Source organism: Cupressus sempervirens, chromosome 7 (genome assembly GCF_028749045.1).
Source record: "Cupressus sempervirens isolate cs-2001-9-10 chromosome 7, ASM2874904v1, whole genome shotgun sequence".
NCBI classification, from domain to species: domain Eukaryota; kingdom Viridiplantae; phylum Streptophyta; class Pinopsida; order Cupressales; family Cupressaceae; genus Cupressus; species Cupressus sempervirens.
Window position 1 is genome coordinate 175,864,734 of NC_143124.1, and position 144,179 is coordinate 176,008,912.

Here is a 144,179-nt window from a genome sequence, read left to right on the forward strand (position 1 = left end):
CTGCCAAATTTGGGTGCAATCCCCATTAGCTTTAAACTAAATCTAGCTATAGGGAAAGGTACTAGCCTAGGGTTTGCTACCTATCAATTTTTTTATAAATCAAAAATATATATCAAAGCTAACCACTACATTACCTTGCCCCATTCTCTTACTTTATTTGTTTTAGCTATCACATTTGAGGCCTAGGCATGAGCGAGGGTGCTGGCACCATATCATGTCACTATTGACATGTCATATCATGGAAGGGGGGGTGCAAAAAAAGAAATTTAAAAAAAAAAATATTAACACTTCACATTCCACCTACCCCCCATACCTTTTCTCTCTCATGTGCATGTTATTTGGTTGAATCCCAACTCACACAAGGGCAAGGAGGGGATAGGTCTGCGCTGACAAACCTAGGTCAGTGTGAAGGTACCTCGGGCAACGTTAGATAAGATGGGAGGGAGCCAAGTGGTGGCTAGCCACTTGGCTAGTAAGTGTTGTAGGTTAGTTTAGGTAGTTGGTAGCTTAGGATAGTATTAAGATTTGTTTAGTTAATTTAATGTTAGGAGTTGTCATTACTTATTTAGTTAGTTTTAAGTTAGTTTAGTAAGTAATATGCATTTTCAATAAATTGTTAGTAACTCAATGCATGTGCTAGTTGTTTAGTTAGTAGATTTGTTATTATTATTTTTAATTAAGAGTGTCATTGAATCCATAATTAGATTAGTAGTTGTTGATAATTTTAGGAAGAAATATAATGTTTTAGTGTTAGTAAAAATGTGAGAAATAGTTTTAGAAAATGGTTTTGTGTTATTTCAAGATAGTTATAAATTAGCTAGTTTTTTTTTAGTTTTTTTTTAATATATAGATGATTTTTCATTTTATGTTACTAATTAGTGTCATATAATGGTGAGATTATTAGATTGATTTTTTTTATATTGGCAATATCAATGTGGACCTAAATTCTATAATAGTTTTTAAAAAAAGTTTAGATTTATCTATAGGTTTAATTGAAATTATGCTAGCCTTCGATTTTAATTGTGAATGATAAATTAATAAATTAAATTGTTATAAGTATGTTGAAGGAAATTATAAATTAAAATATAGATAGTATAACCAATAACAAAGTTAGCATGGTTGAATAGTTAAATTTAATTGACCTCCTAGAGTTTTCAGAGTCTCTTAATGTTAAGTGAATTTGTCATTTAAATTAAATAAATTAATTTTCTAAGGAACATTAAGTCCATCCAAACCATCTATTTTATGTTATGTTTCAACTGAGTTGTCACCTCTCTATACCTAGGTGAACTTGCTTCTATCTTCTAGTACATTTGGTTATCTTAATTTCAATCTCCTTGAACAATTAGTTCCATTATAATTAATCATTTGAACCTTGCAGAACTTATTATCTTAATGAATCCTTATAAATAAAAAAATTGTTGTGTGTGTTTTATATTTTGGGCATGACAAAACCATACATCATGAAATCACTCAACTAGCCTCAATTTGGGAGTATGGATTCTACATGAATACCAATAATGCAACAAGACCAAACATCATGAACTCACTCAATTGACCTCAATATAGGAGCATAGATTCTACATGAATCCTAGTGTCCACAAAACAATAACAAAAGTCTAAAAGAAACAATAAAACCAGGTATAAAATCACTCAACCGAACACAATGTCAGGAATACAGATTACAACGCATCCCAATGCAAAGACAAAAGTGTAATAATGGTTTGACTAATATCCAAATAGATCATCCAGGTCCATGACCCACATTGTGCCAAGAAAACTAGAGAAAATAGGGCAGTACGTAAAATGAGGCAAAAACCCCAAAATTTGAAAAACTTCAAAATTAAAACCTAATTGACCTTTGGGTACAAAAACCCCAAAAATTTTCAAAATAAATAAGTGTAGACACCATATGCAAAAATGACTAGCATAATGGTGCAAAACTACAAACCCTCATCCCAAAAAATAGGGAAATATTCGTACCCACCCAATTGGGTAGAACTAGCGTACAAAAATACAGGGGAACACTAGTTCTCAGTCTCCAAACAAACAACTACCAAAAAAAAAGTAGAAATGAAGCCAAAACAATAAAACAGGAAAGGCCTACCTCACAGCCAAAAGGGAAAAACGAGAATCTAAATCATAAAATAAATAGCTCACAAAAGTAGCTAAAAATTGTGGCAATCCAAAGTTTCCTTGAGCTGGATCCAACGAGCTCAACCTTGTGACAATTCCATGCCCGTAGCTCTCACAACAAACAAAATAGTAAATCCTCATGAAGAGGATTTTGGGTTTTACTCTCCAACTTTCTAATTCAAAAGTGAGAAATGAGAAATTAAATTCCTTTTTGAATAATTATTCACTTTTCGAGTGAATAATCAATTAGGGCAAATAACTAGCCGACCTAGTTAAACCTTGAATCGACCCAAACGAAAATAAGTTATTCCTATAAATAGGAATTCGTTGATAGAAAAGCTGCCAGAAATTAAAATAAATCAATTAAAAGCCCGAAAACCCAAAAATACATAAATTTTCTTAACAACTTTTGCGATGATGCAAACCTCTAAATCCACAGGCACACTCAGTGGTCTAATTAAAATGAGTTCATATTTAATAATCGCCAAAAGGATTAATTAAATACTTAAAATAAAGATGCGTCAACCATACAGGGATGACATTGGTAAAATATGAATAGCTGAATCACTAACTCCATGTGTCACTACCTACTAGTACATTAGGCCCCCATTTTCGACCAAAATTTTTGACCAAAGGCCTATTTTCATTTTTTTTGAAAAAATGGTCCCGATATGGTCAAAATTTTGACCATGGTTAAATTGGTTAAATTTCAACCTTCAAAACATAAGATGTGATAATAAAAAAGGTCACGACAATGTTAAAAAAAATTTGGTGCACGCGGTGACTGTAGTGAGCAGGAGTTTGGTGCAGGGTGAACAAGAGAGGAGAAATGAGGTAAGAATCAACCACCCTGTAGGTTATGGCCACCAAGATCATCTATTCAAAATACATTTGTTTCACTTTTGGAGCTTTAAAATCACTGTCTATGTATAGTGTCCATCGATAAAATCTTTTAGTATCTTATACTATCTATGTCTGATGCGTGCACCTTATACCCTTCAAGCAGCTTATATCTATCGATAAAATCTTTTAGTATACAAAATGTGTGCCTCTGATTCAACATCAAAGTGATTCAGTGGTTGGATTACTTGTTGCAGCAGACCAAGGATATTTTAATCCCCACCCAGGAAATAATCTTTTGAAGCTTTTAAGGAACTTTATGATTCAAGTGGCCATAGGTTGATTCAGTATTTATAAACACAATTGTGTAATTTCCTAGCCTAGCCAACAGGCCTACTAGGCATTGGGCATTCCCAACAGGGAATAGGGAGAATAGTTTGCCTGAAATTACATCGTATATTGTTCAAAATCTATATAGCTGGGACTTGAACCTCATCATAAAATTGGAGTGAAAAGAGCCTTCCAAATGCTGCTTGTCAAAGAACTTATTATCTATAAAATAACATTGTGATTGCAAATCTTTGAGTTGTGCATAGTTTCATTTGATTTGATTCAATTCCATCTTCTAAATGTTATTAGAAATATCAAAGTAGTTGCATCCAGTATTATCCTATTGTTGGTGATTGAAAAGAAAGCGTGGGGCCATGACTGCTTAATCTAATGGGAACTTTACACTCGTGGGGCTCAAGAGATTTAATATTTTCTGTTGGGGTTAATTTTTTGTTTCTTGTAGTTGCCTCACTATCCATTAGTTTTGACTTGGAAGAATTGGTATAGCAAGTGGGTGCAACATCAACTGCACTATACTTTTCGCTAGCTAAGATTGCTCTATCCCAATCTCAGCCTATCTGAAGATAATTGTATAGGGTTCCATGGCCACTTCCTTAACTGGTCATGATGTCCTTATACCCCACTTTGGAATAATTTTAGTGCAAAATAGGCCAAAACTATATTACCAATTATGCCTCTTCAAGAAAGAGCCTCCATTGTCCAATTTAGCAGTAGAATGAGGACTATATTCACATATTTAAATTTGGTCATTAGATATCATTCCAATTTTGTTATCTATCATAAAGTTGTAGAGGTGGATTCCAAAGCTATTTAATGCCTTTACATTTTCTCTTTCTCTTCTACTCATCGTAATTAAAAAAATAGAGCCACTGTTAATTCTTTTAGGTCACAAATTTGTTTTATAGATGATGTTTAGGTTCAGGGTTAGCATATATTTAAGTGCAAGGATAAAGCTGTGGAAAATTTATATTTCTGATATCACTGGTTATATCTTAAAGTTTAGTTCACTGGACACCTGTATTCTCTTTGTAAGGCCCTGTCCCTTTTGTGGCTCAGATTTTCTCTCACCCATTTGGATCTATGTCCAAATATTGAATTCATACTAATGGATGATAATAGACTTTTTTTTAGCAAGCTTCACAAATCTAGAAGATAGTAAACACATACTTTACTTAGTAAAAGTCTTGAAATACAGCAATAGTTTTATGTTCCAGTGAAGCTTGAAAGTTTTTGGTTCACTTCTCCTTTATTAATTCTTCAGCTATAATGAAAATTTGAAGTAGAGATGACAATCCCATCCTTTTCTTGGTAGGAAAAGACTTGAAAGACAAAATTGTTTTTTGTAATAGTGAAGTGTCAAAAAGTTTTTGGCTAGCTTCTCCATTGTTAATGTTTTGGCCATAGATGAATGCCTTGAGTTCTTGATGTTTGATAAAACTTGGATTATTGTGTCCTCAAAATCAATTTTTTTGGAAATGCATTATCATCTTTATAGTTACTGTTCTTGTTTTTTAAATTTCATTTGCACTTTTCTTGGAGACATATGCCCATTTTGAGCTATTTCTTAAGAGATTATTAATTGTAGAATAGATGAATAAGATTTAATACTAAATATTTTCTTCAAATCTTGTGTTCTGGTACCGACAGTGATGTTTGGAGAGTAGTTGTGTAGAAAGTTGTTCTAATTTTTTGATTTGTAATCAGTGACCATTTTTTGAAGTCCCTCTCTTTCACATGTATAAACTACTTCCTAACAACTGTAGAAGTATAATTCTCAAATCTTGTATTGATTTATTGTTTAGTTTCTATGAAGTCATGTGCTCAATTACTCATGGATAATGTGAATGTGATCAAAAATGTTAAGATGGTTTTTGAGTTTCATGGGCTTCGAGGTTATTGAGATCTTCATATTTATCCTAAGAGAGTTCTTGAAGGAGGCATGAACCATTGGAATAAGAGTGATAGTGATAGAATGACAGCATTGTAGGACAGTTATATTCAACTATTATGCTCTCTTTTTTGTTTAAGTTCTTTGGCAAATTCCAACAAAATGAATTGTTTAGTTGCATTGATTAGGTAATTTGACTTACAAAAATATTACTTTATCATTGAGACAAAGATACATTGAGGATTGTTTCTTTCTCACTATTATAAATTACATTTTACTCAGCTCTACAAGTATAGAATCATTCTAAATGATGTTTTAGATGATATATTACTGTTCCACCTTCATTTTTGCTTGCATAAAAATTGATTTGCAACAATTAATGACAATTTCCACCTGCGGTAGAGGTGTATGATCTATTGGAGCTCAAGATAGTTATTGTAATGCTAAAAAGGTGGTTTTATATAGTTTGTGTTTTTTAATGTCATTAGAAGACATTTATTATTTGTGTTTTTTAATAATTGAATGGTCATAAATTAAGGGAGGATTGTGTGTCACTGTGTAGTAACTTAGTTTTGGAAGATCCCATTTTTGAACTATATCTAAAAGTGTATAGAAAATTCTCGAGCAATCCAAGAAAACAATATCATCTTTAAAGGAAGATTACAAATAGGCAAAATTTGCAATTAAAGAAAGAGAATACATAATATCAAACCATAAGAAAGCAAGTTTGTATCCATGTAGTGTTATTTAGTAGATGTAGTTTATAGGATATTCTTAGATGAGACTTACATTTGGGATGTTGTATGGTGAGTAGAAACACTCTAACCAAGTAGGACTGCACACCTCTCTCTGATTTGGAGAGATCTGTTAAAGACATTGAAGGGTTATTTGCTAAAATAGGTATGTTGACCCAGGCCTTTTCAAAGATTCAAAATATTTTATGACATTGCAATGCATAGATTGTTAGCTGGACATTTTTTTTCTGATTCTGTCAATTTATAGAAATGGAAATCAATATAGGGAATGGATTTGAAATTTCGTACCCTGTAAAGTAGTAGTTAAGTGCATAAGTAATAGTTAATAGAATAGTTTTGTAAAAGATAAATAAAATTTGTATTGTGTGCTTGATATTATCGCATGTCTGTAACTCAAATTATTGTCAATATAAGAGGCAGAATACCTTTTAGAATTTGTAAGAGTTCAAAATCAGCCAACTCAGTATTAGTTTAGATGTGTAGTTGTATTGATGATGAACATTTATTGCCCCTAATTTAATTTTATAAGAAAAATTGGGTAGCAAATGGTAGTTAACTTAGTCAAAAGGATCACAATGCATGAATATGGAGTTGATTATTTAAGTCACATGGGTGTGAGTTCTTAGTGTCTTCATGGGAACTCAGCTCACTAGTCGTGAGGCTCTGTTGTTATCTTTATTACATAATCATAAAAACACCTTCTGACAAAGACACTAAATGCATCTTTAATTCACTTTTATAACTCTTTTTGATAACCCTACAAATGGAGCAATTCACTCACCTATAACGAGTTTGGACCAAAGAGTAACTTAGAATGAATACAAAAACAAGGACATTGATCAAAGATGCCTTGATTGGTAGTTAAGTTGTGCATATGTAACTTAGTTGTTATGGTCTCTTTCTACCCACTATATTATGTAGGTGTAGATGGAGCCTTGGAAGATTCTCTTTTCATTATTTCCCCATTTTTCCTTAAGGGTAGTATTACTTGATCTTTCATCAACATTATCTTTCTTTCCTCCATCTATATCATATTGAATTTGCCCTCATTTGGTAGATAGAGATTAGAGAGAAAATAAGACCTAAATCTATTTCTCTCCTACATAAGTTACCAAACATTAATTGTCTTAATCAAAGAACAATGAAAGCAAACAAACTCTTCATCAATATATCTCTTACTTCCAAATGGTTAAGGAGGTAAGGAAGATCAGTTTTACTTCATGAAACCCACATTTGCTATGAAAATTATTGTAGGCTAAATGTAAAAAATTAATCTCAAGTTTTACCAGTACTTGACATTTCATATTTAGGCAATGCTTAATTTTAAGCCAAACTATCGATAGCTAGAGGATTTAATATGATCTAAGATATACTGCATTGTAATTGTCACATGGATTTCCAATGAGACAAGATGTTTTTTTGAGGCTTGATCTTGGGCCATATGAGAGGCCAATGATGCAGCCTTGGAGATTGCTTTTTATGCAACAAGAGATGGGGATAGTGAAACACAACTTGTAGAGATCCAAAACTTCCCAATATCTCTTGGAAAAACTCTTATTTGTCATGGACTATTCATGGTTTAGACTCTTTCTACCTTAGTTTATGTTGATAAAAACTAAAGAGAGGCTATCAAAGTGAAGTATAAAAATTAACATCTTGAGCATGAATTCTTATATTGCAAACCCCTAAATATTTTGCAAACCTGGCAATTTGAGATCCCTGTGTCAATAACGTAACACCTTTCAATAAGAATGCTTGAATTGGGTAATCCAAAATTTAACATCTTGAGTGTGAATTCTTATGTTGTAGACTCCTAAATATTTTTTTAGACTTGGAAATTTGAGAGCCCTATGTCGATAACATAACGCCTTTCAATAAGTGTGCTTGAATTGGGGAACCCAAAATTTAATGGTAGTGGGTATTTTATGGTGAGCTGAATCGATTCTTGAAGTTTCAGAAATGGGTCCTCTCCAAATTCGCTACTTTTCATACAGATTAGTTTCTATAACAATGCTTGGATTGGGAAAATGAAGGCATTAATAATCCATCTAGTCTTTCTCAATGCCCCCTACTTCTTAACAATATCTTTATCTTTTTACACACATACACATCTCCGTGCATAAGAATTTACAAAGAATCCCTCAGAAGGAATTGAACTTATGATACAACTTTGAAGAACTTCAATTATGTACTTGAAGGTGAATGCATTAAAATCTTAGAAACAATTGATTTTTAGCAATGAAAAGATAACAAAATCCATGAATGGTGAAGCTTGGGAATCTTATACAAGTATAAAACTCTAGAAATATCCTACACCACTCTAAGAGTGTGGCATTTTTTTGGATGGGTGTTGTATCTCAATCTAATAAAAGGTCATGCTATCTCCACACACCCTTCTCCCATCTATCCTTACCGTCATGTATCTTAGCAATGTTATGCTATTGTCTTCTATGTTTTAGGGCTTGATATGATTGCTAGCATATATGCTCCCTGGAAGATGAGAATGTTAATGATTTTAGGGGATCAAAGGAGAATTTTGAGATGCTAGACCAAACAATTCTTTACTCTATATTTGAGAACCTTATTTATTAAATATGTATCTTTCTAAATCATTGAAAATTTCAAAGCCACATCATATATGTGGATTGAGATGATTATAGGGATTTGTATCCCTCAATTGTCCTAGAAAATATCTCACATTAATCTTTTGACTAGATCTCAAGAAGGTTTCAATTTCTAGTTCACTAAATGACCTTTGATCGTTTTCCAGCAAATCCTTTTGCATAAGTAGCTTGAAAATAAAATTGTAATGGGGTATAATACTTGTAAATCTTAATCAAAAACTACAGCCGTATTATTTAACTATAGTTCGCATAACATTTTGTTCTATTGAAGTTTCATATACCCATTTGATGAGAATTTTTGTGGATATAGTTTTAAAAATATTTTCTAGTTGTTTGTTAATAGGGTGTCAAATGAAAAATGGAAATAGAATACCTTTGACTCAGTGTCTTAGCATAAAATCAATGAATAGATGGTTTTTTCCCAAGGATCAAGGTTTTGTGTCTAATAGAATTGAATACTTCTTAGATAAGTATTATTTAATCTATGTCAGTGAATTATAAAATTGCTATTTTATTTTCCATGCTCACGAATTGATCAGCTTCTCTATGGTCCATCAGAGTGCTTGGAATATCAAATGTACTTGATAGTTGTTAGATTATGCTCCTTGCTGAAATTTGTTCTATTGTCAGATGATGAGCGACTCCACATTCTTTCACTTGGAAGAACTACCAATGAAACAGATGTTGCCAAAGCATTATTGAGAAAGATTGCTTTTGCAAAAGGAAGAGTTATTACTACACAATTTGCCTCAAATATTCATCGTCTTGGTAGTGTGAAAGTAGCAGCTGAGCTCACTCACAGGAAACTGGTAGGAATATATTTTTAGTTTCTGTTTTATCATGTGCCACCACACATGACTTTGTATAAATCCATTAGGTGGCATTAGAGCATTAGCATGGTCTAACTGGGAGTTGATAAGTTGTAGGTTTCATCATCTAGGAGTCTTTGTCATCTTTAATGCACTGGTCCCTTTGTTCTCATCTAGAGGGACTTATCTAGTGTTCTCATAACACAAACAAGCTTCTTCATAGGATCACTCTCCTTGATCCAATCAATTCCAAACCATATTAGAGTGCACATATCATTCTCATGTGCCACCATAGGCTCTACATCTTATAAACATAATCTCTGTCCCTCAATCCATCCATTGGATTCATCTAAGCAATCTTGTCAACAAGTTATCAAATACTCACAATGCCCAATAGGCTCCAATCTTGTCTTCACTGTAACCAAGTGTTTTCTCCACCTTCACTCACTTCATACAACTTCAATTAACCTATTCCCATGGTTCCCAAATATTCAACTCATCATCTGATACCAAAATTCAATTCTAGCCCTTCATTAGGCCTATTCCCAAGTAGCCCTGCCTAATTAGTTTTTCACTATTTTCTCTCACCTTTCCCAAAACACTCAGAAGAAAAAGACCATATCTTGATACCCTTTTGGAAACTATACAACATACTACAAATGCTCATGCTACTTCCTTGAACCAAATGCCCAAACCAACATTGCTGCCCACAATTAGCCCTCTTTTAGCCCTCCTCTTACAAAGTAACCACTAGTAGATCTCATTCCCCAAAACATCTAACCTCAAAAAAAGTTGTATCCTAACCCAAAATAAAGGATTTTCACAGTCATAGGAGATTCCATAAAGTTTTTCTTGTCCAATCATCAACCCCTCCTTTCTAGGTGCATAAGCCTAGGGTTTTGTGAAACTCACCTCTCCAAATGTTTTTAGACCCTCCCAATGGATCTAACACCTTCACTTGATCCTAACATGACCTTTTGTACAATAAAATAAAGCCCTCATGTGGATGGAATCTCTAGACCTTGACTATTCCAACCACCAAGTGTTCCCAAACAGCACTCAGTCTCAACTAGAGACCTTCTTCTCCAATCTCATTGCAAATTCCTACATAAAAACAATACCTTCAAGAATTATCATACATGTTTAACCCTCCTTCCACAAGAAACAACCATCTACATAAAGTGGGAGGGGCTTTTACTCATTAAAACAACACAACAGAGTTAAATCTGTAACATGATTGCCTTATTATAGCAAAAAAAATGACTTCTTTCTCTTAAAATTTCACTATACAAATGTTAATAAGTCATGATCAAAGCATTCTAAATATTTAGCATTCAAATACAAAGCTTTTTGATGCCAAAAGACTTACAAACTTTAAAAGAAACCAAATTGCATCAGTCCATGTTTGTGACAATTATAATGTGACAACGAAATACAGAATTTTATTGATTTTTCAAGACTTTTACATTGAGATCTCTGACCATCATACCTTGGACACCAAATACATTGTATTTATAAACTCCTTTTCCACCATCTAACTGTCCAAACTTCAAAAATAGACCAAAAAATCCTTTAACTATCTTGGGACGATTTTGAACAGTTTTTAATATCTTTTAATAACAACTCCTCTACTAATTATTTTACCCTCGATATTTAAAGACTCAAATATTGATAAATTTTTTGAAACTAAGACTCTTCTAATACTTAAAGGACTTTTAGACCACTACTTAACCTCTAGACTCCATTATAGTGCCATAGGTGGCCTATTGTCAACATTTGACAATGTTACATAATTTTTCCAATTACATTGGACCATGGAATTTTTGTTCAGGTTTCAACTTTTACTTTTAATGTTATCTACATATAAGTTTTTGGCATTCATGCAAGGCATATGACTGTAACTTCAAAACTCATTTTACTTTGACACTAGTACACTGGTTCCTTCATTATATTTATGACTACAACTCAGTTATCTTTCAACATATTGATATCTTCAATTTGCTAGATTATATTTTGAGCTATTGGAGATTTCTATAACTCAATGGTCAGATCTTCTAGTCAAGGAGAAATTTAACCAACAATCGCTTTGAATGGAGTCATCTAAATTGATTAACAGTGTATTATTTTAAAATTATTAATCATCATTCTAGGATTTGTCCACATTTTTTGTTCATCCTCTGATTATATTCCTCAATAGGCTTTCAAGCCTCTATCCACTACTTCCAAGCCTCCATTCATGACTTTGTTTTTTTCCCCACATCCCATGGTGTTTCTAATTTTGGAATGGTAGGAAATGTGGGAACGTGTCCTTGGTGACCACAGAGGGCAAGAAGCCTTTTTTGTGTGGAACAACGGGGGACAGCAATAAAAAAAGGAAAATTTTAAAATATTTGAATGTCAAGTATTTATATAATAATTCATTCATCATATGCATTATATAAATGTTCCACATAACATTAGAGCTGAATTCAAAATTCACACAAGTTGACAAACAAATTAACTGAATTTCTCTGTTTTTGTTGTCAATGTGCACATACAACAAAAAGATAAAGGTCACAACTAGAAAATGACAAAGCATAGAAATCAAGAACAAATATATTTCATAATTCAAAACATTTCTATATTTAGTATTACATCAAGTTAGTAATCATGCGCACCCCCCCGGCTTGGAAACAGTCTACCTGCATGCTTATCCTTTGATTAAAAATCAAATATTTAAATAAATATAATAATAATAATGCACATGGCTGCAGCTAGGGCTTTCATCAAAAATCTGCATCGCTCAATTTGTAATGACTATGAAATGAGAAATGGCATTAGATAGATATTGTGAGAGCACTTTCTTTGTATAGGTGTATGGCGTATAATTATTAATGGCTGATAATGATTATATGAGACATACCATTTAAATCTGACTACCAAATGTCAAACTTCTCTGCTCTATGTCTATCTTTTCATATGAATTGTAGATAAGTTGAAAAATTGAGTCTTAAATTTATCAAGTTAGTTTTAATCAGTAGGTTTTTAATCATGGCAATTTTTAAATTTAGATAGCTGTATGTATCTTTAGAAGGAAGCAGAATGATTTTGATGTTATCGAACTGGCAACTATAAGGCAAAATTTATGTTCGATTGGGATTGTGTCAGTTACTTTAGAACTCATACTATTATATTTTATCAGCAAATCCATACTGTAGATCCATACTATAGATTGGTTTTCTCACACAAGTAAAAGCTTGAATGTAAAATATAGATAATGGTGTGTATTCATGATAGTGATAGCAGATGCATTGATGATTATCCTTACCTATAATCTGAATCCTACAGTTTGAAATCCATCAAGCATCTACAGCCCATTTTGCATGTTGATAGAAATTTAACTTTCCTGCTTATAGTAATTATTCAAGAAACATTCTTCAAAATCTAATTTATGAATGTCTAATCTTCTTCACTTAAGCTTTTCCTAAAACTTACATGTAAATCATTGATGCAAAAACCTAATGTCATTACCTCTCTCTTGATCGGTAGTTTTCCTATCATCCTAGGTTTTAAATTCAGCTTACTTTTCGGATCTTTATGTTTGATGAGTATTAGGTCAGTGGTTGTCCAACTACTTCCATGATCCATCCTAGGTATTTGCTCAAATAGAAAAAATCAGTGCTTAATTTTTCTATAATGTATTTGGCCTTATTAGTGTCTTAACATCATTTGGTAGAATTAGAATGTATGGATGAACTTCGAGTTACAAGCTCTGAGTTAGGAATGGGTAACTATTTATAATGGGTTAGGAGCTTTGAGTTTTAGCAATCTAGATAGGTAATTCAAAAATAAAGAAAATAGTTTGGAATGGATGTCTCCACAACTAAAATTTTCCCGTTCGTGCTCTACGAGACTATTTAAGCACCCTTACTTTCATACCCCACCCCTTTTTCAGAAAGCCCAAAAGTAACAATATTTTTTTGTTATTTGCAACTTGGCACTATAGTAAAAGTTACCCAACCATAGCCTATAGTTCTAATCTTCATTTAGTGTTTTGAAGATGTGTTTTGGAGTTGTAAGCCTATAGTTCCAATTTAAGCCAAGTGGATTTGCATATTTTATTTTTAGTTTTATATTTCACAACACTATCTCTATTCAATAATGTGCACACCAGGTGTGATCATTCATTTCATCCTTGATCAAATATCTCCTTGAAGTAATCTAATTAGACATGGTGTTGCATGTTATATTTCATAATTGAATTGTGATGGAAGTATGATATTTGGGAGTTTGTTAAATGAATTGGTATCCTTTCTTTGCCTTTCATAGAGACCCATTGACGCCAATGTCATGAATGCCTTCAGTCAAACAATTCATGTTCTTTGTACATGTTTTGACCATCTGGATTCAAACATTTCATAGCAAGTTGATTGTGTAGAGAAGTTGCAGGTGTATCTCATGCACTGAGCCAATAGAGTCAAAGCCATTTTTTACATAAAATATTACATATCATGCTTGCCCATATGTATGTCCATCAATCAGCATTCCAAGCTCTGTTTTGGGCATTCTATCAAAAACTTTGATATCTTACTAATCCCATTGCACTATGCATTTCAAGTGCCAAGCTTTGTCTTTACTAACGCCATTGAATAGTTAACAATCTCTTTGATGTTTCTTGCATTTTCTTTGTACATCCATGCACTATCTCCATGATTCCATGTTTGGTCCTTAGCCTCTTTGCAATAACCACATGATCGATGATTGCCAAATAGTGCCAACATACTATGTGGAAAGGCCCTTTCTAGATCATATTTCAATGCAACAATTTATCAAACAGTGGTGCTTTGAGGGGACAATGATCATCTTCAACCATGTAACTTTGGCTCATTGCTTCAAATTTCTTAAAGGATATAGAAACTTACTGACTATAAATAGCAAGCATGTTCTTAAAAAAAAACCCATATTCACTGTAAACAACAAGTATGGACTTAATGCATATTTCATGAGTTGTTGTTCATAAAAACCCATACTCATCAGCTTGAATTGTTTGTTTAAGACCCAATGCATTGAGGTGACACTTACAATTTGAATTCATAACAACCATTTCTCATCAACTTAAATTTTTTGTTTAGTACCCATTGCACTGAGGTGACACTTACAAGGTTGAAGTATTGCAACTTCCTAGAAGGTCTGCCTACTCAATTTCGTGATGATCCAACTTTCCTTGATCCTTGGAAGAATCATGAAGGAGCATCAAGCTCAAGGTTGAAGGCATGAGAAAACATTAAGTTCTCAAGATAACCAACATGACCATGTTAGAACAGTTGATGTAATAAGACCCTATGAAGGTCCTTTTTTATATGTTTGTAATCATTAAAGTTCAAGTTGTAAGCCATTCTTGGCATCAAGATGAAAGGACAAGGGTCATTTATGTAATGTAGTAAAATGTCATGGGCAAAGGGATTCCTAGAATATACTAGGTTGATAAATGGGGTCAAAGAGTCATAAAATACATATCAAATGCAAATAAATGCAATGTAATTGGAAAATATGTCAAAATGTTGCCAAACAATCCACATATGGCACTATGGTAGAGTCATGGGATTAAGTGAAGGTTTATGAGTCTTTTAAGCATTAGAAATGTCAATTAGTCTCAAAAATGTCACAAGAATTGAGTCCTAAAGCCTGAGGTTATCATAAAGGACTGTTATTAAAGATATTAAAAATTGTTCTAAATTATTCCAAGATAGTTAAAGGGAGTTTGGTCCGTTTTAGGGAGTTAGGCAATTTGAAAAAGGAAAAAAAGAAGCTTATATGAACATGATAGATGAATGTGTAAATGTTTTGAGGAGATTTCAATGTGATAGCCCTGGAAAATCAATAAAAAAACTCTATATTTTGTTGTTAAAACTGTCACAGAACAATGACTATGCAATTTGGTTGTTTTTAATTGGTGCAAGCTTTATTTCACTTCAAAGCTTTTCTTTGAATATGAAAATTATTGAGAAGGTTATTTTGTAAGTTGCTTTTATTTGTGAACAGTCATTTGTAAAGGATTTTGCACAGGTAATAAGAGACTGTCACTATCACATGATAGAATTTGACTGTCTGAGGCAAACTCAATGAATTTGACCCCTCCCACTACTGTATTGTACATGTAACTCATGGAAGAGGGGTTGCTAATGTATTATGCACCTATTTGATATAATTTTGTGTAGAGATATGCAGGGAGATTAGAGACAAAGATCTTTGAATGTGACAGGGTGTTGTTTGAGGGTCACTAGGCGAATGGGACAGTTATGAGTTGGGAGATTCCATCCACATGAGGGGTATATTTTCTTGCATAGAAGGTCAAGATTGGACCAAGAGAAGGTGTTGGATCCATTGTAAGGGTCAAAAAGTGCTTGGAAGGGTTGATGTTCCAAAGAATTTCAACATCCAACCTTTATAGACGTTTGAGTCCTAAATTTACGTCCCTTGATGTTAGGCCCAAATGGTCTAAGGATTAAGTTTTTTTAAATTGTACAACCACCATGAGGCCAAACTTGCATAAGCTAATTGATTTGTAATTAAGTGAAATCTGAATTCTTCTTTTGACCCTTAGGCCAACCCACTTAGGCCTATTTTTCAACAAATTTCAATTGCAATTATTTCATGGTTGAAATTGTAATGATCTTAGGCTCATGAGTTTTTGAGATCTACCCATCTTTTGAGCTCACATGTTCTTGATTGAAGATTGCATTAATATGTTTCAATCTTTTAGTCATCTCCATTAGTTGATTCATTAACCAGATTAGTCATTGCTATGAAGATTAGTCATGGCATGCTGTTGTTAGCACCTAAGTAACTTTCAGCTTGTGATATCTCTTTGAGGTATTTTGCAAATAACTAAGATACATTGTCTATAAATCCACATTTTGCAAACATCTAGGCCTTCTAGAAATTATAGGACCATTTTAGTTATATTTGAAAATATTAATCAAAAATTTCCATATGTGCAGATATAAACATTAACTACAACATGTCTAGTTTATTTGTAGGTATATTTTCCTGTGAAGAAAGACCACACTTGACAATATGAACCTAGAACAAAATAATGAGACAATGGCTGCATTGTGGGCTCAGTTTCGAAGAAAACCTGATAAATGTTATTGTCCTTGCAAAAAGTGTAAGGGCTTAAAGAATTGAAGAATTCTATTCACAACAGCCCAAAGTCATTATAGGAAATATGGTCATGTCAAAGGGGACCACAATTTTTGTCCATTGCTGAATGTGCATTTCCTACTGGAGGAACATGGAGGTGTGAATATCCAAGTTGAGGATAACACTCCCATGGAAGATGATGATAATGTGCCAGAGATATGATTGAAGAAGATGGTATTGGGGTAGGTGATGAAGAGGATCATAATGATGGTACTAGCGAATTTGATAATAATGATGAAGATGGTCTTGATATACCTTTACTTGAGAAGGCACATGAGCCCTTATACAAAGGCTCCCAAATAACTCTACTCTCGGCTATAGTGTTGTTGGTGAACTTAAAGGTTATGAATAGTATATCCAATGTAGCAATGTCATGTATGCTAAGGTATGTCATTTTTGTCATCTTCAATGTTAGCATACAATTACTATTCATTATATTAACAATGCATATTTATTGTTGTAGGTTGATTAGTGATTTTTTGTTACCACCATCAAACATTTTGCGTCGTTTGTACCAAGAATTATCTAACATTATAGATCATATTGGAATGAAGTATTAGACAATACATGCATGTCCCAATGATCATATTCTATATCATAAACAACATAAATTTGCAACAAAATGCCTTGATTGTCATCTTAGTAGATATTGGTCAGGTCAAATAACAAAAAAAGTGCCTCACAAGGTTCTTTGATACATTCCCATTATTCCACGTCTTGAACAGTTATTTAGGTGCACTAGCTTGGCACAATTTATGGATTACCATGCATGCAATAGAAGTCAGGATGACATTATGCGAATGCCTACCAATGGTTCTGCATTTAAAGAGATAGAAGAAACATGGTCACACTTTAAAGAAGAACCTTGTAATCTAAAACTTTCATTGGCGGCAGACGGTGTCAATTCATATGGAGATATGAGATCTGTTTACTCAGTATGGCCTATTTTTGTTATTAACAATAACATTCCTCCTTGAATGTCCATAAAGAGGGAGCACATAATATTGTCAATGATTGTGCCAGGTATTTTTTTATTTTATAGTTATCTAAATTAATTTATAAATAGTGCATGAAAATGATTATAATAATTATGTAATATTTATGTTCATTCAATTGCTAGGTAAATACCAAGTTAAAGATATGAACGTGTATATTGAGTCCCTAATTGACAAGTTGTTGAAGTTATGGAATGACATCTCTAGATTGATAGGACATCGACAATTTCAATTCCATGCAATGCTTGTATGGACAATACATGATGCCCTTGGGCTAACTCATTTTTACAGTATGTTATATTGTTAAGATCACATATTTTTGGTCTGTTATAGTGCTTACACATTACTACCGAATGCTTAAGTTGCACATGATAATTGTACATGATCTAATTATACATGATCTTTTAGGTCTTGAGACAAAGGAAAAATTTGCATGTCCAGTTTGTGGTCCGAAGATGAAATGTCGTCATTCAAGAAGTTTAGGAAAGCAGGTGTTTGATGAGTTTAGACACTTTCTCCACAATAATCATAGGTATCAAATTTTTGAAAAATATCTTTTCAATGGGAAAGAAGAGACATCATCAAGGCCACAAAGAATGACACCTCATTTATGAAAGTTGGAATACGATTGACTAAATCGTCGAGGTAATATCCAATTTATCGTCTGAAGTTTACAATTTGTATTTTGATATTGTCTTATATTTACTAATGTTGTAATTGATGCTCATGAAAGTCGCCAAGGCATCAATGACCAACTTCTTAAAGGAATGAAAGGTTATCCTACTCAATTTAGTAGGTTACCATACTATAAAGATCTCTCAATCACACATTTGTTTGATGCTATGAATATTGGAAAGAATGTAACTGAGACACTATGGAAAATGTTGGATGGAAGGTGTGATAGAGAACAAATTGCTAAAATTTGTACTGACATTCATGAATCCAATCATGCACTAAAAGTTTTCATTGAATCAAATAGCAATGGAGATTGCATAAATACAAGTGCCCTTCCTTGGTTATTAACAGAGCAACAAAGTGATGCATTAAAAGAAGTCATAAAAAAAAAACAAAATTTCCAACAAGATTTGCTGCAAATATAAGCACTCTTCTATCAAAGAAAGGTTATTTTGGGATAGGGTTGAAAACACATGATTGGCATACCTTCCTCAAGGTAAGTCATGTTTTCTATTTACAGTATATTTGTAAGATTGAATGTAGTACCAATTGCATTATTTAATAATATATTGAAATGATCATTTTTTAATGATTGCAGTTCATCCTATCTCTATCCCTTCCACAACAATTTGACAATAGTATTAAACAAGTTATATATGATCTTGGAAAATACATGAGGTTAGAAGTGTTTTTCTTAGATTTGTAGCTTTTTATCTTAAATCTATTGTATAATTTTATTTGAAATCTCTTTTATGTATTTTTGCATGTTGAATCTCTTTTAGGTGGTTATCATCTAAAGAAATTGATAAAAAAGATATAAATTATTGGAAGAGAAAAATTCCATAGCTTATCTATGAAATGCAAAAGTGTTTACCTCCAACATTTTTTAATGCTCAAGAACACTACCTCATACATCAAGTTGAGGAGATTGAATTGTGTGGACCTGTACAAGCTAGATCAATGTGGATGGTTGAGAGGCACTTGAAATTTTTGAAAGGCTTGGTTCAACAAAGAGCATGTTCTGAGGGTTCTATGATAGAGGGATATATGATATACCAGCTACGGTGTATATTAGTGAATATCTTCCAAAGTTTGTAGTAGGTATCCATGTAGATCACATTTTGGATCCCAACTATAATGAAAAATTCAAAGGGGAGTACCTGACAGGGAAAGGTAGACTAAGGAGGGTGAGAGGTAATTATAAGTTTTTTTTTATAATTTAACAATTCTTCTCCATCATCAATATATATAAGTTGTTTCTAACTGGTGTAATTGTCTTCTTTAGAGTTGGTCGTGAGTGGGATGCATTACACTTGTATATTGCAAACAATCTTGATTGGATGATAGTATGGATTGAACAGTCTCAAGAAAATGGCCGCTCATTAACATGGGATGATGTTGCATTGTTGGTTAAAGAAGCTCATCGTAATGGAGATCTCAATGTTATGCCAATGGTACTTGATCTAATATATGGCTTAAGAGATACAAAGGTATGCATAAGATTACTAATCATGAGACATAAGTTTACTATCAACTCACAAATCAATGAGAAGATTCTTGACATGTTTGAATAATTGTAGGTCAAACACCACAAAGCTATCCACTACCATGGCTATAACTTCTACACAAAAAAGTTAGACAAAATGAAGAAAATGTGTGATTCTGGGATAAGTGTTGTCTTCGTGGTCACCAATATTTTATCTAGAACTAACATACATCCTCAACAATCTAAAAATTGATACTATGACATTTTGGATGATATACTTGACTGCAACTTTAATTCATTTAAATTAGTTCTAGTTTTTGTCAAATGGTTCAGGTTACAACTGAATCGAAATGATCCCGATAGGACTGTTATTGAACACGATAGTGGATTTACTATGATTAATACAAGGTCATTTGAGCTAGTCAGAGATGAGCCCTATATTCTTCCAAGCCAATGCGAGCAAGTGTTTTACTTTGGTGTTCCACAAAAACCAGGTTGGTCATTTTTTGTTAGACATGATGCAAGAGGAAGACCGGTAAAGTATAATGTGATTGAAGAAGAAGATATTGAAGAAGCACAAGAGGAAGTAAATGATTATCAGGAATGACGATTACCCAATGATGAAGAAGAAGAAGATGGTGATGATTTTGGTCATGCTAATGATAATGGTGGTAATGATGATGATGATGCTAATGATGATCATGATCATGGTGATGAAGATGGTGATGATCATGGTGATGAAGATGGTGATGATCATGGTGATGATGCTCATGATGATGATAGTGATCAAGAGGATGATGATGGTGATGAAGATGGTGGTGGTGACGACGACGATCAAAGTGACAAGTACAATGATGGTGATGATGATGATGATGATAATGACATGGATGAAGATCATGATGATCAATGAAATGTCTAGGTAGGATCAATGTCAACTATGATGGGGTCTTGTATGACCAAATTTTTCTTTCCAATCCATATGTGCACATATAAACATTAAATAGAACATGTCAAATATTTTTTTAGATATAAACATTAGTTACGTTAAATTTTTAATTTAAGACAAATGATTTACATATATAATCTACTTGATTATTAAAAAAAAATGTTAGTAAGTCTATTACTTTAATTTCACTACTGATTTCTAAGACTTACTATCCTTTTTCACAGGGCAATATGGATGCACCATCTTAGACACCTTCAATAGAGGTAAACATTAATTATCGTAAATTTTAATGTTAATATAAAAACAAATGTCATATTATTATATTCTTTTCTTTATGACTTTGGAGTTATTTTGATGAAAGTATATAGATATTTGATGTCACAAATGATAGGAAAAAGCTACAATGATCGCTGATCAAATGCAATCTGAAATACATGCATCATATCTACATGACATTTCCCTTAGTACTGACCCTATATTCATCACCCAAAAAATTACATAAAGATACACCGATAAACTTTTTAACATTATCATCAACGTTGACAGAAGTGAGGAGAAAGAGGCACTGAGAATAGAATTGGATTGTAGAATCCAATCTTTGAAGGCAAGCAGTAATTCAACTAAAGCAGTAATAGAAGTTCAATAGATATTAATATTTTATAGTATCTTATGGATCATGATCTCTAATTTTACATATTCTTGTATAGACATATGTGCTAGTTTCGACATCACATGGTGAACATGGTGAGGGTTGTTGCACACAACCTTCATGTAAGTAACACTTTCCTTGTTTTGATCAACATTATAACACTTACCTTTTTTTGTGTGGATATTTTTCGCTAGTAATCAATTTGATCTTTATCCATCGCAAATATATTTTCTAACAATATTCTATTCTTCAGCTCATGATGAAGTGTGGACTCCTCCTTCAATTGGTGGTTCAGTATTGTCTGTTGCATTGTCGGCAACAAGGACCATGCAAACATCATCGTCTATGCCCACTAGAACTAGTAAAACCTTGTTTTGCATAATTTGTTAACATCTTTCTACAAGTTGATGAACAAAAAAATAGCATATCAGTGCTTAAATGATGTCTACAGAAGCCTGCATACATACAAACACATGTATACACACACCACACATACATACATATATATATACCCACACATAGAGAGACATGGACATAGGCAGGGAGGTAGACCAACAGAGAGCAATACTAAAATTATCATTTAATTGTCATGATGTTTTAGTTGATAGACCAACAAAGAGTAGTACTACTAAAGCTGATCCATTTTCTGGAGTAGTTTGTGTGATTAGTACTGGTTCGTATGAAGGGACATTGTTGCTGAATAAGAAAACTATGTTTCCATTAAAAGAACGAAAGCTTCCAGGTGCTTTAAAATTGTTATTATTTAAAGTGTAAATTTAGTTTACTTTTACATTACTCATTTTGGACTGATAAATCCTTTATGTTTTTGTAGGTAATAATGCTTTCTTTGAAATCTTTTTCATATGAAATTGAGACTATTTGGACTCACCATACGTAAAAGGTACGTAGATTCATATCATTACTACATAATTTTTCTTTTCTTCTATTTATTGTAATATATTAAAGTTATTGATCTAACAATCTATTTGTTTTCAAAAAGGTGGAATTTACAAGTTGTGGAATTAAAAAATTAGCTGATTGCATCTATTGAGGAGAAATTTGGGAAAAACATTTTTGACACTGGCCTACTTTTGAAAAGAGCAACAAAGCATATAAAGACTATGATGGATCAATATATAAGGGCTCTTAAGGAGAACCCAAAGTACGACCATCCTCCTATGATTCCACTGATGGAGTGGAATAAAATAATAGAAGATGCAAAGGAGAAAAGGCTAGGTGAGGATAGAGATAATGAAGCAGCACATGGCAAAAAGAGGTAAGTCATTATAGTATTAAGTACATTGTAATCATGCACTAATTATTGATATTTGTAAATATATAATCTAAAATGTTTGAAATTGTTGATAGATTGCAGGACACATCCGTGGCTACAAAAGAAATAGTAGAAAAGGTTGCCAACACAAACTTGGCTCTGATGGCTATATGAATCTCTAGTCTTGACTTGTAAGTAGAGCAATGAAATTTCATTTTTTTTAATATAATGTTGCAAACGCTTTTGTTAAATGAAACCATACATGGAAAAATGATGTTATCAAGAAAAAAACACAGGGCACAAATTTCAATGTGGAGGTCACAGATGAAGATAGAAAAATTGCCTTGAAGGAAGGCTATAAAGTTGTGGTTGCACGCCTACGTGAAGAATCTATAAGCCTTGCCCAAGAATCCAGGGCACCAAATGATATCTCACAGGTAAATTGGTCAGATGAAAAGTAAATTAAATTAAATAGTTGAGAAGATTCTTTTTTGGTTTTAGTTTTAAACATAAATTGACTACATAATAATGTGCATAACATTTTACTACAGCCTTCATATCCTACCATAGAACCTGCTAGTGATGAAGGCCATGATGTGCATTATAGTGGTGGAGGTATTAATTTTCTATTGGAAATTAATTATGCAATTATGAATACAATTTAACATCTTCAATTGGAATTTGATGTGTATCCTTTTTTTGAATATTTGAGAGCATGTTGAACATCATGCTGAAGGAGTGGACAATGTTCCAAGTGTTCAACATGTTGACACGATGGCAGATGAAAATGTTAATGTACATGATGTGGTGTTGTCAAGTAATAAAAATGCATTTTATGTTGTACTCATACTTAATTATAGACTTATAATAGTTAGAAAAAGAAAAAGAGTATGCCAATTTATCCCATTCACTTGTTCTTGCAACAGAGCCCCCTTCAGTGCAACAACCTCCTACTCCTCCAAAGAGAAGGAGCTGTCATAATTTGACATTACACATGCTAGAAGAGGAGGAGAATGATGCAGATATGGATGCTCTTATGAGTGTTTTTCTTAAGAGAGCTCATAAAAACAAAAAAAGAAATGATGTTTTAAAAATTTTCTTTGATAAACCTTGTTGGATAATGAAAGAACTTTGTTTTAAGTAATTATGTATAAATGATGCATATTAATACAAATTTTTATTTTATGTTAATGAATATTGTTATGTGTTAATGAATTCTTGATTAGTATTGTGTATTAATGAATTTTACATGATATTAATGAATGTTATGTGATTGTATTGATTGAATGTTATAGTTCATAAATGGATGAATGAATGAATGAAGTTTGTAATGAGATGATAATGGGTACTTTAGATTGATGTTAGGGGGAGGGGGGTGAGGCCAAATGAGCTTCCACCTTCACGTGGTTGGCCTTGTTAAGTAGAGAATATTGTAGTATTTTTGAAACCAAGTGAAGCTCAAACTAACATAAAATGGACACTTTGCATGTCATAGGTCTAAAATGATCCACAACTACTACTGCCCATAACATACAATGCAAATGTGATATGGGATTTATGTGTGGCTACCTACAATGTTTGATATTTGATCATTTTGTTCCCTTTATATATTTACCCTTTTTTTTTGCCCTCAGCAATAGTTGTCAATAATGATATTCTGAACTATGCATTAGGTGACTTAAATGACCATTATGGGTAAATACTACAATATCATTCTAATAGAAATGGTTGATTAAAGATTCATCTCCATCTTTGGGGAAGAATTTGATAACTTCTCTATTGAAATATTTATAAAGGGAACGTACTTGAATGGCTTCCATATAGAAATCCAAAAGTTTAGCATATATCCAATTAAGTTTGGCTTTTTAAAACTCTACAGGAGGACCATCAATATGTGGGGATTTACCATACTTGAGGGATTGTGCAATAGACCAAATTTCTTCCTAAACAAATGCATCTTTCAAGATTAGAGGCACCAGATTTGTTTAGGTTTATGGAAATAATTCTATTGCAAATAAGTCTAGGTTTCTCAGCTTTATAATTGTTCTCATTTCATCAATTTTATCAGTTGAATTCCCTACAATATTAGTTGGCCTTATATGATCCGAGATAAATTTAGGTGTTGGCAAGCTAAAAAATCCTTCAGTCCTTTTAGCACCACACTTGATCCAGATGAAGTTTGGATCTATTTTTTCTCTTTGAGAAATATAGTTCTTATGGCATCTTTACATATGTTTAGCAAAGGCCAGGAAACCTTAGAGTAAGCTATAATTGGATTATATTGTAATTTATGTTCGAGTCTCACCATTTATTCCTCAAAGATTGTACATCTTACTTCTTAGGCTTTGTTTTACCAAATATACTCTTATGTCTAGATTACTCAATTACTATTTTTTCAAATTTTTTTATAAGACTAACAATTCAGTTTGAATTACTCAATTTCTTCTTCAGGATGCATTTTTCATCCCCTCAAATCTCCATAATTTTTTTTGTAAGCTGTTATTTATACTATGCATGGTGACACTCTTACTAATTGTTATCAACATATGATCAAGCATAAAAGATGCTCCTAAAAGGACCTATCTAATTTGGATTACAACCTTTTATATCCATTTTTTATTACAACACCAAATAATCTTGATATACCTACAGCCTTTTCATTATGTTCAAGAGGGTTAGAGAAGCTAAGGACCCTTTTCATTTTAGTCTAAAAAGTAAGTGTATTCTATTACAATAAGATGTATCTTTATTTTCCTATCATATTGATTTCCTCACCAGCCAAGGAACTTTAGGAATTTTATAGGTTAACAAATTCCATATCTCTAGCCCATCAAGAATATTTGAGAAATTTGTGGGCATTGACTCAGGAAAAAGGTTGCCCGAGCACAATATGGTCACAGGACATAGCTAGTGTCTAGCTGGACATATAAATCAATTCTATCCTACCTAATTTTCTTTCTAGCTAATATTCTACTTTACCTATTTTTTCTTTTGAATGTGGTATAATTTTCTTTTGAAAAACTCTTATGACAACATACAATTGCTTGACATAAACATAAACTTCATCAACCTAGCATAAACAACAAATAACCATCAAACTTCCTGACAACCACTTAAGGAATCATTAACTAAGGTTGAAGTGGTTTATCTTCTAGCATTGTAAAAATTCTCCCTCTTCAAATTTCTTTTCCCTAAAGCAATTGTAGTGCCAGGTTCTCCAATATTTTGGGGCCTTCCTACATGGTATTGTACTATTGTCCAATGACAAAGCCTTTGACTGAATGAGATATTTTTGTAGCTCCTTTTATCTCAATTCCTTCTCGTATTTGTCTAGAATCAGAATAAAACCTCTATCATCTAGGGAGTGCAAGGATCTTGATATTTTAAAACTTTTTTTCCCACTACATTCTGCAAACCTGAGACATGAAATGGTGTTATGCACTAGCAACCTTAGTAGTATCTTAACCAAATATATAACCTATCTGTTGGATCCTTGTAAGACTCATGGTTACTTGGTCCAAGTATCTCCCCTCCTATAATTTTGAGCAACTTTAGCTTATAAGGTTTTCATCTCAAGAAGATCTAATTTGTTACTTCTAATTCATGCTCATTTGAAAGCCAATTTGTTGGAAATTCAACCTGTCTTGGGCCAATTTGAGGTTTCTCTTAGTTTCTATGATAAAGGAGAGTTATAACTATAGAATGTGTACCTAGTAATGTTCCAAGGTTTTATTGTAAACTATATGATCATGAATCCTGCTAATCTGTAAAAGGAACAGTTAGTGCATGACAAAAGGAACCGCTATATAAAAATAGGGAAAAACAAAATATGTAGTGAGATTTGAAATATTTATGAAAATATGGATAAGGTGTGTCTTTATACATTATAGGATCTTAAAATATAAGGATTAGGAGAATTATTATGCCAAACTTGTATTTTGAGATTTCAACTCAAAATGCTTCTATAATTAATGTCAAATTCTCCTAGACATATGTTCCTAGGATGTCCTAGGATGGAGCGGCTGGAGGAGAACCCAGGTATGTATCTCAGGAAAATGTAGGATTATTTGTTTGTGGTAGTAGTTAGATTTTAGCAAAATTTGAATGCCATCTCCTTGCAAGAAAGATTATCAAGCAAAAAATATGTTGAGTGATGTTCTTTGCTAATGCATAAGGTCTACCACAATGTTCTTTTTAAACAACCCAGCAAAAATCTTTTTCAGAGGCACCTCTAAGTTTTCTAGATTTAGCATACATATGGATCAAAGAACCTTCCTTGCTAATTTCCTATTTGCTAGGTCTTTCTCCCCTTCTAGACCGGCTCTATTTAAACTAGACTTGGATATCGCAAAAATGCATCTTTTTGTAGTAATGTAAGAATCAAGAAGAAAAACTCTTCATTGGTGCCTACTAGAGTTGAGAAATCTCTAGCACTTTCTAGTACAAATCATTTTTGAGGTTACAAAAGTAGTCTTAATATATGGGTTTGTAGATATAGAGGTTAAAAAGTAGCATGTTAGATGTAAGTGTTAACAATGCTAACATCATTGCTTCAATTATTAGTAATTACTACCTTCTTAATGTGTTGCAAACAAATTTAAGAATATCCAAATAGTTTTTATTTATATCAGATTGTGCTACTAGGGAGTAGCTTCAATGCTAGTTCCAAAATTATTCTCACAAAACAGACCACCTAAATATCTTGTATCTTGATTCAGCTATTATGATTTTAATTATCAGATGAGAAGAGGTGTAACAATGTAGGGAAAGTGCTAACTTGACAACAAAGGTGAGTGGTGCACTTGAAGTAGCTATGGTGATACCTAATGCTTTCAATTAAGGAAGCACATATGTATTTTAGCTAGCTATTATAAAACTTATTTGGATAAGCATAAAGAAAAGAGCTTACTATAAATGATTACATCAACATATCCTCGTCAATCCTTTGGTTTGTTGATCATGTTCTGTACCTCAAATGCATTTGACATTTTTTTATTGATCTCATGAAACAATGTTTAATGTTTTCTAGAGAAACTACATTGGGAAATAATTTGAATGGTTTGGTTAGGTGTTTTCTCAAAGCTTCTTTCAATTTACTATACAAGTTACTTGTTTAAGAGAAATTATGTCATACTTAATTCTTTTCAACATATGTGAAACCTTGTATAGCCTTTTGGTGTACTTTATGTTATTCTTTAGATATTTCTCTACTTTTTTGATGAATGATTGTTCTTTTGAGGCTTACAATGAAAATAGTTTCGAATCATGCTATTTTGATGCTTGGGATAAGAAAATAAAACATAACATAAGTAACAATATCTCTCAGATCAAAACATAACAAGTAAATATCCACATCACATAACCAATGAATCCAACATGTACATCATTTAACCATTTAATAATGGTTGTTTAAACAATAACAACAAAGATCACATAAAACACATAAGTGAACACAGTCATAAACATGACTAACCACTACTACAGGAACCTAGTCCAGTGTAGCATGGTAATAGTACATAGTGCAATATCTGCACACATCTCAAGGTAATCATGGAACAACCTCATGATACCACATCGATCCTAGTAACCACTGGCACAAACCTCAATGAACCATAAATTATATCATAATCTCATAATCAGTCAAAAGCATAATGAAAGCAACTAATACAGAAATATAAATCTAATCACCTCAATGGTGTAGACCACTCATGGTCACAATCATGATCCATCACAACAAAAGATCAACTAGGTTGCATCCATCAGGATGACTTACAAAAGTCAAATGGGAGAGGCACTATATCATCCCCCCCAAAGACTAGGCTTACTCTTGGAATCCTACAATCCAAGAATAGAAACCAAAACACACCAAAACACACTCGAGATTGAACAAAAGGAATGACTCACCAACTTCTTCACAAGTCCAACCAAATCACTCCAACGTTCTCAAACCATCTTGTCAACCCCAAAATAGGTCAACCATAGGAGAGAAGTGTCACACTGACATAAGATCCTCCAACATGGAACCTTCTATGCGCTAGGAAAAACCCAACTTGCCAAAATTCAATAATACAAAGCAAGGAAAATCCCACTTCTACCTCATCAATAGGTGCCCCAACTAACCATGCACCTACCACGTGACCAAAAAACTAGGTCAACACATTATGCACTTCCAACAAGAGTTGGAATCATTGGGAATAACCATCCCAAATTCCTAAGAATATTATCATATCACACATGATCATTCTGGAATCCACATAAACCCACCCTTAGAACAAAGTGGATGGCAATTTACCAACAAAATTATACACTCCAAAAAACTACTCACTACCAAGCATAGGAGCACAATGCCTCTCCAAGGTACAAAAGCTCAACTACCACTAGGAACTAGGGTAAGATAACCCAACCAGACAAGATATCACCTTTCCACAAGGTTTGAAGACTTTCATCAGTGGACACAATTGTGCAAAATCTTCATACCAACTCATAAGATGGTAGCATGTGTCCAATGATACCATATCCCTCTAGCACCATGCTAGGAATACCACAGCCAACCTACTGCTAAACTCAATCTCTAGGCTCAAGCCAACTGCCAAAGAGCAACTTGACTAAGACAATCCTCTAAAAGAAGCAAGCTTAGGGAGAAAGAAACTATAGAGTATTAGAACTGAGAAGGAATCTCTCTCAACCTCTACACTAAATCAACCCAAGATGCATTAGGGAACTCACAATTCCACTAACCATCAACATACTCATCTAAAAACAATAACTGAGCTAGTGGCATAACAATGCTAGCCTACTCTCTCAAAAGAGAAAAGGATACAAAAATGCACCAAAGTCAACATCCAAAAAGGAGAATCTAGACTCATCAAAGAACTGAGTCACTCCCAAATGACAAGGCAACATCATCCTCAAACAAAGAATGCTCACAAACCACACTTCACCTCACAAGGGTGGGTCAGTGCATAGGAAACACACAAACCCAAGCATGAACTCCAACAAGTACCTAATAGATTATGAAGACTAGATAAATCTTCCATTATGAATAACATGAAGAGTTAAACTTCTCCAATGGCCATAAATATGATATGATTGAATTGGCCTCTACTAGAAAAAGGTACTCAGAACATCGATCAGCAACTCTAGAAGTTTGAAAGAGTTACTTCTTGTTCCCCAGGTGAAACTTTGAATTAGCACAATTTCATGCAAAGTTTCTCACTAAACCAGGTGAGAAAGTGCCATGAACCAGTTTCTCATTCGAAATGTCAAATCAACACAAAAATTGCCTTCACTTCGGAGGCCATAACTTACACGTCAAAACTTGGATTGACTCCATTCAAAAGCATTTTGGAAGATATCAACAAGGCCTATGACATGATGAAGTTAAGAGAGTCCTAAGACCTAAGATTTTGAGTCACCACTCAAGACAAAACCACATAGGTGAAACAACAGTCTCGGTTGCCAAGACAAGCGATGGACAAAACGTCCAAAACCATACAAGAGCACACATGCCCAAAACAAGATAAGACATGGAATGAAAGGAAGTTCACACTAAAACCATAATCACTTGTCTTTCATAATTTCATTAATTAAACATAACATAAGCACAAATGCACAATGAAACTGAAAGTTTTTCAAAGCAAGGGTTCAAGAGTTACTCCCCAAACAACAAGTACCTATCTTTTCAATTTTCTTTCCAGAACAAAATTAAGTTTAATCACCATTTAAACCATTCAATTAATTTAAATTTACACTTACTACAAGCACACTAGCATGTTCTCTATGATATTATCCCTTGTACATACTACCAGAGGTTCGAGATGAATATGATAGAGTCACAACACATAACTCAGTAGTAGTAAAACACATTCAGAATAGTCATTATGAACCAAAAAAAAAGGCCCAAATGGGGAATGTCAATTCCAATAGTAAATCACAAATGAGCTCATTTCAACAATAAGTCAAATGTGACAACTATCACAAAGAGAGAAATAGAGAAAACTTGATGACTACTCCAAGAGAGGAAAACATTGAAAACCAACGCTAGCCCAACAACATGAGGAAAATACCTCTAGTCAAATAAAATAAGGCATCAATCAAATCAAATTACATGTGGTGACTAAGGACAATCACACAAGAGGGATAAATCACCACACAATACCAAGGAATACATCATCCTAACAGTGTTAGAGAACACACTCACACACATCAAGGAATATACCATCAATAATCTCATGCATATGCAGACAACAATAATTTCCTTATTTATTTTTCCATGCAATGCAACATTTAAATATTCATCAATTTAATATAATTTTCCATAAGCTTAAGAGCAATCAAATTGGGGACTTAAGTCATTAACGCAAGGATAAAATGCAAAACCTACTCCTTTGCAATGATTCACAATAAACACTTATTTCTCAATGAAAGAAACCATTTCATTACTATAACGAAAAAACACTGAATTAAAAATAAGATCCATTTATTTACTTACAATAGGAGAAAATAGGGAAACAATGAACTTTTCTCCACAAGGAGAAATAAAAGAGGCACTCAAAGCCAACACATGGATACCAATCAGCGGTTCCATCCAAAAAGGTCACACATGCAACCAACCAAACAAAGGCACATCGATTCCATCTACAAAATAAGGGAAGACTCACTTCCTTCTCCTCATATGGATCTAGTCACATGTACTAGACAAGCAAGTCCATCACAAGTAGATACCAAAGCAACAAAGATCATGAGCTCTCACCAAGACACTCGCACTCACACACGAAGCACCAACCATAAGAGCAATATAAATGTAGAGATCCCAATGTTTGAACATGGGCTCTGATGCCAGATGTAATGCCTGGCCTGGAGATCCTTAGAAAAAAGGATGAAATACAAGCCATAATATTTTTTTTAAAATAAGTGTAAGTGCACATAATAGCAGCATACACAGATCACAAAGATCGCAATAGAAGACTTAACCACCATCACGGCAACCAACAAATCTTCAAATGTTACTACTGACCAAAACAATTGATGACAAAGAATGCATAATTGAATTCAAATCAAACAAATTCCAAATTCAAAATGTGACTCCAAAGGACCAGAGAATGCCTAAGAGGGTACCCCAAACAACTCCCAAAAAGTTCAGATCAAACTGAAAAGTGCCCACTGCCCACTTGCATAAGTTTTTGCAAAAATCTAAGCGATACTTTAATACAACACTGGAAAGTATATATATGTATGTATGTATGTATGTATGTATGTATGTATGTATGTATGTATATATGTATGTCTGTATATATACATATATACATACATGTATGTATATATGAATATATACATGTATGTATATATGTATATATACATGTATGTATGTATGTATATATACATGTATATATATACATACATATATATATATATATATATATATATACACATACATGTATATATATACATGTATATATATATATATATATATATATATATATTGTTGAAGCATATTTTTTGTCCACTTAAAATTCAAATACATTCTAAAGTTAGTATAAAACTTTTATTTCTATTTGAATAAATTTCAAAATAAATACATTCCAAAGTAAAAATAAAAATTTCATGTATATCTTAATAAATTTTGAAACAAATACATATTTAAAGTAAAGATTAAAATTAAAATTTACATTATTGAAACATATTAAAGATAATTAAAAATTAAAATTAAAGATAAATTTATATGTATGTATGTATGAAGCATATTTTTTGTCCGCTTAAAATTCAAATACATTCTAAAGTATAAAACTTTTATTTATATTTGAATAAATTTCAAAATAAATACATTCTAAAGTAATGATAAAAATTTCATGTATATCTTGAATAAATTTTGAAGCAAATACATATTTAAAGTAAAGATAAAAATTAAAATTTACAACATGTTTTACATTTGATTTACCAAAAAAATAATTAGAGTGGTTATCAAAGTAAATAAAGTGACTATCAAAGTTAAAAATCATTTCACATATGATCACTTTGTTTCATACCTAATTTGTTCAAATACACTTTTCAAATATATATAAAATAAATGTTAAAATTTGAATACTAAAATAAATATATGAAGATATTTCACACCAATCAAATTAGTTTTCAAATTATTAAAAAAATGCTGATTAAAATATATCATTTACCTCAAATAGCAAGAGCCCCACCTATCACTAAAAAAAGAGAGTTAAGAGTTGAAAAAAAATTGCATAACACATATCATAGTTGTATATATATATATATATATATCACTATTTATACAATAAATTCTTTAAAACTTTGAATAAAATATTTTTTAAATATGATATATATATATAGTCTTATACACACCTATTAATAAGTAAATTCTACACAAAGTGACTCTCAAAGTACAAATTGGCTTCACACTAAAGTTCAAACATGAAGTAAAGTTATTGTGAAGGTTCACATATATGCATATGTGAAGGTTCAAATATATGCATATGTCAAACTACAATCATTTTTTACATAAATCAAGTAGATGAATAGGACAAAATAAGTGAATGTCTATCTAATTTGAAACAATTTTATAAGAAATTACTTGAACCATTATAAAAACTAAAATATTTAAACAATTTCAAGAAATTTTAATACCAAAATTCTAACAAAAAAAAATGTTAGTTTTAAAATAATATATTGCATAAAGAATTTAAATTTGCATACATTTCAAAAATGTTATAAAAGCATATTTCACAAATAGTTAATTTGCTTCAGGCTTAATTTATTCAAATACATTTTCTCAATTATTTAAAAATATATTAATGAAAAATGCCAAATAAGATATCCTTTTGCACCATAAAATTAAAAAAATATTAAAATATAAAATTCAAATTTACACACATCTCACAAATGATTTACACATAATTAATTTGTTTCAACTTTATGCTAAAGTTCAAACACTAAGTGAGGTATTACAGTCTTCACACAAAGTGAATGTAAAGGTTCAAATATATGTCCATGTTAAAGTACAATCATTTTCCATATAAACAAGTAAACAAATATGAGAAAATAATTACATACCTATCTAATTTAGAACGATTTTATAAATAATTACTTAAACACTTAAAAAAGGTAAAATATTTAAACTATTTTAGAAAAAAATTGAATATCAAAATTTAAACATAAAATCAACGAGTTTTCAAATAATACATTACATAAAAAATTTAATTTACACATTTTATGTATTTTAAATTTATTTCACATTTAATTTGTTCAAATTTATTTTAAAATTATTGATCAAAAAAATTATTTTAAAATTTATTAAAAAATTATTAAAACAAATAAGTTATTGCTTTTCACTATTACCTCAAAAAATAGTAAAAATTTATGGTTAAAATTTGCACACATCTAAAAAATGAATTATAAAAGCATATTTCACTTAATTTATTCATATGTACATTTTTTTTATTTTTTAAACATATATAAATGAAGGTCTTTATGAAATATACAATTTGTAATTTCAAAATATAATAAAATCTAATTTCACTACAACTACAAGAAAATACTTGGAAGTACATTTCAACATATACAAAATAATTATTAAAATTTAAGATAAGATAAGATAAATTTATTAATGTCCAACAGGAGACCAACAAGGGTCTAAGGGATTGGAAACAATACAAAGGACACACGTAAGCAAGGGGAGAGCACCAAACAATGTCCATGGAAAGAGTATGAAAGCAAAACAACAAAAGAACGAAAAGAAGAAAGAGCTAGAAATAAGTACTCCTCATATGTGAGAAGTAGCCAAGAATGGAAAGATGTGCACTAGAGTGATCCTGTGCTCCAGAAGTTTGCCTCTGAGGCCTACAAGTAGTAATAGTAGTAGAGAAGCACTGTCAAGTGTGATCTCTATGACGTCTCATAGATCTGGTATGATTCAAGATAGTTCAGAGAGGTCACTTCGATCCTCGGGTAGGAATCCTAGGAGTGAAAAAGGAGGTGTTAGCTGCGTAGGGGTCGATATCAAGAAAAGTTGGAGTTGTAGAGTGTGGTTACGAAGTTGTGTGGTCTCCTGAAGGTAAATTGTGAGACAATGTTGGTCGATATATCTAAAAAATGAGGGAAGAGATTGACCATCTTTGAACAAATAGTAGAATCTCCCCCAGATCTCATAGTAGATGGGGCAATAGAAGATAAAGTGCGACTCAATCTCAACCTCCTTGAGGTGACAAAGGTGATAGATTGATCAATTTGAATATGAAGTCAATGGGATCCCACTCTAAAGGATCCCAAAGAGATGCAAAGAGCATGAGTCCAATGATGAGTGAGGTAATAGGGGTAAAAGATGATCTCATCCTAGATATCAATAAAGTACTCAGCATAGAAGGCCATATGCAGAAGAAGCCCACCTGGGGGATTCCTCCAGGTCATGATAATATATTGTCTATAGATATCAGGTCTAACATGCTTGTTCAACTCCCACTGAGGTGGAAGAAGGTGGGCTAGAGCATCCAAAGAAAACTAAAAGAAGAGAAGATGATCCATGCTAATACCAATCAAGCCCAAGAGGACTGAGGCCTGGGTGAACCAGCGATGAGACCTATGGCCAGAGTTTGATCTCACAACCTCCATAGAGGATCAGTAGGTCAAGTAGGAATATTTGTGATGGTTATTGGGGGAATTAGTAAAGCTCTAGAGCTAATGAAGAAGCCAAACTAAATCAAAGATGGTCCCCAATTTGAAAGGGTGAGCTCCAAACTCTGCCAGATGTGTGGTGTGTACCAATGGCATCTGATAATGCATCAAAGAAAAAGATTTTGGACTCTCTCAACAGAGGTTCAGTCAAACTCCAACAGGGAGGGGGCCCAAACAGTAGAGCCATAAAGGACAATCGATTTGACCAAGGAATCTAGAAGGCACATCTTAGTCATGGTGTCTTGAAAGTGGCATCGAAAGCATTATCACTAAAGTATAGCAACGGAGCTAAGCACTTTGTTGACTCAAGGCTGCATAGCTAGTCTTGGGCTCAAATAAGGTTCAAAAAACTTAACCTCCAAGTATGTATATGAAGATGAAATCTCGATTTCATTACCTTGGAAGTAAAAATGGAGGTGTGAGGTCTTCAAACAATTGAAGGCCATGACCTGAGTCTTGTTGAGGTTCACAACTAGCTCATGTGAGTCATCAAAAGAGGCCAAACCATCAAGAAGCCACTAAAGTCCATTAGGGGAGGATACTAGGAGAATCACATCACCAAAGAATAGGAAAATGGAGATCAACACCTAATGTAAGTAACAACCATCTCCAATGAGTGAGCAATCCTGAAGGAATGCCTCAAGCTCATCAATGTAGATGCCAAAAATAGTGGGGGAGAGAGGATAGCCCTATTTCACCTTGATAATGCTCTAGATAGGTCTAAGAAGCCCTATGGAGTTTTGAATCTACCCACAACACACTCGTACAACCTCATAATAACTTTTAGGAGAGTCTTTGAGATCTCGATGTCCCTAAGATGCTGAAAGACAACCACCCAAGGAACCGAGTTGAAGGCCTTGCGAAAGTCTACAAAACAAAAATAAAATTTTGCCAAGAGATTGCAAGCCTCCTCTATGATGACTCGTAAAGTCAAAATGTGATCAATGGTCAAAAAATCTATATGAAACTTGGTGTAACCTCTAGCCCAGCAATGTCATTGATCAAGCTCTCTGGACATGATATCATTCAACACGGTCACATAGAGTTTGGCAAAGGTATGCCCAACCATGATGGTCCTATAGTTCTCTAGGTTAGAAGCTATCCCAGACTTATGAATTAGATAGATAACACATTGTGACAAAGAATCAGGCAAGTCAATGAAAACCACTCAATTAAAGAGCACTTTAAGAAAGGGGCCTAGGACAAAGATACCCCACTTGAAGAAATCTACTTGGAACCCTTCCTCATCTGGTGTTCTGCTATTGTTCATAACTCTAATTGCCTCGCTAATGTTAGAGAAGGAGAAGAGGTGACAAAGGGTGGGGGGAGAGATGAGATGGAGAGGGGATTGGCGAGGAATATCACAGAGGGTGCAGGTGTGAGAGGAAAGGGAGTAATTATCTAGAGTGAAGGGTGGGGGTAGGCAATGGCAAGGAAATATGGTGCACCAAAAAAGCTTTGGAGATTGAAGAGCGAGGCAAAAAGGGATCTACATTGCAATAAAGTGAACTTTTTTTCTTGTGGCAAAGAAAATAGTGGTAGTCAAGTCTCAGTTGAGAGAAAGAGGAGGAAGAAGTGGGTGGATTAGAGTGAAGCGAGTAGTGGAATGATTTGTAGTCCTCATTGAACCATTGGTTCATGGGAAAAAATCTACATGTGGGACTAGGGGTGAGGGAAGAGGTGCAGTGGAGAATGGAGAGAAGGCCAGACTCCCACAAGGCAGATGCAAGTGAGTGAAACATGGAAGTGACATCCCAACTATTAGAGAAGGTATTCGGCGGGAGAAGTCATTTCAGGTGGTGGATGAAGAGTTCTATGTCACCATCGATGAAGTGAAAAGAAGTGCGAGTGAGGGAGGGAGAGGGGGGAGGCTGCTAGAAGAGAGGGGGCAAGAAGAAATAGAAGAGTAAGGGAGAGAAGGTGTCGAGGGGCCCCATAGGGTGATGCTAAGGAGGGCATGATCAACCAGGGGAAGGTGAGAGATGGTAAAGTGTCTAATGAAAGGGATGTAGGAGGCAGTAGAGAGAACATAGTCCACCACACTAATGCCACCACAGTGGGGCCAATAGGTGAAGAGCTCAAAGTCAAGAAAGCAAGAGAGCCCATTTAGGATCACTAAGTCTGAGAACTCACATAGCTATAGCATATTATGACCATACTGAGTGAAGGGTCCTTGACTATACTCAGAGAAGCAGTGTAAACCCATAGAGCCTAGATCAGAAGTACTTATACATATGGGATCATATCTATGATTATAGATAGGAGGCTATAGGTCTTTGGTCTATGTGTTAATGTCTCCTAGAATGATGATGTCTCCCATGGAAGAGAATCTGATAATGTGATCAAGAAGGTCCTCATAGGGGTCCCCATCCTCTGTGTTGTGAACTGCATAGTATGAAGATGCTGGTGGTAAGTAGCAAATAGTGATATGGGTATCTCTATAGAGAAAATTCCATCGATCGATACGAATCCACATGAACCTAGGATAGTTGTTAGAGTGAACCAAAGAAATAGTACTAAAAAGGTGGTCCCAAAATAAGATAGGCAACCCCACCAAAACACCTGACATCATCCCTAAAGGAGAGCCACTAAAAGTTAGTAACAATAGGAAGAGGATGTATGAGGCTCTCATGTGTCTCTATAACAAAAAGAAGGTTAGCTGAACCAGTAGCGTTATTAAGTAAACCAAGAAAAGACCAAAGGATACCATTGTCATTTCAACAGTTGAGACACAAAGAATCTATGCTCAATTTTTACTGAGGATGTCATTTAGCCTTAAAGGTTGCCCTTGAGACCTACCTATAGGAAAAATGTCACAAATTACTGCTTTAAGATTTCTAATTACTGCATATTTACCCTCTTGTTGGGTAGCCACCACGAGGGCATGAGCTTGCTTGAGTTCTGCTACCTATGATTAGGTGAGGTCTTCATTTAGGTAAATCTTAGGGGAAAGAGAGAATAAATTTCTCTTTTCCCTAAGAGCCTATAGTCTATTAGAGAGGGAGAGGAACTAGATGAAGAGAATGCCATTTGGGTCTAACCAACACCTGTCAAATGTGATGTCTGAAATGCCTAGTTGATCCTTAAGGAAAGACTATCCATATCCAACAATCAAGGGATCAACAATAGAGGAGAGACCATGGACCCATAGGTTTAGTTCATGACTTTGCCTAACTTTCTTGTCATCCATCTTTCCTTGCATTAACTCCTCAACACCTGAAAGGGGTGCAACAGTCATAGAGTTGCATAAGAAGCTCAAGTATTCCCCTTCAATTTAGTCTTCATAAATAGAGAGGAACTTATATCAATGATCTCCAATTACTTCTCTTTGATAGTGTCAAATTCCTTAAGCTACACATTGACAATATCAAGATTTGATTTGAGCCCTGTAGTTTCAATGACTAGGGATTGCACCATTTTACGTAGAGTGTGATTCTTAGATTCCAACATAGATAATCATTCGACAAGGTTAATAAAGTAAGGTTGAATTGGCAATAGCTTATTGTAGGGTTTCATTAATAGACTCCACTATAGTCAAGCAATCCATGAGCTGTTGGAGTGTAACTAGACTAGATGAGGATTCCATGGCTCGTAAAGGTACACCTACAAGATGTCTCTAAAAATTCACAACTCCATATAGTTCACACAAATCACATAAGTAATTTTGTCAAATAGTTGGAGGCATGGTATTGGTAGTTGATTACAATCATCATATGTGTAGAGAATGTGTTCTACTTCATAAACAATAAACAATCTTGTAAGTTCTCTGAATGAAAAAGAGACATTGTTTGGTGAGTGTGTGCTTAGCGAATGGAAATGTGTACAGAAGGTCAACACCCAATGCACAAGCTCCTAGTGTCTAAATGACAATAGTCTTGAAACTAGTTCAAAGCCACTAAGAAAGTAAAAGTAGGAACAAAAGGGAGATAGGATGAAGATACTGTGGTTACTTTTCCTAAATAGACATTTCATCAAACACTTGCTCTACCTCTTCTTATAGTCCAAGAGATCAAGGTTTGTTTCAACATTATATCAAATAGTTCACGTGCCCTATCCATACATCTAAGTTCTATAACTATAGTGTTGCACCAGAGGTCTACAAATATTGGCACGATACGAACAACAAGTGGTAGGTTCTTGCACAAACACAGTAGGAGGATCTCCCTCAATCATGACAGACACACAACTCACAAAAGACACAACATGGGAAGCCCACAATCCACAACATGAGAAGCACACGGTCACAACATGGGAACTCATGATAGTAGACACAAGAAGCATAGGCTTAGGAAGATATTGTATACCAAAAAAGTGGTGTACTTCTATAAACCTTTGTATCCAAAGAATCTCATTGATTGAGAGACGTGGAAGGCAAGTTGTAGCTCCCTAGTTATGACATGTAGCAAATGAAGAATTATGTTATGGCTCTCAGAAGAACTTAGTTATGCAACCCTTGCAAGGTGCACCATAAAATAGGAGATTCAAAGGTGAAAGCAAGATTGCTAGCATCTAAAAATCGTATGAAGAATGCTATGCAAATACAACTAAACTAGAATGAGATTATCAAAATACAACTAAGCTAAGCTAAGAAAGAGTGTTACAAATTTATAATTAAGCTATATATGTAAGTTAAACTAATACAAAAAGGACTAAATCAATGCATTATTAAACTAAGCTAACATGGCCATGAGAGAATGAGATAAGAGAAATGGAAGTTCTCCACAAGAAAGCTCCAAGAAATATTGCAAATAAACATACAACATAACACATCAAAAATTCCTCTCTATACATGAGAGAGAGCTCTCCCTGTTAAAAGAAAATGGAGGATTAAGATCAAATTCAGGGGACTGATGATCAAGAGTGGAGATTCATTCAAAGATGAGTGGATGGGTCCATTTTTTGATTATTTAATTCAAAATGGAGGATTATTTTTTAATATTAAAATGAGCACTTTGATTAAAAAATGCATTATGGATCAACTTTGAATAAAATTATAATTTTCTTTCACCCACCATGAATAAAATATTAATTTTCATCTATTATGACTAAAATATTAATTTCTTTACACCTACCATGAATTAAATATTAATTTCCATAAACCTAAAATGAATAAAATGTTCAAAATAGAATTAAGGTCCCATTTTGAATATAAAATTCATTTTTGGAGATAAATGTCAAATTTCAATTTATTTGGAATTATTATCCATGTGTAATTTTCAAATGGGTTGTAATACTTGATTTGAACTAATTGATTGTATTCATTTTAACTCTCATCATGATGTAAAATTCTACATTTAGGATTTTGACCAATTTTGAGTGATTACATTTGCCCTCTTTGACTAATGTGTGTTTGGTCTAGGAACACATTACGTCAAAGAATAAAGAAAGCAAGTGATCAAAGATAAATTTGACTTCGAGTGAAGTGCAAAAAGAGATAGCTGATCCTAAATTTACAATCGACAAGCATTGAAGTCGAGCATTAGGAGAGAAATAGAAAGATTTAGAGAAAATGGAAAGGTCAAGCATATGCTCCAAATAATAGAAAGATGGGACAAATCATAACTCAAGACAAGTACTGACTAGTCTAACCAGATAGTAGATACTAGATAACTAATAGATGGTAGCAAGCAACTGTTAATAAATGGAAAATAGCAAACAAATGAAAGCAAAGCATTTAGAATGTTATGGCCCCCTCAAGATCGAAATTGAAATTAGATAGAGGAGATGCAAAAAAGGAGTGAGTGTTGATCAAGTCTAGTTAAACAAAATTCCATGAGGAGAATTAAAAGATGAGATGCCCTAGTGTGACCAAGAAGGATAAAGCATGAGAAATAGGCCAAATCAAGAAGCAAGTGAGAATGAAGAAAAATGAAATAAAAAGAGATATGGAGAGACATGGAAAATTAAGAAGAAGAAGAAGAAGAAATAGTGGTTGCCCCAACATGAAGAATAGACCTCAAATGGTTAGCCAACTACACAAAAGAAAAGAAAAAGAATGAGCTTTTGACCCACAAATTTAGATTTTGATCCTTAAAAAGAATAAGAAGTCAAAATTAAGTAAAGGTACAAGTTAGTCGAAACAAGAATATTGAAGTGAGATAGTGAGATGACAAGATTAATAAATATATAGAGACATGATTTAAGAAGGAAGAAAAAGGAAATGTAGTTGATTGATACGTCCTTGATAGAAAAAAGGAGAGCTCTCTTTGTATGCAAGATATAAGATTAGACTAGAATGAACCTAAGATGCAAACTATTATGCAAAATGGTTTACTTTGCAAGTGATACATAACTATTATGTTCAGTTTGTTCATGGGAGTGAGCATGCTAATTGGATGGTTGAGATTCTAGTGTTTGACAGAGTGATGCAGATGTGGATGATGTGTAGAATGGTTTTCTTGTCCCAAATGGATGGGAAGCCTTTGGTGAAGATGAATATTGTTGAGGATATTTCTTTTGGCATCAAAGTGTGGGGCACACATTTTTATCTACCTGGGGAGTCTGATGTAGGAGCTTCTTGCATCAGAAAATAAAGTGGGAAATAATTTTGTTTTTGTTTATTTTTCAAAAAAAATTGTGGAGGAGAGAGAAAGTGACAAAAATTCAAATAAAAATATCAAATAAATAAATAAACATGGAGAAAAGAGGGAAAAGGCATTGAATATGTGGCATTATTAAATGTGACTTGTGGCTTGAGGGTTTATTTAATGTAACTTGTTTGTGGTCAACTTGTGGCTTGGTTTGGTAAAAGTAGAGGGCCTTGGCTTGTCATTTTCATTCATTCATTTCGAAGGAGTGAGTGTGGAGAGTAGCTAAAGAGCAAGCTTTTCCTGAGTCTATGGATAGAGCACCAAATGTGAGGCAATTTATAGTAAGATTGTGATTATCATCCAACTTGGAGAAAAGCATGGAAGATGAAGTAGTTGAGTGAGAGAAGATTTTCGAAGTGTGTGGACAGAGCGTCGAATGTGAGGTAGTTTACACTTGGATCTTCGATAAAGTTTGAGAAGAGCTAGTAGTTGTGACTTGGAAAGCAAGGAGATTGCTTGGTGGTCTTGTGAGCACAAGTTGAGATTTTCCTTGGAGGTTTCTACCAGAGTGTGGATCTAGACTAGCTAAAGTTGGGACTGGATCTTGAGGGATCTTGTAGAATTACTATTGTAATTTCTTATGTATTTGGCCGTAACCTGGAAAGCCTTATAGTCGAGCATGTTGGATGTAAATCTAATGATCATATTATGAATTGACATTATTTTGGATTTAAACATTTGTGTTATTATTTACTCTTCCATTGTGTGGTTATTTTTTGGGGGCTAGGACATCTCCTTTGAGGATTCTTCTACCTTGCACTGCATCAACTTTTTAAGTTCTATTTTCATCATCGAGATTTTCCTATAAGGCCACAAGAAGTCATACAACCTTCACTAATATCACTATCATGAGAAAATGAATATGACATTAGTCAGAGTTTTGTCAAAATGAGATGTAAACATTAAGGAACAAGAAGCCAAAATGACCATAATGCCTATTTTATTTGATTTAGCAAGTGTACATAAGCATCAAAGAATAAACGCTAGGATGACTAGAATGTTTCTTGCATACAAGAACACCAAGCACGTGAGAGATCTTCTTATACTAAGTAATCAGGAAGTATTATGTCTATAACAACCCTTGCATTTGTAACCTGAGACAAAAGTTTGTTAAATATACTCATAGTGACCAATACATTCATGTAGAGGACAAGTTACAATATGTACTATAGCATAGAGAACTCACTCAAATAGACAATGAGAAGAACCAACCTCACTAAACTATCCATATAAAATGAGTCGAGGTAAACATGGCCATCCAACACGAGATAGAGGCTCTTACAATAGACACTCCTTTCAAATGGATTCTTTAGATCAGTGGAACTAAACTATAAAGAAAAAAAAAAAAAAAAGATCATACCACCTAGTCCTTTCTCCTATAATTTTTAACATCATCGAGAGGCAAGAGATGTGGGATTGAAGAAAAGAAAACATCACAGTTTTTGTTTATTATGCAATAGTGTGTAATAGTGTTTAACAGTGTGTAGATTATTTTTATCATGTTTAATAAATTGAGAGTGGGAGTTGGTGTAGACCATTGAAGGAGAGTGGAAAACTAAGCATCATGTCGTATCATGAAAAGTGTAGCATCCAATGAATGAAACAAGTAAAAAGTGCAATATCCAATGAATGAATGAAGTGAAAAGTATAGCATCCAATGAACGAATTGAGTGAAAAGTGCAACATCCAATGAATGAATAGAGTGAAAAGTGCAACATCCAATGAACAAATTGAGTGAAAAGTGTAGTAATAAAGGATGTGTGAGAAACTTGTCCACTACTATTCAATTTAATATTGACAATTCAACAGACAACCTCACCTACTCCTAATATTACTTTGGTATGTAGCAATGACAAGATGAATGAAACGACATGCAAAGACAACAATGTATGTTGAAGTTTGGCTATAAATAAGAAACTATATTCATTGGACCAATTGACAAGTCATCAAGTTTATTAGTATTCTTAAGAAATCTTTGTGAAGCAAATAGAGTGTGTAATAACCCCAATGGGTTATAACTTCTTCAAGCACCAAAATCTTTTCTAGTTCAATTGTTCAACATTTTGTCAAACACTTTGCAAGAAAGTTCTCATACCAATGCAATATCCTCTTTCAAGGAACTACTATGCAAGTGCAATTCTTTTGGTATTTTCAATGCAAATACATGGAAAAAAGATATGATATGACGTTTTGACAAACAATTCACATACAATAATGACTACAATAATGCCAAATTTTGATTCTGAATTATCACACCAAAAAAATATGCTTATGAAGTACAATGATAAATACTAATAGTTACAAGAAGAACCTGATAATAGTGATGACCAAGAATGGAAATGAATCAAACATAGATATTGCAGCACAACATCGTGCATGCGTATTGTAGCAGCCAAAATCTATTCTCCAATTTAAGCACAAATAGAACTCCTAAATTGAAGCTCTCCTAAATACCAAATTCAATAGATATTTCACCACCTCAAATGGTTGCAACACTAAAGAGTTGACATTCTCCAATGGCTGACTGAAATTAGAAACCTTAGTTTCTTCTCCCAAGTTCTTATCAAATGCAATTCACAATAATTAGATAATAAACAATGAAGCTCTCACCTCTATTTATACTTTTCCTTCACCCTTCTAGAAGGAAATAAAATATTTAATAATTACATTCTCTAGAAGTTTCTCTTTCCAATAATTAATGTGCTTTTAGAAAATTAAATTACAAAAAAGCTTTCCCCTTCCAATAATTAATGCACTCGCTAGAAGCTTCTTTCTTGCAATACAATAATTAATTGTGCCTCTAGAAAATTAAATTACCAGAAGTTTCCCCCTTCCAATAATTAATGCACTCTCAATTAATTAAATAATTAAATATAAAGTCACATTTTTATTTTTATTTATTTAGTGACTTTATAAGAAATTAGTTTAATTAATTTCTCCTTATTTCTCCACTTAGCCTTCAAAGAATGTCAAGGCTAAGAACTCCACTGAGATGTTAAAAAGATGGTGACAATACAGAGTTTGTGAAATATTACAATCATGGCTAGTGCTCAAGAAAAAGCACAACAAGAACCAGAGATGGTAGACACTAGAAAGGGAGGATGGAGCAATGAGGAAAAAGAAATCATGATGGAGGAAATATGGTTGAAGAAGCAAAAGGGAAAAGAAAAGAGGAGCTGACAAGAGTCAAGCAAAGTTGTAGCTCATCAAAGTGTTCATAGATTCAATCTAGAAGTGGCTAGAGCAAGTCAAGTGGATCTTCTAGTCTAAGATCCAACAGAGGACAATGTAGAGGACCCTACCTTGCTTCAATTGTTAGCAGAGAGTGTGACATAGCTCGTAGAGAAGGACAAATCAGCAAAGAAAACTAGATCAGCAAGTGTAGAGATGCTCAATGAGACTATAGATGTGCATATTAGTTTCACAGATAGCCAAGTAGAGGAGAAAATGACAACAGTGGAGCCTTCCCAAGATGTGGAGAAAAGACTAGTGATAAAGCCAATTGCATCACCATAGAAATAGGGAAAAAAATCCTTACGAGAATGACTAATCGACCTAAGCATTTAGCATCACATACCCCTTAGGCATTACCAAGAATGTTGCCATCATATGATATGGTAGTTGCCATGAGTTGAGGAAGGCTCCTGTAGCTGAAAAAGAGCGTGTAGATAACACAAAAAAGGAGGTTGAATTCTTCCAAGATTTAATCAAGAGAGTTCAAAAATATGGAGCACGTGAGGAGTCTAACCATATAAAAGAAGTGATGTTAGCAGAGTGAGCACAAGCAAAAACTACACAAGCATCTCTAGTTGTACAATGAGCATTGATGGAGCAAACCCAAAATGAATTGATCTTGTTGTGAGCTCAAGTTGAAGAATTTAGAGAAATGGTGACAAAGACCAATGCCATAGTATATTGGTAGCAAGAGCAATTGAATGTTGTGGATGTAAGGATTATGCACTTCATGAATTAGATGCATGAGGTGAAGCATGAGAGGGAGTCCTAAAAAATGTTTGCAAACACCTATAAGGTAGAGTGGGACATCACACAAAAAATAATGATGCTACCTAGGGTAACAAACTTGTGGTCAAATATGAATGAAGTCATGGAGAAGTCGAAGAAGTTGGTGCAAGAGGCAGTATACTACATAGGAATATATCATCAAGCAGTTCCCCTAGAGCATAGGAGAGGAATATCCTTCTAAGATAGGATGTTTATGACATAGATGAACACTTCGTTGAGACGTGGGCATATCTTGATTCCTATGGATACAATCTGGGAAGGTGTATGATTGATGCCAAGAGTTTCATTGTCTGAGACTACACAAATAGGAGTGCCCCCAACTAGAAATTCAAATGTTTAACCTCCATGACGAGGACCTTGATGAGCATTGTACTTATGTTGTAGCTTTCTGTATCTATAACCATTGCTCTTTATTAAGTAAATAAAATTGTAATGTGTTTTGTTCTCAAAACATTTATGTTGTATGGCATATGATGTATTAAAAATGCGGGTTTATTATAATAAAGTATTTCCAGAATATTAACTTGGGACCTCACCAATATTTTCATATAAACTTGGTTGAGGTACACATGGCCTTCCAATTTGGAGGACACACTTATAAATGGACACCTGATAGATATGAAAATATCAAATCATCTAAAAGAAAATATTAGTGAATACTTAACTTGGTAGAAAATGAAACATTGTTTCAATTTTTCTAAAATATATGAATTTTTTTTTTGTTTTTGAATTTTTATGAATTTTTTTTATTATTTTTGAAACTATTTTAATTTTTTGATATTTTTGTTGTTTTAAAGATTTTTTTAGATTTTTTGAATTCAAAGTTTAGTGTAGCTCAAATAGCATTGATGGGATTGATGTAAAGTGTTCAAGAGTTTACAATACTTAAAGAAGTAGAAATATCATCAATAGTAGTGCAATAGTAGGCAGACACAATCAGAACAACTGGTAACTAACACACCTGAGATCCTTGAATAAGAATGTCTCTCTAGTAAGAGGGTGATAAGAGACAAACATAGTTGGACCAACTAGTGACTAACACACAAGAGACTCCTTAAAATCATCAAGACATGACCCTCTAGATTAGGTAGGTTGTCTTTAGAAAATTTGAATAGTGTGAGAGCATATGCAAAAGTGAAAGTAGCAAACAAAAGTAGGAAAATGCAGAAAGCAAGAAACTTTACAGAAACCAAAAATTTCAATTTTTTTTTAGTATTTTTTGAAATAAAGTAAGACTTTCAAATAGGTGGATATTTCTACAAAATTGTGTCAAATCTCATTAAATCAGAGCCAATCATAAGCCAAATGCCCTTGAAATAAGGTATATATAAACTTATCCACATGAATTTTTGGCGAAAAGGAAGAAGACAGTGATTTGCAAGACCATATTTTTCAGTGAAGACTAAAAAGGTTTTGTGAATGATAGAATCAACCACCAGGTAGTACTCTTTCCAAACTTTCATTTTTTATGCAAAGAAGCTCTTACACACAAGGAGACCCTGATAGGATAAACAGTTCATGACCCCTAGATGAAGACAAGAGTCAATTCCAAGCTAGATAAGGGAAAGTGAGAGATGAAGTGAATAAGTGTCGGTGGGAAATAAGTGTCATGGAAGACTAAAAGACATAGGTACAAGGGTTACAAGTAGCCCCTATTTCTAGGTTTTCACCATTTGGTAATTTTTTTAGGACTTTTTATGCTTTTTATGATTTTTCGGGACTTGTTCTGGTATATACAAAGAACTGAGCCATGGGAAGCTTTTAAGAATAGAACTTCTTTAGATGTAGAACATTGATAGGCTCAAAGTGTTATTCTCCCTCACATGTAGAAAGTTGATAGCCAAGTTAGTTGCACAATTATAAGACCTAAATTGTCCTGATATGTTACCATCTAATCCTACCTACGTGACCAAATCATACCTAGAAACTTTACCTACAATTAGAAATGTCAACTCATGTACAATGCCTCACACTACACCTTGGTCTCCAATGATCTATATAGGAGAAGTCTAGATGATACATTACTTAGGTGTCTAGAAAACGACAATTCTAAAAGGGCATTGGCTAAAATTCATGATGGCATTTATGGGTCACACTCAAACAGTCTTGTGCTTGCTCAAAAGCTACTTAGGGCTAGTTACTTCTGGCGAACTATGCAAACTAATGTTATCCATTATGTTAAATCCTATAAGAAGTGCCAACTATATGGTAACTTGATTCATGCTCCTAGGTGTGAACTCATACCATCTATCACATATTAGCCTTTTTAGCAATGGGTCATTGATTTGGTAGGAAAAATTCACCTAAGTTCCTCTAGTGACCACAAATTCATAATCATAGCGACTAAATACTTTCCAAAATTGGTTGAAGTTGTTTTATTATCTACTACTATAGGAAAACATGTTGCCTTATTTATACTGAATCATATCATATGTTGCTATGGCATTCCCTCTTCCATAGTCATTGATAATGGAGGACAATTTAAAAGCAAGGACCTGAAAGAAGTTTGCAAGAAGTTCAAAATCAAACAACACTAGTCTTCTATATATTATCCTCAAGGAAATGGCCAAGTTGAAACCTCAAACAAAATACTACTAAATTTTTTGCATAGGACAATACACAAATCAGGGAAAGATTGGCACCTACAGATTAATCCAACACTATGGGATTACATGACTTCCATCCACACTCCTACAGGGACTACACCTTTCTCATTAGTCTATGGTTTAGAGGTCGTTCTCCCAATAGAAATTGAGATTGCATCCCTATGAGTTTCCCTAGATGGATTGATTACTAATGAGTATAAGAGGGCTATGAGGATTCATGAACTTGATACTCTAGATGAATGTCGAAAGGTTGCCTTTAACCATATGCGAGTTTATCAAAAGAGAATGTCTACTTCATATAACAAGAAGGTTCATCCTTATGAGTTCCAAGTAGGTGAGCTTTTTGTTAGGGATAACTTGAAGAATCAATAGAACAAAGAACATAAGGGTAGGTTTGAGCCTAACTAGTTGAGTTCTTAGATTACCATAGTAGCATTTGGGTCTGGTGCTTATCAACTTTTTACACCTAAGGGAGAACAACTCTTTGAGCCTATCAATGTTCTACATCTTAAGAAGTTCTATACTTAAAAGCTTCCCATGGCTCAACTCTTTGTATATGATAACAAGTCCTGATAAATCCTAAAAATCCTAAAATACCTTTACAAATTTTTAAAAGCATGAAAAGTTCTTAAAAAAATTACCAACTGGTGAAAACTCGGAAAAAGGTGCTACTTGAAACTCTTGTACCTATGTCTATTAGTCTTGCATGACATTCAGTTTTCCTTGACACTTATTCCCTTCATCTCTCACTTTGCCTAACCTAGCTTGGAATTGACTCTTATCTTCATCTAGGGGGCATGAATTGTTTATCCTATGAGGGTCTCCTTGTGTTTTAGAGTTTCTTTGCATAAAAATTAAAAGTATGGAAAGAGTACTACTTAGTGCTTGATTTTATCATTCACAAAACCTTTATAGTCTTCACTGAAAAAGTTGGTCCCACAAATCACTATCTTCTTCATTTTCCCAAAAATCCATCTACATAAGTTTTTATATACCCTATTTCAAGGGCATTCGACTTATAATTGGCTTTGGTTTAATGAGATTCAATAAGGTTCTGCATAAATACCCACCTATTTGAAACTCCTACTTTATTTCAAAAAATACCAAAAAAAAAAAAATCAAACTCCTAGTTTCTATACAATTTCTTTCTTTTCACACTTTTCTTCTTTCATTTACTACTTTCAATTATGCATATGCTCTCACATTGATCATATTTTCTAAAGGCAACCTACCTAGTCTAGAGGGTCATGTCCTGATGATTTTAAGGAGTCCCTTGTGCATCAGCCACTAGTTGTTCCAATTGTGTCTGTCTACTATCACCCTCTTACTAAATAGACATTCTTATTCATGAATCTCGTGTGCATCAATCACCAATTTTTGTGACTGCATTTTCCTACTATCATACTACTACTGACAAGATTTCTACTACTTAAGTGTTGTAAATTCTTGAACACTTTGCATCAATCCCATCAACACTAATTGAGCTATGCTAAACTTTAAATTCAAAAAATTCAAAAAAGTCTTTAAAACATCAAAATAATTAAAATAGTTTAAAAAATAATAGAAAACATTCATAAAATGAAAAATGTAAAAAAAACATATATTCTAGAAAAATCAAACATTGTTTCATTTTCTACCAAGTTAAGTATTCACTAATATTTTCTTTCTGATGATATGATGTTTTAATATCTATCTGATTTTTATTTATAAGTGCCTCCTCCATATTGGAAGGCCATGTGTACCTCAACCGGCTTCATATGAAAACATTAGTGAAGTCCCAAGTTAATATTCTTGAAATACTTCATTACAACAAACCCACATTTTTAATACATCATATGTCATACAACATAAATGTTTCAAAAACAAAACACACTACAATTTTATTTATTTAATAAAGAGCGATGGTTATGATACATAAAGATACAACATAAGTATGATGCTCGTCAAGGTCCTCCTTGTGAAGGTTTGGCATTCAGATTCCTAGCTGGAGGTACTCATGTTTGCATAGTCCTAGACGATGAAACTCTTGCCATTAGTCTTACACCTTCCTAGATTGTATCCATAGGAATCAGGATATGCCCACATCTCAACAAAGTGTTCATTTGTGTCATTAATTTCCTATCCGAGAAGGATATTTCTCTCTTGTGCTCTCAAGGAACTACGTGATGGTACATTCCCATGTAGTATGATACCTCTCACACCAACTTCTCTGACTTCTCCATGACTTCATTCATATTTGTTTGCAACTTTACTACCTTAAATAGTTTCGTCGCCTGTTGTATGATGTCCTTCTCTGCCTTATAAGTGTTTGTAGACATTTTTCAAAACTCCCTCTTATTCTTCAACTCATGCATCTAATTGATGAAGTGCATAATCCTTGCATTCACAACATTCAATTTCTCTTATGACTAATATGTTATGGCATTGGTCTTTGTCATCATTTCTCTAAATTCTTCCACCTAAGCTTACAACAAGACCAATTTATTTTGGGTTTGCTCCACCAATGCTCATTCTACAACTAGACATGCCTCTACAATTTCTACTAACATCACTTCTTCTATATGCTTAGCCTCCTTGCACACCCCATCTTCTTAAGCTCTCTCAATTAAATCTTGGAAGAATTCAACATCATTTTCTATGTTATCTACACAATCTTCCTCAACTACTAGAGCCTTCCTCAACTCACCCTCCATGAAAACTACCGCATCATAAGCTGGCATATTTTGGGTAATGCCTAAGGGGTATGTGACATAGAACCCTTAGGTTGATTAGCCATTCCACTAGGATGTTTTTCCCCTACTTCCATAGTGATGCAACTAGCTTTATCACCAATCCTTGCTCCACATCATAGGACTAATATGTTATGGCATTGGTCTTTGTCATCATTTCTCTAAATTCTTCCACCTAAGCTTACAAAAAGACCAATTTATTTTGGGTTTGCTCCACCAATGCTCATTCTACAACTAGACATGCCTCTACAATTTCTACTAACATCACTTCTTCTATATGCTTAGCCTCCTTGCACACCCCATCTTCTTAAGCTCTCTCAATTAAATCTTGGAAGAATTCAACATCATTTTCTATGTTATCTACACACTCTTCCTCAGCTACTAGAGCCTTCCTCAACTCACCCTCCATGAAAACTACCGCATCATAAGCTGGCAATATTTTGGGTAATGCCTAAGGGGTATGTGACATAGAACCCTTAGGTTGATTAGCCATTCCACTAGGATGTTTTTCCCCTACTTCCATAGTGATGCAACTAGCTTTATCACCAATCCTTGCTCCACATCATAGGAACGCTCATCAGTTCTTCACCTCATGCATCTAATTCATGAAGTGCATAATCCTTGCATTCATAGCATTCAGTTGCTTTTGTGACTGATATTTTATGGAATTGGTCTTTGTCATCATTTCTCTAAATGCTTCCACTTGAGCTCACAACAAGACCAGTTCATTTTGGGTTTGCTCCACCAATGTTCATTCTACAGCTAGAGATGCCTCTACAATTTATGCTAACATCTTTCCTTCTATATGCTTAGCCTCCTCACATGCCCCATCTTCTTGAGATCTCTTGATTAAACCTTCGAAGAATTCAACATCCATTTCTGTGTTATCTGCACACTCTTTCTTAGCTATAAGAGCCTTCCTCAGCTCATCCTCTATGGCAACTACTGCATCATAACCTAGCAACATTATTGGTAATGCCTGAGGGGTATGCGACACTAAACCCTTAGGTCAATAAGCCATTTCCACTAGGATATTTTTTCCCTACTTCCACAATGATGCAACTGGCTTTATCACTAATCCTTACTCCACATCTTAGAAAGGCTCCTCTATTGGAATTTTCTCCTTTGCTTGGCTATTTCTGAAACTAATATGTACATCTGTAGTCTCATTGAGCATCTCCATGAATGGTGATCTAGTTTTTTTTTCTGATTTCTCCTACTTTATGAGCTATGTCCTACTCTTCGCTAACAATTAAAGTAAGGTAGGGTCCGCTGAATTGTCCTCTATTAGATCCTAGACTACAAGATCCACTTGACTTGCTCCAACCACTTCTAGATTGAATCTACAAACACTTCAATGAGTTGTAGCTTTTCTTAACTCTTGTCAACTCATCTTTGCTTTTCTATTTTTCTTCCTCGACCATGTTCCCTCCATTAGGATTTTTTTTCCCCTCATCGCTCCATCCTCTATTTTGAGTGTCTACCATCTTGGGTGCTTGTTGTGCTTTCTCTTAAGCACTGGCCATGATTATAATATTTCACACGCTATTGAACTGCCTCACAATAGGTGTATCATAGTCATGCACTAGCCTTTGCTTAGGAATAATATATTCAAACTAAGGACTATTTTCCCCACCATGAGGTGCATTTAATCTTATCAACCTAGGGACGTATACTTCAAATGGTCGGCCCACTATGTGCACTAGGTCTCTTAATGAGTCACTAAGCTTATGTTGCAGGAAAGTGAAAATGAAAGGAAAATAACTTACACTACCACTACAGGAAGGTAAAACACTTAACTCTATGAATACTAGAAATATAATGGAAAAGGTAAAAGATATTCCAACTTGGCTGATCCACTAAAATTGTTCTCACATATGCTACAAGAACATTCACAGAGTGCAATGCTATAGGAAGGAACTTGCTACTTCTACTTAAGATACCACTAATGCTTGAAAATAAATCTATTCTATCCTAATCTAATCCACCTCCCAAGTGCACCCCCTTGGTTGGCTTCTCTAAACTATTAACATAGGATAGAAGCCAAAGAAAACTATTTCATTCCATTTAGATATTCATTACATAACACAGAACTATAAAACACAACTGTAAAAGTTAATAGTTTTCTCTCAGAACTTTTCTTCTTACTCCTAAAAAAACTTAACACACTAGGGTCAATTCCTACATATATAGGAGATCAACACTTTATTCTATAACAGAAAATTAAATGTCCTAGCTTTAAATCTATAGGAGAGAAAATAGGAAGAACAACTAAAGGTGGGAAGAAGAAATAATAGATTAAGGATGGAATAATAAAGTCTTAACATCCACTTGACACAGAGTAAATGTAGAGAAGGCAATGAATCTTCATAGCTCCTCCTTACTCGCTGTCATATTTTCTAGAACTGTTACAACTTTCTCCACCATGGTTGCTCCTTAGTGCTCGCTTCTCATTGAATGTTGTTGACACCTAACTTTTGAATCCATCCAATCATCTTTTAGTCTTCATTAATAGGTTAGTTATGACACAAATCATGTTTGCAAATAAACATTTATCAAATTAAATTCAAACATAAGAACACAAATTTTGATAACTATATGAAATACTACATACTAGATATAATATGAGCAAAAGATGACATAGTTTCTAACCCATAGGTTCATCAAAGGTTTGGTAAACATAGGTCCATAAGTGTTTTAACAAAGACAAACAAAGTATCAAAAAATTATCTTAAACACCACAAAATAAAGGCAAATTTTAGTCTCATCATCTGCCCCCTACCAAACTAATGCTTGTCCTCAAGCATTGCACTTCCTTGTTAGAGACCTGAACTCTTCAATTGTTGTCCTCCCCTTTCTGTTGCTCTTAAAAGTGTAGTAAAATCCTCTGGTTCTCTCCCACACTTCTCTCTGGTGATCTTCCTACAACTTATCAAGTCTATCAACATTGATATCATACAAGGGCCATAAGAACATTGGAGGTTTCATTGTTAAAGGACACCACAACTCCAGTCTTGGCTACTTTCCCAGTTCTAAATATTTTGGAACTCTATATAGCACGGCTTCCAAGTTAATAGGGCTATGTGGTTATGATTACTTAAGAGATTCAGTAGTCTCACCCACCTATTGCTTACACCAGTCATGGCTCTTTGAAATGCAAAGTATGGAAAATTTTCATATTCAACATAAACCTTAGTTCTAGCAACAAATATCTTCTCCCTTACTGTTGGATTCTTGTTTCCATAGGTCAATGTAAACCAATCCCAAAGCATCTCCTCTCACTTTCTACTTTCTGCTCTCAAAGATAAAGGTTCTACTCTCTCCTCATCTCTATAGTCATTCAACTGCCTATCATAATTCACTTCATTGGACATCCATGGCATGAGAGCTTTTAAATGTACATCTCCTATGTAAAGCAAAGGATTCCACTCAATCTCTGCATGAATAACAAAGTTATGAACATATAATTCACACAATAAGTTATGTTCCCATGGTGGTAAAGTTTGATACAACCCATAAAATTCTTGTGCTGACTTAAACTCTGCATTCACATTCTTGAGAGTTAACATTAACTAAAACAAAAGAAATTGCTCTTTCAAGGAGAGAGCATAGACTTGAGGTGGTGGCCTACAAGCAAGGGCTTGGTCAGCTAGCTTAAGGGCATGGTCCATGTGTTTTCTTTGGCTTTCTAGCTGTTATTTCAATTCTATAATTTCCTCATTTAGTGATACTATAATCTTATTCATCTTCTTCTTTTCTTCTTTCCATAATGCTTCAACAAACAAATATTGTCCATAAAGTTTAAAAAGGAGCTTCTGCAGGGTGACAACACTGTTGTCTTCTCCTTCATGATCCATTTTCCTCATTCTTTGTTCCTACCATAGATGCTCTTCCAAACTATTGATCCATGTTGATCTATGTATAACTAAGGCAGTATTCAGATCAACATACTCAGGAACTATTTCATTCCTATGGTTGGAAGTGTCTAGTAAATCTATTGAGGAATGATTGGCAAAGCAAAGAGTTTCTTTCCTAGCTAGCACATGGTTCCTTGTCGTGTCCCCAATTTTTGGTGATAGTTTGATTTAATTAATTTAATTAATCTGGTTGTCCAAGGATGAATAATTAATTATTTTAATTAAATAAATAAATATTAAAAGATAACTTTATATTTAATAAAGTGACTTGGATTATATTTAATAAAGTCACTTGAGGGATAAGATCAAATATGTTCTAGAAGTCTCTGGAGAGGATGGAGAGAAAAGAATAAATAGGCACCCCGGGGCTCCATTCGAATCAGGCAGTTGTTTTATCTCTTTTGATTCTAGATTGTGATTTAATCACAGGAGCATTGTGGAACTTAGGGTTTCCACAATTATTGGCCACCGAGAACGAAAACTCTCAATAGGTACGCAATTCTGAGGGTGTGAAATATCATCTGAATTATTGCAGATTGGAGGTGACATTTAGTCATTTCATCAGGGCGACCATTTGTGGCTTAAGGCCAAATTTTGGAGGATTGAGTTTTGAGGATCACTCTAAGAATTGAGACTCGAAGATATAATCTATTCACAAGGTCCACAGGATCAGTTACAGTATTGAACAAATTAGGAAAGAAGGTAAGTTTTCCTAGACAATCCTTCCAGCCAGCACTTCCGTTTAGGATGAAATCTAAACTGAGAGCAATTCAGAAATCAGACTATAAGGTGACATCATTGGGGTCGGGCTGGAAGCGGAACCGACTCGGATTTATTTAGGAATTGTTGTATAGAAGTCGGAGTAACTCGCACAACGCCTAGCGAAATTTGGTAAATCTGCATTTTTTGAGCCAGGCATCTTCCTTTCATGCATTTCCATCATTGTTTATAAACATCGCAGGACTTGGGAAGTTGCAAGTGTATTGAAGGGGGTGTAATACCCTCTAGCGTCGTCTTTAAAGACTGGTGCAACTCTAAGCTACCGCTCCAGTAGCGGCAGATTCATTAATTAAAGTCGTGGGTAGAGATCGGTTGAGCGGCTTCAGCTCTAGGGCCCGGTCTGAGGGTTTTCAGCAGGAGCATTTTCGGAAGACTATCTACCACAAAGATTTTTGCACACCCTTGCCACAGTTAGTAACAGCACGAACTGCGGATTAAGGCATCCGCTAAGGTTTTCCCCGATTGTTATAGACCACTTACGGGTCGGGCTGAAGGTGTCACCTAGTGACGCTTTATCTCTGGAACAAGGCCATAGGAGCTAACAAACTTGGCAATTTAAGAGTCGATAGCTACTTCAGAAGTCTAATCCCAAAAAATTTTGAGAATCGATTATTTTCCAAGGGGAAACCAGTGTACCTGCTAGGGAATTACAACGGCAAAAGTCGTCAAAGAATACTGACTCATCAGTTCTTTTTCAGACGTATATATATTAAGAAATTCGACGTCGACTTGGTTTATGGGACTTGATATTCGCTCCCATCTTTTCAACTAAAGATCTGATTGTTCATCCGCAGCAGTAATACAAAGTTCTAAACTTTCGAGTAGACACTTGGCGGCATCAGTTTCCAAATAGGGTATATATGATATGATGAACAATGATGGTTAGGTCTCCCGTGAGCAAGCCCTAAGAGCGGAAGCACTGAGCAAAGACTGTGATCAGTAGTCGACAGCAGAAATGCAAGAGACCAGTTTAAGTAATTGAAGACTCAAATAATTTAAGATTTTGGTGCTTAAAGAGTCATTAAACCTGTCGGGGTCATTTCAGTGGTATCAGAGCTAGTCAACTAACTGTTTAACGGAATGTCTAACTCTTAAAGTTTTAAGTTTTGGGTGTAAAAAGGAGAAAATACCTACCGGGGTTATTTTAGTGGTATCAGAGTGGTTTTCTTGCCATCCTATGGGGTGAGAACCGACTTACATGAGTGATCAGCACTCTACTTCAACCAAGATGTACAGGTACAGCACAAAGTCTCCAAGGACACAATCTCGGACAAGTAATAGACATAGTATTCAGAGTCAGAATTGTGGAAAGGAGGACTATACAGGCATTCAGGATGAGCTAAGAAAAATCAGACATAACATGTCTGAACTGTTGGTTAAGCACCGCCGTATGATTGACAGGCTATCCGACCCGGCTAAGGTGAATAAATCAACTGGATTTCATTTTGTCAAATCTTCTCACAAAGCATTGACTGATACAATGAGAGATGTTACTAGGAACCTTAATGAGGAATTCGAGAAACAAGTGTGCAACCGGTCAGAGGTTTCAGTTCGATCACAGGAAGAAGTGGTGAAGGATATTACGCTGATGGATAATAACTGTCAACTTGATACTCAAGATGAGACAGTTGAATATGAGTTTCCCAAGGGTGATGTCTTAGGTACTCAGGGTGGTTTGGTTCCAACAGGCAATGATTACAGTGAGGCGAGTTCAGATGATGATAAGGATGTTGATGATGAGATACCTGGTGGAAATGAGCAGACATCGAGCATTTATGATTTTGCTGAGAGAGAGTACCAGGCTCAGTTAGATGCTTCATCACATGCGGATGAGAATGGTAGTACTTCACATGATTTGTCCAGCCAGCTGAAGGTAAGCAAAGATAGTATTGTGGCTTCTTTATCTCATCATGACAGGATGCGGGAGATGATAGAAGAGCACATCCGAATGATTCAGTTACAAGGAAGACATAAGGGAGTTCAGGCAAAATCTTCTTAGTTTGACTTACAGGCAATTAGTGAAGGAATGGGAACCATGAAGTCAAGCTATTTACATCTTCTATCAGACCGTGACCATCTTCTTAGCCTTACCAAAGACTATTCAGATGCCTTGAGGAGGAAGGAGGAAAAATTTTCCAAGCTTTCTCGTGAGCTTGAGGACAATCAAGCAACCTTGGTAAATACTCCTTTGGCTTTACAGGACTGGGAGAGACATGGGAATGAGCATGGCATGGAGCTAAGCTTAGTTTCATCTGGCACGTCTGACACTCAGCTTTCTACATTTGATGGGACATATGTGGTTGTTGATAATGTTGCGCATTCATCTAGCACTCACATCCAGGATACAAGGACAAGGTCAGACAGGTTCGTAGAGCCAGTTGGTCACATTACTCAGGTAAGGAGTTTGCTTGAGTTACCAGTTGTTCCGTGTTCACAGATATGGACTCGAGAATGTTTTAGCAGCATTTGGGATTTAGTTGACTGGAGAGCACTTTATGGTAGCCATGATTATTTGGATGCTATCATGGATTTGATCAGCAGAGTATAAGGTGTTGTTTTTCCTTGTGCCAGCAGAACATCGGATGTTGGTATTAGTTTTTATACACCGATGTTAGGTTTGGTTCATATATGCAGACGACCATTCTTGCTAAAAGGTGTTGAAGATTTTTCATATTTGACAGGGTATATTGATGAGTCCCAGGATCGTTTTGGCATTGATAACATCCAGGAGGATGAAGTGGACAGTTTTGAAGATTCAGCCTCCTTGACAGTTTCTTTAGGTACAGAAGAGCTTGATAGCAGAACTACAAATTTTGACACTTTGGATGTTGATATGAGTTTTGGAGTTGATTTGCAAAATATGGATGGTAATAATCTAGAGACCAGTATCTTTGAAGATACTCCTTTAGGCAATGCGTCAGAAGGAGTTTATAGAAGACAGTCTAGCCAGAGCCATCATGTGATTAGCCAGTTGAAAGTTAGTGAACGAGACATTGCTATCGCTTGTGAGCATTTTGATACTGCTCGTCAGTTGTTGGCTGTTACTGGTTGGGGTTCTTCTATGACAGATGAGTCCAGTGGTGGTTACCTTTCTTTGGCAGAGATTCATGCCTTGCATGAAGCTGTTCGGATTTTCAAGCAGGATTATTTACGATTGGTAGCCGACCATGATCACTTGGTTGAGTGGGGGAGTACAGCATATGAGGCACTCTTGGATCGTGAAGAGGAGGTGAGTGAGCTTTCCCAAGAGCTCATAGCGACTACTGAGGCATTAGAGGACACACAGCGAGATCTACAAAAGTTGCAACTTCAGTTAAAGAAGGTGACCGTGGAGTTGGAGGATTTGTAGTCAAAACCAGCCCCAGACCCAGTTCATTTGACTATTGAGGTGGACGATGGTAAGTACACTTCCACAGTTGCTACTAAGGAGCATATTGTTGAGGCTGACACACATATTCAGGATTTGGTAGTAGCTGGTTCTAATGAGTTCGGGATACCGGTAGAGTCTAGTTTCCAGATTGATTTTTCTCAGATAGTTGATAGTGTGGTACAGTTGAATATGCCACCCTTACAGGAGGACCAGTTGTGGTGTAAAGGGGAGTATGTTAATGTTTCCTCATATAATTTTTACTGCACTGAACCGTTCATGGAGTATTTGATGGATAGTGCATGTGTTCATTTGGACTCGCATAAAGTGACAGAAGGTGTTCTCATCCAAGATACTAGTGTTATTTGCAGATTGGTTGAGAAGATTATAAGGGTCCTTTCTACTATGCTACCTCACAGGGATCTTGAGGAGGGGTTTGTTGAGCAGAATGCACGGGATCCCATCCAGCCTACAGTCACTTAGAGTCAGAAAATGGAGCCATCTGTTGATTCCCAGTTCAGTGATGATGAGCCAGCAGCAGAGTTTGGAGGTTCTTATCGGCATTATACGGTAGGGTACGCTCATCATTTTTCTTTTGACACAGAGATAGAAGATTTTATTTCATGCAGATGTAGATTGGCTCCAGTTTCTTACCATCCATTAGGGGATAGATTGGCACCATCTTTTGAAAATAAAGTTGGTAGTAGCAAGTTACTCAACCTGCAGCATCGACACACCCGGAGCAGTTTTTCAGAGAGCGGATTTGATGGCAGTGATTCAAGTACCTATGGCTGTTGTCATATTTACAGTGTAGTTGGGTGCAGGTGTCATTTTGACAGGGGTTTGAATTTTGATGGAGTTGATGTTTCAGTTGGGTTAAGATCTATAGAAAGGTTTTTTCTATCATCATCTACAGTTGGTTTACAGATGATTCCATCAAAGTTGTCATTTGTTTGGATATTGAGTACAGTTTCTTAGCTACTGGTATTGATGATTTCTCCACGACAGTATGGTGAGGATTGGGATGATACACAAATTTACATTTGGGATCTAGGAAGACTGATTGGTTCATGGTTCAGCCATTGCTTGGGGACAAGCAATTTCAAGAAGGGCGGACTGTCATGTCCCCAATTTTTGGTGACAGTTCGATTTAATTAATTTAATTAATCTAGTTGTCCAAGGACGACTAATTAATTATTTTAATTAAATAAATAAATATTAAAAGATAACTTTATATTTAATAAAGTGACTTGGATTATATTTAATAAAGTCACTTGAGGGATAAGATCAAAAATGTTCTAGAAGTCTCTGGAGAGGATGGAGAGAAAAGAATAAATAGGCACCCCGGGGCTCCATTCGAATCAGGCAGTTGTTTTATCTCTTTTGATTCCAGATTGTGATTTAATCACAGGAGCATTGTGGAACTTAGGGTTTTCGCAATTATTGGCCATGGAGAACGAAAACTCTCAATAGGTACGCAATTCTGAGGGTGTGAAATATCATCTGAATTATTGCACATTGGAGGTGACATTCAGTCATTTCATCAGGGCGACCATTTGTGGCTTAAGGCCAAATTTTGGAGGATTGAGTTTTGAGGATCACTCTAAGAATTGAGACTCGAAGATATAATCTATTCACAAGGTCCACAGGATCAGTTGCAGTATTGAACAAATCAGGAAAGAAGGTAAGTTTTCCTAGACAATCCTTCCAGCCAGCACTTCCGTTTAGGACGAAATCTAAACCGAGAGCAATTCAGAAATCAGACTATAAGGTGACATCATTGGGGTCGGGCTGGAAGCGGAACCGACTCAGATTTATTTAGGAATTGTTGTATAGAAGTCGAAGTAACTCGCACAACGCCTAGCAGAATTTGGTAAATCTGCATTTTTCAAGCCAGGCGTCTTCCTTTCATGCATTTCCATCATTGTTTATAAACATCGCAGGACTTGGGAAGTTGCAAGTGTATTGAAGGGGGTATAATACCCTCCAGCATCGTCTTTAAAGACTGGTGTGACTCTAGGCTACCGCTCCAGTAGCGGCAGATTCATTAATTAAAGTCGTGGGTAGAGATCGGTTGAGCGGCTTCAGCTCTAGGGCCCGGTCTGAGGGTTTTCATCAGGAGCATTTTCGGAAGACTGTCTGCCACAAAGATTTTCGCACACCATTGCCACAGTTAGTAACATCACAAACTGCAGATTAAGGCATCCGCTAAGGTTTTCCCCGACTGTTACAGACCACTTACGGGTCGGGCTGAAGGTGTCACCTAGTGACGCTTTATCTCTAGAACAAGGCCATAGGAGCTAACAGACTTGGTGATTTAAGAGTCGATAGCTACTTCAGAATTCTAATCCTGAAAAATTTTGAGAATCGATTATTTTCCAAGGGGAAACCAGTGTACCTGCTAGGGAATTACAACGGCAAAAGTCGGCAAAGAATACTGACTCATCAGTTCTTTTTCAGACGTATATATATTAAGAAATTCGGCGTCGACTTGGTTTATGGGACTTGATATTCGCTCCCATCTTTTCAACTAAAGATCTGATTGTTCATTCGCAGCAGTAATACAAAGTTTTGAACTTTCGAGTAGACACTTGGCGGCATCAATTTCCAAATAGGGTATATATGATATGATGAACAATGATGGTTAGGTCTCCCGTGAGCAAGCCCTAAGAGCGGAAGCACTGAGCAAAGACTGTGATCAGTAGTCGACAGCGAAAATGCAAGAGAACAGTTTAAGTAATTGAAGACTCAAATAATTTAAGATTTTGGTGCTTAAAGAGTCAATAAACCTGTCAGGGTCATTTCAGTGGTATCAGAGCTAGTCAACTAACTGTTTAACGGAATGTCTAACTCTTAAAGTTTTAAGTTTTGGGTGTAAAAAGGAGCAAATACCTGTCGGGGTTATTTCATTCCTTTCCCCTATCGGTTGGCAGATGATTTCTTTCCCCTCCCCCACCAACTAGCACATAGTTTCTCATGGCAGATCGTCAGAGATAGGTAGTCATTATATCCCTCTGGGTCACATCATCTATACTTTCTTTAATTTCTTTTCCACACTCTACAGTAAGATTATCAAGAGTATTTGTTATCTTAGGATGAGGGAGAGAATGATTGGAAATAATTTGCATAGGAGATTCCTTGGTGGATGTTTTAGACAACATAGGATCCTTAGAAACCTTCCCTCTCATTCTAGGGCTTCTCCGTATAGGGGTCTCTTCCTATGTTACAACCTTTTGCCTACTTTTCTGCTTCGATGTCACTGCTGCAAGATCAATTGCTGCAAGACCCTTCTTTGTTCTCTCTTTTTTTTTTTTACAATTGTAGGACTTGGTTCTTACTGAATAAAAATTTCTTCTAGTAATTTTTGTTTCCTCTTAGCTTGTTGGTAGCAGGTTTAGGGATTTCTTGTACAGGTGGAGGCACATTTTCTTGAATAGGGGCTTCTAGTAATTTTTGTTTCCTCTTAGCTTGCAAGTAGCAGGTTTAGGGATTTCTTGTACAAGTGGAGGCACATTTTCTTGAATAGGGGCAATTTCTTGTTCATTTCCTTGAGTCTTTTTAGTTTTAGCTCCTTGAATGTTTTGTTCTATAGGCTCACTACTGGGAGCTATGTTTTCCTCACAATGTTGTTTGCTAGGGCCACCTTGGGGTTGTAGGGTTTTAAGTTGCATAAACTCATAGCATGTTAAAGGGGATACATCCTTAAGAGACCCCTCTATTAACAACTTAATTAAAGCATGGCGAGTAACAGAATTCTCTTTCCCTTTCTGAGTCTCCTCTGCACTAATGCAAAGCATAGTATACAAAGTATCTGGATTATTCAGAGAAATATTATGCCTTACACAGTTAAGTAGCTTGAAATAATGTGCATGCAAGTGAGAAAATCTGCCTTCACAAGTAAAATACCTAATAATGTGCATCACTAATTCAGGGTATGGTGGCAGCAATGACAACCTCTTACATCCTTGTTTTGTGACATCCAATTGAGCATCATGTGGTCTAGTAAATTGGGCCCTCATTGACCCAACATCATGCATGCTCGAGTAGTACTCTCTAACCGCAGGTAACCCTATTACTTCTACAATGTGCTCCTCTGTTGTAACTAATGTCAAGCCCCAAATAGAAGCTTCACCCTCGTCGAATGTCCTGGTAAATTCTACAGCCATCTCTTCATCATATGTCATTAAACTTAAACAATAACCTAGCCATCCCCACAAGCATTGAATCTTCTCATAGCTTCTACATTGAAGAGCAACACAATGTGCTCTATCGGCTCTCTCCTTTGCAAATTCCCACCCATTTCTTAGCACTTCCTCTACTACTCTATTTTCTCCAATTTTTCTAAATTCAAGCTTCAAACTCTGTGTTATTCCTCAAACTCATCAGACTGCTTTACTTTAGGAAGCAATTAATTGCCATAACAAATTGTTATGTACAATAATTAAGCTTTGAATGAAGGTAAATCATAAGTTTGTGTGGAAATCATCTAGAAAAAGGGCTCAAATGATGAAATTTTTAAAAATAGGTCACATCATAGCTTGACACAAAAAAATAATTCAAAAATAGGGAGTACAACGCCTTACTTTGTGTACTTATGGCAACAAATTTTCATTAATAAGGGGTAATGTGAATATTTAAAAAATCATCACAAATAATCAGACATACCATTGGATAGTATGACCTTCCCCTACCCCCTACTAATTTTAGACAAGTGTCCTCACTTGTCAGAATAGTACGAGTGAGGGACTGACATATGTTGCCATTATATATTTCATGCAATATTAAATATAATTGACAAAATTTGTGGACTTATAAATGAAAAATAATTTGAAAATGTTATATCTATCGAGTTGACTATTGCACATACTAAAAAAGTGGTGAAAATAATGTCAACAATAGCATCTGTTAGCATTTGTAGATTTTATTGAAAATGAGGAAAATTTGATGATGTGGAAAGTGGGTGGATGGAAGATTAAGAAATGAGATGAGGTGGATGGGTAGAAGATAAAGATATGAGATGGAAAGAAAAAATGAATAGAAAGTGAACTTTATGTGAGCATAAAGTTATTATTATGAGCATGCAAACTAAAAACTAATGTTGAAGAGCAATAGTAGAAAGGTTGACACCTTTGGCTATAGGAAGAGTTGCTTGAGTCGTATTTGAATCTGGCTATTGGAACTGCTATAGGAAATCAGATTTTTTTTGTGGCCTTTTGTATAACTTGAGTTAATGACCATTGACTAACAATTTGGAAGGTCCTTGATCAATTGTGGTTAGCTGCATAGCTTCATTCTCAAAGACATGACTGATTTCATATGGCCCTAACCATCATGTCTGCAGCTTCCCTGGCATATCCTTAAAGTGAGAGTTGTATAATAATGCCCAATCACCAACTTGAAATTGTTTACTAATAATATGAGAATCATGGCATTGTTTCCTTATTTGTGTACTAGTTCGGTATGTTCCAAAGTAGCTTTGCGCATCTCATCCAAAGAGTTCAGATGCAAAAGTTGTTCTCTTTGTGTTATAGGAAGGTCAATATCCAATTCCAAGGTTGTCCTTAGAGTTTTGTTCAAATTCAATTGGAAGCATTGCCACCTTTCCATATCGGAGCTCAAATGGTGTGAATCCTATAGTAGTCTTTTAGGTTGTTCTATAAGCCCAAACAACTTCTTCTAATCTAGTGGTCCAATCCTGATGATGCAAATGGGCTATTTTTGTTAGAATATTTTCCAGCTCACGGTTTGTAACCTCTACTTGTCCATTAGCTTGTGGATGATAAGGACTAGATTTTTGATGACTAATGTTATATTGTTTCATCAATTTTGAGATTAGGTTGGAAGTAAATTGTACACCTTGGTTAATAACCAGCTCTTTGGGAACACCATAGTGAGCAAAAATCTCTTCATACAAGAATTCAAAAAAAAAATCATCACAGGCATGCTTCATAGCCTTAACTTCAACTCATTTTGTTAGGTAATTAGTGCATACTAGAATATAGGACTTCCCATTGGATGGAAGATCAATTGGACCAATGAAGTCCATTCCCCATTTGTCAAATGGTGTGAATGTCATTTGAGGATTAAGAGGCATTTCATCTGTTCTTGTTGGTCGACCCATCCTTTGACATTGGTCACATTTCCTTGTATAGTTGATTACATCCTTATGAAGTGTAGGCCAATAATAACCAGTTGTCAAGATTTTGAAAGCTATCCTTTTGGCTACAAAATGTCCTCTGCATGGTTCATTATGACATGCATGTAGAATTTCATATGTCTCATCTTCTCTCACACATCTTTTCACAACTTGATTAGGTCCAGTATAGAACAAAATATTATCTATCCAAGAGAAACAAAAACTTTTCTCTACAAGAAGCTTTCTTTCCTTAAAAGAAAAATGTGCTCGTATCTTATTGGCTGCAATATAGTTAGCAATATTTGCATACCATGGAATTTGAACAACAATATGAAACAAATGCTCATCCGAAAATGCATCATCTGCCAGAGTAGTGTCAGTATCATCATGACGGATTCTTGATAAATAATTAGCTACAACATTGGCTTTCCCAGGCATATTAGCTATGGTTATGTCAAATTCTCATAACAATAGTAACCATCTTGCTAACCTACCTGTTATAGCAGGTTTGTTCATGAGATATTTTATTGTTGCATGATCAGTATGAACATAGATGGAATAACCAGTTATGTAATGCCAAAATTTGTTCAGAGCATAAACTACTGCTAGTAATTCTTTTTTAGTCATAGTGTAGTTTAGCTCTGGGCCATGAAGATGCTTACTGATATAATATATGGCCTTTTCAAGATTTTAGGATTTCTGTGCTAGGACTACACCTATGGCATAATCAGAGGCATCTGTATATATGTGAAAAGGTAAATTCCAATTAGGGCCTTGTAAAATTGGGGTTGTGGTCAAAATTTTTTTAAGCTAGAAGAAGGCTTCATCACATTCAGATGTCCAACTAAATTCAGCCTCTTTTGTAAGTAACTTATACAAAGGACTAGCTATTTTACTGAAATATTTTATAAAATGCCTATAATATCTAGCATGTCTTGGAAAGGATCTTACATCTTTTGATTTTTTAGGTATGGGCAATGTTTGAATTACCTCTATCTTAGCTGGGCCCACTTGTATCCCTGCAGTGGATATGAAAGGACCAAGTATCATGCCCTCCTGCATGAGCATGAAACACTTTTCACTATTCAATGCCAAATTATGTTCTTGACATCTCACCAAAACCTTTTCAAGATTCATCATTGCTTCTTCAAAAGTAACTCCAAATGTTGTGAAGTCATCCATGTAGATTTCCATACAATCATGTGACATATTAGCAAATATATTGATAACTGCTCATTGAAATGTTGCAGGAGCATCACATAGACCAAATGATAAAATAGAATATGCAAAAGTACCCCATGGACATGTAAATGTGGTTTTATCTTGATCTTCAGGAGCAATACTAATTTGATTATAACCACTATGCCCATCTAGAAAGGAGAAATACTTCTTTCTAGCTAGTGTATCCAAAACTTGGTCTTTTAAGGGTAAAGGAAAATGATCCTTTTTAGTAGCCTTATTCAATTCTCTATAATCTACACAAATTCTCCATTTACCTCCTTTCTTAGGTACTATAACTAGAGGTGATACCCATTTACTATAAGATATAGGATAAATGAAACCAACATCAAGCAATTTCTGCAATTTAGTTTTGACTATTTCTCTAAGGCTTGGATTTATCCTTCTCTGGGGTTGACGGAGTGGTAGAAAACTTTTATTAATGTATATTCTATGAGTACACAATGTAGGGATCAATCCTTTCATATCACCATAGTCCCATGCAAAAGCCTTCTCATGACTCTAAAACAATCCTTTTAATTGTTCCATCTATGTGGATGTTAATTTGGGATTAACATGTAGTTTATGGCCTTTACTCAATTCAACAGTAGTAGTGGATTCTATCATAGCAACTTCAAAGATTGGACTTGCTTCTAATTCATAAGGGAGGAGTCAACAAAGAATTTTAGGTTCTTTGAGCAAAGTGCAATTCTTATGACATTTCTCATATGTGATTAATTCTAACACAGAGCTTTCAGATACATCTTTCTCTACCACATAAGTGTTAGTGAGGATACTCTGGAGTACTAAATTTTCTTCTCGCAATTTTAGAAAAGATTGTATGTGTAACATCATGAGTTGTACTATAAAATTTAACTCTTCTTTGTCATCTCCTAAATCTGGCCAAACAGATGTACTCAAATTTGGTAATGGTTGGGCTGGAGGATATAAGTCAAATTGCTTTGTTGCTTGGCCATTTGATATGGTCATGTTTCCTGAAATGTGGCTTATATTTGCATCAGTTGTGGCTAACCATGGTCTACCTAAGATGACAAGATAAACAGATACATTGACTTTAAGGGACAAAATCATAAAGTCTACAAGATACTCTAGAGAATCTAAGGTCACAACAATATTCACTATCATCCCATTAGGAGTGATAGTAGAACTATCTACAAGCTGTAGAATGCTTGGTGTAGGCCTTAATCCTTCTATTTGCAACTTCTTCATAGTATCCTTGGTCATCACATTTGTAGTAGCTCCAAGATCTATTAAAGCATTTCTAACAAACTGACCATTTATTCTGACATTCACTACTGGACTTCCTGGATTAGAATATTTTTGTGTAATCACTTTTCGTAGCATGATATTAGCCAATTGTCCCACAACATGGACTGTGTGTGGTCCTTTTTCTTCCTTCTAGGTTTCTTCAAGTAGGCTTCCCTGATATCTTTTCCATAGAATGGAATGTCCTTAATAGCTTGAAACACTTGTATTTGGACATGTATATTTTTCAATTAATGAACAATGTCAAAAGGTTGTTCCTTGGTTTATTCAGGTTTCTTTTGTATCAGTTGTTTTGGAAAAGGAGATTCTAATGCTGGTTGAACTGGCATTGTCAAGGTAACATTATTTGAGTCAACAGTTTCAGCAACCGAAGGTTCTGATGCTGCACGAGAGTTTGGTATTTTAGTTATAAGCAGTGGTTTAGGCACTGGTAAAGTCATTCTAAATCTCATATATATATCTACAACACCTAAAGCATAAGTAAGATACTACTGGGTATCAACACTATACATGGGTTGTTGTGGTTGTTGGCTATTCAGATTTGGTTGAGGTTGTGCGGGTAACTGTGTTTGCTTTTGAGGTCTAGAATTTGCAGGTGGTGGCATTAAAGTAGGTTGCTGAACTGGAGGGGGTAATTATGGAGCACCAGTATTTTGGCTAGGCCATTGTTGAGATCCCTTCTATTGGTTCATAGATTGTCAATTCCCTTCAGGTGGTTACCATTAGTTCTACTAGTTTTGACAGTAGTTCTATTGGTTTTATTGGTTCTGTGGCTATTGGTTATTCTGTTGATTAGGCTAGGGGTATTGGGAATTCTGAGGCCATTGTTGTGGGTTATTTTGCTCAACATTGTTCCAACTGGATTGATTTTGTGGAGAACCTTGGGTATTACAGTGTTGCCATTGACTAAAATATGAATTTGAACTTTGCAAGGGGTCCTGAGGCATACCTTGATGTAGGGCCCATGGTTAGTGTTGAGCAAAAAAGAATACTTGCTCATCATCTCCATCTATCTTGACATATTCGGTTGGAAGATGTTGGTTCTCCATGCTTGCAACCAATTTACATTGGTAATCCTTCTTTTGCTTCTGGCAATGAGGACAATACTCAACTAGTTGTAATTTCACTTTTGCTTGCTTCTTCTTTGCAGTCATCATGTCCAGCTGCGTGGCGACATCATTAATAATGTCTTATTTGAAATCTGACAATAGGTTGGATATCTCAAGCTTTGAAATGCCTTGACTGATCCCTTTAGTGACTATAGAACATGGTCCTCAACCTTTCTTCATAGTTGACCTTGAATAGTTCTAACAGATCTTTTTGAGGTCATCCCAAGAAGCTTGATATACATCACCACCATCCATTAGGTCCAATGCTTCCAAATAGTCATCATTCACACCTCTCAAAAAGAATAGCTTTTGTGAGTCTTCAGACAATGTGTGCTGAGAATTCTTTTGCAATGTATATAGAAAAATGTGAAACATAGTATTTTAATGTCTCCTCCTGCTTCTGTGATATCCTGAGGATATCATCCCCTCTTGTACCATATGTTTTGCAATATTCTTTATACTTCTCCAGGAATAGAGCTTGCATTTCATCCTAAGTTGTGGTTGCATTAGCTCCTAAGCCCATCAAACATCATAGAGTTGATTCTTTCAATGTTGGTAGAAATAATTTAAACTTATGAGCATTAGTGTTGTAGTCAAAACTATGACAAAGTATGTCAAACTCAAACAAGAAAGTATCAAGGTCTTCGATTGCAAGGCCATAGAACTTTGGAAGAGTAATGGGAGGTATGTTCTTTAGATTGGCATTGGTTACAAGACTTGGAAGGGGAAATGGAAAAGTAGGTTGTGCCATGACTAGTGGTAATGGATTTTGAGGTTGCTGCTGAAAAGGAACATTGGGCATTGGATGATTAACAACTGGTGGATTCAGGGTAGTGTTATCAAGGAAACTAGCCAATACTTCATTGAAAGGTCGAAGACCAAATATATCTATGGGTTCAACTCTTGATGATGATGTTGTGGGAAAAATAGGACTTGCATCTTCAAAAGGTAACTCAACTTCTTCTTCTTTAGCTTCTTCATTCAAATTAACATATCCTCACAGAATAAATCAGCCATGTTCATCTCGTCATCTTCCTCTTCAATGCACACAATTAAGCTTTTCACACTAGTAAAAAGAACTCAAACTAAAAACTATGACTCAAAAATGCTCCTAGCTTGACACCGTCCCTAACAACAGCGCCAAAAATGAACCACCTCACAATAGGTGTATTATAGTCATCCACTAGGCCTTGCTTAGGAATGATATATTCAAACTAAGGACTATTTTCCCCACCATAAGGTGCAATTAATCTTATCAACCCAGGGACGTATACTTGAAATGGTTGGCACAGTATGTGCACTAGGTTGCTTAATGAGTCACTAAGCTTATGCTATAGGAAAGTAAAAATGCAAGGAAAAGAACTTACACTACCACTACATGAAGGTAAAACACTTAACTCTATGAATACTGGAAATACAATGGAAAAGATCATAGATATTCCAACTTGGCTCACCCACTAAAATTGTTCTCACATATGTTGTAGGAACATTCACAGAGTGTGATGCTACAAGAAGGAATTTACTACTTCTACTTAAGATACTACTAATGCTTGAAAATAAATCTATTCTATCCTAATCTAATCCACCTCCCAAGTACACCCCCTTGGTTGGCTTCTCTAAACTATTAACACAGGATAGAAGCCAAAGAAATCTATTTTATTCCATTTAGATATTCATTACATAACACAGAACTGTAAAACACAACTGTAAAAGTTAGTAGTCTGCTCTCAGAACTTTTCTTCTTACTCCTAAAAAAACTTAACACATTGGGGTCGATTCCTACATATATAGGAGATCAACACTTTATTCCATAACAGAAAAGTAAATGTCCTAGCTTTAAATCTATAGGAGAGAAAATAGGAAGAACAATTGAAGGTGGGAATAATAAAGTCTTAACATCTGCTCGCCATAGAGTAAATGTAGAGAAGGCAATGAATCTTCATAGCTCCTCCTTACTCGATGTCATGTTTTTTGGAACCGTTACAACTTTCTCCATCATGGTTGCTCCTTAGCGCTTGCTTCTCCTTGAATGTTGTTGACACCTAACTTTTGAATCCCTCCAATCATCTTTTAGTCTTCATTAATAGGTTAGTTATGACACAAATCATGTTTACAAAGAAGCATTTATCAAATTAAATTCAAACATAAGAACACACATTTTGATAACTATATGAAATAATGTATACTAGATATAATAATTGCAAAAGATGACATAGTTTCTACCCCAGAGGTTCATCAAAGGTTTGGTAAACATAGGTCCATAAGTGTTATAACAAAGACAAACAGAGTATCAACAAAGTATCTTAAACACTACAAAATAAAGGCAAATTTTAGTCTCATCAGCTATATTTTCTTTCGAATTTTTTTTTTAGAATACTGATAACCATGACGACTTGTGAATTGGTCCAATCAATCTAGTTGCTTATTTATAACAAAACTTCAATGTACATTGTTGTCTCTACATGTCATTTCATTCATCCTATCGTTGCTACATGCCAAAGTAATATTGGGAGTAGGTGAAGCTCTATATAGAATGTTCATAGGACAACATGATAATGAACAGAGAGCTGGTTACAAGAGATTCAAAGAAAATCATATTTGTGACATGAGGCATTTTGATTCATATTGCAGTGAACAATACACCAACTTCTATCAGTCAAGCCAAACAAATAATAATATCTAGATGTATAATACATTCCTTGAAAGTTTCCCTATTCAACTTCAATCTTTCTCTAGGGAAAAAATTCTTAATAGTATTTTTAATTCCCCTGAGATGACCATTAATGATGTCACTTTTCTTTAGTTGGTGTAATTTCTCAAAGAAATTAATAGTGACTTGTGCAGTGAAAAGAAGAATAGAAAGAAAAAGAAGTTCTTCCTTATCTGAAAATAGCTCTGTGCCATTGCAATCAAAATAGTTATGGTTGTTTTCAACACAAAGGAAAACATAAGTACATTAGAAAATTCAAAAACTACCCTGTTAGAAAACAATTTTCATCTAAGCCATTCAAGAAATCAAAGCATAGGAAAACCTTTTTGAGAAAACAAAGTAAAGTGCACAAGAAGAATTTCACCCCTACATGCTATATTTGTAAAGGAGCACACTATGCAAAAAAATGTCCTAACAAGGATAAAATAAATTCTAAGAGAGTATGTACTTTAGCAGAAGCAAATTTAGACTCTTTGCCTCTGATAGAAATTCAAGAACCTTCAGATTCTAAAGATATTAGACTAGTTGAAAGTTCAAGTGAAGAAGATGATTAGGATTATATACAAGTCTGACATGTAATACAAGAACAAAATCCTAAAGAATTCTTTTCTCTAGATGATTCACCATCTAAATCTGAAATTTCCTTCATTTGTTTTATGTTCCAACAACACTCATATCAAACTGGATGTGGACAATCACTCACTTAGAGTAACTCTAAATGGTTAACTCTGACTCCTAAAGAACAACTTGAGTGGCTAGCAATTAAAGCCTCACAACTTGAGGCCCACAAGATTAATTTTTTAACCCCATTTCAACACTAGCAAGTTCTTGTTGATTTAGCAAAAATTGAAGAATGCCAAAAGATGTTAGAAGAATATCCTAAGCTCTATGAACCCACAGCCCCTAAAAAAGAAGAAAGATGAAGATGACCAAGAGGTTATTCGACCTATCTCTAGACTATCACATGGGTATGTTTATCATCCTCTTACTGAAAAGGTTTTTGCCAAAAATTCAAGGAAAGAATGGTTATCCAATCGACTTGCTTTTCTATACAATGTCAAAAATTATGTTCTCAAAGAGATAGCTAGTATCCAGAAAGAATTGCATGAGTATAATGTTAGTACCAGTTCTCTTAATGCTTTTGACAAACTTCTGGTTGAACTAGAATAAACCCAAGAACTACACAAGGATATATCTAAGCCTAAGACTGAACATCCTATTTCACGTCAACAACAACCTCCACCATCTACTCAAGCCTTTTCCTATCTCAAGGGAGTTTCTAATCCTTGCCCAACCCTTTTGCTGACTATTAAATTGTCTGACATAAAACCTTATACACTCTATTCTCTCCTTGATTTCGGTACTGATTGTAACCTCACTTGATCACAATGTTTCCCATCTGATTGTTGGTTACCTACTTCTACTAGTATTCATTCTGTGTCTCACAATAATAATCCAATCCATTTTAAAGCTCATATTCCTATTCTTTTCTCCTCTCAAGTTTATACAACCACCTTTTTACAATTTCCTATTGAGCAATATGATTACATTTTTGGGAGCCATACTCTACAAGACTATAGTCTATATACTATTGGTTTATCTAGCACTATCATTACAATCTATATACTATTGGTTTATCTGGCACTATCCCTTAGATTAATGAGACCCGTGCCTATTCACCCAAGCTTGCTTTGCCTTCTGCTCCAAAATTGATTATACCTAGTTCTCATGTCTGGTTTGTAGACCAGTCTTTTTCTACCTAGGGAAAGCTTGAGCAAATTCAACATAATTTTTCCAACACAATTCTTACCAGGGACCTAAAAAAATACACCAGAACTTTTGAGTGTTCTTTACCAATAAAAAGGGATGAGCATGGAAAAGAACTCTTTCTAAAAAGCAAAGCTAATTATATAATTCTCTACATAGGAGAACAAGAGTTGTGTGAAAAAGAAATAGCTAACTTGTTAAGCAAAGCTATTATCAAACCTAGTTCAAGTCTTTTCTCTTGTCATGCCGTGTATGTTCCCAAAAAAGATGAGAATAAAAATGAATTGGCTGAAAAATGCTTAGTGGTTAATTACAAGCCACTCAATGCCTGTCTAGAAAGCAACCAGCATCCCTTACCCAGTAAAGATTATATTTGGTAGAGAATACAAGGATGTAATGTATTTAATAAGTTTGATCTTACTAAAGGATTTTGGCAAATCAAGTTGAATGAGAAAGATAGATATAAGTCTGCTTTTTTTGTACCATAAGGACTGTTTTAATGGAATGTACTTCCATTCAAAATCAAAATAGGACCATCTATCTCTCAAGGATTTATGGATCATATCTTTGCACCTTATGCTAAATTTATCCAGCTATATATTGATGATATTTTGATTTTCAGTCAAGACCATAAGTCACATATGGAACACTCAAAGAAGTTCCTCTCTATCTATCAAACACATGGTCTACGTCTAAATCCTACCAAATTGAGTTGGTGTACCGAAAGTTTAATCTTTATTGGTACTTGTATAGAACCTAATGGGAAGCTTTATCCTCAAGATCACCTGTTGAAAGCCATACAAAAGGTAGAAGTCAAAGATAAGAAAAGCCTACAAAGATTTTTGGGCATGGTAAATTATATTGCTGGAAATTTTCAAAATATTGTAGAGGCAAGAAAAGAATTAAACAAGTTGCTTTGAAAGAATGCACCTACATGGAGTAGTAAGCATAATGAGGTCATTAAACAAATTAAGAAGCAATGTCAACAATTGCCACCTCTTTGTATTCCTAGTAAAGGTAAGAAAATAGTCTAGACTAATGCTAGCCATGAAGCGTGGGGAGTTGTTCTATTAGAAGTTGTCACAACTAATAGAAATTTAAAAGACAAAATTGTGAGATTTGAATCAGGAGCATTTAAAGGATTTCAATTGAATTATCACTCCACACACAAGGAACTTCTAGCTTTGTTAAATGCTTTTGAAAAATTTATGTTATTTATGGAAGATCAGAAATTAGACTGTCTTTATGGATTATAGTATGTTCAGTTTATTTCTTTGTATAACTAGCGCATGATTTAAGTAATGATAATAGTGTGTTTATCGTTCTCATAGCTATCTGCAAAAATTGGTATTAGAGCCTCATTTCAATGAAAAGTTTATTCTTCTATTATTGTGTTCCTTATCTCGATTTCAATTTTTTTATCTTTGTTGTTCTATTTGGCTCTTGCGTGAAGTAAATCTTCATGTTCAAGCCAAATAGAAGGCATAGAGAGGTAGGAAGGTAGCCCATTCATACAATTTGCAAGACAAAACAAGATGTCAGAATTTCAGAATACTGTGAATGAAGGCAATAATACAGAAGATCAACTTGTAAGTTTACGCTTTGTCTTTGACATTGTAAATGATATAAATATCAATGAAGACTTGTTACAGTCTGAAAAAAGTCATTTAGATCTTCCTTCTAAACGTTTCAAGTTACCATCTAAAAAGTGGAATGGGATCTATGGAGATTTAGGATTTTTGTCTTACAAGTCCAAGTCTATTTGTAAATTAATAAAAATGCAAGTTGTCAAAAATGATCAACCCCATAGTTTCATTAATTTGTTGTCAAGCAAGGAAATTCAAGGTCTTGTTAAGCAAGCCAAGAAAAAATATGGTTTTAAATATCTTCATATAGGTAGTATTGTAGCCAAAGTTGAGCCACTCTACCATAAAGGTATCCCTGCAACTTTTTTTATGACCCTTTTAGATGTTAGGCATAATCATTATATGATATGCTAATGGGAGGAATTTCTACCCCTATGGTTGCTGGAGCCACTAATTTTGATGTAATACCCAACTTTTTTGTAAGTTTGCTGGATGACCATCATGATAAAGTCCTAATGTTTCAATTTGGTACTCAATACCTGGATATGAAACCTAGATCTAAAACTCATGCCCTATTCTTCGCCTTGTATGGTTATTTGTTTAGCACTACTGTGCCAATAGTAAAAGATCCAAAGATCTGAAAAATCCAAAGGTGCTTAATCTATTGTACCCCAAATGATCAATCTTATTGATATTAAGGTGCCCAAAGAATGGATTATCAATATGCGCACAATAAAACAACTAGATGCTCCTCACAACTTGACAACCATTTCCAGTATCCATGAAACTGCTAATGAAGCATGAATCTCATTCGATGATAGTAGACCCTCAAGCTGCTCTTCTTCTAGCACCCAACCATCTTTTAAAGATCTAAAGTTACAACGATTAGGATCCACCCTAAGCCAAAAAAAATTTCCATTTTGTTCCCATAATGATGCCATTCCAAATCCTAATGGCCCCGATTTTCTACCATCTATCAACAATCTTTTGATGAAAATAAATTGGTGTCTAATCCTTTGACCCAAAAAATTCCTACTTGCCAACATCCCTAGTTTATAAAACTTGATCATGGCAACCTGCAATGTAACCATTGCTCTTTTGTTCAACCTGTTTTCCATGTTTGTATGATTTTTTTAGGTCAACCAACCTCTTTTTTAGAAGACCATTTTGTTGAACCTTGGATTCCACCTTTTTATGATTTTATTTTACAATCTTCTAATGATAAGTTTAGCATTCATTTCTGGCCGTAACATGTCATTACCTCTGGACAACCAAATGCCACTACTCAAACTAAAATGTTAAATTATGCCAATCTCTATATCCGAAAAGCTTTATTAGTTCAGCAAGATATGCATCAGAAGCTTCTTTAGGGAAAATTTGCCCACCAAAAAGCCAAAGCTAGCATGTATTCCAATTTTCATAATATTCTTGCTACTTTGCAATCTTTTGATTCTTGCCTTACTGCTCATATGAATTACACTATGCAAGATGACATTGCTTCCCTTTGCCAAACTTATGCTACTTTTCACACATCTAGCAAAGCGTGGTGGACTGATAATACATGCCAAATGCATCAATTGCAAACAGTCACCCAAACAATTAGCAGAATTGATCAATCTATAACAAAAATTTTCTCACAACAACTTTCTGATAGTCAAGGTCTATCTTAGTCACTAAGAACAGTCACTACTCGAGTTAAGCAAGCCATTGCAACTAATTTGAAAACACAACAAGTTTCAAAATGTTCCTTTCCTAATTCTTTCCAGGATGTCACATGCTTGCAAAGCCAATTCAAAGGAAAAGCCCTTACTCTTGATGTGCCCAAACCTAAGTTGCAAGAATTTGATACTAAAACAGACCGTTGGAAGAATGTGAATATGGCCAAACAAGAACCAAGAGGACCATATGATCAGCTGTACATTTTTCCTGAAAATGTCCTACCTTTGGTGAATTTTGATGAATACAATCCCACAAAAAATAAAGCTCTATAGATGCCTTTAGAACCTGGATTGACAATGTTGTCTATGTTGCAAATATTTCTCAGGAACATGCCAATCACAAAGCTTTCAATGCACTCATAGGAATATCTTGCTCTACATGGGATTCATTAACACCAGAATATAAAGAAAATCTAATCACTAGTGGTGTTAATGTTACCTGTGAAGCTCTATATAGAATGTTCATTGGACAACATGACAATGAGTAGAGAGTTGCTTACAAGAGATTCAAAAAAAATTGTATCTCTGACATGAGGCATTTTGATTTATATTGCAATGAACAATACACCAACTTCTATCAGTTAGAGCAAACAAACAATAATGTTTGGATGTATAATACATTCCTTGAAGGTTTCTCTATTCAGCTTCAATCTTTCTATAGGGAAAAAATTCTTAGTAGTATTTTGAATACCCTTGACATGACCATCAATGATGTCACTTTTCCTCAGTTGGTGTAGTTTATCAAAAAAATTAACAGCGACTTGTGCAGTGAAAAGAAGAATGGAAAGAAAAAGAAAGAAGTTCTTCCTTATTTGAAAATAGGTCTGTGTCATTGCAGTCAAAATAGTTATAGCTATTTTCAACACAAAGGAAAACATAAGTTCATTAGAAAATTCAAAAACTACCCTGATAGAAAGTAATTTTTCTCTAAGCCATTCAAGAAATCAAAGCATAGGAAAACCTTTCTGAGTAAACAAAGTAAAGTGCACAAAAAAAAATTCACTCCTACATGCTATATTTGTAAAGGAGTGCACTATGCAAACAAATGTCCTAACAAGGATAAAAAGAATTCTAAGAGAGTTTGTACTTTAGCAGAAGCAAATCTGGACTCTTTGCCTCTAACAAAAATGCAAGAACCTTTAGATTATGAAGATATTAGTCTATTTGAAAGTTCTAGTGAAGAAGATGATTAGGATGATATATACGTCCGACATGTTATACAAGAAAAAAATCCTAAAGAATTCTTTTCTCCAGATGATTCAACATCTAAATCTGAAATTTCTTTCATATGTTTTATGTTCCAACAACACTCATATCAAGTTGGACATGGACAATCACTCACCTAGAGTAACCCTCAATGGTTAATAATGACTCCTAAAGGAAAACTTCAGCGGCTGGCCATTAAAGCCTCACAACTTGAGGCCTACAAGATTAATTTTTTAACCCTATTTCAACACCAGCGAGTTCTTGTTGATTTAGCAAAACTTGAAGAAGAACACCATAAGCTATTAGAAGAATATCATGAGCTCTATGAACCTACAACTCCTACAAAAGAAGAAGATGAAGATAACCAAGAGGTTATTCAACCAATCTCTAGATTATCACATGGGTATGTTTCTCATCCTCTTGTTGAAATAGTTTTTGCCAAAAATTCAAAGAAATAATGGTTATCCAATCAACTTGCTTTTTTGTACAATGTCAAAAATGATGTTCTCAAAGAGATAGCTAGTATCTAGAAAGAATTGCATGAGTATAATGTCAATACCAATTCTCTTAATGCTTTTGACAAACTTCTTGTTGAACTAGAAAAAAATTCAAGAACTACACAAGGATATATCTGAGCCTGAGGCTGAACATCCTATTTCACCTAAACAACAAACTCCACCATCTAGTCAAGCCTTTGCTTATCTCAAGAGATTTTTTAATTCTTGTCCAATGTTGTTGCTGACTATTAAATTGCCTGGCATAAAACCTTATACACTTTGTGCTCTCCTTGATTCTAGTGTTGATTGTAACCTTGCTTGATCACAATGTTTCACATATGATTTTTGGTTACCTACTTCTACTAGTATTCATTATGTGTCTCACAATAATAACCAATCCATTTCCAAGCTCATATTCCTATTCTTATCCCCTCTCAAATTTATAGAGCCACTTTTTTACAATTCCCTGTTGAGCAATATGATTGCATTTATGGGAGTCATACTCTACAAGCTTGGAGTCTGTATACTGTTGGTTTATCTAGCACTATAATTACCATCAAATTTGGCTCTATCCCTCAGATTAATGAGAGCCATGTCTATTCACCCAAGCTTGCTTTTCCTCCTACTCCAAAATTGATTGTACCTAGTTCTCATGTCTAGTTTGCCAACCAGTCTTTTTCCACCCAGAGAGAGCTTGAGAAAATTCAACTTTATTTTGCCAACACAGTTCTTACCAAGACCTACAAAAATACATCAGAAATTTTGAGTGTTCTTTACCAATGAAAAGGGATGAGCATGGAAAAGAAGTCTTTCCAAAAAGTAAAGCTAATTATATAATCCTCTCCAGAGAAAAATAAGAGTTGTGTGAAAAATAAATAGCTTACTTGCTAAACAAAGCCATGATCAGACCTAGTTCAAGTCTCATGATCAGACCTAGTTCAAGTCCTTTCTCTTTTCATGCCATGTATGTTCCCAAAAAGGATGAAAATAGAAATTAATTAGCTAAAAAATGCTTAGTGGCTAATTACAAGCCACTCGATGCCTATCTAGAAAGCAACCAACATCCCTTACCTAGTAAAGATTACATTTGATAGAGAATACAAGGATGCAATGTATTCAGTAAGTTTGATCTTACTATAGGCTTTTGGAAAATTAGGTTGAATGAGAAAGATAGATATAAGTCTATTTTTTCTATACCACAAGGATTGTTTGAATGGAATGTACTTCCATCCAGAATCAAAACAACACAATTTATCTTTCAATGATTTATGGATAATATCTTTGCACCTTATGCTAAATTTATCTAGCTATATATTGATGATATTCTAATTTTCAGCCAAAACCATAAGTCACATATGGAACACTTAAAGAAGTCCCTCTCTATCTGTCAAACACATGATCTATGTCTAAATCCTACCAAATTGATTTGGTGTACCAAAATTTTAATCTTTATTGGTACTCGTATAGCACCTAATGGGAAGCTTTATCCTCAAGATCACCTGTTGAAAGTCATACAAAAGGTAGAAGTCAAAAATAAGAAAAGCCTAGAAAGATTTTTGGGCATGGTAAATTATATTGTTGGATATTTTCAAAATATTGCAAAGTCAATAAAGGAATTAAACAAGTTGCTTTGAAAGAATGCACCTACATGGAGTAGTAAGCATAATGAGGTCGTTGAAGTAATTAAGAAGCAATGTCAACAATTGTCACCTCTTTGTATTCCTGGTAAAGGTAAGAAAATAGTCTAGACTGATGGTAGCCATGAAGCATGGGGAGTTGTTCTCTTAGAAGTTGTCACAACTAATGGAAATTCAAAAGAAGAAATTGTGAGATTTGAATTAGGAGCATTTAAAGGATCTGAATTGAATTACCACTCCACACACAAAGAACTTCTAGTTGTGGTAAATGCATTTGAAAAATTCTAGTTATTTATAGAAGATCAAAAATGTGTGCTTAGAAGTGATTTGCAAAATCTACCCTTTTTTATCAAAAAGAAATCCAAAAATAAGGTGGTAAGAGCTAGACTGCTTAGACGGGCTCAATTTTTAGATAAATTTGATTTTGAAACTGAGCATATTGAAGGAACTAATTTTTTAAAGCTTATTTCCTAAGTAGAGAAGGTTGTACAGAGAAGTCTAAACATGTTAATAGCCTTAGTTAAATAGTTACAACAACAGAAGGTACCAGAATATTGGAGCCACATCTTCGAGATTCTGTTACAAAAAGTCAACAGGATGTTTTGCAGAATTTATATCTAACACTCTATGTTGCACCTGGCTCATGGGAGGAATATGCACAACAACAGAGAATAATCCTTGTAGAAAATGTTCAAGGGATAATGGTGGAAGAACACAGACAAAGAATATTGCATCATGTGCAGAGAATTAGCAAAGCTAGTCCTGAAAAGAGAGAGATTCAATAGCCAAATATTTTGACGGAAGCTAACCGAGATCAAACACATATAGTTGATCATCTACATTAGGTATTTTAGCATCAAGCAGATACCACGGAAGTTGATGATAACCTTCATGATGAAAGGTATTATGTTCTTCTTCATGAATTCAATCATCTTCCACCACCAATTCATCATGTCAGAATGATTCAAGAAAGGAAAGAGATTTTCAATTTTATCAGTCATGTGCATTGGGAAGTTGATAAATTTGCAATGACATAGAACATCTATCAAGAGTAGAGAGATTGACATTTTGCAAACTCTCAAAGATTGTTAACTATTTCTTTCATTTAAAAGGAATCATGTCAGGCTACAGATAATGATATTAGAATTTATCTATACCACACTGCAACAAGTGCTTCAACTTTTGAATGGTCAGTGCATGTGCTCAGTAGCACACATATACCAAATCAAAGGAGATGGTTGATTTTTGAAAATCCTATTGAAGATTATTTTTGTGGTCTTTATCTACACTCTCATGCTTTGATGCCAACAGAGGTTAACTATGGCTACCTGCATAAACTAATCTTTCATTCTTATATTTCTAATCATATTAATCAGTTTGTGTTTGAACATTATGGACCTACTTCTGAACAACCTCATACAATTAAGCTAAGGAATTTTCATTACTTTGCCACCAAAAGAAAACCAATGTGGATCTTTACTCGATACTAAACTCTACCACAAATAGCTGAAGTAGACACCAATCAAACTAACCCATTTGTCTAGTTGGATTGTAGTATTCTTTGGAAAGAAGAATCTCTAGAAGAACAACTTGAACGAATCTTGCAAGTACAACAAAATTCAAAATCCTACTCAAATTTTCTAGATAGTTTGGAAGAGGGTTTTGAGTGGGAGGCCCATTCTCCATATAGTCCACGATATTAATAAAAACTTAATAAGTGGATTTGTCACTTATCTGAGTTACCTAACACTCAGTACGTAAAATTAGGTATGGACCTAACCATAGAAAAAAGGAGGTCAGGTTACACTAACAATGTAAGCATGAGTTAACATTCTCATGTCTAAAAAGATGTTTGTAATAATTGTTAAGTCATCTCGTATTACTGTTCACACTCATTTTCCTCTAAGTGCAGTTACTATATGAGATTCCTTTATGATAAGACTTCGAAAACATGGACATGTGTCCATCTCCTATGGAAGAATTTCAAACATTTGTAAACTTGTTTGAGTTTCTCAGGATGATGCCTCTCCTATAAAAAGGGTTTCAATCTCCATGCTCAAGACAAATTGAGTCCAACTGAGTCTAGTCCATCTTTGAAGAAGCTTTTAAGAAAAGAACTATGTTTTAGTCATGTCTGTAAGAATCAGTAAGACATAGAGAGTATGCTCTTTTCCAATGGAAAATCAGAAATCAGATTATCTTTCTTGATTATAGTATGTCCAGTTTTTTTCCTTTTATAACCAATGTGTGATTTAAGTTATGATAATAGTGTGTTTATCATTCTCATAGCTATTTGCAAAAATTAATAGTGTGTTTATCATTCTTTACTAGGTAAGGGATGTCGGTTGCTTTCTAGATAGGCATTGAGTAGCTTATAATTAACCACTAAGCATTTTTCAACCAATTCATTTCCATTTTCATCCTTTTTGGGAACATACATGGCAAGACAAGAGAAAGGACTTGAACTAGGTCTGATAATGGCTTTTCTTAGCAAGTCAACTATTTCTTTTTCACACAACTCTTGTTCTACTCTAGAGAGAATTATATAATTAGCTTTGCTTTTTGGAAAGAGTTCTTTTCCATGCTCATCACTTTTTATTGGTAAAGAACATTCAAAATTTTTGGTATATTTTTGTAGGTCTTTGGTAAGAACTGTGTTGGCAAAATCAAGTTGAATTTGCTCAAGCTCCCCTTAGGAAGAAAAAGACTACTTAGCAAACCAGACATGAAAAATAGGTACAATTAGTTTCAGAGCAGGAGGCAAAGCAAGCTTTGACGAATAGGCACAAGTCTCATTAATCTAAGGGATAGAGCCAAATTTGAAGGTAATGGTAGTACTAGATAAACCAACAGTATATGGACTTGAGGTTTGTAGAGTATGGCTCTCAATAATGCAATCACATTGCTCAACAGGGAATTGTAAAATGATAGTTGTATAAGCTTGAAAGGGGAAAAGAATAGGAATATGAGCTTGAAAATGAATTGGATTATTATTGTGAGACTTAGAATGAATACTAGTAGAAGTAGGTAACCAACAATCAGATGGGAAACATCAACCGCACCATAATAATCTGCTCCAGGCCATTCCTTCTGATTCTAAAGTGAGAGAAGCTCTTTTTTCTCTTCCGGCGGATAAATTGCCTGGACCTGATGGTTTTCCTACCTTCTTTTTCCAAATGTATTGGCCTGTCATTATGAAGGATGTTGTTAAGGTGCTTCAGGAGTTCTTTGGAGCCAGAAGTATTCTGAAGGAAATCAATTCCACATTCTTAGTTCTTATTCCCAAAGTGCCAAGTGCTGACACTCTGGATAAGTTCATACCCATCAGCTTATGCAACTCGTTTTATAAGATCATCTCGAAGGTTCTCACTTTAAGGATGCTTAAGCTTCTCCCCCTAATTATTTCTCAACAACAATCTGGTTTTGTCCCAGGCAAACAGATTTTAGATTCGATTATCATGGTGCATGAAGTGATTCACTCTATGGAAGCTGGTAAGAGAGAAGGGATGTTACTCAAAATTGACATGTCTAAAGCTTATGATCGAGTGGATTGGTCTTTTTTGGAGTTAGTGTTGAAGGCTTTTGGCTTTGATGTCAAATCTTGCAAGCTAATCTCCCAGCTGGTCACCACCCCCTCTCTAGTTGTTTTAGTGAATGGATCCCCCTCTAATTTCTTCAAACCTACTAGAGGCCTTCATCAGGGGGATCCTCTATCACCGATACTCTTCATCATCTTGGCGAAATGTATTGGTAGACTCATGGAGAAGAAAAAGAAAGAAGGGAGGATCAAAGGCTTTAAACCTTCTTCTAAATGCACCCCCTTCACGCATCAGCAATTTATTGATGATACCATTATGGGTGGAGAGGCCTCAATTAGGGAGGCCAAGGCTTTGAAAGACACTTTGGACACCTATTCTAAAGGGTCAGGGCAGCTCATCAATTGGGACAAAAGCTCTTTTTTCTTTATCAACACTCCGGAGGGAAGACAACAAAGAATCTCTGGAATCTTGGGTTGTCAGGTGGGGAAGCTTCCTTCTACCTACCTTGGTCTCCCCTTGGGCATGTCCCCCTCTGATTCCTTCTGGAACGGCATCTTGGATAGGTTTAGTAAGAAGCTGGCTAGCTGGAAACGATCCATTCTCAGCCAAGCTGGAAAATGTCAACTAGTTAAATCCATCCTTCAAAACTTGCCAATATATGCCCTGAGCCTTTTCACCATACCCAGGAAATACACCGAGAGGATGGAGAAAATCCAAAGGGATTTTTTATGGACAGGAACTGAAAGGAATAAAAGGTACCCCCTTGTTGCTTGGGACAAAGTTTGTCTCCCTAAAAAGAATGGTAGTCTGGGAATTAGGAAGCTCACTCATATCAACAAGGCCCTCCTGGCAAAGCAAATCTAGCACATCTTTAGTAGCACGGGGGAATGGAGAGACACTCTAGTGAACAAGTATATAAAAGGCCCTCTTTTCAATTCACTCTTTTCAGCAAGGATATCCCTAGAGGCTCAGTTGTTTGGAATGGCTTCTTAGAAGCCAGAGATTTGGCTAATTCTAAAGTCTCTTGGAAGCTGGGAAATGGGGAGAACATTCTATTCTGGTCAGACTACTGGCTTTCTCAGGGCCCCCTCATTAATAATCCCTGCTATGGAGTTTGGACTAATGATTGCATCAACCTTTTTGGGCACAAAGTTAGCAATTACAGGACTAAACAAGGATGGAAGGACCTTTCTATTATCTCAAAGGACCTTAAACCAATTATGATCATGCTTAATTCCTTATCCCTCGGCATCAACAAGGATGAACTCGTTTGGAGGGATAATGCCAATGGGCTCTATTCGGTTTCCTTTGGGTACTCTTCTTTATGGAGCAAAAAAGTGTCCCCCCCTTGGTCGAGGGCCTGGCTCCCAGGCTTAATGCCAAAAGTCAATATGTTTTTTTGGTTGGCACTTCAGGACAAAAATCTTGCCCAGGAAAATCTCATTAAAAGAGGTCATATCATGCCTACCAAATGTGTTTTATGCAAAAAAGAGTCAAAGATAGGTAATCATTTGTTCGTTCTTTGCTCTTACTCTAGGACAATCTGGGACTTCCTCACCAAAGACCTTGGCCATAGCTGGTGCATTCCTTCCAACCTTCTAGACTTTTTTCGCCAATGGCAAGGCATGTTCAATGGGTCTACCTTGCAGGAAATCAACTCCTGGCTCCTGCCCCATTTTTGTTAGAGCATATGGAATGAGAGAAACAATCGAATTTTCAGAGATAGGGAGGAGCCGACTTTGGTTGTTGGAAGGAAGATCTTCAGTAACATAAAGAAAAAAAATTCCATGAGCAAGGGGGGAGCTTTTGAGACAGGAGGCAGGAAAAAGGAGAAGGTAAAGACAAAATAAGGAAAAGACAGGAAGCCAAGTGGCTCCTCCCCCCTGAAGGCTGGCATAAAGCCAACTTTGACGGAGCCTCCAAGGGCAACCCTGGATCCTTGGGTAGTGGAGGTATGGTTAGAAATGAAAATGGAGATAGTATTGCGGCTTTCGCTCTCCCGTTGGGTTTCCAAACAAATCATTTTATGAAAGCCAACGCAACATGCAATGTTGTTAAACTGGCTTTTGAAATTGGGGTCACCAATTTATGGCTTGAAGGGGACTCAAATAACATTATTAAGTGCATCAATGGCAATTCATATCCATCTTGGACGATTGCAAATCTCATTAATGATACTAGAGAGACCCTTGCCAAATTCAATAAATCCCACGTCACCCATACTTTCTGGGAAGCAAACCTAGTTGCTAACAAGTTGGCAAATATAGGGGTTGACACAGACTAAAAAATGACTTTGCTTCCTGGAACTTGTTTGTCGGCAGACGTCATGTGTCTGATCGACTTGGATAAAATCCAAGGAAGTACGGAGGATATCAAGCTATAATTATGAATATGAAAGGGTTAAGATATAAGGGTACTTTTCATAATAGAAGCTTGGGAATTGGTAAATGTAGATATCCTTTATTGATTAATTGCCATGCTTTATGGGTTGTTTATTGCAATCATTTCAAGGGCAAAAATAGAGTTATTTTTCTCTGCTCTTTGCTTACTCTCGATGGTGCATTCCAGTCATAGAGTGAAGAGCACATGAGTAAAGTGGGTGTGCAGTGTGTGGAGATGGTGGGAGAGAGATGCAGAAAGGAGCTGGTGGGGGACTTTGAGAAATGGAGAAGTAGGCCGAAAGTATGGAAAAATCTTGAAGAGGGTGGGGTAATCAAGTATTTCATGAAGCTGCACGGTTTTGATTAGGAGGTGACCAACAATATGGTGGGTTCCTAGAAGGATGGTAAGGTTAAGGTGAATGGCATCAATTTCTAGATAATGGAGGAGGTGATTGCGGCTATCACTGAGATCCCTATCAAGGGTTTCAAATTCTTCAGGGATAAGAAGCTCTCAGCCAATGCAGTTAGGGACTTTGTGGAGAGTGAGAAGGAATTGAAGGTGTTGAAAAAAATTGACACCTACTATGTCCCCAACTCCATGAAGAAGCGGTGGAGGTATGTTCTGAAAGTTGTTATCAAGTACATTACTTTGGACCCAAGGTTTGATAGAGCTCGAACCCACCACTTTGTTATTTTAAATCATTTTCGAAAGAAAGCGAGAATTTCTTTCCCTTTTTATTTGTTAACCTCTATGAGTAAGGCGATGGATAGCTTCAAAAAGAAGCCCATTGCTAACTTGACTCTACATGAGGGCCTACTACTACTTATCCATGAGCACTTCAAAGCTCAAACTATTAGCAATGCCCCCCCTCAGATAGAGATTGCGGAGTTTGGAAGTTCTAGTTACTCCTCTGACTAGGATGATATTCAGAGCCTCAGTTTTGAGAAAGGTGAGATCTCTTCTTCAGGGAAAGTAGTGACTTATCATGCTAAAAAATCCCCCTCCCCCATAACCCCAAGCAGAAAAAGCCCTAGGGATCTTGGGCAAAAGCAAGCTGAGAAGGTTGAGGATGGAGGTAGTGATGATGAGGAGGATTCAGAGTCTGAGGAGGTGGTTAAGGAGGCGTAGGAGGAAACAAAGGAGGAAAGTGGAAGGAAGAAGTGCAAGAGGGAGATTCTGGAGGATGTGCACTCTCAATTTGAGGAGGCGTCTGTGCTGCCCCTTTCTCCTGTCCACCTCCACCCTGAGGAGCAGAAAGAGGAGAAAATTGGGTATGCGAAAGGGGAAGTGCAGACCAATGATAGGAGGAAAGCGTGGATCAACTTCAATGTCAAGACCACCAAGATGGGAATCTTTAGGGAGGCCATGAATCCCCAAATCCTCGTGGATAATCAAGAAGAGAAGCGGATGGAAGAATTAACTGATCTGGCAATTGTGGCTATTTCGAACAGAGCCAGGGAGACAGGGATGAACCTTTTAAATAATGCTTGCAATAGCATGATTGATAATTTTAGATCAATCAAATGGCTTTTCCACAAGCTTGAGGAGGTTAAAGATCAAGTGAAACATATTGAGGCAACAAGGAAAGGAATGGATGTCAACAGGAGAACGAATTCGGCTGACAAGCTCAATCTGGTAGAATAGAGGATACACAACCTGGAAAACTACAATCACAACCTTGCGAATCAGATGTTTTCCTTGTTAAGCTCCATCAACAACAACATCATCTCTCTCATGGGTAGGATCAAAGACAAAGAAATGCACGATAATGAGGATGGAAATGACAGGGATGAGGCCAGAACGGAGGATGACCCTGCAAAGGACAACTCCATTCCTACTTAGGACCAGGGGAATCAAAGGGCGCAATAGATGGAAATGGAGGAGAATCAACTAGCCTTTGAGGCTACTCAGGTGATGCATGATCTAGAACGAAAGAATGAGGAATAAATCTCACCTGTTCTTTGGTTTATCGTTGTCTTTTGGCTTTTTGTTCTGGCTTTAGGTCATGGCTTTGCTTGGTTCCTTTTCCTGCTCTTTTCTTAGAACTCTTTCCTTTGGCTGGGCTTAATGCTTATTATCAGCCTTTGAACTTATACTTTTTTGGTTGGTCTATCATGCTTATTATCAGTGTTCTTTTGTACTAACTATTGGGTTTCAGGTCCCCTGTAAAACCTATCTATCTAATCAAAAACAATCAGATGGGAAACATTGTGATCGAGTGAGGTTACAATCAACACCAGAATCAAGGAGAGCATATTGTGTATAAGGTTTTATGCCAGAAAATTTAACAGTAAAAAAAAAGGCTAGGCAAGGATTAGAAACTCCCTTGCGACAAGAAAAGGCTTGACTAGATGGTGGAGTTTGTTGTTGAGGTGAAACAAGATGTTCAGTCTCAGGTTCAGATATATCCTTGTGTAGTACTTGGGTTTGTTCCAGTTCAACAATAAGTTTTTCAAAAGCATTAAGAGAACTGGTATTAGCATTATACTCATTCAATTCTTTTTGGATACTAGCTATCTCTTTGAGAACATCATTTTTGACATTGTACAAAAAATCAAGTCGATTGGATAACCATTCTTTCCTTGAATTTTTGGCAAAAACCCTTTCAGCAAGAGGATGAGAAACATACCCATGTGATAGTCTAGAGATTGGTTGAATAACCTATTGGTCATCTTCATCTTCTTCTTTTATAGGAGTTGTACATTCATAAAGCTTAGGATATTCTTCTAACAACTTCTGGCATTCTTCTTCAAGGTTTGCTAAATCAACAAGAACTCATTGGTGTTGAAATAGGGTTAAAAAATTAATCTTGTGGGCCTCAAGTTGTGAGGCTTTAATTTTTAGCTGCTGAAGTTGTTCTTCAGTAGTTAGAGTTAAACATTGAGGGTCACTTTAGGTGACTGACTGTCCATGTCCATCTTGATATGAGTGTTGTCAGAACATAAAACATATGAAGGAAATTTCAAATTCAGATGGTGAATCATCTAGAGAAAAAATCCTTCAATATTTTGCTCTTGTATAACATGTCAGACCTGTATATCATCCTGATCATCTTCTTCACTGGAACTTTCAACTAGACTAATATCTTCATAATCTAAAGGTTCTTGCATTTCTATTAGAGGCAAAGAGTCCAAATTTTCTTTACCTAAAGTATGAACTCTCTTAGAATTCCTTTTATCCTTGTTAGGACATTTGTTTGCATAGTGCACTCCTTTACAGATATAGCATGTAGGAGTGAAATTCTTTTTGCGCACTTTACTTTGTTTTCTCGGAAAGGTTTTCCTATGCTTTGATTTCTTGAATGGCTTAGAGGAAAATTGCTTTCTATCAGGATAGTTTTTGAATTTTCTAATGGACTTATATTTTTCGTTGTGTTGAAAACAACCATAACTATTTTGATTGCAATGGCACAGACCTATTTTCAAATAAGGAAAAACTTCTTTCTTTTTCTTTCTTTTCTTCTTTTCACTACACGTCACTATTAATTTCTTTGATAAACCACACCAAATGATGAAAAGTGACATCATTGATGTTCATGTTAGGGTTATTCAAAATACTATTAAGAATTTTTTCACTATAGAAAGATTGAAGCTGAATAGGAAAACCTTCAAGGAATGTATTATACATCCAGACATTATTGTTTGTTTGCCCTGACTGATAGAAGTTGGTGTATTTTTTACTGCAATATGAATCAAAATGTCTCATGTCATAGATACAATTTTCTTTGAATCTCTTGTAAGTAGCTCTCTGCTCATTGTCATGTTGTCCTACAAACATTCTATATAGAGCTTCACAGAAAACATTAACACCACTAGTGTTTTAGTGAATGCCATTTAGAGCAAGCTATTCCTATGAGTGCATTCAAAGCTTTGTGAATGGCCTATTCCTAAGAAACATTTGCAGCATAGACAACATTGTCTATCCAGGTTCTAAAGGCATCTATAGTAGCTTTATTTTTTGTGGGATTGTATTCATCAAAATTCATCAAAGGTGGGACATTTTTAGGAAAAAGATGTATAGTTGATCATATGGTCCTCCTCATTCTTGTTTGACCATATTCACATTCTTCCAATGACCTGTTTTAGTATCAAATTCTTGCAACTTAGGTTTGGGCACATCAAGAGTAAGTGCTTTTTCTTTGAATTGGCTTTGCAAGCATGCGACATCCTAGGAAGAATCAGGAAAGGCACATTTGGGAACTTGTTGCATTTGCAAATTAGTTGCAATGGCTTGCTCAACTCGAGTAGTGACTGTTGTTAGAGATTGAGATAGACCTTGACTATCATCAAGTTGTTATGAGGAAATTTGAGTTGTATTTTGATCAATTATGGCATTTGTTTGGGCAACTATTTGCAATTGATGCATTTGGCGTGTATTATCAATCCACCACACTTCGACAGAAGTACGAAAAGCAGCATAAGTTTGGTGAAGGGAAGCAATGTTAGCTTGCATAGTGGAATTTATATGAGTAGTAAGGCAAGAATCAAGAGATTGCAAAGTAGCAAGAATATTATGGAAATTGAAATTCATGCTAGCTTCGGCTTTTTGGCAGGAAAATTCTCCCTGAATAAACTTTTGATGCATATCTTGTTGAACTAATAAAGCTTTTCAGATATAGAGATTGGCATAGTTTACCATTTTAGTCTGAGTGGTGGCATCTGGTTGTCCAGAGGCAATGACATGTTGCAGCCAGAAATGAATTCTAAACTTATCATCAGAAGATTGTAACATAAAATCATGAAAAGGTGGAATTTGAGGTTCAACAAAATGTTCTTCTAAAAAAGAGTTTGGTTGACCAGATAAAATCATACAAACATGGAATAAAGGTTGGACAAAAGAGCAATGGTTACATTGCAGGCTGCCATCATCAAGTTCTGTAAATTGGGGATGTTGGCAAGTAGGGATTTGTTGGGTCAAAGGATTAGAACCCAATTTCTTTTCATCAAAAGATTGTTGATGGATGGTACAAAACAAAGGGTGAGTAGGATTTGGAATAGCATCATTATGGGAACAAACTGGAAAAGTTTTTCAACTCAAGCTGGATCCTGATCGTTATAACTTTAGATCTTTAAAAGATGGTTGGGTGCTGGAAGAAGAGAAGCTTGAAGCTTTGCTATCATGAAATGAGATTTGTACTTCATTAGCAATTTCATGGATACTTGCAATGGTTGTCAAGTTACGAGGAGCATCCAGTCGTTTTAAGGCATGCACATCGATAATCCATTCTTTGGGCACCTTAATATCAGTAAGATTAATCATTTAGGGTACAGTCAATTGAGCACCTTTGGATTCTATTTGCCAAAGTAGAGAATAACAGGCTTTGGATTTATCAGATCTTGGATCCTTTACTATTGGCATAGTAGTGTTAAAAAACATGGCCATACAAGGCAAAGAATAGGGCATGAGTTTTAGATCTAGGTTTCATATCTAGATATTGAGTACCAAATTGGAACATTAGGACTTTATCAAGATGGTCATCCAACAAACTTATAGCAAAGTCGGGAATTACATCAAAAGTAGTGGTTCCAGCAGCCATAGGGGTAGAAATTCCTCCCATTAGCATATCAATATAACGATTATGCCTAACATCCAAAAGGGTCATAAAAATAGTTGCAGAGATACCTTTACGATAAAGTGGCTCAACTCCGATTACAATACTACCTATAAGTAGATATTTAAAACTAATTTTTTGCTTGGCTTGCTTAACAAGACCGTAGATTTCCTTGCTTGACAAAAAATTAATGAAACTATGGGGTTGATCATTTTTTACAACAACTTGTATTTCTATTAATTTACAAACAGACTTGGACCTGTAAGACAAAAACCCTAAATCACCATAGATCTCATTCCTCATTTTAGATGGTAACTTGAAACATTCAAAAGGAAGATCTAAATGACTTTTTTTAGACTTCATCAATATTTATATCATTTAGTGTCAAAGACAGAGCTTAAACTTACAAGTTGATCTTTAGTATTATTACCTTCTTTCACAGTATTCTGAAATTCTGATATCTTGTTTCATCCTATGAATGGTATGAGTGTGTCACCTTACTGTCTCTCTATGTCTTATATTTGGTTTGAACAAGAGGACTTACTTCATGCAAGAACCAAACAAAACAACAAAGATACAGAATTGAAATCCAGATAAGGAACACAATAATAGAACAAGAAACTTTTCATTAAAACGAGGCTCTGATACCAATTTTTGCAAATAGCTATGAGAATGATAAATGCACTATTATCATTACTCAAATCATGTGTTGGTTATACAAGGAAATAAACTGGACATACTATAATCAGGAAAGATAGTCTAATTTCTAATCTTCCATTGGAAGAGAGCATACTCTCTATTTCTTACTTATTCTTACAGACATGACTAAAACACACTTCTTTTCTTAAAAGCTTCTTCAAAGATGGACTAGACTCACTTAACAGTGGTGGACAAGTGTGTCAGACATCCTTTGTTACTACACTTTTCACTCAACTTGTTCATTAGATAATGCACTTTTCACTCGATTCGTTCATTGGATGCTACACTTTTCACTCGATTCTTTTATTAGATGCTACACTTTTCACTCTATTCATTCATTGGATGTTGCATTTTTTACTCGTTTCATTCATTGGGTGCTACACTTTTCACAATACATCATGATGCTTGGATTTCTACTCTCCTATGGTCTGAACCAACTCCCACTCTCACTTTCTTAAATAGGATAAAAACAAACTATACATTATTAAACACTTTTACACACTATTGCACAATAAACAAAAACTATGTGATGTTTCATTTTCTTTAGTCCTACATCCCTTGCCTCTTGATGATGTTAAAAACTATAGGAGCAAGAATTGGGGGGTATGATCTTTTCTTTGTTTTTTGTTTGATGGTTTAGTTTCAATGATCTGAAGAATCCATATAAAAGGGGTGTCAACTGTAAGAGCCTCTATCTTGTGTTGGATGGTCGTGTGTACCTCAACTCATTATATATGGATGCTTTAGTGAGGCTGGTTCTTCTCATTGTCTATTTGAGTGAGTTCTCTATGCTATAGTACATATTGTTACTTGTCCTCTACGTGAACATACAGATCTCTGCATGTATCTTTAGCAAACTTATGTCTCAAGTTATGAACACAAGCGTCATTGTAGACAGAATATTTCCTGATAAAATCTATATAAAAGGGTTGTCTATTGTAAGAGCCTCTATCTCGTGTTGGATGGTTGTGTGTACCTTGACTCATTTTATATGGATGCTTTAGTGAGGTTGGTTCTTCTCATTGTCTATTTGAGTGAATTCTCTACGCTATAGTACATATTGTTACTCGTCCTCTATGTAAAGGTATAGGTCATTGCAAGTATATTTAGCAAACTTTCATCTCAAGTTACAAACACAAGTGTCGTTGCAGACAAAATGCTTCCTGATTACTTAGCATGAAATGGATCTCTTGCATGCCTAGTGTTCTTGTATCCAAGAAACATTATGGTCATCCTAGCATTTATGCTTTGATGCTTATGTTCACTTGCTAAATAAAATGGAATAGGTGTTCTAGTCATTCTGGCTTCTTGTTCCTTAATATTTACATCTCATTCCAAAAAAACTTTGATTAATGTCATATTCATATTCTCATGATAGTGATATTAGTGAGGGTTGTATGACAACTTATGGCCTTACAGAAAAAGCTTGATGATGAAAATAGAACCTAAAAAGTTATGTATCCCTTGCAAAGTAAACCATTTTGCAATAGAATGAGATGAATGTACAAATTCAAAGACCAATTAAAGTAGTTCTAAAAAATATTCAAAAAATATATTGATAAAAAAATGTCAAATAAATTAAACAATAAAGTGTTCAAAAATATTCTAGATAACATTTATAACTTCATAAAGTAGTATTTAAACATATTTATGTATAATTATAAAGCATATTTCTAAGGCGCTATATATTTGATTAGTGAAAAAGCTAGGAAAAGTAAAGCATCATACATTAGTCAAAAGAACACTCTTAATGAATATAAAATATGAAAATCATGCTTTATGATGTCAAATGAAAAGTTAGAAGTGGTAATACAAAATGAAAACTTGAGTTGAAAAATATAAGAAGTTTGGATTGGGAAGAGATCAAAAAGTAAGCAATCATGACATCCTATTTGTGGAAAGGAGATTTTTACTTGCATAGAGTGGAGATGGTGTATGTTGAATGACAAACCAAAGTATATATTAACTAAAAGAAACAAAACTAAAAAATATTGATTTAGTTGTGAGGTGTAGAAGATCATTAAGCCCGATGATATATTAATCACTCAACAAACTTGCATAAAATACTAGAAAATAGTAGATGAGATAGTAGTTATTATGTTTAGATGTCTAGGAGAGCCACAGGCATCCATAATGAATACAAGACAAACTAATGCATCTACTACATGGTGTGTTCAAAATGGGAGGGATTGTTTATGGTGCATCAGATGGGCTACATGGAAATACACAAGTTTTCTCAAGAGTATAAGATAATTAAAAGACAAGAGCATGTGACCAGATACCAAAGTGAAGGGCGAGTTATGTTATCATATTTCCATTGCAATTCCTCTGTCTAGAATAAGGGAAGCAACTCCATGAATTGGATCTAAGTGCATTATGCACCTATAGAATCTGTACTAATTGAAATGCTTTGTGTGCAATTCATATTAAATAAATTAATAAGTATGTAGAATTATATTTTTAGGTATGGAAAAAAAAATCACTCAAATAAAAGTAAGAGCACAAAAAAATTAAAGTGCAGACATTTCAGAGAAACCTATACATGAGGACAATTGGTAATGGCCCCTTTCTTTTGATCATAAGATTGCATCCCCATGAATCTTGTAGTCTATATAAGGGAAAATATGGTTGAAGGTTAATTTTCTATGGGTTCTCCTTGGCAATGTGTACTAAATCATTACTATAAAATTGAAAACCAAACCAATTCTTGCAATGAAGAGCTTAGGTCCCATTGTTCCTTTATACACACCTAATCAATACTATAAGTTCTTTTGGGTGAAGATTGGAATCTAATTTTTGGTTAAAGCATAAGCATTTCATTTGAAAATATATAAGTTCTTTCCAATGTAACCAACAAAAAGGGATTTTTCATTGGTTCAGTTAAATACAAGGTGCAATAACATAATCAATGTGTCTAAGTGCTTGGCTCAAATCAGTGGATATGGGGCAACATAAATGCACCCCTCCCAAGTGTTAAATAGTGAAAGTCTTTTATACTTCCATTGAATAATGGTGCATATATGTTGCACCTCAACTTGATAACCTATTTCAAAGAGGTGGAAGTAAATGATGGTGCAAAGAATGTATTTACAACTTATGTATGATAATTTGAATTAGTGAAATAGGGTTCTTAAATATCTATCACTTTTCCTAATCTAAATGCATGTACAAGGCTACTACAATTTGCATTTTAGACTTCATTTTAGTCTATTATAATTAAGCATTTGGATAATAAAACTAATTTTCTATGGACCCCAAAATGCATGATTCAAAAAAAGTCCTTTTAAAACCGACATACAATTGATTCATTATACGACTCTCTTAAAATTTCAAAAATATTGAATCCACCTTTTATCCAATTCTAAGATCTCTAATATCTTAGGGCATATTTGGATTGTGGATTAGAGCAAGAATTGGGATATGGAATTCTCAAAATTCTCAAATCCATTGTTTGGGTTTGCCAAATGAGAATAAGAATTAGAAAAAAGTAGAATCTGATATCCTTATTTGCCCCCCAAAATCAGGATTTGGTCTTCCATCTAAATAGGTGGAATTGTCCAAATATTCGTTTTAATTCTATTTTTTCAAAATTGAGCATTCCAAATTATTGAAATAAAAATGTTTTTTCATGTCCACTCTTGTTTTGGCGCTCATATAGCAACATGGGATATTTTCGAGCTGTGTTGGAAAGTAGCTGTGGAATCAATGGGCGACGACTCTTTAACCTCCTGAAGGTGTTGTTCTTGTTCAAGAAGGCCGCTAGAGCCGCCATTGATGACCAGAGCCTCTGAAGGATCAAAGCTCTGGGATAAAAGACCCACCATCTGATCCATATAATCCTGAAGAAATTTCGATCTATCTAGCCCATCATAGAGCCCAAACGAGGCCCTGGTTTCGAAGTTGTGTACAGATCTGTCAAGTCATGAGGTCGAGGTCGAGGACTCAGGGATTGTTGTTGAATTGTTCACATCTCGAGCCATAGAGGATTGATCAGCTCTACTGGGGGCATTGAGTTTGCTTAGCATGCTCTCGATCCACCCTGCAAGGTCCAATGGAACTCGTACGGGGCTGACGGCCGGAACTGTGGTTCATCTTGGTGTAGTTCATATTGGTTTGGGAGATGATGCCTTAGTTCAGGCCATAGACAATCGTTATATGTAACTTTAGACAAGGCAATAATGTTTATTTTAGATGCCAATTACAAAAATGTGTAACCAAAAGGAGGATATGTCTACTCTCATAATGAATTCTTGGTGAACCAAACGGTCCCAAATCAAATCCTAAAACTATAATCTAGATTTCAAGTTCTAGAATCCCAAACTCAGCATTCCGGATGCTAATTCTTAAATTATATTCCAGCAACCAAACGGGCCCTTACTTCTTTCTAATTCAAGTGAACAACTAAACCCTTACGATTCTTCATCCTAATTAACACCTTTAAATTGATCTAGATAGGTCTTCTTAATTAACATATGGACGATCCAATGATGACATTAATAGTCATATCAAGAATCTTAAAGGAAACTTAGGAGACAAACACGGTATCAATTTCTAAGAATAAATACATTTGGAATCATCAATGGATGCAAAACTCAATCATCATAAAAGCAATTAGAGCAACATTATTTTGGTACATACATGCCAATATGATTGAAGCTCCTAGTCCTTGTCTTTCTTGCATTACTCTTCCAATCTCCCTACAAAATCAATTTCCCATTCTTCTTTTTCCGTAGTCCAACAAGGCATTACTACTCAAAAACTAACATACAACTGAAGCATGAACATCAGAAAAAAATTGAAGCCCATTTGAATCAATCACCAACTACAGTTGAAGTCCTTGAACAATCAATTTAGCCATGAAATTTCCAATCAACATCAAATTTCTTATCCGTGGAACAAACCACAATCACTTTGCAAAGTTTCTAAAACAAGCATGGAAAAACTAATCCCATATAAAATTGTTGAAAATGGAGCATTACAACGATAATGTGATTTTTAAAAAAATTTAAATGAATGCTTTTCCCTCCACTGCTATGGAATGCTTTTGTAAATATAAAATATAAAATAATAATAGTAACAAATTTCAATTTTCTAATTATTCATTCATCTATTCAAATGTTAAAGGTGCAAGAATTTGATGAACTTATTATTCTGCACAGAGCTCCTTGTTGAGCTCTCCTTGTTGTAATCTTTTCTGTCTTAATAAATTTTTACCCCTAGTGTTCCAAAAAAAATCTATTCAGAAATAGGCTGAAATTAATTTAATATTTTTTAATACAAAATAATTAAAATAAAAGCATCTAAAATAAGTTTGAAAATAAAGATTGTGAGACTAAAAGTTTCAATAAACATGTTACTGATTTCAAATTGTTAAATTTAAATTATTTACAAATTTTGAACTTAAGTGGAAAATCAAGTCTAAATAACAATAAATTTATAATTGAATTGTCAAATTAAAATTAAATAATATAATTGAGTACAATTAATAAAATAAAAATATTTTAAATTGATATAAATTTGTAAGTTAAATGACAATTATGAAAACTTAAAAATATTTGTGCATATCTAACATAATATACATATAAAAATTTTCATAAAAGATAGTATTCTACATCACTTATGATTTGATTTAATTTGCACATCACAATGTATATTATCATGAATATTCAAGATGTACACAAACATCGTATATGATATCTACTATTTTCTTATCATATGCTGAGTTAGAAATACTACAAATTTGAATTTTATAAAAGTAAAACATATAAAACAAAATTTAATCATATCTTTTATAAATATAAAACTTTATTTAAAACTATTGTTAAAAAACAAATTAATTAAATGTGGCCAAACATCACCATAAGAAGATTTAATTATTGAAGTTCTAGTGTTTATCTACAAAGACATTTAGTTTAAATTGAAACATTACATACAAAAGCCAGATGAATACTATAAGGCCCCATTTGGTTGTTGGAATATGAGTGGAATAGGAAAACGAAATTAGAATATGTTTTATATTCGTTGTTTGGTAAGCTCAATCGGAATTGGGAATAGGAAGACATATTCCAATTTTGCCCCTAAAATGAGCATATGTCTATGCCAAAAAATATATGTTATTGGAATAGGCCATTTCCATTCCCATTCCGATTTTCCATTAAAAAATATTTAAAATTTTTATTATTATTATTTTTTTTTTGAATTTTTTTTTTTAACTTTTACTTTTTGAATTTTTTTTGTTAAATTTTTTTTTAATAACATTTTTTTAAATTATATCTATTTGTTTAAAAAAATGAAAATGAAAATGAATTAACTAAAAAAATAATAAATTAAAAAAAAATTTAAGAAAAATGTTTTTAAAAATACAAAACTTAACCTTATTCCTATTCTATTTTTGTACAACCAAACAATAGATTAATATATTCCTAGTCGAATTCCAAGTGCACCAAACATGATTGGAATTGCCTATTTCTATCTCATTCCTCATTTCCATTCCCATTCCATTTTTCTATTCTAATTTTCTATTCCTATGCTAGCAACCAAATAGGGCCTAAGATTTTCGAGACAAATGTACATTTAAAAGGTTAAAACTAGCGCTTGTACCCCGGTAGGGTCCAAGAGTACAACCGATAGGTGTTGTTGTTGCAATGTGCAGTGGATACATGTTGTTTCCAATTTGTAGCAAGATTTTGCTTCAACAACCACTTTAACGGTTCCATTCAACCATTGATAGGCATCAGGTTCACAAGCTTAATTTTATCAGGAAACAATTTCAGCGGAGCTTTCTCATCTTCCATCTGCAACCCATACATAAATTTGCTTGATCTGACCAGCAACAAGCTATCAGGGAGCCTGCCTTCAAGTGTTTCAAATTGCTCTTCTCTGGGAATCTCAACATTACAAGCAATGATTTCAATGGAGAAATTCCTCAAGACATAGGAAACATCACTGCCTTGGGACAATATCAGGGGATCCCTTCCATCCTCTCTCAGATATTGCAAGGAGTTGAAAATTTTAGATTTGGGAAACAACAAGATTGAAGGGCACATCCTAACTGGATTAAAGAACTTCAACTTGTCTTCCCTGGATTAAAATGCTGCAACAGCACCTGTTATTAATATGTTTAATACAAATTACAAGTATCTAATGGATACAAATACTATTCTCATTTATCTGCTCTGCTGGTAATACAAATACACATGATATTAACCTCCTCTGTTCTATAGGCGGCTTAGTAACTTGGGGTGCAGGCCAAATTTTACATCAAATTAGAGGTGACAAAGATATCGCTTGTAATATCTCGACAAGCAGTTGGAAAACACTTGCTAGACAAAGTTGAGTTGGGTAAAGTTACCAGTAACTGGTGCTGAGTTGGACAAGTTTTCCCCAACCTCTTTGAGAAGCAAGTATCACCACTTTCAGAAGTGATGTCAAACTTGGCAGATGAAGTTGAGTTGGGTAAAGTTACTAGTAATTGGTGCTGAGTTGGACAAGTTTTCCCCAAGGTCTTTGAGAAGCTAACTATCACCGCTTTCAGAAGTGATGTCAGCCTGCAAGTAGAGGTTTCCGTTGGTCACATGTGAGTCAAAATTGTATTCTCCAAAGTCCAAACTAATGTAGTGGGCTTCTTCGCATAATTTTTAGCAATTTCATTGGGAAATACGAGTTCTTAGTTTGAAATCTGTTAATAGAGAGGGAAATATAAGTCATGAGTCTGTAGAAGAAGATTAAGAATCAGTCTATGCAGTGATAAAACAACAATTTTAGGGCCAAACTCTTCAGAATACCCATCTTCAATCAACATGAATATAGTGAAACCTGTGTGTGGAAACTATGTCCAAAGAATGCTCATATTTACTTTTGCAAAATGAAAACAAAGAGAACATGTGTGGAAAACTGTTGCAAAGTTGTGACTACCAACCATAGAAGAATTGTTAACTTATATAAGGAATACCCATCAAATGAAACTAAAGGCTACAAAAAAGGTATCAACAACTACAAAGAGAGGAGTTTAGATATTAAAAAATGCCCCAAAAAGAGAAGCAGAAACACTCATATGGCTCGTAATTCTCAGGAAAGGAACCCAAACCAAGAATTAAGAGGAGTTTCAATCTTTTGTAGTTGGAGCTCTGTTTTTATAGCTAAAATGCAGAAGATGGGTAAAGATAAAGGAAAGGTGAACAACATTCAAAACCAACCAAGAAAAACATTAAAACTCTATCTTCTTTGATCAAGAACATCATAGTTGTGTTTTAGAAAATTTCCAAAAACTACGAAAATAAGAATATAGGAATAACATTGGGGTCCCATGGGCACCCGCTTGCTTAAAAATAGAGCAGGTAACGTTGACCTTTTTTAGGAACATTTAAAAGGGAGCGGTCTCGTGGGCATGGCATTTAAATTTGCTTAAAAAAATTAGCTCCTAAATTGAAGGAAATATTAAAAATATAAATTGTTGTTTTTAGAATTTTTGGTAGGATGATTTCAATTTGGAGGGAAAATGAAGGGTAGGTTCTTGCCAAGTGGCAGAATTCTTCCCTAAACAGTAAGGGCTATTTCCAGCCCCCCCACTTTTGCATCCGCTCAACTAAAAAGTAGGGGCTCCTAATTAATAGGAAAAGATTTGAAATTAAGCTTTAACCCCCCCAAAATATTATCATGGGACCTCCAACTCCTTAAATATAGAGCCCAAGCCCCCCCATGGGACCCCAGGGTAAGAAAATACAGAAAATGGAATCGCATAATGGCATATTACCAAAATGGCTGAGCAAAACCGTTGTCACCCGAGACTTCTCCAACCTGCTGTTGTCCGCCTTTGCTACTATCTACCTAGTTTCCATACGAAGCAAAAGAAAACAATCTAAGAAGGGTTATCGAGAAGTAGTAAGCATATAAAGAGAGTGGAAAGCAGCCCTCGGGGGAAGAATACCTGTTTAATCCATAGCATAACAGTGATCCCTTACAAAAACCCCTAACGTGCCGAATTTATAGGAAACTTGGGCGGTCGAATTGCGGTGGTATATGGCATATCTGTAGAGCCGGCGATGCCCTAACCTTAGGCCATGGCCTCCATCAATCGGTAGACCGAATGTCTATGGCGACACCCGTGGACCCTCCATCCCTCTTGGAAGCAGCTGTCTGTCGACACAGCTGCAATGACAACTCTACCATGGACATCCCGGCGGTGGTAGCAAAACTTCAAACGTTCGGCACCCATAACAAGTAGCAATGCAGGCAGCAGCGTGAGGATTTCCCGGTGGGCTATCACCCAGGTGAAAGCCTATCGGCTAATGAATTAACTTGTGTGTCACTTCATTTAAGCGGTAAAGTTAATGACAACCGAAAAGAGCAACGACAGAAAAACGGTGGTTGGCGACGATAGAAATGGGTGTAATTTGTTAAAGGAAGTATCTGTTAATGATAGCCTTTTTTCATAGTGAATATTTTAGTCTTTGGCCCATCCTGTAGTAAATTTCATTATTTCTTTCTGCCCCTCAATTTTTTAGACAAATTGGCGTATTCGGATATGTTTTTCCTGAAAGATGAAAATATGGCTCAGGGAAAAGGTTCGATGGAAGCAAGAGTAATGGTCAGGAATAGAAAGTTGTCCCCTGTTGCATGCCCCAGGCCAAAAATGCCTCTAGAATCTGGACCCAAAGTGATGCAAAATTGATTGAAAATGATAGCCCTTTCTCTTTTGTCTGAACAATTCATCTTTCCACCTTGTCATCATAAAGGCCTTCTGATTTTTTTGGACAAAGCCTCTGAACAAATAAGCTATTTAGCAGCCGCATAATTCAGATTTCTGCTAAGTGTGCTAACATAAGCTAGAAAAATCTCGGCAGATTCCATGAAAGACATTGAATAAATCAATTTTGAGTAACCCCAATGGACCTTAAAACCTTAAAAGCGCTATTTATTTGTCTGTGGATTTTAGAAGTAACTTAAATCAGTAAACTAGGTAGGTAATAAATGTTTCTAAACATCCATTTTTTTAAGGCTCAAATTGTTTTCCTGTCAAATGCATCTTCTTATGATCTACCATTTTTGCACGAGATGAGGAATTTGGTGAGACCACGAATGATGAGAGTTGCATATATATCTGCAAGTTGTGAAGAAATATAATATTGTAGATCCTAGCCAGGCCAATAGTGTCGCTAGTTCTGATCACTCTGGCACCTCTGCCATCAATGGTGGCATCAATGGTGGTGGGGCTTTTGGATTGTTAAGATTGTCTCATGCTCTTCTAACTATATCATACAAAACCCAAAATATGGCCGAGGGAGGATTATCCAATTTGAAAATACAAAATACATGTTAAACTGTTAAATTGTCGTTTTACAAAACTCAAACAAGTGTTAAAAGAATTCATGGCACGGTCGGATTGACCCTATTGAAACAACAAGATGAGCATTTAAATTTTGATGGAGATTGTTTCCCATTTCTGAAACAAGATGGGAAACAAGTTGTTTCCCATACACAACTGCCTTTAATCAAATAATATTCTTTGTCAAGATTTCTGTTGGTATATAAGTCTTATTCAAGTCTCGATTTTTTGTTTTCTTGATGGTCATATCTTAAACAGGGAAAGTTGAATTTTTTATGGTGCCTTTAATGAAATAATATTCTTTGGCAATAGCATCTATTGGATTTCTGGTGGCGTATAACATGACAAGGTAGATGGCAGATGCCTTCTCCACATGTTCTGTGTATGCAGAAAGCTTAACATTTTGTGTGAATTTTTATCTCTTGTGCATCCATTGCATCTTTCTGGAAAGGCATTAGATTCTGCTCATGCGGAAATGACACAGATATATCTGTGCAACATCTACACCAGTCCTTGCTCAAACATCAATGGAACTCTCTTCAACATTTAAGAATAGTGGGATTACAATTTTATGGTGATTGAACTAGTCTTTCGTGAAGCACCAGATTACCATTTGACCAAAATCCATTTTATTGTTAGCCATGGAGGCTTGTTTGAGGAGTATGACACTTGCACTAAAAGAATAGTCTGAAATTTACTTCAACCTGTCTAACGCATAGAAGAGTCTTCATTGGTTTTTATCAATGAAATGACTTCCTGCTTTCAGACAAGTTTATTCACTTCCTATCCTTTCTCTTTATTTGCATTTTCTATAGTGCACCTAGCTGTAACATTTGTATTAGGCAGGGACTTCCTATCCTTTCACTTCCTATTCTCTCTCTTTATTTGCATTTTCTATAGTGCACCTTGCTGTAACATTTACATTAGGCGAAGACTTCAGCTGCAACATCGCAGCTCTTGTTTTACATGTATTTCAATTGTGCAGATGCTCCTATGTATTTCATGTGAAATCTGAGACTATTATGATTACTATTATGCCAAGGACCAATTTTCATTACTGGAGATGATTTCCAAGTTGCATCCTGTCTATGGTTATGCCTTCTTACTCTGATAAAGAATCAGATATATAAGTTACTAACCGGGTAAACAAACTAAAGTATTTTAAGTCATGATGAGGGGCATTTGTTAAAAAAAGGAGAAAGTAATGTATTCTTTCAAGTAGATCCTCAAGCTCCAGAAAAAAGTAATACGACATCCAAAGATTATAGAAAGCAAATGGAGTCGAAAAACGTTCAGAAGGCTCTTTTTTTTACTCCAGCAAATGTTGTTGAAGATAGTTCAAAGTCTTTTTTCTTTGTTTCATTGATAGGAATTGATCAATTAATCTGGGCACTTTAAATAGTACACCTCAATCATTCTCAGGATGCATTGCCAAAGAATAGTTAAAAGTCTAAGCTCAAGGCTGTTAGAGTTATACGTTCTAACTCTCGTTTGTTGAAAGATGGTTGGACTATTTGAGGTGAGGACAAGGAAAAACTATTCTGGAGTTGCAATTGGAATGGTGTTTTCAGGATAAAATCAGAGAGAAGACAACAATTTTGTTGTCTATCTATAGAATAAAATCAGGGAATTTTTATGAGACTGAAGCTTCTTAGAAGAAGATCTTGCACAAAAATATTTGAAGCTTCAATATTTTGAATAGCTAAAACCCAAGAAAATTTGGTTAGGTAACAAGCTAGAAACACATTGGAAAAAACATCACCACTGTTGCTGAGGGAAGAGACTTAATAAAATACTAGATGGGATCAAACATGCAACAACTATTGTGGTAGGATCTCTAGGAGATCCACAGGAAGCCATAATGAGTACAAGGCAAACTAATGAGTGCATCAGATAGGACTACGTGCACATACACAAGTTTTCTCAAGAGTATAAGATAATGAAAAGAAAAGAGGATGGGAGGTTTATAATCCAATGCACAGGGTAGTTTTCAGTCTTTAGCTTCTTGAAAATGAATGGATGGACTCAATTTAACAGAAAGGTTATTGTGTTCCAATTGATCTTTGTGTGGAGAGGATATTCAAGTATTCAGTAACCCTGGAGCCCAAGAAAGACTCGGTTCTCGAAAATTCACCTCTAGAGTTTTCCAAATCGCATGAATTTGGATTAATCCTTGTACCTAAATGTTACTAGTACTTGAAAATAAAAATAAAATATTACCAGTACTTGAGCTTAAAAAAGACCAAGCAAATTGTTTAGAAAATTTTTTAATAGTCTTGCATGCAATTAAGTTGGTGTTTTGAGACACCTTTCCTTCCCCTCATAGATATAGGGTAAACATATCTTCTGTGTTTTTAGAAGTATTCTTGGATACAAGGCAAGTGATTGGAGACATGACATAATGATTAGTCTCAACTTCCATCCAGGTAGTGAAAATGGTCCCTTATCCTTTGGATTCAATTTCATTCGTGCAATGCATATTTGTACAATGAAGAAGGGGTAGTATTGAATTATTAGTAGTCATAGAAATCATAGTTTTGAGCAAATATGGATCTACAATCCTTCAAGGATAAAATATCAGATATGAGTTTGATTCAGAATTCGTCATTATGATATTTTGGAAACCAATTTTTTTACAGTTCAAAGTCATTTTCAAACTGATGTCAAATTTAAGAGGGCAAAGGAAACAAACCCTGTTGCCATCTGGCAATGATAATCTCTGGTGCCAAGCATATCATATCGCTATACATAAAAGAGAAATAATTATGTATCTACGTCAAAACCAGCTTGCTTTCCCACTACTGGATATAAAGTATAATATTAATATACTAAAAAAATCAGAACACAATGACTAATTCTCAATTTCAAGGCCTGTGAATTTGTTACCGACTTTTCATTTAGCTTTCGAGAGATAAACATGTTGGGAAGTGTTCAGCATATTCTTTCAGAATAGCTGACATGATCTAAATAGTAGCAGCTTTCTTTCTTTTTTTAAATGCCAGACAAAACAAATATATAGAAGAAACTCTAAAAAAACACAAATATATAATCTACTCAGTCTATATTTTCTTCTGTGTATTTCAAAATAGTATAAAGAAAAGATAATCATAACACAGCCTATCAGCTATAGAGTAAAAGCATCACAACAAAACTTCAGCCACATAAAGTCGAATGTTAGCACTGCTGTAGAAAGCTATGTCTACACCACAGAGTTCCCCCTTGACATCTCAGGTAATGAGTTCCCCCTTGACATCTCAGGGAATGATACAGCAGTGTAGATTGCCTTTCAACCAGCGACCTTAAAGAGTAAGTTCTCTTGAATTTTTATTTATTAGTTTTTTCTCTGTTTTAGATTTTTTCCAAAGGGATTTGAAAAATGTGAAGATAAATGCTATAGATGGCTTAAACATTATACACTAAGTTAAATAGTCAAAGTTGACTTATTTTCCTAAGCTTAATTTTTTCTTAATGTATAATGTTTAAGAGTGATGGACAAATGCCAGTTATCTCTGCGAATTAGTCAGGAGGCAGGTCGAGCAAGGCATTAGGACAGGGAATGGATATGTGAATGATGAGAAAACTTTCAGAGGCTTCCCTGTGGTGGGACATAATTAGCAAATGCAGACTTCCTTAGGTTGTCAGAATAATACCCAAATTTTGAATAATAAGGGAAACCATGTCCATGGAAGGGAAAGGAATTAAAAAGCAATGATATTTCCATTGCAATTCCTCTGATTCAGAATAAGGGAATCGAAATGATTTGTGTTTGATTCATACTAAGGGAACCAATTGGTATGCAGAATTATATTTTCAGATACACTTTGACATAGTGCAAAAAATATCACTTGAATGGAACTAAGAGAACCCAAAAATAAAGTGCAAACTAAAACATGTGATTGATAAGGGTGTATGAGACATGTGATTGAACACAGAGAGGGGAACGTTTGCATTGAAAAGTTAGAGGCCAGAAACAGGAGGGAGCAAATAAATTGAGTATGGAATTTCAGAATGGAATTTGAAGTCATCCCTGTGTTGAGTGATGGAAGTGGAGGTGCAGAGTATAATGTCAGCACGAGAAGATATTGGGTTTGGAAAGGAGAATGGCGATGCTGATTGCATATGCCTGTGCAGTTGTTCGGTTGAGGATTCTATTATGAAATGGAATATGTAGCAGACTGGAAAGGAGCATTTTTGATATGTAGTACAATAATAATTTGGATGGTTATGCACAGTGTATAAAATTCAATTATCAGTTGGATTTGTAATGAAATTGTATCAGTTTTTGTATGAAAACGGAAATCAATTAAATTTGAAGGAAAAATTTGTTTTCCATGAAATTGAAAATTTCTGTATACAACCATTTATTTTATCTTCCATGATTGGATATTAATAATATTAAAAAAGGTGTTTGCAAAAATAGATTAACAATGTAATGAACCAGTTCTAGACTAACATTGCCACATCATCTATCAACGGAATTTGCGGAAGAAAAACCGATAGCGTAAAAGTGAAAAATTCAAACTAATCATTAACAATAATTAATGAATACAACAATAAAATGCTGAACATCGATTACTCTTTATGTATCCATGTTAAGACATACATCATTACAGATTGCTGATCCAACTTACAACATTACAACAGTTACATATAATTTATAATTTACTGATCAGACATACAGCATTTACATATATTTATAATTTGGGCATCAACTTTCCAGCTATTCATAACTTGAGTTTCAATGACATAATTAAGTACATTTCAAATGATGAGCAAAACAATCAAACTGAGATGACATTTCCATTGTGTTCTTCAGCGAATCCAGTCTCCAAAGCTCTAGGATGTCTCCCACCTGCGTCCTGAGACAGAAGTGTGGCCCAGGCGCTTTAACCTCACCAACCACGGAGTGAAATACTCCCCCGTGATTCTTCCTGACATGAAGAATTCCCCGACCCTGGCACAAGAAGCCTAGCTGCCCAGAACATGATGGATCGGATGGATCTGGTGTGACCGTGTAACATTTCTACATTGCAACCATGTGCCTAGTAGTCTAAACACGGAATGTAGCTTGGAAATAAAAATAAACTACACATATACACATATGTAATAAAGCCAAATAAACATAACCATATACACATATGCAATATCTGGAAAACAAAATGGCTTGGCCAAGCACTTATAAAATCCAGAATTACCTGTAGAAGAAACAAAAACAGCATGTATCCATTCTAGAGAAAGGGCGGATAGAGAAACTAAACATGAAGATATCCATCTATCTGTCCCATAATCGCTACAGTACACCCAGCCATGAAGGAAATACATGTCCACACACTGATTCTCAACAAGAGGTTTGATGAATAAAATTATAGCATGAAACGTATATCCATTCTTTCTTATGTTTCAGTCTAAATAACAATGCTGAGGGAATAATTATGCGACTAAGGGCAACCATAGTATCGCTAAAAAACATACAAAAATAACCTCAACAGCCATTGACTATTCCATTAAACATTTAATTGTTGGAATGCATACAGAAAGTCTCAAACAGCTATTGACTACCCCATTAAACATTTGATTGCAAATTTTAATTAGAAAAAATACTTGCAAAATCATTAAGAACTTAAATGTTTATACACTGGAATATCTAACAGCCAGACTTTCTAAAAAGCTGAAAACATTACCTTTAAGGTATATTGAAATTTTACTGGTAAAGTCATAATATTGTCAACAGTAATCATTATGGAAACATTCAGACACTTAGTTCAACAATTAGATCATTGCCTACATCTATCATGCAGAGATGTCTGTTTCAGTTTCCACACTCTAACATTTAGTTAATACTCATAACTATCCTCTTAAGCAGAACTATAGTTTTCCATCGTATAATTACTCGTAGTGTCTCTATAAAAAAATTAGTAACAACAATATTTCCAAGGGAATACAGTACAGATCTATAGCAGCAGCAATTAAATCCAATTACTCAGATTACAACATTATAAAAATCTCAAGTCAGAAAACTAGAATGCTCCCAAGAAGGAAACCATTATGCTATTAAGTGTCCACAAGGAGTTGATAAGAAGGACTTTCCTCCGCAACACCGCATCCATGCTGCAATTGATCATAGGTAGTTGGATTATCAGCCACTCCCATTCAGATGACTGGTACGCTTTTTGGTTACCCTATTTCTATCCTAATAGATACTGGTGCTACTGAATGTTTTGTAGATCCTAAGATATTAGCTAAGATACTTGTTAGGGCTGGTTTTATGGCTGAACCTTGGACTATAGAGTATGGTAACAGGGCTGAACGCAAGGTAGAGCAATGCTTATCATGCAGTGAGTTGGAACTCCCTAGCTTTTGAACAGAGGTCAACTTGTATGTAGCACCTTTGGGCTCATATGATGTCATCTTAGGTATTAATTGGTTAAGTGAGCATCAGGCCTTGGTGGACTGTCAAGATAAGGTGATTTTATGTCTTGATGACACTGGGTATTCAGTGACACTAAATGGTGTTAAACGACCTTTGGAATTGAGGCAAATTTCAACACTGCAATTGAAGAAAGCCAAAAGGAAGGGGTGTCAGTTGTATGTTGCCCATATTAAGAATCTGGATGAGACTCCACCTCGAATAGAGTATCACCCTATTTTACAAGAATTTAGAGATGTATTTCTAGATGATTTGCCCGAACTACCCCCTAAAAGGGAGTTTGATTTCTCTATCGATCTTGTTCCAGGAGAAGAACCTCAATCAAAGGTTCCCTACCGCATGACTTCTACAAAAATGTATGAATTGAATATTTAGTTACAAGAACTTTTGGATAAAGGGTTCATACGTCCTAGTGTATCACCATGGGGAGCTCCTGTAATTTTTGTCAAAAAGAAGGATGGTACCTTAAGGCTATGCATTGATTATTGCATGTTGAATAAGGTGACCATAAAGAATCGATACCCTCTACCAAGGATTGATGAACTTTTCGATCAAATGAAGGGAGCAACCGTATTCTCCAAGATTGATTCGCGATCCAGGTATCACCAACTTCAAATTCGTTAGGAAGACATCTAAGACATTGTTCAGAACAAGATATGGCCATTATGAGTTTGTAGTCTTACCTTTTGGACTAACAAACGCACCAGCTGCTTTTATGAACCTGATGAACAATGTTTTCAAAGATTGTCTTGATAAATTCATGGAGATATTCATTGATGACATACTAATATACTCCAAGAATTTGGAAGAGCACGAAGAACATTTGCACATAGTGTTGCAGCAATTGAGAGACAAGAAACTTTATGGAAAACTCTCTCTCTAAGTGTTCCTTTTATAAAAATGAGATCCATTACTCGGGACACATTTTGTTGGCTGAAGGCATCGTCGTGGACCCCACAAAGATCAAAGCCATCCTTGAATGGCGAACTCCGTAGAAAGTAAGTGAAGTTAGGAGTTTTATGGGTCTTGCCAGGTATTATAGAAAATTTTTTGAAGGATTTTCCCGCATAGCAGCACTGTTTACATCTCTTCAACGCAAGGGAAAGAGGTTTGTGTGGACAGAAGCATGTGAGAAAGCTTTCCACTTACTTAAGGAAAAACTCACTACAACTCCTATTTTGATTATTCCAGACCCAAATGGGCATTTTGTTGTCACCATAGATGCTTTTGGAGATGGGCTTGGGGGTGTTTTGATGCAGGATGGGAAGGTTGTTGCTTATGAGTCCAGGAAACTCAAATCTCATGAAGCAAATAATGCTCCTCATGATTTAGAATTGACTGCGATAGTACATGCCTTGCAAATGTGGTGGCATTACTTATTGGGGAAGCCATTTGAGCTTAAGACTGATCATATGGGGTTGAGGTACATTTTCACTCAACCTAATCTAAATGCTCGACAGAGATGATGGCTCGAATTCTTTAGTGAATATGATTTCGGCATCGAGTATATTAAGGGTAAAGAAAATAGAGTAGCAGATGCACTTAGCCGTAGAAGACATATTACTGCTATCTCTACATCTCGAACACGCATGAGAGAGTATATTCTTTAGTACCTTCCTGGAGATACCCATTATGAATGGGTAAAGTCAGTTTTGGATACGGATGCTTCTGACTCACAATTTGATGACTATTCTTTGGATGAGGACGGTCTACATAAATATCAGAATAGGATTTATGTTCCCGATCGTGAAGGGTTACGAAAAGTTGTACTTGAGGAGATGCATAAGACTCCATTTTTAGGGCATCCAGGGGTGTAAACAAAATGATGGTTGATTTGAGACCTTTATACTTTTGGCCAGGACTCAAGCAAGATGTGATAGAATATGTAGCCCAGTGTTTAGAATGCCAGCGTGTCAAGACTAAGCATGCCCATCTGGCAGGTCTTCTGTATCCCCACGAGATTTCGCAGTATAAATGGCAAGTTATCAGCATGGATTTTGTACAGGGTTTACCTATGACTCAACACAAGCATGATGTCATCTTAGTCGTAGTTGACAAGCTGACTAAGGTTACCCATTTTATTCCTAGCAGTCTGAAGGACAGATCTCTGGTGTTAGCAAGTAAGTTTGTTCAAGAAATTTTTCGATTGCATGGTATCCCAGAGACCATTATTTCTGACAGGGACAACTGAATGACTTCAAGGTTTTGGACAACCTTGAACGTTGCTTTGGGTACACGTTTGAATTTTAGTACAGCATACCACCCTAAGACTGATGGTCAAACAGAGCAGGTGAATCAGGGACTGGAAGATTTATTACACATGTACTACATGGATCAACAGTACAAATGGGAGGAATACCTTCCATTGGTGGAGTTTGCCTATAATAACTCCTATCATTCATCTTTGGGTATGGTCCCATTTGAGGCTTTCTATGGATAGAGATGTCGGACTCCTATTAGTTGGGATAGGATTGAGGACAGGATTATTGTAGGTCCTGAGATGCTAAGAGAAATGGAAGAATAGGTAACCCTAATTCGTGGTCGATTGACGGAAGCAGTAGATCGACAAAAGAGTTATGTGGACAAGAAATGCACCTTCCACTAGTTCCAAACTAGGGATAAGGTATTCTTGAGGGTTAGACTGCAAAAGGTTTAATCTCGTTCGGCAAGAGTTCAAAGCTTGCTCCAAGATTTGTTGGCTCGTTTGAGGTCCTAGAAGTCATCAACCTAGTTTCTTATCGGTTTGCTCTATCGCCTGCTTTAGCCCACATTCATAATGTCTTTCACGTGTCTTTGCTTAAACCCTATTATCCTACTATATCTCACATTCTTGATTGGCATGCATTACAGGTACAGGATCCAGGGGTGATGACAGTTCAACCCACTCGAATCATTGAGTGGCGTACCCTCAAGGTATGAGATAGGGATATACTCCAGTGTAAGGTCCAATGGGACTAGTTCGGGGTGGATAGTGCCACTTGGGAAGATGTTGAGGAATTACAAAAATCTTTTCCCCGTCTTTTTGTATAGCTGTTTTATTTCAAATTAGATAACAGTTTTGGTATGTGTATATAAAATTTTGTTGTAAAGGACATCGGGACGATGCCTTTTCCTAGTGGGGAAGGATGTCATGTCTCGCCCTAAAACCTTTTCTTTTCTTGCTTATGTGGCCATGTTGACTTGGTCAAAATGGATTAAAACTTAATTTTAGATAAATGCAAGTTAATATTTTAGATTTCCAAAAATGAAATGATTTATTTTTCTATGGATGTGCATGAGATATTACATTACGATGATTATGGCATTTTATGTATTCTTAAATGTAATGTTTATATCTATGATTTAGTTAATGATTACTACTTAATGATGATGTAATTAAATTGTGATACATTGATTTCAACTGATACTGACTCTTTGTTATGGTTGCGAATGTCTGAGTGGATGCAGGGATTGTCACAACGGAAGTGTGGTTGAGGTAGAGAAGGCTAGCCTCGTGGAAGGGAATGTGTCGGATATCTGTGCGACCACACACACATCATGTAGCATTTATGTTGTTGTTTGTTATATTTCTGGAACTAACCTTGAAAGATCGAAATGAAGTAAATGTTTCATTTGATTTAGAAAATATATATTTAAAAGATGTAGGATAGAACGTGTATATATTTTAATATGCATATATTTGGAGTTTAATGTTTGTTTGTTTTTTCATTTAAAAAAAAAAAGAAAGTTTGATTGATTAAAGGAAACTTAGAAATACAATTGTCTTTTACCTATCCATAGACATGTGTGTTTATTAAATGGGATGGTTTTCAAAATTTCATAAGGAAACAAAAACAATTCTTGTTTTACAATCAATAAAAGGTCATCAGGAGGGGGAAAATGGAGAGCATTTTTAGGTTAGTTATTGTTTTGTGGGAAGTTATTTGTTTTTAAAAGGGGGCTAAGAGTTTTGGAAAGAGAAGAACAGTGGCAGACTGGAATGCTAAGGGGGGAATCAATAGCAAGTTAGGAGCACTGCGGTTCTTGGAAAAATAGGGCAGGGGCGGTGCTCAAGGGAGAGGGCAGAAGGAGCAAACTGGAACAGCAGCGGCGACAACAACTGGAGCCCACAATTTCAGGTTCCCTTCTTGTTTTATTCATTCTTTCTGTATGCCAATTAATTGTGTGGAAGAATATCTTGGAAATAGTGTTGTTAAGTGTGGAAACAATTTGTCTTAGTGAGTGTTAGCTTGTATTCCTCTATCTGTCTAAGGCTGTGTTGAAGCCATTATTAATTTATTGGTGTATAAATGACTTGACTCGACTGAAACTTTTCTCTTTAAACTGCAACATTACTATAGACTTAGGTTATGTGTGAGTAGAATTGAAAGATTCCTGGTGCGGACTGAAACATTCAACCACGGAAACATATAACTGTAGGTTATTATTGTAAACAAAAGCACAAAACTTAGAAGACCCCATAGGCTTAACCTGTAGGTTATAATAAGCATTATTCTAGATTCACGTGCATTTATGGGTTCTTGTTCTAAGTTGAAAGAAACATTGATATTTGGGTTACAGTTTTAGATTCTAAGGGTTGTATTGGTGATGCTATTATGGAATTTGAACCCTGAATGATTAGTTATGTTCTTTATGTCTTTAAACTAATGCAAGACTGCTAGGTTCTTCTTGATATGTACTCTGGGTTATACGTATTATATACAGAAAAACCCCAGGGACTTAAGCATAGATGGGACAAAACCCTGCCAAATATCAAGACAGTATCCCTTTGTCATCTTTAATTGTGCACTTAAATCCTCTACATAACTCACATTAGTGCTAGTTTGAAGTACTCTATTGCCGTGTGTGGAAGTGGACACCATATGAAATTAAGCCTTCTTGGGAGCATTCCAATTTTCTGACTTGAGGTTGTTATAACGTTGTAATCTGAGTAATTGGATTTAATTGCTGCTGCTATAAATCTGTATTGTATTCCCTTGGAAATATTTTTGTTACTAATTTTTTTCTAGAGACACTAAGAGTAATTATACAATGGCAAACTATAGTTCTACTTAAGAGGATAGTCATGAGTATTAACTAAATGTTAGAGTGTGAAAATTGAAACAGACATCTCTGCATGATAGATGTAGGCAATGATCTAATTGTTGAGCTAAGTGTCCGAATGTTTCCATAATGATTACTGTTGACAATATTATGACTTCACAAGTAAAATTTTTGTGTACCTTAAAGGTTATGTTTTCAGCTTTTTAGAAAATCTGGCTGTTAGATATTCTAGTGTATAAACATTTAACTTCTTAACGATATTGCGAGTATTTTCTCTCATTAAAATTTGCAATCAAATGTTTAATGGGGTAGTCAATGGCTGTTTTAGACTTTTTGTATGCATTCCAACAATCAAATGTTTAATAGAATAGTCAATGGCTATTGAGTTTATTTTTGTATGTTTTTCAGTGATATTATGGTTGCCCTTAGTCGCATAATTATTCCCTCAGCATTGTTATTTAGACTGAAACATAGGAAAGAATCGATATACATTTCATGCTATAATATTTGTCATCAAATAGCTTTAATTCAAACCTCTTGTTGAGAATCAGCGTGTGGACATGTATATCCTCCATGGCTAGGTGTACTGTAGCGATTATGGGACAGGTAGATGGATATCTTCATGTTTAGTTTCTCTATCTGCCAGTTTTGTAGAATGGATACATGCTGTTCTTGTTTCTTCTACACGTAATTTTGGATTTTATAAGTGCTTGGCCAAACCATTTTTTTCCCAGATATTGCATATGTGTACATGGTTATGCTTATTTGGTTTTACTACATATGTGTAGATGTGTAGTTTATTTTTATTTTCCAGCTACATTCCGTGTTTAGACTACTAGGCACATGGTTGCAATGTAAAAATGTTACACGATCGCACCAAATCCATCCGATCCATTCTATTTCAGTAAGCTAGGCTTCTTTCTCATACCAAGGTCGGGGAATTCTTCATGTCAAGAAGAATCCCGGGGGAGTACTTCACTCCGTGGTTGGTGAGGTTAAAGCGCCTAGGCCACACTTCCATCTCAGGATGCAGGTGGGAGACGTCCTATAGCTTTGGAGACTAGATTCGCTGAAGAACACAATGGAAATGTCATCTCAGTTTGATAGTTTTGCTCATCATTTGAGATGTACTTAATTATGTCGTTGTAACTCAAGTTCTGAATAGCTGGAAAACTGATGCCCAAATTGTAAATATATGTAAATGTTGTATGTTTGATCAGCAAATTATAAATTATATGTAACTGTTGTAGTGATGTAAGTTGGATCAGCAATCTGTAATGATGTATGTCTTAACATAGATACATAAAGAGTAATCGATGTTCAGCATTTTACTGTTGTATTCATTAATTATTGTTAATGATTAGTTTGAATTTTCCACTTTTACGCTATTGGTTTTTTTCCTACAAATTCCATTGATAGATGATGTGGCAATGTTAGTCTAGAACTGGTTCATTACAATCAATATGAAAAAATAGATTACCAATATGAAAGAAATGTCATCTGTAATTGAATGAGCAGGTTAATAAAGAGAGGAAGAATTGGATCCATTAATTTTGTTTGAAAAAAGCAGCAGAAATTTGGTATTTGTCCACTCTAACAAGATTTAAATAAGTAATAAATAACAAGCATATGAATTATGATAATAAAGAAAATTCAAATCAGCCCAATTTGAGAATTAGCTGAAATGCGTGCATTCATCAATTTCTGTTATCTGCTATTTATCAAGCCTGCCAGACTGTTTGGACAATCGAGGTGTCTTAGGCCAGAAAATGGTGAATGCCTTAGAGCAATGGGAAAAGAGGACTTTCTGGTTGTCCAGCCTGGATATTGTGAAGACACATCTGCAAGGTAAATGCTGGTGCTCCCAATGGAAAGGAGGAAATGGGGAATTATCCTCATGGAGGGAATAATGTTATCTGATTTTGTGGAATAGGGTTTTTATATCTATCAAATTTCCCAATCTAAACGCATGTGGAAGGTTGCCATGATTTGCATTTCAGATTTCATATTACTCTGAGAACAATTAAACATTCAGATAACAAAACTACTTTTCCATGGACCAAAAAATGCATGATTCACAGAAATTCCTCTTAAAACTGGAGTCTACCTCTTAAAAGCATGAGTCAAACTCAAGAAAGACTCAGATCTGGAAAATTTGTTTCTAGAGTTTGCCAAATCACATGAGGTCTGGTTAATGAATTGTTGCCCTTCGTTCTCAACAATTAAATATTTGCATAATAAAACTACTTCTCCATGACCCAAAAAAGCATGATTCGGACAAAGTTCTTTTAAAACCGGAATCTACCTCAAAACTTCTTAAATTCGGCATACGTTTGGTTTATTACATGGCTCTCTTATAATCACAAAATGGCTCTCTTCTATGAGCTCTTATAATGGTTGCCTACCTACATATCTTCACAGAAAATTCCAAATCAGGTGCACACGGGTCTTCTTAATTAGCACCAAGGTTTCCAGTCAAGCATCTTAAAAGAAAATTTAAGAGGCAAACAGGGTGATTTCAACAATAAATTCTTAATGCAGTGAATTTTATTTTTGAACCCATCCTCTTAATCAAGTAACATTGGATTTAACAGTGGATGCAAAACTAAATCATTACAAAAGCAATTTGGGCATAAGTATTTGATAAATACCTGCCAGTATGATTGAAGCTCACTGTGCATTCACCATTCATCATGAAACATAGCACTTCTTCAGGGTTTCTCCACTATTCAACCCAAAACACGCAAACCCATTAAAATATAGCAATTCTACTCCCACACATTAAAATGACACCCATTCAGCATGCATTTCCAATTAACCAGAATGCTAAAAATTTTAGAATGATAAAAAAAGCTCCACCTCTGGATCCATCATTAAACCTCATTTAAAGCTCAAATAATGGAGATCCATTGTAGCTGCCCAAATCCATCGCCATGATATTTCCAGCGCTCCATCTCATCTATTACAGGCAAGTTCAACAGCATCCAATCTCCTACATCGCCATAAAATTACAGGCAAATTAAACACCTTTTCTCCCTCCTTTTCGATTTCCTACATCGCCACTGGCAAATTAAACAGATCACAAAAGTTGACAGTATGTAAATTTTCTAGAAGAGCATGGAAAAAGATGTCATCAATGCCCATATAAAACTGTTGAAAAATGGAGTGTCTCCAACGGTAACATATTTTAAATTCAAGGTACGATATTTGATTTTTTGTTGATCGGTAACATGATTTTAAAAAAAAAATCCGAACGCTTTTTGAGTAGACTAGCATCGAAAGCTTTTTGGAACACTAAATATAAAATAATAATAATAACTAGCTTATATATATCTCTATATATATTACGCCGAGAGTAATCGTTCTCGAGGTGCCTATTTTCATTTAATCCCAAGGTTATTTTAATCACAGTTGGGATTTATGAAAAATGAAAATAGGCGCCTCGAGAATGATTACTCTCGACGTAATATATATAGAGGTATATATAAGCTAGTGGCAATCACGGCGCAATAGGAAAAGTATTTTAAATTTTTTTTCTTTTTTTTTAAGGTAAGTGCTGAATTATTTATTTCTTTTTAAATACAATTGTATAAACTTACTATAAAATTATTCTTGAATATTTTATTTTTTAATTCTATATATGGTGTTTATTTGCATCACTTTAATTTAGTTTTATTTTAAGCATATTGTTACGTAAAATGTTATATTGAAGAGTAGAGTTATAGTTAGGGTTAGGGTTAGTGTTAGGGTTGGGGCTATTGTTAGGGTTTGAGTTATGGATAGGGTTAGAGTTACGGTTAGGAATAGAGTTACAATTAGAGTCAGGATTAGCATTAGGGTTAGGGCTAGGGTTATTTTTAGGATTATGAATCTTGTTAGGGTTATAGTTAAGGTTAGGTTTAGAATTAGAGTTAGAGTTAATGTTAGGATTAGGGTTAGAATTTGGGTTACAAATATAGTGAGGGTTAGAATTAGAGTTAGGGTTAGGGTTAAGGAAAGGGCGAGGGTAAGAATAAGGGTTTAGGTTAAACATATATAGTTAGGGTTAGGATTAGAATTAGAGTTAGGGTTTGAGTTAGAGGTAGAGTTAGAATTGGAGCTCGAATAAGGGCTAGAGTTAGAGTTTAAATTAGGGTTTAAATTAGGCTTAGGGTTAGGGTTAAAATTAGATTTACGGTTAGAGTTAGAGAAAGGGGTAGAGAAAGGGTTAGTTTTAGGGTGATGGTTAAGGTTAGGTTTATATTTAGAGTTAGGGTTGTATATAGAGTTACATCAGGGTTAAGGTTAGGGTAAGGGTTTGAGTTGGGGTTAAGGTTAGGGTTAGGGCTATGGTTTTCATCTAGATTAAAGTAAGGGTTAAGGTTAGAGTTAGAGTTTTGAGTCAGGGTTAAGGTTAGAGTTAGGGTTAGGTTATGGTTTTAGTGAAGGTTAAACTAAGGATTAGGGTTAGGATTAGAATCTAATTATGGTAGAGTTAGATTTACAGTTAGGGTTATATTTAGGGTTAGAGTTAGGGGTAGGATTATGGTTTAAAAAAAGTAAATTTATTTTTGGCATATTGTAATGTAAAATTTATAGTCAAACATAGATATATGGTTAGGGACAAAGTTACCATGACAATTAATATTAACCTTAGGGATAGAATAAGGGTTAGGGTTAGCATTAGGGTTAGTGATGGAGTTAGGGTTAGGGTTTGAGTTATGGTTAAGGTTAGGGTTAGAGTTACGGTTATGGTTATTGTTAGAGTTATGGTTAAGGTTTGGGTTAGAGTTATGTTTATGGTTAAGGTTAGGGTTAGAGTTATGGTTATGGTTAAGGTTTGGATTAGAGTTATGTTTATGGTTAATGTTAGGGTTAGAGTTATGGTCATAGTTAAGGTTAGGGTTAAAGTTATGGTTATGGTTAGGGTTAGTGTTATAGTAAGGCTAGGGTTAGGGTTTGAGTCAAGGTTAAGGTTAGAGTGAAGGTTAGAGTTTGAGTCAAGATTAAAGTAAGGGTTAGGGTTAGGGTTAGAGTCCAATTATGGTAGTGTTAGATTTAGGATTAGAGTTATGCTCATGGTTAAGGTTGGGGTTAGGGTTAGGGTTATTATAGGGCTCGAGTTAGGGTTATTGTAGGGATAGGGTTAGGGTTTGAGTTAGGGTTAAGATTAGGTTTAGGATTAGGGTTAGGGTTTTAGTTAGGATTAAAGTTAGGGTTAGGGTTAGGGTTAGAGTCTAGTTATGGTAGAGTTAGATTTAGGGTTAGAGTTAGGCATAGAGTTATGTTTATGGTTAAGTTTAGGGTTAGAGTTATGCTCATGGTTAAGGTTAGGGTTAGACTTATGGTTATGGTTAGGGTTAGGGTTATAGTAGGGCCAGGGTTAGGGTTAGGGCTTGAGTAAGGGTTAAGGTTCTAGAGTTATGGTTAGGGAAAAGTTTTAAGCCAAGATTAAAGTTAGGGTTAGGGTTATGGTTAGAGCCCAATTATGGTAGAGTTAGATTAGGGTTAGAGTTAGGGACAAATTAATGTTTATGGTTAAGGTTAGTGTTAAAGTTAGGGTTAGGGTTAGTGTTAGAGTTAAGGTTAGGGTTAAGGTTAGAATTAAGGTTGGAGTTAGTGTTAAGGTTAGGGTTAGGGTTAGAGTTAAAGTTAGAGTTAGCATTAGGATGAAAATTAGGGTAAGGGATAGGGTTTGAATTAGAATTAGGGTTCTTGTTAGGGTTAGAGTTACAGTTAGGGTTAGAGTTAGAGTTAGGGTTAGGGTTAGGTTTAAAATTAGAGTTAGAGTTGGGATTTAGGGTTAGAAATATAGTCAGGAATAGAGATAGAGTTAGGGTTAGGATAAGGTTAAGAATTAGGGTGAGGGTTAGAATTAGGGTTACAAATATAGTTAGGGTTAGTGTTAGGGTTAGAATAAGAGTTAGGGTTAGGGTTAGAGATAGAGTTAGAATTAGAGTTCGAATAAGGGTTGGAGTTAGAGTTAGAGTTAGGGTTATATTTAGGGTTAGAATTAAGGTTAGGATTAGAATTAGTGTTAGAGATAGGGTTACGGTTAGTGTGAGGGTTATGGTTAGGGTTAGCATTAGGGTTAGGGTTAGGGTTAGGGTTAGTGTTAGGGTTATGGTTAGGATTAGCATTAGGGTTAGGGTTACAATCAGAGTTAGAGTTAAAATTAGAGGTAGTGTTAGTGTTAGTGTTCATATAAGAGTTAGAGTTAGAATTAGAGTTGGAGTTAGGGTTCAAGTTAGAGTTAGAGTTAAAGTTAGAGATAGAGTTGTGATCAGGGTTAGATTAGGGTTAAGGTTAAAGTTACCTGATTAGATTTAGGGTTAAGGTAAGAGTTAGGGCTAGGATTAGGATTAGAATTAGGGTTAGGGTTAGAATTAGCATTAGATTTAGGATTATAAAGGGTTAAGGTTAGGGTTAGGGGGATAATTAAAGTTAGAGATAGAGTTAGAGTTAGAGTTAGGGTTAGGGTTAGGGTTAGGGTTAAAATTAGAATTATCTAGTTAGAGTTAGGGTTTGTGTTATTATTGCTGTTAAGATAATTTTTGGGTTACTAATCATATTATAGCTAATAAAATTATAATTGATAAATATTATTACTCTAAATTAGAATTATAATTTAGAGTTAGGGTTAGGGTTAGGGTTAATTGTAATCACACTCTCTCTCACATGTCCCATTCTATAATTCCCCCCCCCCCCAAATAATGTATACCCTCCCCACTCCCCCTACGTTGTTCTCTTTGTTCATCTCTTTCTCTACATATATACATCTCTCCCTCCATAATTATTGTCATTGTCTATCACTATCCGTCATACTCTTCCTCTCCCCATCATTGTCTACATCTCTTTTGGGCCTTATATATTCTTTTTCTTATTTAGCTCATCTCTCCCTACTCCCCTTCTATATATCTACATCTCCTACCCCCTCTAATCATCTCTCTCTCTCTCTCTCCCCCCTCCCCCACCCTCCCCCACTCTGCTCTTTCTCCCTCCTTATTTTTCACTACATCTATCAATGTCTACCTCATGTCTCTCACTCTCTCCCCCTTGTCTCACTCTTTCTCTCTACCACATCACCTCATGCGATCTCTCTCTCTCTCTCTCTCTCTCTCTCTCTCTCTCTCTCCCTCCCTCCCTCTCTCTCTCTCTCACACACACACACACACACACACACACACACACACACACACACACACCATCTTCATGTTTATATATCTCTAAAATGCTCTATGTATGTCTACCTCATGTCTCTCACCCTCTTCCCTTCCTCTCTCTCTCTCTCTCTCTCTCTCTCTCTCTCTCTCTCTCTCCACCATCTCCATCTCCATCTATTTTGGACCCTTCTTATGTTTTTTCTCTCCATTGCTCATCTCTCCCCCTCTCCCCTTTTCCTTCTACCCCCTCTAAGATTATCCTCTCTCTCTCTCTCTCTCTCTCTCTCACACACACACACACACACACACACACACACACACACATACACACACGTCACCTCATGTTATTTGTCTCTCTTTAAATTTGACTTCATTTCTAAAGTTTGTCCCAATTTATAATTTTTGTTTCTATTTCTATAATATAAAATCAAGTACATTTAATAGAACTTAATTATCTTTAATAGTTTTTTATACAATTAATAAATTTAGGTAAAATTTTATAATTTTTATATTTGATTTAAGTAACAATTTTATTATCTTTTCTTTCTTTAATATAAATACTATGTTAAAATTCATTTGTAAAATCTAAAATAATTTCTAAACTTCAATATTTTACAACCTCCAAAATCTTATTATTTTAATAATAAAATAAAATTACATATATATAAATCTTTATTTTTAAGATTTGAAAAAATAATAAACTTTCATATAAAATGAAAACTGCAAGCAAAACAGTAACCAAAAAAGATTTACAGAAAGTTTTTCCTTTCTACTTTACAATTCATTACCAAAATAATAGCAGATTTTCAAAAGAAAGAGAATATTTGTGAAAATAAAAACTTTCTGCAGTTATCTCAAACTATTATTACTAAGTTTTTCTAGATTTAGTACTATTTTCTGAATGAACTCAGAGATATTAATAATCAATATTTGTAATAATAAAATTAAAAACAACATCAAGACTAACAATAATTATAAAAAAAATTATAAATAGCAGCAACAATAATAATAAGAAAAGAGTAATTTCTTTCAGTATTTTGTCTCTTCCATGCACCGTTTAATCTAATAGTCATGCACCAATTCACCGAATAAGGAAGAGAATGTAACATGCAGTTTGAACTTTGAGTTTTTAGAATCATGAATTTACGCATGAAATACAGAGAATCAAGTAGTTATAAATTATTAATCACAAGTTCTACAGCTGTCTATGTTTGTTATAACAACAGTTACATAGGAATCTTGGGCCAATCTCATTCAATAAAATTAGATTAAGTACAAAGTTAGTCTTGATTGTAGTGTAGTTAAATAAGCATGTGAAAGTCCATATGAGGCATTTCTCGATATAAAATATGGCAATTGTAATATATTTTAAGCAGATGAATTAATACAAAAGCTGAAGTTTTTTCTCCATTCTCATTTTGCTATAGCAATTGTGTTTTTGATATTTTTGATAAGTGTTGTAGCATGTTATATTTAACATTAAATTAATCTTTATTATTATATTTAATAGTAGTTTCAAACATTATTAAAAAGACTCTAAATACAACCAAATCACATAATCTAAGAACTAAAACATAAGTACCCATCACAGGAACAGTTAAAATGCCCAAAATTGCTAAAATAATTGCACCTGATACTGCCGTTATAGAAGCAATTTGTTACTCCAATCTATTATCTTTCTTAGACTAAAGGAGCACAAGAAAAAGTGAGATTGATATTATGAGTTACAAAAGAAATTTGAATTTATTTATAAGCATTTCTGCTCAGAAATTTCCTATAACATTGTGTTAATACCAGATTTCCCTTTTTTTCAATTGTATTGCTAAGAAAATCACTATGGCCGCATTCTATATCTAGAGCAATTATCACATTGGACAAGTCATTCAGCATTGACATAATTATTCGCACCGTTTTCCAATGAAGAATCCCATCAGAATGCCACACGCTAGATATCGTGACAAAATTACAAACCGGTGGGAATGAGCCAAAACCTCTCAATCTGCACTTAACCAGATTAAACCACTGATAGAATAGGTAGCAGGAAGGAACCTATAAATTGGAGCCGCAATAGAGCCAATTCCAAATGCATATCCAAATCCAGAGTCAATCATTTATCTTTAATCCATTCTCATTCAGTCCTGGCAACACACTAATAGCGTCAGGAAGCTCCATGCATGAATTAGAAGAAAATGGATAGATCTGGTTAGGAAAGTACATATTGGACCAAAATATTTTAGAAATAGAAAAGAAGACACCCCTAAAACACTCCCATCAAGCACCATTAACAATGAAAAGTATTATAAAATATATATATCAAATAGATTTTGAATACAAATCTAAATCTAAATCAAACATGCAAGACTAAACTATTAAATGCAAGCCTAAATAGTTATGAACAGATTTCTAAATCTAAATGAAATTAATTAAAATTGAAATCTAAATCAAAGTAGAATATTATAACTAATTTTGAATTTCAATTTACATCTACATCTAAATCTAAATGAAAATGTAAATAAAAAATAGAAACCTCACCTACAAAAATGTTACTCCAAAACTTCAATTTACTCCTATTCAAAAACTCCAATCTAATCCTCCAATAACCTCCACCTCTTCCTTCTTGCAAAAACATAAAATGAAAATGAAATGAGGAGCCTTGGTTTTATAACTTCTGAGAGGCTCCTCATATCCCCCAACAGACGTCTCTTCACATTCCACGAATTTGTTTCAAATTCCCCCACTCCCCGCAAAAAAAAAGCATGAATGTGCATGCAAAATTATATTTAACAAAAAAAAAATCATATTGAAATTATTTCGCCCCTATTTTTTCGAGCCCTATTTTTTCGGGTCCTACTTTTCGGGCCTATTATTTTGGCCTCCATTTGGCTTCCTATTATTTTGGCTAGCTATTATTTTGGGAATTCTTTTTTAATATTTAATTTGGAAGTTTGTAACTGCTCCCAATTCTTTTTTATTGACAAGAAATCTTGGCATATTCCCGTGCTGGGCATTTGTGTTGCCATTGTATAGAACACCTCTTGACGTAATAATAATAATATCAACAAACTTAAATTTTTTATTTTTAATCATTCATTCAATTATTCAAATGTTTATTGGAAAATAGGATGAAATTAACTAAATAATAACGTTTTACATAAAATATATTTTAATAATTAATTACAAGATAATTGAGAAAGAAAGGTTGTGAAACTTGAAGTTTCAATAAATATTTTTATTGGTTTCAAATTGTAAAATATAAGTTATTCATAAAATTAGAGTTTAGATGACAAATTAAGTTTAAATGTCAATAAAATTTAATTGAGTTGACAAATAAAAAGAAAATAATATAATTGTACAATTGATGCAATATAGTTAACTATATTTTAAATTGATATTAATATATATGTTAAATGGTCAATTATCAAAACTAAAAATATTTGTACTTATCTTACATAGTATAACTAGCAGCTGCATGTTTTGTACATGCAACAAGTGTGTGATAGAAGATGAGATTTAAGAGAAAAATGTATACTGAACATTAAATAATGTAAATATAAGTTTTTTAAAAATGAAAATACAAAAATAAAAAATTTGAAGATTAAAACATTGATATAAAATTTGCAATATTTAGAAAATTTGAATATTGCTTAAGAAACGTGTTCAATAATTTCAATATTTTACAATTAAATTCAATTTATCAAATATGAAAAAAAAAAAATCAATTAAAAAAAACCATCAAAAAATTTATTACAAAAAATTAATAAGAGAAATACAAAAAAAAGTAATATGAAAAATAGCGACATCTCTAACAAATATCCTATTGACTAAATAAATTATAGAAACTAAAAAAAATAATATTTAAAGAAAAAACTAAACTAATAAAAAATAATAATTTAAAGTAATTTAAAAACTAAAACCTAAATCAATTTAAGAAATCACAAGTTTAATAAATAGATATCACAACATAATCTAATGTGGAGATCACAAGCAATTATTTTTAAATAAATAAGGGAAAAAAATTAGTTAAAAGTGGATGTTTAAATTATAATATTATCTGAACAAATTAGATTATTAATAAATTTTAATTTAAATAACATAATATTTACTAAAATCTTTTAAATAGATTAATAAATATTATTTATTTAAATTAAATTTATCAAATATGATTTTTTTTTTAAAAAACACATAAAAAATTCTATTATGAAAAATTAATAAGAGAAATACAAAAAAAAAATATGTATAATAAATATTCTATTGACTAAATAAATTATAGAAACTAAAAAATAATATTTAAAGAAAAAATTAAACTAATATAAAAAAATTAATTAAAATAATTTAAAAACTAAAATATAAATCAATTTTAAAAATCAAAAGCCAATTGAATAGATCACAACATGAGCTAATGTGGAGATCACAACTAATAAATAGAAAGAAAAAAAAAACAATAGTTAAAAGTGGAGATAACTAATAAATATCGAAACAAGAGTTAAAAGTGGAGGGAGATAAAAACTCGCTGGTAAATAATTAATGGGAAAGATTTTCAATTTTTTGGCCAAACTCTTGCAAATTTTTCATTTCCCACAAATAACCTATCGGCTAAAATATAAAACTTTCCATAAAAGATAGTATTCCTCATCACTTGGGTTTGATTTTATTTATCACTTATTTGAGCAAAAACAAATATCTAGCGAAGATAATGGAGGTCATCTTGTCACTTGCAGTATCACATAAATATCATTGAATATGGTCCTAAGGAAAAATTTGTAATGTATGCACAATGAGGCAGTAAAAAGGGAAAGCAAAGAAGGTGATAGCAACAATTATAACCTACTTGCTATATCAATATAACCTCTCTCTCTCTCTCTCTCTCTCTCTCTCTCTCTCTATATATATATATATATATATATATATATATATATATATATAGGTGCTTCTAAAGACTTGTTGGCTCTAATGTATCGAAAAGGACATTGGGACCCTTTAAGATCCCTTAAAAATTTATTTCTAAGTACATGTTCATTGAATACCTTTTGTCACTACTTGAGCTACTATTAGTTGGTGAGCATTCATCATCATTGTTTGACATAGGCCCACACTCATATCTTACTTCTTTCCTTTGTCACTTTCCCCTTCCTAGCTCTCTATGTTCTTTTCTATAACTTTTTTCATGGGTCTAAGAAGCTCTTCCCACTCTTTCCCATGAATTAGGTAGGCTTTGTCTCTTAATCCTAAGTAATTCATTAATAATTGTTTTCTTAAAAAAATTCATAACTGGAAGTTGGGTGATGGTAAAACTATTTGTTTCTAGGAGGATAGTTGGTTATTGGATTCTCCCCTAAACTTTTTTTACAATAATGTTCATATCATTGAGTACTGCAAAGTCAACTTCGGAGATAAAGTTATTGACTACTGGGATAACAAAAGATGGGTGGATCTTACTACTTTGGATATCAATCGTCACCCAATTGCAATATCATAAGGGCTCAGGAAATCCCCCTGGGTATAACTTCAAGTCATAAAGTTGAGATGGCAGGGGCCCATTACATGATCAAGTTGGCTAAGGATACTAGCTACAAGAACCTCTAGCTAGAAGGTGACTCTAGGAATATAGTCAATATCTTGGTTACTAGATTCTCCCCTAAACTCATTTTACAATAATGTTCATATCACTGAGTACTGCAAAGCCAACTTCAGAGATAAAGTTATTGACTACTAGGATAACAACAGATGTGTGGATCTTACTATGATGGATATCAATCTTCATCCAAGTGGTAACTTCAAATTTTCCTCCCTTTTTTTGAGAAGAGAATTGATCTCCCATGGGTTAAAGCCTGGACCAACGGTTTAGCTCCTAAGATTGAGATTTTCTTCTAGATTGCTATACAAAACAAATTCTCATGATAAACAATCTTAGAAAAGGACAGATGATCATTACCAATTGGTGTTGTCTTTGCAAGAAGGATATGGAATTTGTCAACCATATTTCTCTTCATTGCTATTATGCTAGGGATATTTGGAAGGAAATTTTGAATTTTTGGGAAATTCAATGGACCTTTTAGGAGAATCTTGTAGATAGTTTTCTAAATTGGTGCAGTCCCTTCATAGGAGAACTTGTTAGCACCCTCTGGAAGTATTCTTTCTCCCACATTTGCTAGGGATTATGGAAAGAAATGAATGAAAATATCTTCAGGCATACAAGCACCCCCTCCTAGGTCATAGGTAAATTTTTTTATCAAAATCTTTAAGGAGAATATTATTTCTCATTTTGGCCCCTCAACTAATCTCAACACGGAGCATTGTGGTCAAAATTGCATAGTTAAAAAGGATAACTTGAGGGAGAATGTCATCTACTTATCTCCTCCCAATGGATGGATTAAGGCCAATTTTGATGTGGCCTCCAAAGGGAACCCTAGCAAGGTTGGTTGTGGGGGTGTCATAAGGGACTATAACTACAATATCAGAAGGGCTCAGGAAATCCCATCGGTATAACTTCAAGTCATAAAGCTGAGGTGACAAGGTCCCATTACATGATCAAGTTGGCTAAGGATATTGGCTGTAGGAACCTCTAGCTAGAGAGTGACTCTAGGAATATAGTCAATATCCTAAACAATAAACAAGACCTTGCATGGAATATTTCTAACCTCCTTAGCGAAAGTAAAGAAGACCTCAATTTTTTCCATAATGTGTTCATTTCTCATAACTACCGTGAGACGAACACACTGGTGAATTGGATGGCCAACTTGGCAATTCAAAGTAACAATATCGTCACGTGGACTGACTAGCTAAGCAGGGGTAACATATTAATAGAAAAAGGTAATTATGAGAGAAACATATCTCGAGAAGGGAAAATCAATATTTGATATGCCTATGGCCTCCTCATATCAAATCCTTAATGCTTCCATTTGTTATTTTAAATGGAATAGTTTTCATGCTTGCATGTCTGTTAGAACCTCATATGGATTATGGGTATTTTTTTGGGATTTTAAGAGGTAATACAAAAAAAATTTCTTGGTGCTTTTCTCTGCATTTTTTTAGTCATAGCATTCTGCAAGAAACTCTCTCTGTGAATATGGGTGGGGAAGCAAAAAAATTGGAACGTGAGAAGTACCACTACTAGAAAAACAAGAAAGAAGTATGACATCAGCTCAAGAAAGGAAAGGTGAAAAGTTTCATTGAGAAACTTCATGGTTACAAACCTCATGTGATGGACAACTTCTACAAAGCTTGGGATGGTGATAAGGTTAATCTCTATAGTAGACAATTCACCATTAATGTTGATTTCATTGCTGAAGTTATTGGGTTGTCGAATGAAGGAATACAAATTTTTAAGTAGAATTTTTTTTTTGAAGAGGCACTCAAGAACTTTCCCAAAAATGATCAAGAGGATGCTAAACTGGTTAAGGTTGGCAATTTTTATGACCTTTCTCAAATTAAGGATATCAGGTAGGAGGTTCTCACTTGTGTGTGGATTTATTTCACTCTAGATGGTAGGGTTTCTAGAGTACATCTCTATCACTTTTATTTTGAATCATTTATGCTACAAGAAAAAAATTCCTTCCCTTACTCTAGTCATGCCATCTGATATCCCAGCTTCTCCTCCATCACCCAATCAACCAAGCTTCCAATCTTCCACCCCCATCACACTAGCTATTCCTGTCAATCCGCCTCCACCTCTGACACACGAGTCTCCAAGGAATCTCCTAGAGGAAATACAAGAAAAGTTTCTTCCAACAGTCGATAAGCCATGTCATCTACTCCAACCATGTGAAGTAGTTAGTAATGAAGCTTCCCCATCTATAATATCACCTCCATCTCCCATAGCTATCATCCCCATACCATCCATCAAATTGCTTAAAATCCTTCCACTTCCTGCAAGCATCAAAATCCCACCATCTGTCAAAACCTTCCAAATCCTATCCACATCACCTCCAAGCATTTCCCAAATCTCTCGTAATGACCCTTATGCATCCATCTTCTACTCACCCATCTCCACTACCGAATCTCCCATCTATCCATCCACTGCCTTTGAAGAATCCATCCCTTCATCTCCCATTGCACCATCCACTCCAATCCAATCCTATCAAGATCCTACCAAAAAGCATGTTGACATCCCACAAAGCATAAATGAAGATATCATCATACCATCTCTTCCATCCATAGTGCAGTCACCATCCCCTCCATCTCCAAAACCTCAAGCCATACCTCCTCTGCTGCAGGATATCTTTTCATCCCATCAGCTAAATCAAGATCCTATCCTACCATCTTCTCCGCTCCATGCTTCCATCTTACCACCTATCCAAGCTATTCCACCATCTATAATCTAACCTCGTGGTTTAATTACATTCATCCATGGTGGCCTCCTCTCAGCAGAAGAATTAAGAACAACATCTCCCTGTTGTAGTACATCTGATAAGGCACTTCCACCATTTTTTGCAAGCAAAAAGTATCCTCAGCTAGTTCAAATGCTCAATCAATGGCATTATCAAGGTCAAGGTTTAAGACCACAAGAGAAAGGAATTAGAGAGCCTATTATTGCACAATAGAATCCAGGATTTCATGGTCTTGGATATGTATCCAAAGGCTCACCATCTAAAGGTGTTGGTACACCACACCCCCAAACCAAGCCTATCTCCAAGCCCCTCACACCAGCCTCCCATCACTCCTTCAAGAAATCTTATGTCATCCCCCCTCCACCATCTTTGCAACCTAAAACAACCTACCATATCCCCCCTTCATCTGCTAAATCCATTTTGGGTCCCTATGTCCCAAAATCTACCATCCTCCATCCTCCTATTAGCCATCATTCAAATCCTATTCCCTCCATTCCTATGCAAGAGCAGAAAAGGCACATATCGAGGCACATCATCCATCATCATCCCCCTACACGCTCTTCCATATCCTCTCCATCTCACAAAGCTTCTCCTAACCATCTTCCCAAAGCTTACCACAGCAATGTAAATGCCAACTTCAAAATGCATAAAGCTAAAAATCCACATCCTAGGCAATCATATGTCTATTCTAAAAGACATACTCCAAAAAGGAAAAATCCAATCAAAGAATGCAAAATAATGCAAAAGCCTATGAAAAGAAAATCCAAAACCATGTGGATCCCAAAGAAAAAAGTTGAAACCCAATGCATAATGGCATCCACCATTGCTAATCCTCCATCCAGTGACTCATGTCCCCCATCTCCTAACTCCATCTTGGGTGCCTATATCCCCAAGCACGCTTCCACAAATCCTCCATCATGCACACATCTACCATCTATCCCCCATATGCTCTTTTCACACTCGTCCCAACATGTGCCAATGTTGCTCTTGCAAGCATCCCCATCTCATGCTCCTTTCCAACCTTTTCATCCCTCCATCTCCTACCATCAATCTCATCTAATCCAATCTATTGCATAAATCACACATCCAGTGTACCAACAACTAGCAACAAAATTGAACATTCCAACAGCCAGTGAAAAATCCCAAAAAAGCCAAAATAGTTGAAGAAAGCCAAAATCATTCCAGCTAAGTCCAAAGTCAAAAAGTCAAAAAAAATAAAGAAAAATAAAGCATCCACTAGTGAAAACTTGGCAATTCAAGCGCCTTGGACAAGTACCATGATGAAAACTTGGTAAACAAGCATCATGCGTAGTCCCTCCATCCCCAGTTTATCCTATCACCCTCATGCTTTTGGTCATCTCTTGACATCCAACTCCATCTTCCAATCTATCCACCTATCCTCCACCCTCCATATTCCATCTCACACCATCCACTTATCTCCTGCAGCTTTAGCCAACCATCCCAGCTATCATCCATCTCCCTAGCCCCTTTAGCTTTTTCCATCCTAGCATCAGTCCTATCACATCCATCATAAGACCTCCTTCTGCATGTTATCTTCTAATTGGGGGCACTGTATTCCTTGGAGATCTTGTCTTGTCCATCCTCCCTTGTCATTGGTATCTATCTCTAGGCTATCCTCATGCAAACCCAATGTCATCTCTTTATATCCATCATAATCCTAGCTATCTACCATCCTATCCAGACATCTCATCCTACTCCTCTAGCTATCCTTGGTCACAAAATCTCTCATCATTGGATGCATCCTACCAAATCCATATCTTTCGCTATCACCCCACCCTTAGCTTTCGCATCTTGCACAACATCAAACCATCCCACTATCCTATCATCCTGAGCTTTTTCCTGCTTGTAACTATCTTGGTCAGCTTTAGCTTGTAAATATCTTGGTCCGTTAGCTTGTACATCCTCTTTAGCTTAGTACAATTGCATCTATACAGCCTTTGTGTCAGTTCCTCCTTGATCAACATCTTGCACACATCACACATCTTGGTTAGTTATTCCAATGCATCCTTTAGCTAGATCTCCTATCACCAAAGTGTTATCCTTCTTAGTTCAGCTTGCCAGACACATCACTCACCCAGATCCATTGGCTTAGGTGCTCTCCAATAGATCCTTGTAGGATATAGCTTTCCTTATGTCTGATCTTGGTCTATTAGTACCTCGTCCTACCCATCTCATTAGCAAATAGTTCTCTTTTGGATTTTTACTTTCTTTTGATTTGGAATCTTCCCTTTTGGGTCTTGAAGTATCTTTTCCAAGCAATCTTTTTGTTCCCTCCTCAAGGTTGCCACAATCTTCCATATCATGGTATGCTACGAATGGGGCACTCTGAGCGTACGATTTTGATCAAGTCTTTCATTTGATTATGTTTTGCTTGTGGGTTACCCAGTGTCGGTTCCACACTGTTTCCTTCAGGTTTCATGTGTGCTGCTGGGGAAATCCTTGTGTGTTTGTTTTGAGTTAGTTTGTCAGTCCTCTGGATGGTTGGTGACACGGCCTTGATGTTCTTGGTAACCTTGGCAATTAACCAACAGTCCTATAGAAAATCTAGTGCTCAACTACATGGTGGTCCTTCTTTTTGAAGTATCCCCCTGCTCAAAAAAGCTTCAATGGTTTCCCTTCATCTCCATTATCCACCATCCATATCCAGAATCCATCTCTCCTACCCCGGCTTATGCATCAGTATCTCTTTGAATCACTCCTCACCTTTAGCTTTAGGGATCCACAATCCTAGTCTTAGGGATCCACCAATCCAAATCAATCCACCAAGCCTCATCTTTCGAGATCCACAATCCTAGTCCTAGGGATCTCTGAAACCTATCTTCCACCAATCTGACTCTTTGAAATCCTGTTGCATCAGCTTTTTAATCCCCTCATCCATCTCCCCATCCTGGATTCCTTTTATAGCACTCTGCGTAATCTTGCTTCCTCTCATTCTCTCGTAGTGAGAGTTTGAGCTAACTAAAGCTCTTCTCTTAAGCCAATCTAAGTCTTCTTGCTCATCTTGGATTCTTGTACTTTTCAAGAAGTTGTCGAGCCTCGCTTTCTCTCCTCATCGCCTTCTTGAGGGGGCATCTTGCAGTCCATTCTCTCCTCTTCTGCTCTAGCCTTGGGCATCTTATTTTCTTATCTTTGATGCCATGCCACTTGCGGCATCACATCAAAGACGGGCAAAATGTAGACACCTAAAAACTTTTAGAAAATAAAGTATTTTTTATTTTCTAAAAAATTCCTAATGACATCATCATTTATTAATTAATTAATTTATTTTTATGCCATTAAATCCCTTTATCTAAATTAAAAATATTTAATTAAGGAATCCCTCCCAAAAAAATTTTAAATCTTATTTAAACATTATTTCCTTATTTATTAATTATTTAATTAATAAATTGACCAAAAAACCCAAAATGAATAAAATTTTTTTTTTCCCCAAAACTTGGCCAATTTCCTTAAGACCACTAACCTCTTCCAAAATCTTCTAATCCTTCTTTAATTTTGATTAAAGACTAATCCCATCATTTCCTACCCCTAATCCCAACTCAAAATATTTAATTAAGATTAAATATTAATCCTCATGTTTATTAAAAAAAGTTTTAATAAATATCTCCTCAACCCAAACCCTTGGAATAAATAAAACTTTATTTATTTTCTAAAAACCTAATTTATCCTCATCCTAAGAAGTTCTAGACTCTTCTAGAAAGTCTTCATCCTTATCCTAGGAAGTTCTAGACTATTCTAGAAAGTATTTATCCTCATCCAAAGTCTAGACTCTTCTAGAAGATGTCTTTAAACCTAATCCTAATCCCCTCCTAACCTTGTCACATTTCCTAAACATGGGTTAAAACTTACTAACCCAAGCCAAAGTTAACAAATATCTCCTCCTTCACCCACCCTCATCAAATGCCATCCACTTGCCTATCCCTAAGCTAATCCTAAACCATCCTAATCCATCCTCTAATCATTTGCACAATCCTAAGCAAGCTTAAAACCTTCCTAATCAAGCCCAAGTCGAAATTCCTCTGATCTCCTTCAAAATATCCCAACCATAAAACTTTATGAAGCCCACTAGGCCATAAATGACTCTTCCAAGCCCTTTTATTGCTCTTACAAGCCATTATGAGGGTCTTTATGAAGATTTTATCCTTTGAGCCTCCTTTGTTGACTCATCCTTCCCCTTTCCTCCATCCTCTCACCCTATGACATGTGTCACTCCTTGATTGGTTGTAAGGAAGCACAATCCATGTGCTCTCCTCTCATGCAATCTGAGCCTTCCTTAAGCTTTTCCCCATCCTTGCATCCTAGCCCTTGATCCCTTAACCCCTTTGCCTATTTAAGGAATCCTCTCCCAAGCCATTTTAACACAATCCATGAAGTAAAGTCATAATGCCATTTTACATCAAAACCATACACTCACACCCAAATTCCAACTCCATTTGAGGCCCTTTTTGAAGCATAAAGTGTCATGTCCCCTTTTCAAATAATTAAAAAATAATAATCTTTGCTAAGGCAGGCAGGCCCAAGAAAGTGAAGTTTCGAAAAAAGGGGGTTAATCTTTGGAAACTGTTGGACTAATAAATAAAAATTATTATTAAAATATGTTTCATTAACCTCTTTTTGACGTGAGTTATAGTTATGCCCTCTTTTAAGGGGTTTGGAGGCATTTTGGGATCATTCCAGAACTTGATTTTGCTCATTCTTTGTTATTCTTTAGAGGCTGCCAAACCTGTGGAGAAGGAGACCCAAGAACGGGAGTTTGTAGGTTTCCAGGGAGACCCAAGAACGGGAGTTTGCAGGTTTCCAAGAAGGCTAAGGATGGGAGTTTGAAGCCATTCCATGTGCATGCTCATGCAGAGTTTGCCTTTGTGCTAAACAGTGCAGATTTGTGAGTTTTTGAGTGTATTTTTGTATGAGTTTGGTGTTTTCGGTTGAGTATTTCATATCAGTTTGGGTTGCTGTTGTATATCAGACTTTTAAATGTTAAAATAGAGCTGAAAATATGTATTTGGATATGATTATACTTCTGTGATAGATTATTAAGTTTTTGTGGTGATTTCGGGCTATTTTGTGCTATTTTCGGGAGCCCGATGAGCATTGTTTTTGTCCTCCATTTGGGAGCTATGGTGTGCATGTTATACAGATCTGGAAATGACATTTTATAGGCTTTTATGCTGCTCAAATTTCTGTAAAAATGTCTACTTTCAGATTTATTAATAACAGGTAAAGCTGTGAAGTGTTTTGGCACTATTTTCGGCATACCCGATTTGGGGTTTCTTGAGAAATTTGGTGGATCTTTGTGATATCAGTTGTTTGATTTTGAAAATCTGATTAGAGGTGTGAAATACCATATCAAATCAAAAAAGGGGACATTTCATAAAGCTTGAGCATACATCTTATCTATTTAGACAAAGCTACTCAACAAGAGAGCTTCTGATTAAGAGAGCCCATTAATGGCTCATATTCTCAATTGAGAGCTCATCTTAGTATATCTTGAATTTTATAAAAAAATTTTAGTTTGTAGAAGCTTTATTTAAATTTGGTTTCTATTAGCATACTAACATTTCTCATATACACTTACTACTTGGCAAATTCTCTCCTCTCTGTGCTTAAAGCCCACAAGAAAAAGGCTTCTAGACCTATTATCCATGAGGGTCTCATCCTGCCTATCCCTTAGTTTTTCTATGAATGTACCCCTGCTCACTCTATTTCTATTTCTAGTACCAAATAGAAGAGGGAAGAGGAAGGTTCGCCAAGCAGAAAGGAAATTGTTGGCGACTCTTCACTAAAAACAAAAGTAGTCATCAATGTTCCCTAGCGATGGAAACAGACCCTAAGCACAACTTGAAAGATTTGGAGGATGTCAAAGCTCCCTTGGATGATGATACCACCCAAACCATGAGTGATGGGTGTTCTTGTAAGAACAAGGATGTTTTTTTAAGTTTGGATGAAACCTCGGCTCATGATTCTCCACTTTTTCCCCCAAGTAATATCAGCAAGCGTGGGAAGCACCATTGTTAAAAGGGTAAGGATATTTTCCCCTCCTCAAAGCATAAAAGAATCAAAAGGGTTATCTCTAGTCAGAAGATCAAAGATGCTACCATAAATGAGGATAGCAAAATTCTGGTGAAAAGAGAGGGTATGAATGATTCAAAGGATACCAGTACTAAAGGCATAGATGAGGCCATCAACCACACCTCCCAAACTCTGGAAACAAAGATTTTTGTTACCCCTGTTATTGCTATGCTTACCCTTGATCATGTGTCTATTGATGCTCCTCTAGCCAATAGTGGCCATGATGATACCAATCCTGGTATACCCACTACCCACACCCATGAATTCAAGGAAATGCCTAAGCATTTTGTAGTTTTTGAGGATGCCTAAGATTTAAAAAATTATGACAATGTACAAGAATTTCTAAACAAAGCCAAAAATAGAGTCAATATTGGGATGTAGCTAGACAATTGGATGTACAATGAAATCAAAAAACTCTACATTTAAGTTTCTTCCTTGCAAGAAAAGTCCCTAAGTTTACAAGAGAAGCTAGATGAGGAAAGCAAGAAGCAGACAAAGCTAGAAGCTCCGGTTGGTAACATCCCAACTAAACTTCAGGAGCATGAAGCTTCCCTAAAAAAAATGATAAAGGATAGAAAAATGGGAATGCAGGGTGTTACTTCATCCATCCTAGTTGCTATTGCGTCAATAGGGAAAGCCTCTCTGAATGAAACAACTTCGACTGATCATGCTATGATACTAGCTAGTTGTTCGAGAAAGTGCACCAAACAAAGTACCAAGAAAGCTGACCTCCAGATTCTTGTGAAGAGAATTCATGACTCTCTCAAAGAGGTCATTTCCATAGGCTCTTCTATCACTGGAGTTATTAAAGACCTAGTTTAAGTTTACGTCTTTTTTTTTTATGGTCTTTTGGCCCCTGTTGTTTTTGTTGAATCATGTTAGTTGTTGGTCCATGTAAAACCATCTTGACTTGGTTTCTGGTCCTTGTAAAACCAACCTTTGAATTTTACTTTGAAACTCTAGGTTACTGATACTTGTAAAACCATTCTTGACTTCATTACTTTTTGTTTGGGGTTTTGGGTCCCCTTCAAACCTACTTTTACCTAATCAAAACAAAATTTATAACCAGACTATCCATAGCTAGCTTTAGTCTTGATCACTATAATATTTTCTCCTTAAATGAATATTTTGTAATTAGTTGATATAGTCACAATTTTTTCTTGGTCAATCCTTTAGGCATGTGATTAAGCTTGTAGTTCCACAAATGGGTTAAAATATAGATATGGTGAAAGAATAGTATTATATTCATCAAGTGTTCTATAAGGGGTCATGAGACCCCTTAGAGGACACTTAATGGCTATAATGCATAGCAATGGGCCATAAGGGGTCCTAGAACTTCTCAAAAGGGACATTACCTAACCCCTTATGACCCCATATGACCCCTTGGGACATATTACAACCATCAAGTGTGCCTTAAGGGGCCTTACAATCCCTTAGGGAACACTTAATGGATCTAATACTATTTTCCACTCTAGATCTGTATTTGAACCCTTTCAAGTGTGTCTACAAGCTCAATCACAAGCTTAATGGATTCGCCACAAAGAAACTATGATTGTATATCAACTAATTAATAAATATTCCATTGAGGAGAAAATAAATTGTAGCAATCAAGAAGAAAATTGGCTATGTAGAATCTATTTATGAATTATGTTAAGAATGAAACTACTAATGAATTGCTTAAGAGAAAGAGACAAAGCCCACCTAGTTAATGGGAAACAGTAAGAAGAGATTCTTGGACCCATGATAGAAGTTACTATAAAATGACCCAAAGATCTAGGAATGGGAAAGTGACAAAGGGAAGAAGTACAAGATATGAATGTAATACTATGTCAGAAGATGATGATAAATACTCATCATCTACTAGTAGCTCAAGTAGTGATAGAAGGTCTTCAATGCATATGTACTCAGAAACCAAATTTTTAGTTTGAGAAATGACAAGTGATGTGGAATTATTCATAGAGAAATGTGAAATCTCTCTCTCTCTCTCTCTCTCTCTCTCTCTCTCTCTCTCTCTCTCTCTCTCTCTCTCTCTCTCTCTCTCTTCTCTCTTTCTCTCTCCCCCCCCCCCCCCCCTATCTCCCCCTTTATCTCTCACTCCTCCTTTGCATCTCCTCCCCCCTAACTCTCTCTATCTCACTCTAAATCTCTCTTATTGCTTTTGGTTCTTCATAACCTAATGGAGTTATGGAGAACTAGATGCAATGCCTTTAGTTCTTAATGGTGCAATCATGTTTTATTAGGAATAACATGATTGTGTTATGGCTAAGATGATATTATTATTATTATTTTCTTATCTCATTAATGAGCCAAGAACTATTTTAAAATTTGATGAAAAGTATGCATAATGTGATCATGTTATGTGTAGTTTTGACATTTTTTAATGGTGTCTACTTTTTGGCACACTATCTTGGTGTATATGCCCTTATAAAAGTGGTATAAAGAGTGTACCAAAATTGGCTATATATTGATATCTTGAGTATTTGATTAGTCCATGTGTTCCTCACATTTGATCATGTCCATATACCATCTTCTCTTTTCTAACCATTAAAACATATTTATCCTAGCATAAAAAAATCTTGCATGACATAACCATAGCATATCATAATCATGTGTATCTTCACATGACAAAAAGGGTCTTCATATATACCCTTTTCCTTTAGCTTTGTCTAGTCACATTAAATACCAAAAAAATCTACACATTTCCAAAACTTGTTATCACAATCTATTAAGTGAAGGCAAATATCTAAGATGCCATCCCTGTATTACTAAGTTCTTAAATTTTCAAGATAGTTCAATACCTTAGCCAAATTATCCATTCTTATATGTGTACTATGTCTTTGCAATAACAAATTGGTTTCTTGTTATTCAATCAAACCACATATCAACTATCATATTAACATAAGGTGAACATGATTACATTATGTATAGACAAAGTACTAACATATTCCAAAATTTTGGCCTTTCATTTTCTTCCATTAAAGCTCATTGATGCAAATTGTATGATTTTTCTTTGTGTTTCTTGAATATACTTAGAAAATTTCTTCACCTTCACATATCAAAACTTTATCTTTAATATAAATAACCTTAACTTTACATAATGTTTCCATTAATGACATCTAATTGTTCACCTTAGCCTACTTTCCAACAATGTCCCCCTTTAGCATTAATGACAATACTTAATGAAAAAAATTGTGGTGTAAAAATCTCAAAACTTCAAAATTGAACATGCAAAGCTTTATCTTCCTCATACATATCTTACTGATCATTTTCTATTTCCTTACCCCCCCCTTGGACATCTTAACTATCTAGTCATTCTCTTATAAAATTTTCACTATCTACTACTCCCACTTTGAAATTAATGAAAAAGGTGAGTCATCAATGTACATGTGTCAAAATTATAGTGTAAAAACTCCTTAGTTCACAAACCTCAAAATATCTACAAACTTTCTCCTTGAACTTTTATACAATGTGTCCCATGTCTTCTTTCTTAGTTATGCAACTTTAATGATTGAACAAATATGATAAGTTAGTATCTCTTCTCCATTAAGGTCTAAAGGTTCAATACATTCATAGATTTTCTTTGAAGACTCTAATGTTTCAAGTTCCTTTTGCAACATATCTAGTTTGGGGGTTCAAAGACTTCTTAGTAAGATAAATCTCTCCAATATCTTGTCTCTATCCTTTTGAAGTACACTAATAACATCATAAGTCTTTCTAACTGCTTTGTCCATCTCAGTAACACTTAGTTCCTTCTTCTCAAAATAATTTATAGCTATTATAGTTTTTCTTCATCCTCTTTGATACATTTTGTAACATCTTCTACACACTTGTTTTTAACCATGTATTTCACCATATTATCTTTGACTTGAAATTTGTTTATCAAGATTTTTAGTGCTAGATATAAATTTTTCTTAAATCTCTCTTTCCTTATCAGGATCTCTCATCAGTATATGATTCACTCTTCAAATTATTTGGTACTATATTAAGATTCTTTAATGAAAATCTAAAATTTTCCAACCCCATCTTTTAGCATACAAATTCTTCAGTTTTGGCTTGTGTGGATTTTTTAAATGTTCTTGTAGCTTCAATTTCTCTAGTTATCTTGATGTTCATTTCTTTCATTTTATTTGTTAGGTTATCTCTTCCAACAAAACTTCCTTGTAGTCATTCAACTTTCCATCCTTTTCAATGTTTCATTATATAATAATTGGCCAACAAGATCTTTCCTCTTATCTATGGATTGTTTTGGCTATTATTTCATGTTGTCAATGAATATTTTTTATTCTAACAACTTTTCCTCTAATTCAATAATGTGAGTGATTGATTTTGTTAGACACATCCAAATTAATATTTAATCCATTAATTCACTTCTTTTCAAACTATTATCAAAATGTTCCTTGCATTACCAACAGTAAGTGAATTTCCAGTTATTATCGAGTTGTAGTAAATTGTTAAACATGTATAACAATTTGCAACACAAATAACATGCACACAATTTGACACCAAGATTTTTAACTTGGAAACCCTATTAAGGATAAAGCCACATGGGACTGGCAACCATAAAATTTCACTCTTGTGAAGTGATCTCTGCTAGGAGACAACCTTATTATAGGTTACATACACTTTGTTAAAGTGACCTTGTTAGAGGATTTCACCAAAAGATGATCTAGACCTTATCACTCCATGTCCTTAACTAAAAAGAGTGGCCTAATTTAAAGGACGTACAAAAACCACTAATCAATGTTACCATATAGGATTTCACAGACTTGTTAGGTCTACTTGGTACTTCCAAGATTTTCTACTACAATGGTTAAATAGTAATAGTATAAAGTGATCTATTAAGAATAGAAACTACCTTTTTCTTGTTTAGATCTTTGTTTTTTTTATTTCTCTATCTTTACTCACTTGGTTGATTTTATCTTTTAGAAACTCTTCTTTTTGTCTTCTCTCTGCTTTGCTCAATTCACTTGGCTCAACACTTAGCTCTTCTCCTTCAACAACTTTAATAGTTTGCACTCACTAAAACTTTAACACTTGAGCATAATTTTCTTCTAACCAACAACATGAAATAAGTAGCAATAGAAACCACTTTGAACCAACAACCTAAATCTATCTTGTTCTACTCATTAAATAGATTTCTCAATGCTTCCAGATTCTTCAATCTTTTGTCACTTAATTAGAATCATCGAGCTTATGTTTACAACAAAATTCCTTCATACAATGAACTTAGACATAGGAAATATAACTTTACTTAGAACTTTGTGTCCATCAAGTTATCCTTCTTCATTATTTTTTCATCAGATACTTCTTGAATTTTTTTCGTTTTTGATCTTGCAAAAAACTTTGACTCTTGATTTAAACCTTCTCAAACTTTCCAAATTTCCAAAAAAAGTCAGCTTTATATTCCAATATTTTAAAACTTGTTAATCCAACTATCACTCAATAAACATTATATTTACTTAGGAAGCATATAACTCAACTAATACTGACTTTCTTGGGAAATACTATGTTTTTAATTCAAATTTATTTGTAATCGATCGAGCAATATTGTAGTCACTCAGTGAATATAGTCTCCCTTCATTAACCTTGTGTCTCGATTAACCTTGTGATCTTCAAAACATATCAAAAATACATGATTGTAAAACAATCAAAAAAATATTGCATGATTATTTCCATCTCATTCAAATACCCATTGAATAACTTACATATTGACTTTTTTTTCATCATACGTTCTTAAAATCCTCTTCATCAATCGAATGATATGATACTTTCTTGAGTTAGCATAATGTCTAGACAACTAATACCTTGACATCAATGACAATATAGCAACCGATATCACTCTTTTACATACTTTCATAGAATCGATCACCTAATAATCTCTTGCTATCAATTATAGTATAAGCTGGGGCTAACAATCTCCCCCTTTGGCATTGATGGCAACACTAACATAAGATTTTACATTACAAAACATTACATATGATAATCAAATGTATACATTAAAAAAAATACAAGTTTGCAATTCTCATTTTTCAAACTATTACTCAGTTTATATCTTCAGTAGCAAAAAAATCCAAAGTTTTCAACAATACTCCCCCTTTGATTATGATCTCTTATTTCATGTTCACTCTTCTATCATCTTCATCTCTATAGCACTCACCCTTAGGCAATCTCACCTCCTTTCTATCTTCATTGACTTCTTCATTATATTCTCCCATTCAACATCATCTTCCCTTTTAGTTACACTTCTCCCCCCTTGACAACAATGCCAAAGGTCATTATAAATTTCATCATGAATATTATAAAACCTTGTAGTTACCCTTGTATTTCCTGTACAGATTACATCAATTTTATCATAGTTAATTTCACAACTTTAGAAATAGTCCTAAAGTGTGAGCACTTCTATATCAACTCCAAAAGATATTACAATTCATCCATGAATTAATGTAGCATGCAACTTCACTTAGTGAATTTTGGATAGGGGTAGAACCTCCAGTTTATCTTTTAGATACTCAAAAGCATCATTAGGAAATGGCTTAGTAAATATATCAGCTATATGTTCCTCAGACTTTAGATACTCAAGCATTACTTACTTCTCTTGATTTTTCTCCCTCATGTAATGATTGAAATGTTATTTTTCTTTGCATGCATCACTAGGTTTTTTGAAATATTTATAACACTTTTGTTATCATAATAAATAGTGACAGGCTCGATTACTTCTTCATGCATTCCTTCCAACATTTGTTTGATCCATATAATATTTGAACAAATTATAGTGGCAAAAACATATTTGGTTTTAGCAGTAGATTATGAAATACAACTTTGTTTCTTTCTTATCCATATGATCAACCTTTCTCGTAAAAATAAAGCTCCATTTTTGCTTTCTTTGTCATCAACATTTCTAGCCCAATCAAAATCAATGTAAACTTAAGATTAAAATTATCCTATTATTTATACCATAGACCATAATCTTTAGTTCCCTTGAGATATCTGAATATCCTTTTCATAATAGTCATAAATGTTTCCCTTGGATTAGATGCAAACCTTACAAAAATTCTAACAACTAAGGCAATATCTAGTCTAACTATGTACAACATACTATATCTTTCCAATCATAGATCTATAAATCATTTGACCAACCTCATTAGTAGTGTCTTCATTTGACAATTTCTCTCTAGTCACCACAAGTGTACTGACTGGTTTAGATTCATCCATCCCAAATATTTTCAAGATTTCCTTCCCATACTTAGATTGAGTGACATAGATACCTTTCAGTATTTCATAGACTTGCAATCCAATATTTTTTTTTTATCTCTCCTAATATTGACATTTAAAATTTAGTAGTCATTTGTTTAGCAAATGTTGTACTCAACATATAATTTCCTCCAAATATTATTTCATCAACAAATATTTCAGCAATTAACACTATATCTTGTGATTCGTTCTTTAACTATATATTATTATTTTCACTAGTTCTAGCAAATCCAATCTTAAACAAATGAGAGTGTAACCTTTCATGCTATTCTCTCAAGGCTTATTTCAATCCATATAGTTGTAGAGCTTGCATTTCTGTTATCAATGCCAAACTCTTTTAGGCCAGTTTATGCTTGATGTTTAGTAGCATTACTTTCAGATTATCAGATATTGTTTCAGATTTAGTTGATTTATGATAAGATTACTTGTTACTCTATATTTCATGTATGCATGATGATTATTACAGTTCTTTTAGTTATTGATGATGATTAGTTAGATGGTTTATTATCATATGTGTTTTCTTTTGGATACTTACCCCATATTGCATGTGTACAGTATGCGTGTTTGTTTTCTTTATGTATGGCATTTCTGATGTGGTTAAAGAAGGGAATCATAGTCACTTGCTAGTCAGGATCTACACGATGCACCACTTCCTGTCATTGCCTGTTTAGCTTAGAATATCGTGTCTGTACATGTGTGGATTTTATGTAGGTTGCAAGTACCAGGTATCGACTTCCCTGAATTGCCAGGATGAGCATACCCTATCTCATTATCTCAATGGTAAGAGAGGGGAGATAGATTGTTAAGTCCAAATACTAAACCTTTGAGGCATTTGTCCTAACTGACAATTAGAACAAATATTTGAGTCGTGTACCCTCCGAATGCATTAGATGATGTTAATTCGTAATTATAACCCTATAGTTTGATTTTGTATGTTTTTTACTATGATGGGTTTTCATATTTTACTTTATGAGTCTTTGGTGATTTTTTTTTAATTAAGTCTAATTAAAAGATTAAATTAATGATTTAATTTAATGGAAAATTAATTAAATAAAAAGAATTAAATTTGAAGATAAAAGTTATAAGGATAATTTTAGAATGTGATAATATTAATTTAATTTAATAATAATATATTTAGAGTTTTTTTTTTTTTGTATTAAGTATAGTAGGATAAAAAATTATACATCAAGTCTGAATAGATACAGCTTGAAAGAGGACAAGCCTCACCAAAAGAAAA

The 144,179-nt window shown here is 34.7% G+C and overlaps 1 protein-coding gene and 1 long non-coding RNA gene across 5 annotated transcripts; one reads left to right on the top strand and one right to left on the bottom strand.

The window, feature by feature from the left end:
• Nucleotides 1–70,686: 70,686 nt before the first annotated feature.
• On the bottom strand, nucleotides 70,687–117,243 carry LOC149546080 (uncharacterized). Of its 4 annotated transcripts, none has more exons than XR_016353650.1 (3): nucleotides 116,995–117,243; nucleotides 116,787–116,860; nucleotides 70,687–71,116 (listed from the first exon to the last, which is right to left on the bottom strand). XR_016353650.1 is itself a non-coding variant. In XM_089790990.1 (3 exons), exons 2-3 carry the CDS (start codon nucleotides 116,814–116,816, stop codon nucleotides 107,416–107,418), a joined length of 303 nt encoding a protein of 100 aa, XP_089647116.1. In that variant the 5' UTR covers nucleotides 116,817–116,860; nucleotides 117,015–117,243; the 3' UTR covers nucleotides 107,258–107,415. The 4 variants fall into 4 exon arrangements, 2 of the variants coding, with proteins under 2 accessions (XP_089647116.1, XP_089647115.1); XR_016353649.1 differs by having other exon boundaries at nucleotides 70,687–71,124; XM_089790990.1 differs by lacking the exon at nucleotides 70,687–71,116 and adding an exon at nucleotides 107,258–107,688 and having other exon boundaries at nucleotides 117,015–117,243.
• Nucleotides 101,127–112,782, top strand: LOC149546081 (uncharacterized). Its single transcript, XR_016353651.1, has 2 exons — nucleotides 101,127–101,610; nucleotides 112,540–112,782. It is a non-coding gene; the product is annotated as an uncharacterized LOC149546081 (long non-coding RNA).
• Nucleotides 117,244–144,179: the final 26,936 nt, after the last annotated feature.

Excerpts from the sequence above, each read along its gene's own strand:
- LOC149546080 (XM_089790990.1), bottom strand. The coding sequence starts at position 116,816 with ATGCACAGTGAGCTTCAATCATACTGGCAG. Across the intron at positions 107,689-116,786 it reads AGCTTCAATCATACTGGCAG|AAATGTTACACGGTCACACC; the intron begins GTATTTATCAAA and ends GTTGCAATGTAG.